This window comes from Ruditapes philippinarum, unplaced genomic scaffold, assembly GCF_026571515.1.
Source record: "Ruditapes philippinarum isolate M1 unplaced genomic scaffold, ASM2657151v2 ctg1530_1_1_1_1, whole genome shotgun sequence".
NCBI classification, from domain to species: Eukaryota; Metazoa; Mollusca; class Bivalvia; order Venerida; family Veneridae; genus Ruditapes; species Ruditapes philippinarum.
In genome coordinates this window covers 123,246-239,307 of record NW_026860708.1, presented here as the reverse complement: position 1 = coordinate 239,307, position 116,062 = coordinate 123,246, and the positions used below count along the sequence as shown (strand labels likewise).

Sequence of the window (116,062 nt, the reverse complement as noted above, 5' to 3'; positions counted from 1 at the left end):
GTTTTCTCGATTAGGGCACATACATACTACATCTTAAATATAGTTCTGTCCATTGTTTACTAGTTTAGGGCACATACACATCTTGGTCTGCCCATGATTTTCCCGTTTAGGGCACATACATATTATATAGGTCCGAACATTGCTTTTTCAATTCGGTAACATGCATAGGGTCATAATGCTTTTTTCTTCACATTGAAGGTTCCAATCAAACCTAGCCTGCAACAGTTTAAATTTTGTCTTGTTGGGGGCTCTTTTAGATTTCATTTTTATAGAAGACTGGTGTTCGTAAGACTTGTCAGATATTAATTATATAACAACAAAGAAAAGTGAACCGTTCTGTTTGAAATATATATTTTTTTGCTATATAATACATCCATCTAGTTATAACAATTGTACAAAACAGAATGAGTAATGTAGCATTAACATTGGGGGTGAAATAAAAACAAAAATGTAAATATTTCTCAAATACAAAACATATAGTGCTAACCATTTGAAACAAAACAAATAACGTTCTGTATCTAATGAAAGAATAAGAACGAGACTGATTTTTTTCTAAACAAAGCAAAAAGTAATTAAAAACAAAAAAGTATTAAAAAACCTTTAAAAAGTGCATGCCGGTAACCAGTAAAACTTTGTTTGCATGCTACGTATCACATATTTCAAAATTTTACAACAAAGGCAAAATATTTGAACTTAAAATTGACATATTCTATATTTCTTATTTTTTTAACTGCTCAGAAAACAATCATCTAATGAGTCTGTAAAAGTATATAACTTGATGTTTACTTTCTTTAAACTGGAAAATCACAGAAGAAATTTACTTTTTGCATGTAGTTTTTGGACATTGTTGTTTGGAACAGCTTAACTGCTGACATCACATCATATCCATTAAATTTCTGTATATGAACTTATCTTCTAATTTCTTGTTTTGAGTTAGTTTTTAGGAGTTCAATATGAAAATACTTAACATATAGAAGACAAAAATGAGCCGCGTCACGACAAAACCAACATAATGGGTTTGCGACCAGCATGGATCAAGACCAGCCTGCGCATCCGCGAAGTCTGATCAGGATCCATGCTGTTCGCTATCAGTTTCTCTACTTGTAATAGGGTTTGTAAGCGAACAGCATGGATCCTGATCAGACTTCGCGGATGTGCAGGCTGGTCTGGATCAATGCTGGTCGCAAACGCATTATGTTGGTTATGTCGTGACGCGGCTCAAATATTATTAAAGAGACTTGTAAGATTTTACCAACAGTGCTATTTGGTGTGAGGAAGTTTGAAATAATTGCCCCTAGTTACAAAACAGAAATAATTACAGATCCAAAACATAGTAACAATTGCAATCCCATATTAACATATGCAACAAAATAAACAAAAATTAAGATGAAACATAAAATGTATGTAAACAGTTAGCACTTATTTTTCTATTAACAACTGTGGCTTAGAAACTAACGACTTTCAATATTATATATGTCAAAATGTGATCTAACCCTTTAACCATGACCCTTTTGTTAAGTAAAAAAAAAATCTGGATAAAGTTTGATCTCTCAGAAGCATTATTAACAACAAAATTACAACAAAATTGCAGATTAAAATTGAAGATTTTAAAGGCTTTTTCAATTTTTTAGTATTTGGATTGAGGTTGGAAAAATCATTTTCTAATAACTACATTATTTCATTCATAAAAGACGTTTATAAAAGTAAAGGTTTTATCACAGACTTCAATTTAAGTTGATGGTTTTATATATTCTATATACATATTAAGCAACCACCTGCTATAGTAACTTCTTGCTATTCTTATAAATGTCCAAGGCAAATAGTACATTATAATTATAAAATTACACTTCTGGCAGAAAAAGGATTAAAATTGCCCACTAAATTTTTCATCAGAATATTTAATATTTGTTCTTAAAAAACATATTTAAACTTTATTGTTTTGTTTGTTTGTTTCATTTTACGCCTTTTCCCAACAGTATTTTAGCCATATTGGCAGGTAGTTTCCTAACCATCTTTCCCGGAGAGTTACACAAGTACCAGACTACCTTCCTCTGTGCTAAACTATCAAAGCATCTCCCGGGGATCGAACCTACGCCAGAGAGGTAACTGGATTAGAAGTCATCGACTCTAACCCCTCGACCACGGAGGCGGTTTACTTCCTTAAACTTTAAACTTTCATAAAGGTCTATGAATATATGAAACAAATATATACCAGGTCGTTAATTTCTAAACCACACAACAACATTATAAGAAAGTGGACATAAATGCCATCATCAAAACTATAATTATATATACAGCGAGAATTACCGGTACACTAAACTTTCTCAACATTAAAATAAGGCACAAAAAATCTCAATATTTATGAAAAACATGTCATGTAAAAATGTAGTCTAATATAGCGAGAAAAAAGAAACAATTGCATAGATTTTATCTTCACATAATATAAATGCACATTTACCTATATAGCACACTTTTCAAATAAAATCGTAATTGTTTATTTTGTTGTTAAATTCTGACATGATGCATTTCAATGAAAAAAAAAACCATATTGTCCAAGTGTTTTTAACTGTTTACAGAAAACACATTTCATTTGTTTGATGTGTCACACTTCAAGCATTTATAAAGTAGCAAATTATTTTATATCATTAATTTCATGTGAACAAATTATACTTTAATCTGCGCTCTTAATGTTCATTTTAATATCTACTGTCTTTGGTTTCCAAAACTAGCTCTTCTTTTTATGAAGGAAACATTTCAAACTCTTATATTAAAGGGACTCCACTGAGGTTCTTTGACATGACAGGACTGATTTTTTTTTTAATATTTGAGCCACGTCATGACAAAACCAACGCAATGCGTTTGCAATCAGCATGGATCCAGACCAGCCTGCTCATCCGCGCAGTCTGATCAGGATCCATGCTGTTTGCTATCAGTTTCTATATTTGCAATAGAGTTTGTAAGCGAACAGCATGGATCCTGATCAGACTGCACGGATGGGCAGGCTAGTCTGGATCCATGCTGGTCGCAAACCCATTACGTTGGTTTTGTCATGACGCGGCTCATTTATCTATTATTTGATGTAGCTATGTACTAAAAACTTGTCTGCAAACTCACTCTGTTTTTGCCAAAATAATCATTTTTTGTTGTGCAAAAATCACCTGAAAATAAATTTAACTTAAATTTAATAATAACCTAAAATAGGCTTAGAATCGCAGAAATATTGATAATCAATTAAATTCTGACTATATTCTTCTTTAAATTGCTGGTATGTTTCCATTTTAATTGCTTCACTTCATCTTTATACCATTTTTAAAATTTTATGCTTTTAGGCATGTTGTAAGACAAAATTAAGGACCTCAATGGAGTTCTTTTTAAAACCATGCATATAATTATATGACTGTGAAATTATTATTTCCCTAACATTTTTAATTATCTTACAATATAATCTAATTTGAAGATGGATCAGACAATAAAATTTAAACATTCATTCAATCAATTAACTACCACTTAGATTGATCAATGATAAGTCCATTGTAAGGTTGAAACAGAGGTGAAAGAATTTCAATTTCAAAAAATAAATGAATAAATGCAGCTTGGTAAAATATTAAACAAACAATGACATATAATAAAAATATGCACCAAATGAACATGGAAGACTACCTACTGCCACACTTGAAAAAAATTAAATGCCATATGTCACACTTTTACTTTGATATAAATAAAACTTTCTTCTTAGCACAAATGTAAAATCACAGCAGAGACAATTATGCTTCTCTTTAAAATGATCCAAATTGAAAGAATCCAAATTGCAAGACATCCAAATTGCAAGAATCCAAGTTGAAAAAAATCCATATTGAAAAAGTAGCTTACAAAGGGTTCAACAATTGTAAACATCTAGATTTTAGTTTTGTTTAAAACAAATCTTAACAAAAGAAATACATCTAAAGCCTTAAAGGCTATAATTTTTCAATAAGAAACGTCACTTGACGTGTAGCACATTTTATACAAGGGAGACTACTCTGTGAAAAAAAGAAATCTGGAAAAAAAGGAAAAAGGGAGGCAAACAAGTGTAGACTAATAGTCCAATAACTATAGTATTTACCTCCCTTTGAGTGATAAAAAGAGTATTTTTCTCATGCTACAAATTAAAACTTGAACACAACAAGAGCATTTCTTACATACAACGAGATTCATAGTTTTTATAATCTCTTAAACAAAATAAAATACCACATAGATATAGTTTTCCACTTCATCAAATATGTATATAGATCATTAAAATGGAATTTTATTCCGTAAAAATATATGTTTCTAAAACAAACATCTATTATAATAGAAAAAATATTGTTCAAATATACAAATAAACAATGCTTTTATATATTGTTTTTTTTTTTTAAATCAAATAATCAAAATTTCGGATAAAGATATCTATTTTTGATATACTTCAATTTTGTGAATAAAAACGACAATTCAAACAATAAAAATTGGACACCACCTATGTATGGTTAGGTTAAAATTTTGTTTTTTTTATTGAATTTCTTTAAAAAAAATGCATAAAATTTGAATTTTGATAAAATCAGTAGCACTTGTTTGCTGTAAATAGCACACTTTCTTGTAAATGAATTAAACATACTTATCTAAATGCAATTAACAAATACATTAAAATGACATAAGAAAAATATATGTAATTAAAAATCACAAACATACACTGGCATCTCATTAATTTACATATAAAAATGATGATAACAATAAACAATTTATTTTTTACATATGCAATATTGAAATCTTCTCTTTAGTAGCCATATATCTCAAAGATGATGTCACACATCATAATGATGTCACTAATGATGTCACACATCATAATAATGTTTTTAATGATGTCATTGATGATGTGTGACATCATAATGGTGTCATTGATGATGTGTGACATCATAATGGTGTCAATGATGATGTCACACATCATAATTGTGTCAATGGTGATGTCACACATCATAATGATGTTATTAATGATGTCACACATCATAATGATGTCACTGATTATGTCACACACTATAACAAGGTTACAGATGACATCATTTTTGTAGAATTAAAATGCAAAATAAAGAAGTCAATTCAATGTCCAAATACATATATATTTTGAAATAATTTTATAAATTCAATTAAACAAAAAAATTAAATTTATCCTGTTAAACATTTTGATAAACGTTGCCCTTTTATAGAGTAGCATCTTTCAATGACACACTTGTTTCACAACCACAATGATCATAACAAATGACAAGATTCAAATAAAAAAGTTCATCTATGGCTACTTAAGACAGATTCAATAAAAAAAAAAAACATTTCTTAGGGATCAACACAACATTGCAGAAACACCAGAGTTGGCAGCTAATGTGGTCTTGAACCCTAAGATAAATGAAATCATTGTATAAACAACATAATAAAATGTCTTTACCCTTAAAAATATCTCTGGATTTCAGTTGTCCTCAGAGATTAAATGCAGTAACTTTATGTAAAAAGAAAAACAAAATCTTAATGTATAGCGAGTCTTGCTTTCTTTACAACTGCAATATGTTTTAACATGCCTAGGACAGCTTTAAGTGATACATGCAAAAAAAGATAGCTTTAAATTGTAAAACAATATGATATACAAATTAGTGATATAGATTAAATAACCAAAAGGTTGGTATTATGTCGAACAAGTCAAACAAAGTATGATAGAGACTATGGCAGTGAAAAAAAGAATTGAATTTTTTTCTCTCTAAAAATCATGCCTGAAAGTATTGTATAAATAATATTCATTTTACACTGGGATACCATGGTTGCATTCAAACAACCTACTTATCCAGCCAAGCATAATATTTGAACACAACTTAAATTTTATACCCTTAACAAAAAAACCCAAAAAACTGTAAATAAATATCCCTCAATTACCATTTACCATTTATTGACCATGTTATTATATACCATCATTACTGAAATAAATGAATCTTTCATTTGGATATTTTCTGACACTATCGTAGATTTTTTTTTATAACTTTTTTACACATAATCCATTATTGTCTGAACCTGTTGAATGGTACACAATATGAATACATACAATAGTTTTTGAACACATATCTGTTTTAATATGACACTATATTTAGAATACTATCATTGCCTGCGACTGAAAAATTTATTTTCTTCCGCTAATTGTAGCATCGTTGAGCTCATGTCATTAACAACCATATTTGACGTGTTCATGAGAGCGGCACTATATCGCGAAGCTTGCGAGTTTGATCGATTACTCATTGCTGTCGGACTGTACAAGTTATTCATATTTTCTTGCGATATTGAATTAATATTATCCATAAAATTTTCTGCCGATATAGAATTTAAGTTGTCCATGAAATTTTCTATAGGTGGTGCCTCTGTTTCTTGGGGTCGCTCGGCAACAACGTCTGTTGAACTTGTAACTTGGTTACAACCTGGAGACATTTCTAATTTACTAAATGGGGACCTATGATCTTGAGTACTTTGTTGACAATTTGGATTAAACTCCTGATTGTTCATGGGACCAAACTGCATGTTCATATTATTGAATTGCGGGTTAAGATATTGTTGTTGCTGCCCCTGGGGTGGGGGCATATTTAAAGGTCCCGGATACCCGCCATACATTTTTTGCGAAAAATTATTCCCTTGCATATTCATAGCAGCATTTTGATTAGGTGGAACAATTTGTTGTTGTTGTTGTTGATGTTGTTCAGACGATTGCTGCTGTTGTTGCTGCTGCTGAATCAACTGATTTCTATTGGCTGCCTTTGCTCTTGGAGGGATTTGTGACTGGCTGATATGCGGTACTTGAACTTGGGGACTACCTCGTTCCAGTTTTGTTGATGGGGGATGGGGAATATGACCTGACATCATTTGATTCTGCATCATTTGTGTTTGATTGGGATGCATTTGATTCATTTTTACAGGATAATGAGGATGATTCATGCTGTGACCAGATTTTGGTGTGAGGGGTGGGTGGGGTGCGGGCATATTGGGAGGTAATGGAGAATGCATCATTGGATGCAGATTCTGATTGCTATTGTTCATATGCTGCATGTTAGCATTCATCATATTCCAGTTTACATTAGGATTCATACCCCTGTCCTTTGGTTTTGGAGGAGGCATGTTCCCGTGAGACATGACGTTTGGTTCCTGGGTTGGAGTGACAGGTGGAAACATGCCCTGTGATTGAGGTAGATTCTGGGTGTTTTGACGCTGAACCCATGCCGCTGTGTTTTCACGTGACATCTGATGTTGCATTAACATCTGATCAGATGACATATTGTTTGCCATGTGACCAGGTGAATTCATTTGCATATTATCCATATTTGGGTTCATGTTATAATTTAAATTATCCTTATTTGGCATTCCATTGCCTGAATTGTAAAAGTTTTGCATTTGCATTCCCTGAACAGAATTGTTTGCAGAAAACTGGTTCGCACCATTTGATCCATCATGTGAATGTTGTGCATAGTTCCCACTTGCTTGGTTATTATTATTACCACTATTAGCACCACAAGCACCTTGTTGCAGATAGAAAATTTCTGATTCTGTCAATGCGTTTGGATCATAAGAATAAAGAGAATGTCCGTCCCCGTATCTTTCATTCAAAAACCTCCGCATATCATCAGGAATTATCATATCCTCATTGTCTTCTAACATTTTCTCTTCTAAAGCGGCTTCTGTATCAGTATCCATTATCTGACTGTCATATTCACCGTTACTATGATCAGGATCTGTCGCTATACTGCTCCGTGAAGAATTAAACGTATTATGAGAGCCTGATTTATGACGTAAACTACGTCCCTGCGGCACAGGGAGAGGTTTTCCCATATTTAAACTATGAAATCGCTGTAACTGTTTTAAGGCACCATTAAAATTTGGGTCCATTGCCCTTACAGGGTCGCTGGCCCTTCTAGCGTCTCTATTCGGCATTTCATTAGGTAACGGAGTTCTACATGGCGTGCTATGCGCGCTATTTCTTGCACTATTCACATCCTGTCTAGCAGCCAGAAATCTAGCTATTCGTTCCTGTTGATATTTACTAGATGGACTGTGCATACTAGAATTCACCGAGTTTGACTGAGATTGCAAATTTGGCTGGCTGCCAAGATTTGTCTTTTGAAATTGAGCCTCCATGTGACTCATATTTGCACTTGAGTCACTATTACACGATCTACGCGAATGATATGGTCTATTTCCAGTGATATCATACTCGTAGGGAGAGTTTGTGATACTAAGCCTATTTGTAGACAGCTCACTGGACCGCCTGCTTGAGGCAAGACTGCCAAACGGGTTAGGACTATTGTCTGACCGTAAGCTACTGTAGTAAGAGCTGAGCGTACTGGTATTGCTGTCTCTTCGAGAACGGAACATGTTTGTACCGTGAGAATCATTGCCACCTGTGAACAAAATAATCAGAATTAATACATAATGCTTCATACAATATCTAATGTGCTCTTTTTTATTGTTTACAAACAAAATCTCTTAAAATATCGTATTTAGAATTTATTTTTAATTTTTGTAAGGAATTTTTCAGTAATTAAGAAACTGTTTATATCAATTGACAGCTTTGAGCTTTTAATGATAAGATGCAAGTTGCCCATTGTTTCAGGCATGAACAGACACCAAGAGAGAGCCATCATTTTTCTTTACATCAGCTGGTTAGCTTTTATACATATTAAAAATGTTCAATATTGCCTGTATGCTATGAACAGTCAGCTGAAAATGTATGTGTTTTTTAAGTAAGCTTTGAAAAAAATCTTCGGGCTAGAACTGTCCGGGGCCCACTTTTTAGGCAGTAAATTTTATAGTAATAAATGAAAAATATATTTACCTGGGATCTTGATTCGTTACATGGTTGGGGAACCGCAGGTTTTTTGAGATAGTGATGATGTCTGCAGGGCCCACTACCATCTTTCCTTATTCCTGATAACAAACAAGTATATTAAACTTTCATTATCAGAAAAAAGAACACATGTGAATTTTTTTCATTTGAGCATATTTTTTCATATTAAATTTCAAAAGCTGTCAATAAAAAATAACTTAACAAGAACTCTTTATAATGAAACACATGTAACAGATGTAACAATGAAACTTTTAAGCATAATTTTTGTAAACAAATAAAAGTACATATAATTATCTTAAATTTTGTCAAAATGCTAAATCAGTTTGCTATCAATTGTGAGAAAAAACTAAAATCAATATGTACTTACATAAATTTGTATAAACAATGCATGAATTTTTCACAAGATAACTTTTTAAAACAGTAACATAAATTGACGCTAAATTTTTTCTTACTGTTATGTCCCACTGGTGGTAAAAGAGCCATGTTTTTCTGAAGGTTACGTTTCTGTAGAGTTCTACTTGTATTCACTCTATTTTGTCTCATGACAACCAAGTTGTTTGAACCTGGAACCTCAGCTTCATCTGGTTCCGGCACGTCTGCATCTTCCTCCATACCACCACTCTGTCCCATACTGATGACCTGTGACCCTGAGGTCATGTGATCATCTATTTCTGATTGGAGGTTATTGGTCACATTGACCTCGGGACTACTTTGTGGTGATGGGTGCTGTTGTATTACTGAGCCAACATTGTCCTGCAGCAGACGGGAATTTGACATTTAAGTAAAGAATAAATTCATCAAATGATTAGAAACTAATTACTTATAAAGTTTTTTTTTAAATATGTCTCTATAATCTACATTTGGAATAAACCAGTACAGCTCTAAAGGTTATAAAACTTTTATTCGAGTTCTGTCTCAAATCTCAGGATTCATTCAATATAGTTTCTATGTTGGTTTCTGACCAATCAAATACCTGAGATCTGAGTTTGTGCTCATTAAAATATTTCATAAACTCGGACCCTGGTGTCAGATTGAATTAGAGATATATGCAGTGCCATATCATGACTTTTCACACATTTTAAGTTCAGGTGAAGCTTGATTAACTTTAGGTCTAGGGTACTTAAGTAATACATCAATAAATAAAACAAATTTCTAAAAAGGATGGATTTAATTTATACAGTACCTGTGAACTTCTTCTATCACCAGATGACGTCTGCAGCGGGCCGACCGACATGCACTCTTCAACCTTTGCTGTACCTTCTTCCCTACTGTCATCCTGCTGCTGAAAACCAACAAAGACAAAATCTATTATTATATGCCAGGCATAAACATAGCAAATATCATTACAACAAGCATAATCATTCCTCAATGACAGAGACATGTTTTTAATCTTACAGAATACATGTATCATCCCACAAAGTTCCTCTTACCTTAAACAGTTTGTATAGTATGTACTTGACTTTTTTATTTCTTTTAATATGAATTAAAAAATATTCTGTATACTTCATCAATATGCAATATGACAAAGAGAAAATTAAAGGCATACACATAATTTCCAGTGTCATCATTTACTGTCCGGCATAGCAATTTTGATCTGCTCAATTGTTTTCTTTTTTACAGCTCTACTTGATTGATATAATTACAGTATGATTCAATGATTTTTTTACAGCTCCTATTGATTGATATATAAACAAATTTTTACCTGTTCATTTTCATCTTTTTTCTCCAGTTTACAAGACTGCGGTAAATCCCCTTTATGTTTCTTGTTGGCATAAAATTCCGGCCCATGTACAGTTTTCACATGTTTACGTAGAGAACTGGGATCTGTGTAACGTTTGATACAACCAGGTGCCTTACATATGTATGGTTTCTGAAATCATAATAATATTTATATTTTAAGAAACTGTAAATGGTTTATTGCCATATAAGTAAAGAATAACAGATTTATCAATTCTCTTTTTTTTCCCTTCAAAAAATTGATTTTTTCTTGTTTATTACCAGAATATTCAAACATAGAATTATTTCCTGTGCATAAAACTGAAATCAATAACATTTATTTTTTTATTGTGGTCTTACTTCAAAACAAAAGTTAAGAACTCCTAATAAAGTAAAGAACTTCTAATATAAAGCAAATGGTATGATTCTAGTTGTAATTACTACATGTATTCAAATCTAAACATTTAATCATTATATAACCCTGGAGTGAAAATATAAAGTAGTTCTTGCTGACAGATAAAATTCCAATAAACTGTAGAAATTCAGAAACAGAAAAGGGCGAGAATTCCCTGTTCACAGAATGGTCTTCAGTGGAAAGTTGTCTTTATTCTATTACTGACAGATTATATATTGCACACCTGTGTCAGAGAACTGCTTCTTTGTACTTGTACCCAGGTGGGCATGAGTTTGTACAGCAAATTAGGTCTTTAACGTTGCATTGTTTAGGCATCAATGTGTTAGGAATTTTTATTTTCGTAAGAATACCAATTTAATGATTGTAAGCTGATACTCTTCAAGTCACCATGTTAGTTATATAGCAAATGATGACAGAACTTACAAATATGCAGTAATATATGAGCAGCGTCACGACAAAACCAACATAGTGCGTTTGCGACCAGCATGGATCCAGACCAGCCTGCGCATCCAGGCAGTCTGATCAGGATCCACGCTGTTTGCTATTAGTTTCTCTACTTGTAATAGGGTTTGTAAGCGAACAGCATGGATCCTGATCAGACTGCGCAGACTGGTCTGGATCCATGCTGGTCGCAAACCCATTATATTGGTTTTGTTGTGACGCGGCTCATATGTAATATACTTACAGCATTAGAATGTGTTCTATTCTGATGTTTAGCTCTATCACTAGCATTACTGAAGGCCTTCGTACATCCTGGGAACTCACACATGTACGGCTTCTCCCCAGTATGAGATCGTAGATGAGTTTTAAGATTCTCCAATCTCGAGTATGCTTTCATACAGCCCTCAAACTGAAAAAGAAAATTTGTGTGAAAATATCACAATATTCAGGAAAAATAACAAATAATATAGTTATGAAATAAAACCCCTAAAATTTATGATTGGCATAGCCTTATATACTTCAGTGATTGGCTGACATCTGCTTTTTTTCTTAAATATCTTTTAAACAATGGTTTAGATTAAACAGAATTTATTCTTGTTCAGGAAACTAAAAGCTTATTGACACGCTTTCAAATCTGTTCCTGAAAACTGCCCACTACTGAGCAATAATCATAAAATTTCATGCTAAAGGATATATAGGTGGGTGACTATGGTTACATAATTACATTTAATGCATTATTTAATATACACTTTACTTACAGTACATCTATGTGGTTTTTCCCCAGTGTGTCTCCTCATATGGACAACCAACATATACTGTGCTTTAAATGGTTTTTCTTCTCGACTACACTCTGACCAACGACAAACAAACGCCTTCTTATTGGCCTGAATATGGTCCTGATTAATATGCTAAAATAACAGAAAAATACATTATTTAGTTGACTCCATACACACTAGAGGTGATGTTGGTGTAATCATAATTATTTATTAAAGCTCGATTGTGAAACAAGTTCTTGCAGCTTATATCAATTACTTTCGAGTCCACTTTTATTGTCCAAATATAATTTGTGCGATTTAAGTAACAGAGAAACATTTACAGTAGCTGAATTTCTATCAGCATGATTTTATGGTGTTTGAAATTTTTAAAAAATTTTAATATATCTAGAACATCTTCAGTAATAGATAGCCTGGAATTCAGGCAATGAGAATTTTTAATTATTCATAACATACATGCTATTTTGCACTTGTTCCCAAACAGATTTAGCACATAAAAAAAGTCGAAAGATAAGAACCCAAGTTAGGTCACAGATTATAATATTATTATGCTAAATCATGTTATTTTATGATGGAAATCAACGTTACTTTTACTACACAGTACTACACAGTACTTGCAATCTATGTCTTACAAGAACTTAAAGAATTATTCTAGCTTTAATTTTCATACCTTGACAAGTTCTTCTTGAGTATCAAATTCTTTAGAACAATCTTCCCAGTGACAATTTGTCTCCATAAAATCTGGTTCCCCTTCTTGGGGAACATGGCCAGGAGCCAAATGAGTGTCTCCACTGAGAGGTTTTTCATCTCCCTCTTCACCTTCCTCACCCTCGTACAAACCTGCAATTAGAAAGTAAAAAATATTTGTGAAATCTCTATAAACTATAAAATAAAATAGTTTCTATAAATATAATGAACAAAGGGATACAACTCTTCCTTAACCTGAACTCAAAATGTCCTAGTATTACTTCCCTTTCATAAAAATGAAGAGATTTAAGATGGAATGCTCATGAATTCATTTTCATGGTTCAGCAATTTCTTTTGCTTCTGGACCTTTACTATTTATGTGTGAACATTTGGGTTTGCAGTTTAATGAAAAACCGACTTTACATAAATTGATGGGGGAGAAAAAAAACCCAACATCAGCCACAGTGTGTAAACGTTAATCTTCTCCTCTATGTCTTGATTACATCTGACATAAATGAAGGTTTGCCCTACTCAAAGTTTCACGCATAACTGACTATCTGTTCAGTAGCAAAAATATAAATCAAGGTCTTGCCTTTGTGTTGTGTATTACATACAGAAACTAAATGAATGTAGTTAGAAACTATCTGAAGTATTACCCTCTAACCACCACTACAATAAACTATTCAGTACTTTGATAGATTTATAAGAGCACGGTTTCTATTTTAATTCTGACCCTATAATTTCCTATTTACAAGTGCACGAAACTAGAAAGTACTCATGTTATTTTAAAATTAATGTATTTGCATTGCTAATGTCACATAGTTTTAAATAACTTTAAGTGTCTTTATGTGTATTCGCTTGTAGAATCATTTAAAGTATTGAAGAAAAAAAATACAGTTAGAATATTGATCTGTTTGTATTTATAAATATGAACCTAAAGACATGATATGATTGTAAGCAGGTAATATGGTCTTGGTATAAAACATAATATGACAAAAAGAGGTAATCTGCTGCAAGTGAAATGTGTAAATGAGGTAAATGAACACTAAAATTGCAACATGTACTTAGCCTAAACGATAATATAAACATTAAATGGGACATGTACTTAATATCACTGGTAATATAATCACTTAGTGGGACATGAACTTAATATCACTGGTAATATAAACATTTAGTGGGACATGAACTTAATATCACTGGTAATATAATCACTTAGTGGGACATGAAATTAATATCACTGCTAAAATAAACATTAAATGGTACATGTACTTAATATAACTTGGGTAATATAATCACTTAGTGGGACATAAATATTAATATCACTGGTAATATAAACATTAAATGGGACATGTACTTAATATCACTGGTAAAATAATCACTTAGTGGGACATGAACTTAAAATCACTGGTAATATAAACATTAAATGGGACATGTACTTAATATCACTGGATATATAATCACTTAGTGGGACATGAACTTAATATCACTGGTAATATAAACATTTAGTGGGACATGAACTTAATATCACTGGTAATATAAACACTTAGTGGGACATGAACTTAATATCACTAGTAATATAAACATTTAGTGGGACATGAACTTAATATCACTAGTAATATAAACATTTAGTGGGATATGAACTTAATATCACCAGTAATGGGATTCACCAGTAATGGGAACCGGTAATGGGACATGAACTTAATATCACTGGTAATATAAACATTTAGTTGGACATGAATTTAATACCACTGGAAATATAAACACTCAGCTGGAACATGACCTTAATACAAGTAAATTATATAGTCAAACATGTCATTTAAACCTTCTCCAGATTCATGACATCAGATATGGCCTAAATAACATGTTCCACTGTATTTGATATGAAATGAAGGGCCATCATATGTATAATATAAACAGAAAGAAACTATCATGTAAAACAATAAATAACAGTTATGAATCATGCCTCTGGTAATGTGTGCAAATTTATTTATTTACATCCAGATACCAGCTTCAATAGAAAAATTGTTTGAGTCTGGAATCTGTTACCTTGCCCCCCTCAAGTGACCACCATCATCTCAACAAAAACCACTTGAGTCAATGAAGGAAAGCAACATGGGTTTAGAGATATTGTTTTAAACTGTCAGTCACTTGTAGAGCATGCTTCCTGGTTCAACTTCATTTATCAATCAAAAGGTTCAATTTATGTTAAAAAAATAGTTAAAACCAGTCTACTAATGTTGAATTTTCATTGGACAATTTTAAATTTCAATTCCAAAGCAACCAATCAAAATGTCTGAGTTCCAGACTGGTTTAACAACTGAAATTTTAAGAACAAATTCACCGCTTTTGACTCTACTTTGAGATTTTTGCTTCAATTTGAAGCATTCCTGATTGGAGCTCAGAAACAAAATTACGCTTACATCACTTTTTTGAAGACTGACTATATCTCTGTTTTTTAAATGCTAAAAATAAAATTTTAATTGTTTCTTCTAAATTTGACTGTGAAACTATCATGCTAATTTGTAACCTTAAGACTTTGTTTTCAAAACATTTTTTTACACAGACATTAAGTTATGTCATGATCTTTATAATAACTGCCAATCATTTTGCCTCATAAAAAATATTAACCACTTGGAAATAAAGTAACTTAGTGACACGAACCGCAGCCGGGGACCGCTAAATGACCCAAAAAACTTGGAGGAGAAAAAAAGCCCATCCTTAATGACAAAAATTCAGTGTAGTGTATCAGCACAAAGTCAGCCATTAACACCATCATTTGACAGGTGATATCAATTTTATGTAGATTTTCATACCTTGCCATCATAAACCATGACTATCCATTTACATCTAAAAAACTTCTCCCATAACTTTTGTCTTTTCTCTTCCCCTAACTTCTTTACAGTATACTTTATCACATACTGGTAGTTAATATTAAACATTTTTTCTGAGACCTGAATTTGAAGAAAGTTATCTTAACTTCAAATCACAGTTCCACATCTGTATGATACATAATAAAAATTACTCATATAGAAAAAAAACTTTTTATACAAGTATATTTGAGCAGGAATTAAAGTTACAGCATAAACATAAATTCATTATTTAACATAACATAATATAATATAGTAATAGAAATCTGACTTAAGAAGAACACATCGATGGGAAATCATCTTTTGAATTGAGAAAACAGAAACACTGAGTCAGTCAATTTCTGAATCTTAATGGAGTCATTTTTAAACAGTCACTCCCAAATTAAGAATATCCCTCAGTGCCAATAATAAGCTTAGCTCTAATCAGACCAGCATTCTGACATAATGGTGGCAATCCACTGACAACAAACTGATAAAACACTTGATTTTTACACTGACAATAAGCTGGAAACAATATGGATTAGCATTAAACCAGATTATGGTAATACACTGGTAATAATTACTATAGTTTAATTATTTTTGTATACTGTTACTATAAGTAAGTATCATTCTCTAAAATACATAGAAATTTCAAGTGAAAGAGACATAAAATGACAAATTCCAAACAGCACTCAAAATTAATTTTGGCTCTTCAGAGTTGTTAGAATGTGGATAATGAAACACTGTGTGGACATTTTCTTTTAAATACTACTTCATTATGGCCAATATATTATCAGGTTTTTTATTTGACACTGAAAACTGTTCATAGAATGTAACTCTTCCATTGGTTGATTACAGAATATGACGATCCAATCGGAAACTATAATTATGACATTAAATATTATAACTTTAGGCTCTTTAAGGCAATCAACAGCTGACCAGGTTTGAGTCTAACATACATGTATATAAAAGCAATCACTCAAAACCTTGGCAACTAATGACAGCTTCATACCATACTGCCAGCGATAGGAAAAACATGGTGTCAAAGTTAGACTAATTTTTGAAACATTAGTTGACCAAATCACACTTAAATCATTCATTTTTCATCGAAATCACCAAAAAAAGCTGTCAAGATCACTATTTAAGATACCTACATAAAACACACTGGATCCTGGCTTCAGGCAACATATTTTTTTTGTTTCCCAACTGTTACAATACTGTTTCCTGGCACAGATGTTGTGCTTTTTGGAGGTAAAGGAGATTTGCTGTGCAGATAATTTGGGGAGGTTAATTAGGGTACATTAAAAACCCATCCTGTTCCCATTATGTATGTTAAGTCGTGTGGTTTTTACAAGTCCTACACTGCTGTTAATAACATTTGTTCTAATGTATTATAGATAGTTCAACCGCAGGAGACAGTGTTTCACATTTGTAGTACATTGTTGTTTTTTTTTACAGGGTAGATATTTAAAGAACAGTGGAATAATCTTTATTTATTGGGTCTGATTTTGGTTTTAGGTTGCAGACAACTAAATTGTAATTTTAAAATGTATTTTGAATACATAGGCAAAATGACAGCATTTATATTACATGGCAATCTCTGTAAATCGTAAAATTATTACCACTGGTGACTTGCATACAATTCTGTTGCTCATACTGCGTATATACTTTTCTTCATTTCTTTTTCTGTTACTGGTATAAGACACATTGCATAACAATTTGAGGAAAAAAGCAAAATTCAGGTTTAGATTTCAATGCTTAATTAATACTGCATATACACAGGGATGACTGGATTCAGGGTATGGTGCTAATAGAGATCAAACCAAATCATTCCAAAACATATCATTTTACTGATACTATATATTTAACTGATATGCAGGTTACCTAATTTTGCTTAGTCTTGCATTTCTTCATCACTATTTTATCAAAAATTTATGATTGAACATCGGCACAGATACCATGTGTACTGCAACTATTGTAAGCTTTAACTATTTAGAGCATTTGCACAAAGGTAAATATTTAGTTCTCTGACACCTGTATAATCAGTAGCTCAATATCATTCATGTACTAGAAAGAGGTAATTTTCTCTGTTCAATGTAACCAGATTTTTGTATGATTCACTTTTATAAAAATGCATGGTATACAGGAAAAAGGGGTAAAGGGTGCAATATAACTTGTGAAACACAACCCCACCCTTCACGATTTCTGTTCCAACATAAGTTTGTATTGTTTCTATTAAATGCACCTTGGCAAATCGAAACAGAAAGTTCTTTATACAGCAAGATAAATACACTCCTCTCATAAACCTGGGTGTAAAGTCTTCAGTTCATAATTATTTCAATCAAGTTGACATTATTAAGAAACTAATATTTGAGCCAAATTATAAATAAGTGGGTAGGGTTAACACTTTAGAGCAAATTACAGTTTGTTTGTTAAGGTTTTAGGTCACACCGACACAGTATAGGTCATGTGGTGATGCTCCAGCTTTACTGGTGGAGGAAGACCTCAGGTGCCCTTCGGTGCATTATCCCAGGCGAATTACAGATGGGGTGATTATAAGAATCAATATGGTATGCCAAGAAAGTCTATAAATCATGGAGCATGTATATTCTAGGTTAAGTTTCCACAAGTGTTCTGTTTTTTAACAGCTAACAGATGTAAAAGTCATTCATATCATTGAGTGAGCAGGCCTGTTTAAAACATAAAATCTCCTAACAGTATAAGAGCTCTGTTGTTAACTAGTTTGGCTTCCCTAAAACTCAACATAACACTTCTTCCAAATTAAAAACTTTCTCTGTGAATGTTCCAGAACATTATGTGTTTTGAAAGATGCTCTTTAAAGTGTCTGTCCTATTTTTTTCAATTGGCAAACCAGTTGATATAGTCTCCAAAAAGTTTTTGTTATAATTTTAAGACCCTGTTCACACTGTTACAAGGGTATAAGGACATGAATCAAGGTTAAAAACTTCAAGAATGTAAGTAAAGAGCAGGTAATTTACAACAACAACTTACAACAATAACAAAAAAAAACTTTTTTTTCTAAAATCAGTTCAAAGGAGATAAAGCAACATTAAATTCGAAAGGGTAAACAATTCAACATTTTCTTGTATTATAGTCTTTTAAGGAGTTTAGAAACAATTAGTACTTTACAGGGCCTTCAAGAAAACAAAATATACTTAACAATGTCAAATTAACAAATTTAAGAGAACAATGCCGAAGTCCGAGTTTCAGGTTTAAAAATATTTTCAAAATTTCCTTACAGGTTGCCTCTCAAACTATTAACATTCAGCTTACTTGAAAAAAAAGAAGACAAATTGCGCTTTCTGAGTCAAAGTTTTTTTTTTTTTAAAATCTCACGTTTACAAAGAAAAAAGAAATTTTCAACTGAAAACTTCAGATTGTAAAAGAAAGACATAGCAAATTAAAAGCCAATGTTTACAAAGATACTCCGTATGAACAGGGTCTCATCTTATCGATATTCTTAACCTTTAACAGAACTTGTTAAAAGTTTGTTTTTAAAGTGTTTTTGAATCATCTGAAAAATATTTGGCAAGAATCACAAGCCTAGTGCCCAACAAGTTTCTTCCATTCCTTTCCAGTACATCTAGGTCACTAAATCTTTGATGAGGTTCACAATAAACAAAAGAAAAATTATCTTGAACTTTTCAGTTTTTTAGTCTATTATCAAAAAGGTCTATTATCACAAAGGAACAAAATCACAACCAGAATAAAAGCTGGCTAAGGATAAAGTGCTGTCAATTCTAGATGCCTTTTATCTAGGCATAGTTTTTACCAGGTTCAGATATATCTGAAAATAATCTGAACCCTACATTTATATCCCCTTTTGAAATCTTTGTAAAAACTTCAGTAGAGCAATTAAGCCAATTTTAATTTTTCTAGAAGAAAAACAACACAAAGAGTATTCTAAAATACAACTATGGCAATTTCCTAATCTGTTTATGAGGTGATTTTTTTTTAGTTTTAGAAAAATAACCTTCAAGGACTATTTAAAAATGAAGCATTTTTCAAAAGGTTTGTAGTGACCAAAAACAAAGTATGCAGATCATTAGGGTCACATGCCTTTTCCTGGTGTCACCAAAGGTCAGATTACCAGACCAGTTCCCAATGGCAAATATGCTTATTTTTTCCCCCAATCTTTAAAAAATAATCCCAATGGTACATAAATTTCCGCTATCGAAACTGATGAAGCTGGAGTTCATTTCAGTTTGGTATCAGACAGATGTTCCACACATTTTGATGTACTTTTTATACTTTGAATGATATTTGCATTTGTTGGATTAAACGATTTTGCCCAATTCAAAATGCTATGTCCAAAAGAGCATGAGGAGGTATCAAGAGGTACTAAATATATTTCCCAATTAAGCAATTTTATGATGCAAAATTTCCCAAACCTTTTCCAAAAATGCCTAGGAAACGGCCTGCTGGTTCGAAGTAACACATTTCCAATAATTTTAAACCTTTAAAATAATGAGGGCAACTGAATTTACCCATGTGCCCACAGTCACAAATGCAGAGCAAGATCAGTTGGCATATCTGTGAGCTCTAATCATGGTCTGCACTGTTGACTGCTCAGTCACTTTCTATTTTGATGAATGATTTTGTCCAAACAAATTGTATGGGCAAGTTCATTAAAGGCACATTATGCCTTAGAAATATATTTTAATTCTTTAGAAAGGTGTGATATGTGTTAAATAATATTTTGAAAATTAATTCAGAGCATGTTAGATTTGAAACAACTGCAGAAAGTAGTGTTGAATGTGCAGTAATGTGTTGAAGTAATACTTTGACTTCCACTCACTATAATTATACCAATTGCCAAAGAGCAAAAGAAGCGAAATAGTTCATCTATCTGGATTTTTTAAAAATTATTTGTGAACTGTAGTATACCAAAATTAAAGGTTTATGAGAAATAGAAATGATAGCATTTCTAGAGCTTAATGGGCCTTTTATGATATTTAGCGTGGTGAAGGCTACAGGTATCATAAACTTACTATGAGTTGTATGATGATGATGGTGATGATGTTGATATGGGTCTTTCTCTGCCTTGATCTTTGTTCTTTTCATATCCTGGTACCCTGCCTCTACCGTACTACTAACTACACTACTGCCTGCTTCCTTGGTTGTTGTGCTGATCTGGGACTGAAAAATATAAATGGTATATGACTGGAAACTATCTTTAAAATTTGAGAATAAACTTAATTTTGGAAAAAATAACTTCCCTTTACTTACCACAATTTAGCAAATGATTACTTAAAGCAATACCAATCTATCTCAACAAAATCTAAGAGCAATAGCACAATTAAATTTTCTTTGTAAATCATTTTATATTCACCAGTATGTGCCATGATCATGTCCAATGATCATGGGTTTGAGCTTTTCAGCGCCATAGTTACTTATAATATGAAACTTCAAGGATCAGATTTAAGTGTGACTGATGACAAAAAATTATGTTTCACAAAAAAAAAACCAATCAAAATGCGACTAAATCTTGAACAAAAATTGTGGTAACAGACCAAATCCTCACATGAAGGTCAATCATTCCTTTTTATTAGATTGCAATTTAACCTCAATAGAGAGACCACATGCAATTTGTTCAATAGGTGGCCTTTGAAAACAGTGTTTAAATAACACAAGTGTTGATGTGGACTGTATATTGAACATAATGATTATATTGTAACAGCTTTCATACAAGATGTCTACTTAAGCTGTTTGTTTAACATTATCTACATCAGTAATAACAAAAACTTATTAGCTCTAGTAACAAATTTGCTGCTTTCTTGTTTATAATGTGTATACAAATTTTCTTTAAATTGGCTACAGTTGTACCAGATGTGGAAAACACTGTTACAGAATTTGTTATACTTATTTTATACAGAATTTGTTATACTTTTTTTATAATGATACTGATATCTCTACATCTTATATAACAAGCAATAAACATATTCTTGTTAATAAACATTTTATATATGTAATAATGTAAAAACATAATTTTTTAATATCTGATTTTATTTGGATATGCATAATAACTATTTTATCGGGGAAAAATTTATTGATGCATTTCTGATATCCCAACCACGTGCCTTTTAGACCTTAAGGCAGCTGAAATGTATGATTTAATGAAGGCGGGACGTGTTTATCTATGAAACCATCTTTTTTCATGTGACCAACACGGCACCTTTCATGTAACCCTCCTGGGCGTTATAAGTCATACACAGCTGCTATAGGAAACACTTCATCAAGCATCTAGTCAGTATAAATAACATACAAAAACATTTCATGAGTCAAGACTCCATGAATCTTTATAAAAAAAAAGAAAAAAAAAAAAGAAGAAGAAAGCCCTCCATTTATGATCTTGCTAATATAAAAAACTAAGAGAGACTAGCAAATAAATGTGGGTTGAAAGTAAAGGGGAAAACTTGATTACTTCTATGCAACAGCCTGATTTATATTTTGTATCTATTTCTGGACAGAATAATAAAAAGATATGTGATATTGTAAATGTTGAATTTATTTATAAAGATAGCTTGTCACTACAAGTAAATCAGTTTCATTCAAGCATGGACAGATATTATAGACAATTAAGACCATACCATGAGGAATGTTTAGTTTATACTTTGACTGTGTTGGAAGCTATAAGCTTATTGAAACACTCTAAAATCTGTTCCTGGAACCAACCAGTACTAAGCAATGAATGTAAAGTTTCTTGCTCAAGGGAACAACAGCTTGCCCCTGAAAGGGTTTGCACCCATGTGGCCAGCAATCCTTGGATTACTAGTCCGGCAGGTTAATCACTTGGTCACACTGTCACTCTGAAAAATGACTTTTACGATATCAAGATGAAAATTCATAAATGTCTTACTCAGGTGGCAAAGGCTTAAATTAGTTCTATATGTATTTGTTTAGATCTGCAAGATAACCCATTTTAGGACATAATTCTAGCAAGTTTTTCACTTTAGTCATTATTACAAGCTGAAGCACACCCTCCTATCTGCTGTGATTTAAGTTTCAAGACAAATCTGACCTCTTATGTCATAACATGCAATGAAATATACCTATTTAAAACTTGTGTTATAATTACCTAATCTAAGAACATGAGTGTGAATTTCATGGTTTGGTTATACCCTGTATTACAAAAGAAACAAACTGCACCTTGAATTTAGTTACATACCTGTGTTTCTGGTTTCTGGGTCTGGGGTTGAGGCTGCAGTATGGTGTGGGGCTGTGAGGTAGATGGCATCATCAAAGGTGCCCCCGGGGGCAGGCGTCCCATCATCTGGGGCATTCCTGGGTGAAAGAAGTGTGGTGCTGGGAAATTCGCCCCTGGACGGAGGTAGGGGTTGGAAGGCATCTGGGGATGGTTTGCTGGACTTAGGGCTCCAAGTGATGCTGAAAACAACAAAAAATATTGAACAACTTAAATAATATGAGAGAAAATTTGATATTTACTTTGAAAAAAGAAATTGTAGGTTTTCAACAAGATATTCAAATAATATGAACATATATCTTTGAAGTGTCACACTGTGTGTGTTTTAAGAACTAAGACCTAAGCAAGCAAAACAAGAGCCAAAATTCAGAGAGCGAAATAAAAATGACTTGACTGGATATGTTGCCAAGAACTTGCTACATTTTAACTGCAAAAGCATTTTTATCAATGCTGTCAAACAGATACTTCCAAGTTTGCCAAAACAACACACCCAATGGGGAGCTAGCCTTAGGCCTAATGATAATAATAAGGGTATGCCTTTCAAGCAAGGCAACATGGAATCAGGGGCCTCTCTTGGTCATAATCATGTTCTATCCTGTTAAACCAGTGCAGGTTGGGAGACTTTATGATAGTAGTGCAAATAAGTCACAAGCTTTCTTTAAAATCAAGCTAAAATCAAGCTAAAATAATGTTTAAACTACCATACCCAAAACACTTTTTATATATTTTTCTTCTATATATTCTTTAAGATAAATGTTCTTATTCTCAGACCACCATGACATAAAGAAACAGAAAAGATGAGACTATATTCAAACATGGTCTACTTTCTAGAACACCCCAGTTATGAATACATTGAATAAATAGATTTAGTGGTATTCAACCTCAATAGGCTCTGCAGCATTGAATTATAAAGGTGGTCTTCGACACAAGACTTTATTTATTTATTGCACATTATAATTATTGTTGGGATTTCTAAACCACACATTGAAATTTATGAAATTTTATTTCACTTGTAATCTGGTCTACAAAAAAACTCCTGTCTCAGCTAAAAATCTTTACGTGTGCAAATAACGCTTCTTCAATTATTTCAATTCTTGAAGGAATTTTTTTTCTGAACACACATGAAAAATCATATTTTTGCGTCTCGATTCGTTTAAACAGCAAAAAAAGTGTTATTTATTTTGTTTCGTTCACACCTTGAGACTTGAATTCCTGCATGTTCTTGTCAATAATTCTATTCAATTGTATTGTAAATGTCATATCTTATTCTATAGAATATGTCCCCGACAGGGAGGTTCTATACCGCCATCCGCAAGAAAAGTAAATAATCTTATATGAATAGTGTCAAACAATGACAAATATTGGGTTTATCCTATTCAATAGTTTAATCTAACCCAGACAATTGAAACATTAGCTTATTCAGATATGCGGTAGAATAGTATAATTCTTTCAAACATGTCGGTAGGTTCTATTTGTATTGAATACCATATAGTTCATTTGATATAGTAACAATGATCTGTCTGGGTCTTGAAAAATAATAACTTCAAGGGGCATTTAATATTCATTAAATTAAAAGCATTTTTAAAGGCAGCATAAATGCAATAGGAAACTAACATTATTTAATTTATAGGGGCTGTCCTTGGCCTAGTGGTTAAAGTCATTGATTTCAAACCACTTGACCCTCACCACTTTGGGTTTGAATCCCCTCAAAGCCTTTCGATTCTTTCCTATGAGGAAGTATCCAGCAAGCTAACGGAATGTTGGTTCTACTCAGGTGGCTGTTCATGCTTGAAATAAAGCATGGAATGGTTACAGAAATATTCCTCCACCAGCACTGTATGACAGATACTGTGTTAATGTAAAGTAAAACCCCACCAAATTTAATTTATACAATGGCCTTATACAGCCATGCTTTGAATTCTGCCTAAGATTACTTTAAGGTTTCAATACCAATAAGTTCAAAAATCAGCAGTACATTATGCATACATGGTTATGCAAACCTTGCCTAACTTTATGCTCAAGGCATATTTGAGAGCAGCCGGGGTTGCCAGTAGTTAAATACCATGTTGTCCTTTAGTCATATAAATGTATATACTATACAAGCCTTGGAATAATTCTTATCCATGTTTCATATTTCTACTGAAAAAAGAAATCTCACTTTGAATTTGTTTTATGGTCACAGCTGGTTTGGAGAAAGTTCAGCCTAATAATTAATGCAAAAGCAGAAAGCAAAACTCATATATCATCAGTCAGCAATATTTTTGAAAGATTTGCTTTTTTTTTTAATTTCTATTTCAGTTTGGGTTTTAAGTTACACTGACAAAGAAAAGGTCATGTGACAATTTTCCTGAATTAACGATTGGCTTAATATATCTAACGCCCACAAGAAGCCCAATGACCTTGGTGGGATTCAAGCCAATGATAATGAGTGGCAAGTGATTTGAAATCTGTGACCATAACCACTCAGCCACAAAGCAACCTGTTGATTACCCCTACAGTAAAAGTAAAGTTTACTTTTACTTAAGTTGCAACAAAAAAACTTCATAATAATAATTTGTACAAAGCAAATTGATAGACCAGTCAAAAACGCAAGCAACTAAGATTGGCTTCTTCTTGCAACAAATTCAAATTTGAAAACATTGAAATAAAAATACAATGCAATGCAATAGTGAATTAATATGCAATGCAAATACTATGGTATTTTACATAGAATTAAATGTATTACTATGAAAGAAATTACTGCACTAAGTGAGGTATAAAATATTCAAGGAATTCATAACATAAACCCAGTAAGTATGGGTCATACAGGGCAACATAGACATAAATCTTCACTTTCTAATAAATTCCTTCAAGTAAGTGTATAAATCAAACTTCATGTCACTCCCTATATATATATATTATCTTTTTTTGAGACTGATTTCATAGCACAAACTGTAAATCAACAATACAATGATTGCCTGTAATTATGCCTGGGGTTAAACCATTCTAATAGTAAATAATAAAACTAGCCTAAAAAACATGCAATTCATAAACAATTTTTCTTATTAAACTCAATGAACAAAAGATATAAGAAGGATGTCGCCAAAGTAGAATTTATTCCTCTGAGGATTTAACAAATGCATTTCAATTATACATAAAAACTGTCAAATTTATGCAAATAGTGTAATTAGACAGCTCTATGCCCCGACACAAATGTCGTCTTGTAAAATCATAAAGGTATTTTAACGTGAGCAAGTTTATCAATGAAGTCAAAGGAACATTATGTACTGAAAAAACTTGCCAAAATTTCAAATACATAAGCTATTTGATTATGTTTTAAAGAATGTGGTTTAAAAAATCGGACTGAAAGTTTATGTGTCTCGAGCTTAAACACTGAGAAGTCTCTGAAGTTGTGGTTAAGTTCATTAACTTTCCCCACAAAAACCCTTGCCCTTTAACAATTGAGTTTGAATCCCACCAGGAACTTTGGGTCTATTTTTATGAGAAAGCTTATTTCCAACTGGCTTACAGAAGGTCTGTGGTTCTTTACCATGAATCTGCTGGGGGTGACCAAATCTACCCATGCAACCAGTGCAGACCATGATCAGCCAGTACATCTGTGGCATCCAATCCTAGTCTGTACTGTTCACTATTCAGTCAGTTCTTATTTAGAAATTTTCCCTAAATATTATTCAATGGTTTCGTTCAGATTGAAAGATGGACAAGTCCATTAAAGATATCTAGTGTGGTAAGGAGTGAAAATATACATAGAAGCTGATGTCTTCCTCTGTCAGTAAAGATGGAAACATCAAAATATGACATTAACTGTTTTGGTGTGACTTAAAACACATCACAAAAAGAAAACTTTAAAACCGAGTCCCTGAGTTGTGGTCATAAAGCCTGACAATTGTTCCTGAGAATATTTCTGCCAGCATACACAAGAAAGGCTTATCAATAGGCTTTAACACCCCAACCAAAAACAAGGTGATGGGTCTCTGTAAAGGGTTAAAAGTCTCTAGATTATTGTTACTTTTTTTTTTTTACTTGTTCTTCAGATATATCAAACTCTCATTAATTGCTTTATTACTGTGAAGTTATTTTGACCTACCATAAATGCAAAACCAGAGATCATGGGTTCGAGCCCTACTCGGGTCACGACCATGTTTCTGCATATGACACCAGTACTGGTTGGTTCCAGGAAGCGGGCTCTAAAGTGATTTATATAAGTTGCAAGAACTTGTTTCGCAATCGAGCTCAAATAAATATGTTTAAACCAAAACATACTAATAATTTATAGCAAAATAGAGTCAAAACGCATAATTCTACAGTCTATACCCATAAGGTTAACAAGATACCCAATATGTAAGAAAGAATAATTAAAGACTTTCTTTTCTTCAACATTTTACAGTAAAAGAAATCACATAATTTCAATTCAGCTCGACATGTAAACATTGATGTCTGGAATCATGTAATTTTCATTAGAATTTCCATTTTTTGTTATTTACTTGATTTACTTAGACAAGCCGCAGGCATAAACTTCAAAACACTGGTTTCTAAGAAATATTTTTTTCTCTTAGTCGGGTTTCAAGTCACACTTGCACTGTAAGGATTATAGAATGGCTTTGAATCACTTTAAAGGCCCTAATTTATGCCTAAGAAATGCTATCATTTTTATTTCTGAAAAACTTTTTTTTCGCAGTTTCAAAAATATAAGTCATTTGCCACATAGAATTATGTTTTTGCTTCTTTTTATTATTAGAATAATAGTATGAAAAACAAAATGCTACTTTGTTTACATTTTGCTACTGTTATGACACTTAACTGCATGTTCAGCGCTACTTCCTTCAGTTGTAAAACAGCTTTCATGCTTTCAATACATTGATATTTCTTAAGAATTATAATTTTTTTTTAGATTTTTGAGGAATAATGTGCTTTTAAAGGAAGATGGCCTATGCTGCTACATATACAATTTCAGACAGGAACTGACACCGGAATAGAATCAGTGAGCGACCATATGGCACTAACCTGGACAACTTCTTTACATGAGATAAAACAGCCTTCTTAGCAGAATTCAAACACTCAGCAATTAAGTGTAAGAGATGCCATGCAGGCAACTGTAACAAAACAGCAAGAAAGAAACCGCCTCGTGACCACATACCTGCGGAGAGATGTCCGTAAGAACCACTTGCTGCACTAGAGCTGCGGGAGGCCGAATGTGGTGCTCCAAGAAGCGGTGTAAGCTGGAGAGATCCCTCGGAACTACGTGTAAGGCTTTGAATATCGAGGTAGTCGGAGATAGGTGAGTGTGATAATGCTCGTTTACGACTCTTTCCAATAATACTATGTCTAGGACTAGTTTGACGGGAACCTGTAAAAATAATAAACAATTTTGTAGACACCACCAATGTAGCACATTAAATGTTACATAAACATAGACATTTAAAAAAATGCATATGTTGTCTAATGGGAACATGCAGTAACAAACAAATACATTTTCCACCACCATAATTAATTGACTTCAATAATTCAGCTACTAAGAAGTCTGTTTTTCCATGGCTGCAACTTTATACCATATACAAAATTACTGAAACATTGACTTTGTTTTGCAGAAGTCTGCTGCAAAACTTTAAATAAGATTTTTTGTTTTAATTTCAACAAAACTATAATTAGATTAGGAAGAAATTGCAATGAACTCAGGGGCGGAAAAATAATTGTCTAAAAAGTAGAAATTTTAAATCATTTTCTATATAAATATCATACAGACAAGTTAAGCAATTTGATAAAAATCGAACATGTAAATCAATTTCAGATTCTGGCAGCCCAAGAACTACTGTACCTGCATATGATTAAATGGATCAATTATACTATTTTTTTTTTTTTAATCAAAATATCAAATGACATTAAGTCTCACTATTTTCTATGGATCCAGGGAGAGTTACGCTGCCACTACCAGGGGTAGGTGGTACATCTGTGAACATACTGCGGCCTCCATATGGGCTGAACCCTGTAGGGTAATCACTCGGGTACCCAGGACCACCACTACTGCCAAAAGGTGGAATACCTGTAATTTAATTAACCATAGTTAAATTCATTCTTTATAATCCTGCCCAAAACAGATTAGACAGGACATATAAACAACTAGAAATGTGTCATCATGCCACGGATGCCCCCGCATGCAGCCAAAATTTCATTTTAAGTTGAAAGCCCTTAACACAAACCATTTTCATACAATGTTCAAGGCACTGAAATTATTCAGTCTTAACCTTTTAAAAATAGCATATTGCATATTTGTAGCCAAAATAATGGCTAAAAGTATGAGTGCTGAAACTGAAAGTTCAAAATTTCAGGACAGATAAGTTTGTCTAAAATCATTGAACCACGACCAAATTCAAACTTAAACTGCTTATTCCTAAGATGTATCTATATTATTTTCAAAGTGAAAGGGACATAACTCTGCCAAAAAATCATCAAACCATGACCAAATTCCAACTTGACCTGCCCATTCCTTTGACATATCAATATGTCAAATTTAAGTTGAATATGTAACACTGTTGGGGGAGATAATGAACGGAAACTGAAAATTTCATATTATTTTTAAAGTAAAAGGGGCATAACTCTGCCAAAAATCATCCAACCATGACCAAATTCGAACTTGGCCTGTATTTTCTCATGACATATCCTTATGTCAAATTTGAGTTGAATGTGTGAAACCGTTCTTAAGATAATGAACGGAAACTGATGATGACGGAATGACAGAATGACGGAACAGGGTAACACTATATGCCCCGGCCATTACATGGCGGGGGCATAAAAATAATCAAGTCATTATGCCATTGGCCGCAGATAACATGAATCGTTTGACAATCATACATGTAACAGGAATGTTAATAATTTTCATTCCTAATCTGAATCATATATCTCAAAATCCAAACATTAACTAATTCTCAGTCAATTATGTTTCAGACAATCCATGGTATAATTATGGTCAATGTAATTTGTAGAAAAAAAATACAGTATTGTTGATAGATTCTAAAATTTCAATTATTAACCAAAAAGAGAAATGGTTTAACTACTAAAATTTAAGATATGTGTTGTAACTTATATTGTTTCTACTAGTTTTAGTATATATTTAAAACAAAATAATGGTATAAGAGGTAGGATAAGTGTTTAACTCCCAGCATAGCTTACCAGAGGGCCATGGATAGGCCATGCCATGCGTTGAGGAAGCTAGAGCAACGTAATCCTGTATTCCCCTACCTGGGAGAGACCCTGGGCTATATCGCCTGCCCGATACTGGACTCAGATAGTTCTGACGTAGTTGTTCCCAGTGTATACGTGAAGCAAGGGCGGTCACAGACTCGCTGGGTGCCATCGGGCTCCGTAGTCCGTACAATGATGATACATCAGTATGAGATGGACTAGCTGGTAAACTGTAAAATAAAGGGGCATAATTTTGATAAAAAATTACATTTTAAACAATCTCATATACATGTACGAATCAATGAAAACAACGATAAATTTAGCAGTTTTTGAAAACCTAGAGTTAAGTGACTCCATAACCAAAAGCAAATTATGTACTCTAGGAGCATAAAAAAATTATTATTAAATAAGATAGTTGAAAGACAATACTTCTAAGTTTTAAGGTAGTCCACCAATAAGTAGTAGAACCTCAAGGCAACCTTCTTTTCTCTTTGCATTTTAAACTTTTTTTAAAACTTGACCAGTGGTTATATCTAAATACTGAAAATGCCCATTGTTCTACCACTACATTATCATTTGAACAAAATTTATAAAATTCACTTCCTATTGTGAAGTTTGACTGTTATATGTATACAAAACAATTCAAGGATATTGTGTTCCAAGTAATAAATTACAGTTGATCTACATTGTAAAAATTGTAATGTAATTAATCTGCCAAATATAAGACACAGATAAAAACAAATCATGATTTGTAGATGAAAAAAAGCAGGCAACAAATTTCAAATTAAAATATCAAATTTAAGAGAAAGCAAACAAAAACCAACCTAGTAGTATCTTCATTCAAACCTAAATACATTTCTCTTCATTGATAAATGTAATGAAATGTGTGTTTTTGTTTTTTGCTTTTAAAACTTCTTTTTTTAAAAACAACTGAAAAGAGTTCAGTTACATTTTGGGAAGAATTTTTTGTTCGGTTGGTAAATACAACCACCAATTCTCCTATTCTTGCCGTATTTAATTTTTTTTTGCCCCAAACATTGACAGTACGAATACGACTGGCTGCATGAGGACCTACAAATGTCAAGCTCGAAAAAGGTTTTGCAGTTAAACAAGCTGTAGATGCTCTGTAAATGCCGGAGTTACGATGCTTTATTTGAACCCTGATTGCTTTCATTGCCATTGAAAGTCTGCAAGTCACATGAGCATTTCAATCAAAGATGGAAGTCCTGCTGAATACCTCGTACGCCTCACAAAAAAAAAATAAAGGAGAAAAAAAAGCCGGGCGGATGCATTGCACATTTTGATTAGCAAAAATCCACATCATTCAAACTGCACATGCAATGTTGCAACAAATCAAGGAGAAAAATTTAATTCCACTGAGTACATGTTGGCATGGAAATGTAACACAGACGTGAACCTGATGCTTAACAATGCAAAATGCATGATTTTTACCTGAGCTTGCACAATAGAACTTTTACAATAGAAACAGCCTATAACTTGTCATTAAATATTTTCTTTAATTAACCATAACTTCCTGTAACGTTATTAAATAAAACAGTCCAATTTTGAAATTGAAACAGCCCACAGTTAAGGGATTTTAAGAGCAGAAGTATCCTCTAAAAGTATAGTCATGCTACACAAAAAACCAGGTTGGTCTTCTTCTGTCGGAAGTATGAAAGATCACTGAATTTTGGGCATTATGTTTGGGCATTACATTTGGGCAATATGTACGCATAGACAAATCACTGATTCTTTGTTTTTGTACATAGATCATATTTGTATTTTTCAATTAACTTTAGCATCCACATTCTTTAAACTGCCACATTGTTTCACACTCCCTGTTATGAATGTTTCTTTTACTCAAAACAGTCTGTTTCCCAGAACAAAATCTGATTTATTATGTTGATATATTACGTCACTGAGTTAATCCCAAATCTGGATATGTAATCGTCTAAATTTTCCACAAATATCCGATGCTCATAAAAGATATAATCACAATTCAATTCCATTATTTCAAGAATAACTCACAATATCAAAATATATAATTCCAAAATAACTCAGAAATCCCATGCTTGAACTACCAAACAATTTGAGTTCATGGATATAGTAGATCACAAAAATCCATAGCAAATGTTTGAAATCATAATTTCACTTGTTTAGGTGTTAATCCAAAACTCAAAATCACATAAATCCAAACACAAATTCATATAGCAGTCCAGATGAATGAAACTGTCACAGACACTTTTTTTAAAAATGGTGAAACTTAAAACAGGTTCACTTGCAATAATTGTAAACATAAAATGACACAAAAAAGCAATTATGGCTTATCAAAACTTGTGACTAATTTTGTTCTGGAAAAGATTTTTTTTTTCATTTTCTGCATAATTATAGAGCTCATTATAATGTATACTAAATTACCAAACAAAATTTTCTTTTTTCTATTAATATTTGGCTTTACTTGTTTGTTTTTTTTTGTGTTTTTTTTTATTGAAATCTACAATAGTTACTGTTTCATACATGACATTTTCCTTTTAATTTCTAACAAGTTAGTGTAAATCAAAGTACTAATCTTGTCACAAGTCAGGGTCCAAAATTTTACGTCCAATTAACAACTTGCATCACAAAAGGACACCTTGACTTTTGCCTACATTAATTTGAGCAACCAATTATACACTTTTCAAAATACGTACCCTGGCATGGGATGGTGAAAGCCTGGTGCGGGTGGCGGCCAATTGTAACGTCCCTCTAAAGTGTTTGCGTTCAGTGGTAGAGGGGGGTTGATTGGGTATGGAACTGGGTAGTACGGAAAACCTGGAATACCTGACAACAAAAAAACACAATACAAAATGAATAACACCTATCTTTATCATTTACATTAACATTGATTAAAAATATGTTGAAATGAAAATAAATCTTACAATGTAAACAATTAAAAAATTGTCTATAAATATTTTTTACTACATTATAATTATGAACTGATATTTTAGCTATGCTGCAAATTCTTTACAATATAAACTAGAAATGTCATTATTATATGAGATATTTTTTACTTGTCACCTAAATTTCCTTTATTTAATTTCCTAAATTTAATATTATTATTAGTATTATTTCTTTTTTTTTAAGGTCACATAAGCACTGTTTTGGTTATGGTACATTATGACAGTACAGCAGCTTTATCAATAAAAAAGATAAGAATCTGTATGATAAAAAGACAAACAAAAAGTAAATAACTAAATATATACCATAGGGGTTAGTGCTGTATGGGCTGGCTTGTTCTAACCCATTCCTAGGGTCTATGAAACTTGAGGGCAGGTAATATGGATGAGGAAGGGAGCGAGGGTCCACATGTGACGGGGGTGGAGCAGGAGTTGGTCCTACACCACGATCAACAGTCTCCACAGAAGCGTCACGAGTCTTGCTCGAACTTGGTTCTTCTTCACCTCTTGAACCACTTGAAGGTTCCCGGCTTCGGTGGTGACCGGAGCTGTGTGACTGCTTGCTTCCCTCCTCTAAAAATACAACAATAATACATTTTTAATAAGTTATCACTAATACATCAGTGTTATAATATAAATTACAATGACACTTAAATAAAACCTGAAAAATAGAAGAACTTTTATCATTCCATAATTATAAAAGTTCTTATTAACCTTTACCCTGCAAAATATCTTGAATGTGCTTGTCAATTTTTCAATCTGAAAATTTTGAAGGGATTTTTTTTAAAAATAATTTCCTACTACTAACAGCAAGCAGTGCATTATACCATGATTAGATGGCACACCAATGACATCAGAAATGGTTACATAAATAGTATCAGTTGCTGCTAGTTAAGGTATTTGACATATGTATACATGTATATTGCCCATGTATTAAACACATACATGTAATGATCTTCTTTAATGAACTTATAGCATGTTTTACATGATAAACAGCATGCAAAATGCAAAAGTTTTTCGCTCAACACAAAAGATCAGCCCAAGTGTTTTATCAGACACTTATTATTCACAATGAAGGTTTCCCCCCACATATATTTACATGGTTTTTAGGTCAGCCACTATTATTAGGGCTTCAGACAATGATAATATTAGATTTTTTTAAACTGGAAAATTACTCAAACAAATTCAAAATTTGATCTTATAAATTGAAACAAATTGCTTTCAAATACAAACATCTTAATATGTACAAAGTTCCTAAACAAAGTAAAAAATACTTTTTAAAATCTATGTCACAAAATTTCAATGTAATTTAATTTAACAGGATCCAGCATTGGTTTTTTTTTTTATATATTTCATGCATTTTTATGTATTTTATATAATTGTATTTTATATGATAAATTACTTATAATTGCAATGATATACTTTTGTGGAAATCGACATGCAGGCTGGCCAACTGGGCTCTGTACTGGTGTGAATCAATTATTATAAGAAGGTATGGGGGAATATATCTGTGATAATCTAGTCTGTTGTACCTTACAACATTATATTATTTTATCACAAAAGAAAAAATATCAAAGAAATCAGGATGTAATTTTCAAAAAAAAAAATAAAAAAAAGTCTGATTTACAATGATTTATCTGTATCTTTTTTTCTACATATTGTGTCCCTAATCCTATAGAAACCAGTAAAATATCCAGCCAATAGGATTTAAGGGAATTCAAGAACCCTATAAACCAAAAAACATTTTGAAATAATATTAGTACATGAGCCTTTACAAAACCAATGTCAAAAGCAGAAGAAAAACATCCCACAAATTTTTTAGAAGTTGTGAGGGGTCAAAATATGACAACAAAAGATGCTAAAAGTTGAAGTTAAAAGGATTCCATCATTAACTATCTTTACACATTTACAAGTATATATTATAAGTGTCCATTTTAAATTATTTTCTTTTCCCCTCTAACATAAAACTGCCAACATAATATATTCCGAGCATACTCATCATTATGTATCTGTGCATTTAAAATTCAACAGTAGTCTACTTAAAAAACATGTACATTCCCACTACTGTATAAATGATTACAACCTTCTTTAAAAATCATGTGGGACACAATGTGCATCAAATTATCATCATTATCCTTTCTACAGGCATACAAAAAAGAAACTGAACAATTAAATGTCAAATTCCACTTGAGTTCTCAAGAAGAAAAAACAACAACACTTCTCGCAGCAACAGAAACCAAAATTTTTCAAATCATTTTTAAAATATCGTAGCGTGGGTTGAAACATAGCATACGAAGGTAAATTAAGCAAATCATTACAAAATAGTTCTCACCCGTCATTTTTTTCTCCGGTTATTCAATCTTTTCACCTTCATTCTATGCATACTTTCCGCTACCTTGACACGAGGCTAATCATATTTCGGTATTAAATGGCCAGCCCGCATATATCTAATAAGATCTCTCGAGTAAAGTGACTATAAAAGGTGGATGTCAGTAAAGTTTATGTCCATATATCAACGCGTACGTTCTCCCATTTCTGGTTCGCTTACCACGACAACGATACAACACTAAAATTGATGCTTTGCTATTCATACAAAGCAAAATTTGATCGTTGAATGTAACATGGGCGCTAAAGTATTTTCCATCACAAAACGTCTAAAATCTTATGCATTCAAATAGCTTACACTGTCACTGACTCATTCATCATTGAAAATCGTATACAAGACTTTCCACATTTTGTATTTTAAACTACCGTGGTTTAAATTAATATCCCGACTTTTAAGAGCTGCGGTTAGTAATGTATAACTAAGATGGTCTTTTAAAACATTTTAGGAGAAGTTATTTTAATTCTAAATTATGTATCTATAACAAAACAGCTGTTTTATTAATAGTGTTTTTAACTTAATAAGACAGATTAGTCAGTATTTAACAAACATTTAATGCAATTTAGACAGAAATGCTATTCTTTAAACAAGCAATGTGTGAAATTACAGAAGACACAAATGTTTATGCTTCGAGAAACAAATTTTTCCATTTAATATTAACATGGCAAGGAAATGCCCAAAATGCATTAAGTCTCAACATGGAATGCATGCATTTATTCGAATAATTTATTCGAATTATTTTTTTATACAGGGAATTACGTTTTTTACATATTTTTGCCAGACAAAATGTGCACCTTCCCCCCCCTCACCCCCAGATGTACCGGCATTTATACAGATGTACATCATTTTAATTTTCTCTTAAACAAAGATATACCATAAAACATCTGCTTATGCAAAAAAATATAATATTGTAAAATATAATATTTACGCGTATGAATCCATAAATCAATGTATGACATAATGCATTGTCTTTATATATTTTATATCCACATACGAAACATTTTAAAAATGTAATTTAATGCTTAATAAACCACACAAAAAAATCTGCTTTTAAAAAAAATATAATTTAAACACACATCAGCATTTTTGATATACACACCAAATGACCTCACAGAGGTAAGCACAGTTTCGACCAATAAAGCCCAATTACCCACAAGACAAAAACTTTAACACAATCTGATTATAATCACGCTAAAAAGGTAACCCATTTTAACATTACGTAGGGTGGCACTTGGTAAACTGAAGTATTCTATTGTACAAAAAGGATCTTTTTTCCTTTTTTTCTGAAATTTCCCATTAATTATAATGCATTAGAATGTCAAACTGCAAAAGGTTGCCTGTAACACTATATGCACCTCTTCTCATTAAAAAACCATAAACAATATTTTCGTGCGCAAAAGCATTTAGAAAAGGGCGGTCGAGGCTCAACAGTTCAATACGTAGCGGTTTTTACGGTCGTGAATAACCTTGTTCTTACATAAATGTTTTACATCAGTAAGTGTAATCTAAGATTATGCTCTTCACAATGTTTAACTTCTCTCAGCTAATAAAAGGTGATCATGTCTTTTAATTATTTAGTTTGTGGAGATAAAAATTAATCTTGTCTCCAGATTTGAGCAATTATAACATCTGATATAGTAAAAAAATTGAAAAGAAAATCATACAATCTTCTAATTTCTTCCTATTTTTTTAAACTGTGTTAATTTTGCAAAAGATACTATTATGGATGTTTTTATCTCGGTTTGAAAAGCAAACCACAGTCCATACATAGTCTTTTGTTTCTGAAAGTTATCCCAAATGTTTTTCAATGCAATTGACATCAGAGTCCGCAATGCATGCATGTAATCATGATTATGCTTCAATGCTCCAATAAATTTCTTTGGCTTATAATGCAACTGTTTTTGTATTGGGCTTTTTTTGGCACACAGCTTTCCTGCATAAATTATAGGTTTGCTTTAATTCTGTGATTTTTTTCTTTAATGCATAGCTTCTCAGGACTTTAATATAGTATGTTTTTAAAAACGTTTGCAGGTCCTCAATATAAAGCTTTCTCTTTAATGCATTAGTTTGGCTTTATATAGTAGATGTTATCCGGAACTCGGCAAATGTGGGTAATTCCAAGCTTAATCCTCTTGACTACAAACAAACTTTTACCGATTAAGCATCACAATGCACTACCAGTAAAAATTTTATAATTAGTCAACCTGTTGCATTTATTTTTGAAGCTGTTAAACTGTAAAAGTGTGTTTCCGATGTAAGTCTATTAATGCAGTGTTGTTCTAGGTCAATGCAAATGCTTTGGCTTAGATGCTTAAAGGCTTTTTCTGTTGTAATGGTTTTGGCTTTGAAATAGTGTTATTTTAAATAAATTTTAATACATTGTTTTAGCTTTTTATTATATTCTTTTTTTCTCCTTTTTTTTAAAAATATTTATTTGACTTTAATGGTTGTTTTTTTTTGTCTTCAATGTTTAATAATAGGTTAGGCTTTGATGCGATATTTTCTTTTGCAATGTGATAAACAGTAGTAGAGCAATTACCTTAAATGTATTATTTCAGTTAAAGCATGCACTACCGTTGTTTCTTTGCTTTCAATTTGCTTCAATGCTGTTCTGATTGGTTCGATCTGCAATATTACTGTTTGATGCTAAATATAATTCAGAATAGAAAGCAACTTTGAGAGTCTTACATGCAATACAATATATTTTGTTTTTAAATCAAAAAAGAGATTTTTGTTATTTGATCCATTAGAAGACATTGACAGCAGCGTAATTTTCTGCTTGGATACATTATAATGAATCAGGTACAAATCTTATATAGACGTGGGTACAAAAATCATATGTTCTCGTCTTTATGTGTATGGAAAAACAATTTATATGACATAGATTTTCAACAAACTTCACCTGATGCTGATGATGATAGAAGAATTCCTTTGTTATATAGCAAACCCTACACAACAGCTTTTCAAAACAAGTCTGCTAAAATCATCTACTGTAATTTGGTATTTTTCTAATTCATTTTCTCTCCCTTCCCCCCAAAATATAAACCTTAATGATTACTCCGTTCATATTGTATTTTGTATTTTACCCAGCATGTATTGAATATAATTACCGTACTACGTTGGTGAAATTTTCTACACCCCTTCTTTCACTTGCTGATCCGATAATTGCTTATACATATGCACTGGCGGCCCAAAATGAACTATTATACTTTCTTAACGACTACCATCATGCAAAGTTACGTTTTATATTTCATCTAAACTCAGGTATCGTATTCGTATGTAGCGATGGGGATCACTGAATGTTTGACGGAGGGCCTGCGTCTTGATTTACTATAAATGTCAATTTAATGTCGTTTAGTATTATCAATGCCTTTAATTATTTCCTCTTTTCAATTAGTCATTTTTCTAAAATGATTCCGCTAGCTGCTTGAATCCTTCTGTAGTTTTAGTATAAAATAAAATGATCTTTAAAGTACATTTTAATTTTCCCAAAAAGTTATTTAAGCAACTTGCGTTTTAAAATTTAATGACACGGTTATGCGTCAACTGTTATCAAACTGACATGACATGGCGACGGTAAGAAATAAATTCTTTGGTGTTCCTGTCCTTTATATCTTTTATTCTGTGTCAATGACATCGCATATGCATTTCGACACGCATACAATTACACAAGTTTATACCATATTAATACAACATTAACATTTCAAATTTATAGATTCTAAAAGTTTATTAAAAGCATAGGAATGTTCTTTCTATATTTTGATAAAAGTTGTTAACTGAGTTCATCTAGTTTGTCCAGGGTCTTTATTCACTGATCTACACAAACTAAAGAGTCGACTGAGTCTTAAAATAAGGACTTCAGCAAGTTTTTGCTAAAACATGAAAAGTTGTTATAAACTGAGTTCATCTGTTTGTACAAGGTCTACACAAACTTAAAAAGAGTCAGAATACAGACTTCAGCAGGTTTTCTTGAAACTGTGTCTTATAATCATACTAACATTATGTTTTCTTCGAAATTGTCCAATAAGAAAAGTCCAAGGTGTCAGGAATGATATCATATCCTTGCTTAAGAAATTCAGGCAACTAACAATAATCATGGGGTATAACAAAGCCTGGTTTATTTAATTGATTCAGCCAAACTCAGGCGGATCCTGTTCTATCTTAACATCTAAAACTATCCTTGAGTATTAACTTGCCTTTATGACAGATCAGCCTAAACACATTGCGGCTGTCGCTGCTAGATATTACATTTTTCATTTAATATCAAAACTCCCTTTAAATAAAAAGGAACAGCTCTAAATTTAAAGCAAGAAAAGTTCATTCCCCAAATTTAGGTGTGTAAGAATTAAATCAAGTGTTAGGTATCAATCAAGGCCGTAAAACTGTAAGATTTAGGGTTTAACCTTTAAATCTTATTAACATTACACACCATCTTCTTTCAAATTTTGTTAAATTTATGAGAGAGCAATAAAACCCTATTAAGGCAAATTCTAGAGTGGTAACCGTTGGAAACCATTTTGTAATGCAAGATGTTTGTATAGACAGACAGGAAACTGTCTCCATGGCAGACGATCTTTAGATCAGCAAGCATTTTTGGTCCCCTACCTTTATATCATTTATGGGATTTCAAACAAAAGCTCTGAAATTTACAGACAAATTTCAATTTAAAAAAGCAATTCCTTTCTTTTGTTAAACAAAATCTATGCAGAGGTGCAGCAGTGCCATTAAAAATTTACATGAATATGATAATGTTGTTAGGTAATATTTCATCAATTATCTGTCAGATTTTGTAGAATGGGGGGTTAACATATCAAAGGGGGGTAACTTTATGGATAAATAGTTTAGAGAAAAATTATCCTGAATTAAACTGTGTGACTGCTTTTACAGGAATTGATTCTTTTTCTTTCATTCACCATGAAGCTAATATTTAAAGGGTCATGATTTTAAGTTTATAATTCTTTTAAATATATTAAAATTTTAAAGACATATGATGCAACTCTCAGAAAAGAAACATTTTATGGTAGAACCAGTCAAGCTGAAAATTATACATGTATGTATACCATAATCATTTACCACTGCAAGTGTTGTGCAGAATTGTTTTCCGATTAATAGGAAGTTGTCCTATTTATTTTTTTTAATGGTTTTAGCTTTTTTTTCCAAATGTGAAAAATGCAATAAGATGCTGATCTCTATCTACCTAAAATATGTCATGGAGTAAGATAATATTAAATTTATCATTCCAACAGTTAGTGCAAAACAGTTGTAACAAATACAATGTATGTCATAGGAGATACAACCTTTTTGTATCATCACTGACATGCTATTTTTTTTTAATCAGGTTAATGAACATAATTATCTTGTGCAAAATTTCTACATTTCATATGTTAAAAAAATCACAAACTATCTTTGGCCTATTAGACAATTAACAAAAAGAAAATGACAAGTTTAGTGGAGTTAATTAAGGAGACATTTAGCCTAGAACCTCAAGCAGGCAGATGAATTATGGGACATTTTGTAAAAGGTAAATGAATAATTGACCTAGTAAAATAGTTTACCTGACTGTAAAACAATGATGTACTTTCTAAATTCTACACCAGGTATTGTTATTATAGCATTTGGCGTTATATTTAAAATATTGTGAGAGACAAATGTTAATGCATATTTTTTATTAGTAGTATAATTATTGGTTGAATAAAATCCTTAACAACACTGACTTTTCAGGTATTTATGAAAATATATCAAGGACTTGGTTACAAAATTATCAGTATAAAAGATTTACTATATGCTAAATTATATCAAGCTCTTGCTGGATCAAGTCATGTATTCCAAGGACTTGATGCCAAAGTGAAATGCCTTTGTACCTATAAAAGTATATACAAGGCAGGTCGGGTGTAGAACATATCAAAAGAAACGGGGATACCGACATTAAGCCCCTCCCTTTGCCCCCGACAAAATCCCCCCATCAAAAATACAGGTAGGACAAAAGCCCCCTCCCACCCCAGTCCATCACTTCTTTGTCCGGAGGGGGGGGGGGGAGGCTTTTGTCCTATACACTCATCCAAGACTAATTGGTATTAATTATATTGATGATAAAAATAATGCGAAGTTATAAACAATTTACGACTTCAAATGGTTATTTATAACTATATCCAGGATTTTATGCTTATAAGTTTATCATAGACTTGGTTACATGAGTATATCAAGGACTTTATGCTTTAGTTTATCATTATAGACTTGGTTTATATAAATAATAATTAACAAGGACTTCGTTTGAACAGATTTGGTACTAATTGTGTAATATATATTTTAAGTGAGTAACAACTGATTTGAATAAAGCCTTGGACATGCAGTAAAAACAAACCCCTTAGAATAAAATGATTTTCATTTATGAGAGGCTATAATGCACTGTTAAAAAGACCGCCAACCATATAACAGGTTGCACTTTAATTAATCAATATTATTAATCAATACAGTGAAAAATCAATACAAGCAAAAAAGATTCCAATCTGTTGAAACTCGGGGAGCATTTTACAATTATTGTATTGTATTGAAGTGAATTGAAATTGAATTCTTTAAATTATTTCTTGAATTGACACTCTCTTCTTATTTCCATATTTTCTTGTTTAATAAGTTGAAAAAAAAATAAGAAAGGAAACAAACAGATTGATACTGATTTCCGTTTACAGACTTCTTTTCTGAATTCCAACACTTCTTTAATTATAGTAATAGGCATGTACCTAGGAATTAACATGTATTTTTAACTTAGCAATAGCTTTTATTTGACAGATCACATTTTATTTTATCACATACCCGTGCCGCTTTTGTGACTCGGTAAAAATAGTATTGCAAGGCCAATTCATATTACATATATTTTGATGTGACATCATTAATTTTTGCATTATACAAACATAGTGTTAAGACGTGCTAAATGTTAGCGTTATATACTATAGGCACATCAATGAAAAATGCTACTTTTTTCATTTTTTTTTACTTTGGGTATGTACTGATAAATAGAATATCATATACGTGTAAGTTCATTACTGAATTAATTAAACTTGTTGAATAAAATAATATTATGCTTGCCAGATAACAATTTTTATTATAAAAACTAGTATTATAATTAAAAATCAATATCTTATTTCATTATTCTTTTAAATTTTTGACATCTTTGTGAAACAAATTTAAGAAATTGTTTCAAAGAAGTCACATATCATAATGTTCAAGTACTTAATTATAAACAATTCTTCAAACTTACAAATAAGCAACACATGATTTTGTTAAGGAAATATAGATAATTAATAAATATTATTCAGGCTAAATGATATTTCTTTTAAGTTTTATAAGATTCTAGGAAATGACAATTCTACAATGGTTTACAAAGAAAATTGGCATATCAATTGTTTCAAGCACTTCAGTAATTAATATTTTATTCAACTTTACATTAGCAAAAAAAATGCATGATAAAGCATGCTTACTAAGGCAAACCTTTAAAGAAATTTTGATTTCAGGATATACAGAAATTAAGAAATTTTCCAGGAAAAAAGAATATATACTTTGTCTCATATGACCAGTTTAAGTATAAACATTATAAAATCTACAATTCTTACAAAGAACAATCACCAATGGTTTACAAAGAAAACATTAGAGGACACCTTATCAATTGTTTAAGTACTTCAGTAATTAAACAATTTATTCAACCTGTTACATAGCTGGAAAAAATTTTTTTGTTCATATGCAATTCTGATACAAACATGCTTTACTACGGCAATACACTTAAGAATATTAATGAGCTGCGCCATGACAAAACCAACATAATGGGTTTGCGACCAGTATGGATCCAGACCAGCCTGCGCATCCGTGCAGTCTGATCAGGATCCATGCTGTTCGCTATCAGTTTCTCTTCTTGTAATATGGTTTGTAAGCGAACAGCATGGATCCTGATCAGACTGCGCAGATGCGCAGTCTGGTCTGGATCCATGCTGGTTGCAAACCCATTATTTTGGTTTTGTCGTGACGAGGCTCAATTTTGTTTGTCAGGCTGTACAAAGATTATATGAAAGTCTACCAGACAAAAAGGTATACTATATAGCATCACAGTCTGCAACCTTTGTCCTCCATATGACCTATGATTTAAGGTAATAAAAACATATGATACAAATAAACACTGGCACAATGGGAGCAATTTACACAATTTCCAGAGATGTGAAACTATTTTCAAAGCAGAACTATTCTCAGACAGCTAGGTAGGTGTTGTCAAATCATGCTAGGATGATAAAACAATATTGTGTTATATTTACAAATATATAACTCACACTCACACCTGATATGTGGCAAGACTGTTACATTATTGTTCATGAAATATGAAATAAAGCTATGTCTCACAGCATCACCTTTTCATGACCTTAATAATCATGCAGGACTATATTTAAAAAGATATGTTACATATAAAGGTTTATCACACACCCGTGCCGATTTTGCGACTCCGTAAATATGGTATTGCACGGCCGTGCATATATTTTGACATGACGTCATTAGCGTTATACAAACATAGTGTAAAGACGCGCTAAATGTTAGCGTTAAACTATAGGCGCGTTAAAGAGAAAATGACTCTTATTTCACTTAAAACGATCTTTATGGGAATGTGATAAATAGAATATTAAATTTGTGTAAGTTGATTACTGAATTTATTGCACTCGTTGAATAAAATAATATAATGCTCGCCAGAGGCTCGCATAATATAATTTTATTCAACTCGTGCAATAAATTCAGTATTGAACTTACACTCATTCAATATCCTCTATATGTACTTATTTTATTGCCACATACAAAATCATACCTGTTCTTAATTAGTACAATACACCAATTAAAGTTGCAGGAAATTAAACTAATGGGCAAATTGCAGTTAAAGAAAGTCTAATATATATAATCTTTTCCCATCTTAATATCAAAATCAGTATTTAGTAAGTGGTTTATTTAAATAAGAATAATTGACAACTGAAGGAATAATTCTGTAAAAGTTAATGGATCAATTAAATGCTTTAATTTATACTTAAAACAGAATGTCAAATCTCAGATAAATTAATTTTCATTTTAAATTTTCAAAATTTTTAAGCACAAAAAAATTCTGAGGAGATAATCCATTTCCTACTTGTAGAAATCAACTGTTTAGTTGTATATAAGCCTTTAAGATATTATTATAAGCTTTGAACACATGTGGTATAGCTTAGATTCCATTAAATACTTCCTAAGTACACATTTACTGAATTGTGCAAAGGAAAAGGCATATGGAAAACTTCAAGCACACCTTCTAGAAATTTTCTTAGTAAACAGGAATTCAACAAAATTAAGGAAAACATGTGCAAAATTTCAAGATATCTGAGAAGTCAGTGCAAGGTATTTTACATCCAAAGTAATTTTTTCATCTCTGGTGAAGACATGTGTCTATTTTTAGGTGCAAAATTGAGATAAAATAAGGAACTTAGAAATACTTAATAAAACTGCCAAGTTGCTATGGATCAATGTTTAAGTTTTAAAAATAAAAGGCACAATGCAGAACTTTCATGCTTATTTGTTTTCACATTGTAAACAAAAAATCTATTTAAATACATCAGTTCTAAAATGAAAAAAATTGTCTGGCACTACAGGAATATTTTATTTCATGAAAATACCATTATCAGCAGTTATTGACATTTTATTTGAATTAATCAACATTTTTAATACACTTAAATCACTCCACAATCTAAATCAGCAACACAATGCATTTTAAAAGACTATTACTTACTGAGGAATTGACATTAACAAATACAATCAAATCAATGATTCAAAAATAAACTAAATTGCAAGAAATATTTAAACACACTTCAAAATCATGCACAAATATTAAAGTACTCTAAAATCCATTCCAAGTCGTTTTTTTTATGAAAATAGTAACCCTAAATAACTAGCAAGAATTTGGCCTTACAGTACGAGAGACCTCTCTGAAGCCAGACATACATTTAGTAGTAATTTGTAGCAACATGATAAGCTGGCATTCTTAGTATTTGAGATGATAATTTTCTTGTCAGAAACGTTTATCAATGGTTTATCAATATGTCAGCAACATTATCATAGTTAATCATCAAACATATTGTAGGGTATGTATACATGTTCTGGACAGATCTACAGGATCACTGTACAAACTGAGGTCAAGCTCTATCCTGAAAATAGTTCAACCTCTTTTCCACTCTACTTAGAAATATGAAAATAACTTGACATTTGTAAGAAAAATAAATGAAAAGTTCCAGGATGGTTAAAGAAGTATAAAGAATGAAAAGTTCTGTCATAAGCATCTAAAATTATACAAATAGTGGACTCATTTGATAATACTAATAACAGACAGACAGATCAGTAGAGCTTGAAGGGTCTTTATATAGTTACTAATTAAAAGGTGATATTATTGATAGAAGCTAGAGTTATCTTTCTTGTCAGTTACTAAGCCTACAATAATGACCCTGACAACCCTGACAACATGTGTAGATACTTAAATGAATTCTTTCAGTAGGTGGTTATATAGAACATGCATGCAAAAAAGTTAAGCAGTTTTTGTTATGTCACATATGAAAACAATTCAATAAAAGTCAATGCTAGAGTAATGGGTCTTTAGCACTGACATTAAACTAGGAGTCTGTAAGACATGTCTGAAGAAAACTTTAAATCATTATATTCAAGTTGGAGCAGCAAGTTAAAAGCAAGTTAATGGCAAGGTTCAAGTTAAAGGCAAGGTTCAAGGTAAGGCCAGGTTCAAGTTAGAGGCTAGGTTCAAATCAAAGGGAAGCCAGGTTCAAATTAGAGGCTCGATTCAAGGTAAGGCCAGGTTCAAGTTAAAGGCTAGGTTCAAATTAAAGGAAGCCAGGTTCAAGTTAAAGGCCAGGTTCAAAGTAAAGCCAGGTCCAAGGTATGAAATTAGGACCGGTCTTTATTAAAAGTAAACTCTGATCTTCATAATCTACTGGACAACTGTAAATATGAGTCTACCATCAACCAATTATATTTCAGACTGTTATCCAAAAAATTAGATTTAAATTATCAACATTTTTGCTTACATTTATTTATGTGATAAAACATAATACATAAAAGTTGATATGAATGTTTTATGTTGATGAATGTTATCATAATTATAAATACAAATGTCACCGGATCCTTACACACCTGTTTATATAACCTCACCAGATGTTGAGACAGGCAGATTTTCTCTCTACATGTTCATCTTATATTGTTAATCAAAATAATAAAGATGAGAAAATATATCAGAACGTCAAATACCATATGTTTTCTTCATTAATAAAGGAAACTTGGTTTAATTTGCAACTGCTTTTAAAGAGATGCTTTCACAATTTTGGAATCAAATGTAAATGCATCAACATCTATGTGAAAATGAAAAACATTTTGTAAAAATCATTGCAAGATATTGGATGCATGTTCTGTAAAATAATAAGATTGTCTGTCTACAAGACAGCATTAATTAATTGTTTTGGTCAAAAAGGGGCATAATTTTGTCAAAATTCATGACAAGAGAGTTATGTTCTCTTGTCTAGAAAAGAGGTCATGGATGAACAGTTTAGATCTCCATTAATTATTGGTAAATGACAAGAATCTATGGTTATTTATGACATTGAATCATGGCATCAAACTTAATTGCTTTAAGACATACATCTTACTTGAATTCCAATTAGTGATTGAGTTTAAATAAAAATAATTTGTCCCAATGAACAATACAATTCCACTTTGAATAATGTTGAACATCATTTAAACAGGAGTGCATCTTTTATGAAATTACTCTTTAATTTTGTAGATTTCTGAGTATTGAATATGTAACAAAGTCATTGGTAAATAAATGGCTTTATAATTTAAAGCCTTGATTTAATTCTCCTAAGGAACAAGAGTACCAAATTTTATACTTTGAAATCTGACTGGAAAGTTTGCCAACAATTAAGCTGATGGATAATCTTAACAGTGAACAGATTTAACTATAAAAATGCCGGCAACAATATTATATAAGTCCTGGCACTGGACACCCAAGTCACTCCTGCATTCAGGCAATTTGTTATTTCAACCTAATGGCTGCTTCAATTAAATTTAAATTCTATTTTGATCCAAACAGTAAATCATTTCCTGATATATTTTACAAGAATTATTTAAATAGCATTGCTAAAGTATAAACATAACAGGTATATTTAGCTGGATAAACAGGTAGATCACGAGAGCCCATTACTGACATTATTCAACCTTATTCTAATTCATCTTATTAATATTCATGGGCACAACAAAGATCATTTAAGGTCATAAAACCGTGGCAAAATGATTTATGTTCATTGCCTGTATAAAATTTTACTGACTTCTCTAAGGATTACAAAATCATGTGACCATGTAAAAAAAAACAAACAGTGATGTAATAATGATTCTGCAATGTATTATTGGCAAATGTGAGGCCTAATATTACCTGAAGCCAGGGGTGTCCATATTGCCCAGGTTAAACGTCCCCATGCACAGCCTGTACAGACAAGTGGAATTTTTCAAGAATATTATAGATAAAAATGGACAATTAAGTCAAAATCAGATTTCAAATTGAAATCTTTCTCCTGGAGACCATTGATGCAAAAATAAGAACAGCTTCCAATATCCATTGTTCAACCGAAGATACATGTCCGAAACCTACAGCATGTATTGTTTAATAAATACAGATTGATTCCATAACTAATTTAGTATCATTTCATTATTAAATAATTAATTGTATTGAAGTATTTATCTCTTATTTGCATCTGGAACATAATAATGTGGACAAGCAACTTACTGACAAGGGATGAGGTCTTATGTTGGCACCATTTGACAGCTGAATGATCAATAAACATGGTGTTTGAATCATAATCTTGTACTGTCCTTACTTAAAAGTTACCTTGATAAATTTTCATAACATCATTTTTAGACTGTTTTAGAATGACACACTTGATGGTTGCTAATATTTCTCTCACTTACACTGTTTACATAAAGGACAGTGCATGTGCATTTTTGTATGAAAAAGGTAATTTAGCATGGTGTTGTTATACTTAATTTAAATTAATTTCGGTTAAAAAAGTACAAAAAAAATGTAATTAAAGATCACTGTCCACATATATCTCAAACCAACTTATTGACATTTTTTAATAAAATTATGTTATAAAGCAACTAAATTTTGAATTATTAAACATAACCGTTTTGTGTGTGTGTGATTTTTTTATTAATTAATATTTGTGACTTTACTTTCAAATAAATCATAGCACATTTATTTTGGTAAATCCACTAAATTTAATTATAGCAAGTATTTATTTAATTAAATTTGTCAAATGACTTTACCATTTTGACCAATTTTATTTTGTAAATACTTACTAATAAACACTAACCAGTATACTTAATATTTCATTGATGAATTAACAATACATAATAATATACCGGTTTTAAACATATATTTAAAGCCGCCTGTCAGACGAGATGCAATACCACCTTTAAATTTATGTAATTTTAATTAGATACTGATACTGCATCTATTAAAATAGTTTAATACAGCATATGATTAAATTACTGTATTATAATAAGCTGTCATCTAGTCAATACAAAATCTTCTTGTATGGTAATTTCTATATCTTTCAGTCTGTATGTAAACTGTAGTCTTTCCGTCTTACAAGTTATTATTTATAACAGTGATTTTTTTCTTCTTTTGAATGTCACACCCTTTAAAAAAATGTTTAACAATCAACTGCAGAATATTTGAAAATTATTTTATTTTCCCCCCTTCCTTTTAAATACATTTTCATATTCAGCTTCCTGGCGTTTAATAAACACATTTGTTTGTCTTTATGTCTGGGTTGTCAATAATATGTCCGTAGAAGTGTATCTATCATTATGTCCAGTGTCAGCCAACTGGACACTCAAAACAGGGGTCACACTGGTTCAAAATTTATGGTCTTATGAGAGAGACCAAACCATGGTTCCATGTACCGATGCATTTCATCAGGCAATTGTAAAAGAACCAGGGTCAACACTGAAACAGGACAACTGCTGCATTCATGCACTTAGTTACCATCAGAAAAATAAACCATCAAACTCTTCTGGGAACATGGCAGATATGGGCATCTACAGAGGGCATCGTAGATGTGGGAAACCAATAAATAAATGAAATATTATTGTTTTATAACTACCATTTATATGTGCCATGGTCAATCAATTATTAAGCTCTCTACCACTTAATGTAAATATTTTTTCCTCAAGTAACAGTCAACTTCACTACATGTATCACTTGATTATACATGTATTGTAGGGAATGCATTACAACTTTTAACGTTTTAGAAATTAGTTAAAGTATTAAATATATATGAATAAATAGCAGTCTAAGATTTGATCAGACTTTACTAATGTCTCTGTTCAATCTGGGCTTGCTCTCCCTCTGGTGTGTGTGGGGGTTGGGGGGGAATTACAATCTAGTTCACCTGAGTAAAGATTTTTTTTTACAAAATGGAAGAGAAGATATATTTTCATTGCCGGCACTATAAATCCTTTTTTCAGTAAGTGACTGTAACTTTCATTAATCATATAATAATGAATGGAAACAAAGCCAATATGTTCACATCGATGGTAATCAATCAGTCTAAAAATAGTAACAATGTAAATCAAGATAAAACATAACTTTATAAGCTTTTTAAAACAACTATTATAGTGTACTAACCATTTTTACAAAAATAACTTGATCATTTGCGACAGTTCTCATACAGGAAAATAGGAAGTTGTTTTTGAGTTATCTGCCCCTTAAATATTTTTATTATTATTTTTCAAGGTTAAAGACCCCCATTGTTTCCCCCTGCTTAAAATGTTTCTTGTTTACTATCATTTATTTGGCATTTTCTTCATCAATTGTATTATATTAAAAGTATACCTTTTCATAAGTGTGGTTTAAAGGGCTGTAACTCTCACAAATGAAAACAAGAATATAATCCTAAAAATGTTATTTATTCCCCTAACATTTTTATATCCTAAAAGTGACAGTTTTAAAGAAAGATATTTCTTAATTTTATCAATAATGTTAAATTTTTATAGTTTATATTTATATAATAATATATAATTATTATGAAAGACAGATTGAAGTGGGATATTTTAACAGAACAGTGCACAGGTACCTTATTTTAATTATGTTTGAATGTTTTACACAACATAGAAATTAAGTTGAGGCAAAAATCATCAATAAAAAAAGCATGTATAATTGTAAAATATTTTCGTTCCATATATTTTTTTTTCTATGCAACCTTTTATTTGTCTGTTGAACTGATAAGCAATGCAGTTCTAGGAATTCGTAATTTTGTCTTAGAAACCGTGGCTAGCAGCAAAATGGCGGCTAAATGTAAAGTGACAGCTGCTGTCTTACATAGATGACAAGATGTTAACATTTTGTTTTGTATTAATATTATTCTAGTCACATGAAAATCAATAAAACTAATTTAAATCAAGAAATGTGTCCTCAATTAATGCTTTAACATACACCAGGAAATGCAATTTTCATGTCACTTTCAATTCCACAATAGTGACAGCAAAATGCCATGAAAATTAACATTTTGTAAGAATGTCGTAACATTTGCAAGCTTGTCTGTACAAACTGACCACCTATGAGATTGCTATTGGCAACAGATTGTCCCTTATATGAAGGTCTCATACATTGCAGTGTGTGGGTGTGTGTGGGTGGTTTACAAAAGAAAATAATAATTGTATTTCATTTATAAATAAAATATCTTTTTTTCCCATAATTTGGACACCAAAATGAACAAACTGTTTCTGTACATTATATTTATAGAATATATATCTAAATACGAACATTAGAATTGTACATGCTGCTTGCAATTTAGATAAATGAGAATTAGCAATGAGCCAGAAATTACTATAAATAGATTAATTTTCATACTATTTTAAGACAAAAATGACAATTTGTGTACAATTCTTAACTTGATGAAGGTGTTACATGGGGTGTTGAAGCTTAAAATAGAAAAGTAATAAAATCTGTGTTTCCTTCGACATGTTCACGGTTCTCCACAGTATACTTTCTACTTATCTAGTTTTTGACAATTTAGAGTATGAGCAAATTAATCAATTAATTTTTATTTCAGATACAGGTAATTTTATAAAGATGTTTGACAGCACTTATTTATGTAATGTCATTTATTTTGCAGAGATTTTCCTTAAAGTGACCCTTCTGTGAATAATTTCTATACAAAACAATATGATTCATGTATTACTTTTAATTATCATGACGTTATAGAATTTTAATACACTTGTTACTATATATAGTAACAAAATCGCCTATGATTTCAACTGATTATGAGTGTCACGTGACCTATTATGAGTTTGCGGCCCGGGGCCGAGAACTAGTTATCAGCCCGCCGAACATGTGCATGTGCACAAACTAAAACAATGACATCATATTTTACGTCATCAAACAGTTAACTTTAAAAGTGAAAGCAGATTTTAAGCACAAATCGCTTGATTTTATTAAGAGAGCTTAAGCACTATTTCGTTCAAACAATTTAGTTCTATTACTTTTGAAATTTAAAGAAATAATACAACAAATTCATTCTGAAAAAAATGAAAATAAAACTTGCTTTTAGATCTTACAGTAGTGTAAAGTAAACAACTCTGTAGAAGTTACTGAAGCTACGGTAGAAATGCAGAGGAAGAAATTTCAGGCTGAAGCCCTCGGGCCATTATTCATTTTGCGGAGGGATTATAACCTTCCGGCCCTACTCTGCCGTATATTAATCTCTTAATAATTTGTATCTATTTTTTTTATATAACACAGTAGAATAATAGTAAGATATAGATGAAATAGCATAATTATGATAAAATGTTATTTTGAAATAATGTTAAGGCATTAAAGGGACATAATTACAGTGAATGAGAAGAAAGGGGCTACTGTGATCCTCCTAATAATTTATCACTCAAAAGTAAAACATTAAAATGAAGGTGGTTTTCTTCTGACTTTTTTTTTAAAGTTATACAGTCATGTAATATAATAATCATTAAAGAGTTTAAAGCTTTATCTTATGAAATGTTTTTTATAAAAATTATCAAAAGTAAAATCATATAGTTTTCATAATATTATGGTTGATTCTCAAAGAGTTGTAACATAGAATGTATCTGTTTACAGATATTTAAGATAATGAATATTGTACGTAAAACAGAATAAAATTTTCCAGAACATAATATCATTTTGCTTTTTTAAGTACAGTTTTATCTGTTTCAGCAATGATTTTTTGTACCCGTCTTTGCTTTTAATGCATTTTACTACCATATTTATTTCATACAAGTATTGTGAAGAATTAATTTTTCAAATGCACCAAATACAAAGCTTTATTCATTTAATATTTTTCCCCATACATTATAGTTTTAATCTTTAATGTTCACAAATTATTTTGCCTTTTCATTTGCTTTGACCAAAATATTAAATTTTTTATCACAGTAATTTTATCACAAAATATTACAAAGACTAACTTGTGAAATGTGATTTTTCATATAATATAGATTAAGGGTAAATTAACAAAATTAATATCAATTAAATTTTCAAAAACTTTGAGGAACATTAAAAAAAAGTGCTATACAGGCATATATATTAGGTAATGCCTTAAAGTTTTTGATTGTTTACTATAACAGTAAACTTGTGTACTTGAAAATGATTTTTTTAAATTTGTTAGTGTACTAAATGCATATGAATGATTTATAACATATTTTAGTGTATAATTGATTTTAAATAATAAGTGTGCTTGTATAATGATTTTCTTTTTTACATTTCAATGTACTTGCATATGAATGATATATTTTAGTGTACTAGCATATGCATATGAATGATTTTATATATTTTAGTGTACTGTCATGCATATGAATGATTTTATATATTTTAGTGTACTGTCATGCATATGAATGATTTTATATATTTTAGTGTACTGTCATGCATATGAATGATTTATATATTTTAGTGTACTGGCATGCATATGAATGATTTTGTAAATTTACCAGTAAGTGTACTGTCATGCATATGAATGATTTTATATATTTTAGTGTACTGTCATGCATATGAATGATTTTATATATTTTAGTGTACTGTCATGCATATGAATGATTTTAAATATTTTAGTGTACTGTCATGCATATGAATGATTTTATATATTTTAGTGTACTGGCATGAATATGAATGATTTCATATATTTTAGTGTACTGGCATGCATATGAATGGTTTTATATATTTTAGTGCACTGGCATGAATATGAATTATATTTTATAAATTTTAGTGTACTGGCATGCATATGAATGATTTATATATTTTAGTGTACTGGCATGCACATGAATGATTTTATAGATTTTAGTGTACTGGCATGCATATGAATGATTTATATATTTTAGTGTACTGGCATGCATATGAATGATTTATATATTTTAGTGTACTGGCATGCATATGAATGATTTATATTTTTAGTGTACTGTCATGTATATGAATGATTTTATATATTTTAGTGTACTGGCATGCATATGAATGATTTATATATTTTAGTGTACTGGCATGCATATGAATGATTTTATAGATTTTAGTGTATATGAATGATTTATATATTTTAGTGTACTGGCATGCATATGAATGACTTTATAGATTTTAGTGTACTGGCATGCATATGAATGATTTATTTATTTTAATATACTGGCATGCACATGAATGATTTTGTAAATTTACCAGTAAGTGTACTGGCATGCATATGAATGATTTTATATTTTTTAGTATACTGGCATGCATTTGAATGATTTATATATTTAGGTGTACTGGCATGCATATGAATGATTTTATAGATTTTAATGTGCTGGCATATAAACGATTTAATATATTTGGCAAACAAAGTATTTTATTGTTTATTTGTGTAGTGTCATACAATTTTTTTAATGATTTTTAGAGTACTAGCTGGCAATTACAAGTAATTAAAAAATTTAATGATTTTAGTGTACTGACATCCAAGTTATTTCATCCATTTGAGCAAACTGGCATGCAAAATGATTCCTTGATTTTTGGTGTGTACAGTGGCATATAAATGATTTTATTATTTTTGTTAATCATAGTAATCATCTCCACAATGAATGCTCTACTTAGCTAAGAATTAAACACTAAAAACAATTATTTTTTAATCTATCTCTAGAATCATTCAAAATCTGTGATTATATTTCATTTTATATCCTTCCTTAATTTTTATTCATTCCATTTGTATCTTTTGTTGTATTAGAAAAATATATAACATAATTTTAATAAATATTTTATTTAGAAATATTTCAGCATGCAGCAGAAATTCATAAAAGTCTGTTGAAATTTGCAGACATACAGCATGCTGCCCAACATGTCTTTGCATACATTAGACAATTGTCCCTATGATTTATATTACCTTTCTAAATTATTGTACAGCACATGAAATTTTGTAAATTAAGAACAACTTTCATTCTTCAGTGATATGATTGGTTCAGATTGCACAGACAAAATTAACAAAGTATTGTATATAATTTTGTGTCTGGTCTAATTTATAATATATCATCATTTTACTTTACATGCTGATAGGTAAAGTATGGTTCTGAAAATAGTTTGAAATACATAAAAAAAAACAACTAAAAAACAAAACAGCTAGTTCAAATATAAAAATTTACCTTCATAAATTAACAAATTTTTTGAAAAAGATAGAATTTTCAATTTTCTACATTTGACATGTTGCTGCATTTTCTTACCTTTGGTATTTTAAAAATGATCAAAAATAGTTATTTATAAAACTATTCTGGGTATAAATTTATCCTTTTATCAATTGCAAGATGCTATAAATTAAGTTAATAAAGAAGCATGTTAAAAATATAGTTATAATCATCATTAAAGATTACATTAAAAAGATGGGTAACCCATGATAGTGTTGTTTTTTTTCCCAAGCGTAGATTTTCCAGACTCATAAATACTTATCATGTACAAATTTCAAAATTCAGAACTGAGTTCAAACATACCCATCAGTAGCCAATCTTGAAGATTATTTTCTCAGTCAAAAAAAAAAAAAAAAAAAAAAAAAAAAAAAAAAAAATTCAAAAGAATAGAACCAAACAAGCTTAACATATGTAATAGGTCCAAATATTTTTTTTTCCAGAATGGACTACAAGTTAAAAGGTACTATAAATGTAAGAAACAAGTTACTTTACCTTCTTCTGGAATGATAAAAAGGTGATCAAGACCTAGGTTGTCCCCGAAAAGCATACAAAGGGGGCGATAATATTTTAGTTTCCAAGAAAATTATGTAATATCCAATCTAACAAATTTTCCTGGTTTAATTCCACTTTATATAGTAATATGTACACTCTTTTATAAGAATTATATGTATCTCCTCTTAGAAAATTTCCCAAAATCAACAATGATATATCTTTCCGAGGCGATGTTTAAAATGACGACGGAATTTTCAAATGCGCTGAATGCGATATATTGACACTTTTTTCGAGTCGTATATTGATATGTACACTGTGAAAATTTCACAATTTAGTACAATCAGCACACATATATATGGGCATCACTTTATGCAAGGTTACATATATTCCAATCTTGCCCTTCTCTAACCTTTTTTCGAATTTTCAGAAATGTTATTACTTAATACTTTTCACACGTTATTAAAACAACAACAATATTTCATTTTCAAGATGGCCGCCATGAATCATCAACCCGAAGTTAGATGGATGCATATACTTTTTTTAACGAGTAATAAACAATACGAAAACGAATCACAGACTTAAAAACACGTATTTAAAATATTAATAATAAATTCACTTATGCTAATTTGATATAATTTCTCTTAGTATTTGAATGGAAGTCTAAAAATAATCTTATCATATTAAGACATCAACGACTTTGAATTCAACTATCATAAAAACTACATCACAGGTTTACCTGGAATTTTTTATCAAGATTTTTGTCTTAATGTTATTTTTCATTTACTTAGCAAACATTTAGTTTGATCAAAATCATAAATCCACAGCTTTTATTTGAATTATGGCAAAGAAACTTGAACAAAACTAACACAAACACCAATGACATGAACAGAAATGTTGATAAAAAATTTTCACATTTTTTAACACTTTTTCTACACATTCTATAGATCCATTTTCAATCAATTCACACATGAACATATATACACAACAATATCCAATGATATTAATACAAAAAAATCCCTTTAAATGCCCTGAAAACATGCAAAATGTCTCACATTATTTCAGTGAATGTTTTCACTATGAGTGTGGGCCATTCACGTATCTACTACTCCAACAGTAAAGATATACCTCTAATATAATATAGGTGGTCCCGCAATTTCTACGTCGGAGGTCCTATAACTAAGCAGGAGTCACTGGAGTGTGCCTAACTAGTTTACAGCGAAAAATGACGAGATTTTGTGTTTTGTGAAAAGAGATACTTAGAATATAATATTGTACCACTTACACTATCATAAAACACGATATATTTATTATATTTATTAAACCAAAACAGCCCTCATTATAGGTGTCACTCATCCTTTATATTATATCATATTTTAAAATTTCCAAAAACATTCTGAAACACAAAATGAAAAGCAAACATCATTGTAATGCTTTTGACAAAATTGTTTTTTGTGCATTCAGGCCACGCAGACCACAGAAGAGATAAAAAAACAAGGCTATTTGGTGACAATTAATTAAGACAGTGACCAAAAAGAATACAAGTTCATAAGATAATTATTTATAGAGCAATGATAAAACAATTAAAGCAGTATTTTATTGTAAACAAAAATGTACTGGTTATCATAATTATACTGTATACTTGATAGGATGCATTCATTTTTCTCAGTCAAAGAAGTGATTTTCTATAGTATTTTGACATAAAAAAGTATATCACTAACTATATTATTCACAACTGATATGTATGCAATATTTAAAAGATATCTAGATTGAATTGTACAAAATAAGACTTTGCAGATTTTCAAATGATAATTTATTTTCTGGTTTAGTTTATTTAACTATATACACATGTATATAGAAGTCTGATAAAAATGTAACTGGCCAGAATGCAGGCACAAAATGTAAGAATATATTTCTCAGCATGGCATCCTTTTTAGATTTTTATGCTCACTGTTTTACCTCTTGTTCATAAAACATAGATATGGGCATAATAAAAGAGCACCATGCCAAACTTTTATGTCTGTTAATGTTTTTTATTTAAGCCTGATTGTGAAGAAAGGTTATATTATTTGAACTACTCTGAATGTGCACTGTAAACTCAATAGTACCCTGCCTGATTGTGATTCTAGTAAATATCCCTGGGATGAGAGGTAGACACTTTACCATTAGGACTCCACTTTTAATGCCAGACCTCTAGTGCTGCTTGCCTATAAATAATAATGCTACCCAATGCAATGATCCATCATTACTAAACTAAACCTAAGCCAAGTACCTAACAAGGAAGCTGCAAGATCCCTTTTTACTACGGCTAAATACCCCTTAGAGCCAAACCAGTCTTAATTGTGATTGCTCCAGTCATTGGTATAAGTTTTCCACATCACTAGACCATCATCATGTTTTCAATGAAAAATATATTATCTTTTGATTTTTATTATTTTAAGTCAAGGGTATGTTGTGCCAGTACTGATTGTACTTCATTGAAGTAGCAAAATTGTTGCATGGCAAGAAAACAAATAAGGCTCAATTAAGCCTGATGTCAACAAGTATTATTTCAAGATCAATTCTCAGCTTAATATATAGGCCATATCTTAGCTTCCTCAGCAACCAATATACTCTGCAATATTTGAAGCTTAAATAAATAAAAAAAATGGAAAAGTTGAAACAGAAAATGCTCAATACAGATCAATCACACTGTCAATTGGGAAAAAATCTTTTAGCAAAAATTATGCTATTGTTTTTAAAGTTTATCATTTTGTTCTAGCAGGTTTAAGTACATATGAAAGTTACTATGGTCTAATCAGTGAAACTTCAATGGCTATAAAATCGCCAAGTAGAAGCTAAGTCAAGCTTCTCTCAAAGACAATCACAATACAGCTTATTGTGTCAATATCTTTCGTTTTGTTGTTGTTTTTTTGTGGGATTTTAAATCACACTGTAAAGGTCAAAGGGACTTTCCAGCTTTACTGGCAGATCAGACCTCAGATGGTGCATTAACTGTTTCAGACATGAGGGGGCACCTATTAGTAGAACATCCAAACTTTTTGTAAGCTAGCTGGATAGCTTCCTCGTGTGAGAAAATTAAACAATTCCAACCAACAATGGTAAGGGCAAGTGATAAACCACTTAGCTTTGGCCCCTTTTAATTTTTTTCAAATTAGAGCAAAACACCAAATGAAACTTTTTATGTAACAGTTGTTGATTATGCATTATTTATGCATGTAATGAAACTAAGCAGAATTGAATTTTATTTTTGGACTTGAAGTAACAGAATTATTTAGTCTAGCATGATGTTCTATAGAGATGAAATAAGATATGGTTCAATGAAAACTTTGTATACTAAGGGTTCAGGTCTGAATTTTAGACTTCTTTTGGTGATGGGCATGGACTTGTGTTTTGATATACATACAGTGAGAGTCAGGATGGAGTTATACTTTAAAGAAAGACATTATGACTTTACTGATATTTACCACATTATTCTTAGGTAATACTTATGACTAATTTTTAATTAAACTGCAAGCAAATCACTTGCAGCTGGAAAAAAGCACCCTTGGTAAAAAAATTTCAGAACATTATTCCTCCTGTTTTTGCTTTGAGTTTGATACTAATTAAGCAGTTCCCCTTGTTTTTTACTCATGGGTGTATCAAGTATATTGCTATGATATTAAACCAAATCTGTACTGTATCATAAGATCACATTATACGGACCGGTTACGAGCAGCGCTGCCATAAAATCGCAATAACTCCAGCTTCACACAGGCTCCACGGCAACAAACTAAGCACTTCTCAGATGAATGTTACGTTCTACGATAACCGATAATGCATTTTACACCAATAACACATTCCTTTTTTCTCATACACACTTTCAAATTTCTGCCTATCTAAAATAATATCTATGATTCTCTACGCTATGTTATGCAATTAACACTTAATAAAATGAATTAGCAAAATTCATTTCATACCTCGATGCAATGTTATGGAAACATTTAGGAATGATTTTTATCTCATGAATTACAGAAAGCAATGTAAAAATATGCATAATTAAATATTTTCTAAATATTTATCAGTGCTAATGTTATTATGAAAAATGTGCCTGTGGATATTTGTTCACATTTTTGTAAATAATTATCAATTACTAAATATTCTTTCATAGAAAATGACTGCAGATACAGTTTTCATCATCACAACTTCAGAAGTAGTCTCTTGATGGTTATCAAACCATTATGACTTTTATATCATATTTCTTAGCCTGCTGGCAGCAACTGTAACCCATGCAGCCAGTGCAGACCAAGATCAGCCAGCACTTCCTGCTATCTGATCAAGGTCTCCAGTGTTTGCTATTCAGTCATTACATATCTAACTGTATGGTTAAAAGATGGAAAAGTCCATTTTGTATATTTAGAAATGTGAGCATTAAAATAATCATCTTTTATATATTCCTTACATCCGAACACACATAAATGAAAATTTACAATTGAACTGGACCAAACATTTCTACTTCATTAACAAATGAACTGCAACATCAGCAAAGCACTCTTCATAATGTATAAATAATAATATAATGTATAAAATGGACCATATGCTAGCTCTTGCATTAGTTACCCTAAAGTCATTGTATTCTACCATACATAGTAATTTACAAAGAGTCTCTGCCTACAACATCCAGCATAATATTTCTGCATCAGTTCCCTCTATACCCCTGCAAGCAAGCAAGGCTTAGTAAGCATTCTTCATTGTTCTTGGAACAATTTCTGCATTTCTACAAGCATAGCATGAACGATGTCTGGAAATTTTACCTCACAAACATACCAACATTAATCATAATCTACCCCACAGACGTTTTATGTTACCTACATGTTACTCTCAAGTGTTTTAAGCTACAGCAATTTCAATGAAAAATAGCTGCTGTCATATCATTAAGGAAATGTAATAAAAAATAAGAGATTTTGTTTTTTCTTTAACAAAATTCTTTATTAAAAATATTGCCTTCTCTTTGTTTGTCCTTTAACAAACAGTTTGTAGGTTTGTCTTAACATGTTAAGAATGTATAAATTATCAATGCCGTAGCTTTAAGTTTGAAGACCTCTTTAAAGAAGTTTTCTTTTTCTTTTCACTCTTTGCCTTGCCGCTACTCACTCTACCATGCAACTTTAGTACAGACCAAGGTGAGCAGTGAAATTCCAGGCCGTCTGATCATGGTCTGCACTGTTTGCTATTCAATCAGGACATATTTTGAAAAGTTCCTAAAACAGACAAATGCCATGATGTCATCATCATCATCATCACCATCATTATCATCATCCTTGAATAAATTCCAACTTTTTATAACTTGAGGAATGCAACCTATTCAACTTTTATTCATTCTGATGTTTCCTATCAAAAGTTACATCAAGATTCTGCCCTGGATCAGACTGCAACATGTTACCTAAATCATTGTCATCTTTTTCTGCAATTATTGTCATCATATTTACTAGAGCTTAAGCATTCAGTTGCAAACTGATAAGAAATATTCTATCACCAATAATTCAATGGTGTTTTATTGTCACATTACCATGATCATTATCAATATAAGATACAATATATATATCTGGTACTATATAATACAAATACAATTCTGCCTCCCAACTATATAACAGAAATTGGTTGCAATCTTATCATTCATTTGATTATATAATGTTGTTTAAATGAGATTATGTCAACAGCTTTGGTTATTTCTATTTTTTTTTCATCCCTTTTAATTTGTCCTAGAATTTTAATTTCTTTAAATGTAAGAAAGCATGTTATCTATGGAAAGTTGCTGTTTAAGCCAAGGGGGACATTAATTTTTATAATTGCAATCAATGTTGATAACTATAGAAATATGTCCATGAAGTAACTGATGCCCCAACATTTTCTTTTGTCAGTCACATACTAACAAGGAGTCAGACTGACAAGGACAATTCTTTACAATAAAATAAAACTGGTCATAAATTTAACATAATGGCATGTCTAGTTAACCTAAAAATGGTGAAAAGATCATGGTCTGCAACTAAAATTTCAAAGTTAATCAACTTTGTGGGTTGCGATAATTGCTACAGTAAAAATTATTGATCATTATTTTACAAAACCAGTACATTCTTATTTAGCATGTTTTTATCTTAAGCAATGATTTTACAGTATCTAGAGTATTCTTTGGTTTTTCTGTTTTTCTACCATCTTACTTATTGACCGTTAACTAAGTATAATAACATATTGCTCTCACCAATAAAAGCCAAGTCACCTATCTACCTTATGACTATGGTAAAAGAGCATGACCTTTGTCTTTCATAGCCTTTAATTCATCTTTTGTTGAGTACACTTTATTGCTTTTCATCTATTTCATCTTCTATTAACATGAATGACAATATAAGAATCTTACACCGGCTGCCGGTACAGACCGGAATATCTAGCTCGAGGGTAACTGTTTACAGCGGTAACGAGGCTCTGCCGAGTTTCCGCTAAACAGTTACCCGAGAGCTAGATATTCCCGTCTGTACCAACAGCCGGTGTTTGATTCTTTTTCTTGCATATTACATGTCAATTTTTTTCGGAACAGAAATTATGAAAACTCATATTCTCATTACTCACTTTTTTCTTATAGTAGCGTATGAACATACAACTTCATTCATAACGGAAAAATGACGTCATCCTAAGAACGCGATTCATTCATAAAAGTCGCGCGTCAATGACGTCATTTAAAGCACGCGACTTGTCTTACATGGGGGGTGTTAGACAGAGTTTTCTAGCACCGGTGTAAACGGTAGATAATCCGGTCTGAGATGCAAGAATTAACAATTACATGATGTCAAAATAGGCTCTTTAATGTTTAAGAAAAAAGGTTAATGTTGGTCCCTTTACACAGTTTGGACTTTCTTGATGTTTTGAATCTGAAATAAACAGCAGAATTCTTAGTGCTATTTTTTGCTTGTTTTTGTTGCTTTGCTCTAGATTTTTTTATTCAGTTTAATGAGGCAAATAAAATTTTCATTTTTATAATATAAATGTATTGCAGAAATGCCTAGAACTCTGGTTTCACCAAGTTCTGTTTATTTGGGGTGTGAGAGCTGTTCACCAAACCAAACTGAGTCTGAGATCATCTCAGACTCAGTCCACCCTTTAATTTATTTCAGTCATTGCTCACAAGGGATCTCCCCTTATTCAGAATTTTTACCTTAAAGGTAGCCTAGATTATTTTTAGTTTTAAAGTGCACCTACACAATTAAGGTCAGATGGCACCAAAACAGGGAAGATGATTTTGGCTAACCTTTGGTGTTACAACTAAAGCAACACCAAGGGTCAAAACCACCTCACCTGCTGGAGCTATAAGAGATCCATAGATTCCAGTAATTTGGACCCATTTAGTCCCCTCTTATGATCGCACAGGGTTAAAAGGTGGCTGCAATTTTAATGCCTCAACCAGTAAAGGCAACTCCTCAGGCACAAGGGGCAATATCGTAAGAGCCAAATTAACACTTTCATTCATGAGTTAAAACATAAGGTTTGACATACAGTTATAAAGACGCAATATGTTATGTTTCGCCTTTAAATATAGCTGTATAATCATGAACATTAAATTTTAAGATTGTTTAATGATAACTATTTTACTTTAAGGTAAACCACAGGTGTTATATTGTATAGGAAAATAAGCTAAAAGAAACTGACTTTAATGCGTATTTTGTTATTATACCTAACAAATTGCAAGCTATAACTTTTATTGGATGATATTTAACTAAGCTGTATTTATTTTTATACCTATTTAGTAAGTTTATTACAGATATTATCAAATAATGGGGTAATAATGTTTGATACACAACAATAAAAATATTGATGTTTTGTTTTAGTCATTTCGGCCTAGTTTTTCACAATTCTTAGTAAAATAAAGAACAAGTAAGAACTGAACAGAACTGGTTATAACATTTTATGGAACAGAACAAAACACCGAGAAGAAAATAAAAGGGGAAAAGAATAGAACTGATTTCAACATTGCATGGAACAAAACAAAACAAGAGTGGAAAATAATCTAGGACAGCTGAGAGAGAAAACAACAGAACAGGTCAAAGCAACCAAGCAATTGAGGGATAATGGCTCAAAGCAAAATGGATTGATTATAAGTTAAAATGTAACAAAATGTCAAACAATGACAAAAGGAATAAAAGAAACAGAGAAATGTATGACAAGACAATAATAAATTGGCAGGACTGGTCTGAACATTTTTTTTCAAACAGAACAAAACAGAATGGAACATACCTTTGATACCTAGATGAACTAACTTAATAAGCAATGATGTTACCACTATTATTAGTTTCTAGAAATCAAGTTATAAATTCATAATTGAAAATTATAATTAAATATATTAGAAAGACCAACCATCATTTGACATAAGACATTTTTTGTAGATACAAAAACAAAACTTGTATTTCAGAGAAGTTTCAGAAGTATTATGACTTATATAATTATATATAAGAAAGTATCTGATGGTAAAAATGATGGAAACTGCAGTAATTATTGTATAAGTTCCACAAAATTTGCAAAGAGTCAATGTTTAATGTCAGTTCTTATGTCATGGCTATCATTTAGTTTACAATATGTAGAGAAAACAAACATCTCTTTATGGTAATTAAGACATATCTGCAGTTTGATAGTTATGTTCACCATGACCTGTTTTATGTTTTCTTGGCAATGAAAAAACACAGTTAACAATGGTATCTTGGAAAATCAAGACATAAAGTACAGCAGGTATTCTATGGCTTACATGATACTTTATACCAGGAACAATTTATCAAAACAGACCACACACACAACAAAACCCTGCTCCCATCATATATCATATTATACCCTCATACTCTTCTATTTTTGCTGTGCTAAAAATATACTTCAAGCAACACATCTATCAAATTTGATGATAATTTCAAGGCCAAGAAAAAATTCTTGTTTAATATGATAATCAACATCCTGTGAATGACTTAAAAACTGCATTTATATCCTCAATGGTTGGTGATTTATTAAGAATACATGCAGACAAACTTTTGTCTTCAACTATGTAAAACATATAATAAACTTTCAATTCAACATGAAACAACTGTTTAATAACATATCATAATCATTTGGTAAAACCTTTTAACTTTGAAGGAAGTCCAATTGCAGGAGCAGTAGTTTAGTGCTAACAAAGACTACTAGCAAGAGCTGTAGTCAGGTGGTTAGAAAGACCAATAACAAGAGCTGTAGTCAAGTGGTACCAAAGACTAACTGCAAGAGCTGTAGTCAGGTGGTAACAAAGACTAACAGCAAGAGCTGTAGTCAGGTGTTAACAAAGACTTACTGCAACAGCTGAAGTCAAGTAGTAACAAAGAGCAAGAGCTGTAGTCAGGTGGTAACAAAGAGCAAGAGCTGTAGTCAAGTGGTAACAAAGACCAACAGCAAGAGCTGAAGTCAAGTAGTAACAAAGAGTAAGAGCTGTAGAAGACCAACAACAAGAGATTTGTAAGTCAAGTTGAGTAACAAAGAGCAAGAGCTGTAGTCAAGTGGTTACAAAGACCAACAGCAAAAGCTGTAGTCAAAAGGTAACAAAGATCAATAGCAAGAACTGTAGGGACTGTAGTTGAGTGGTAATAAAGACCAACAGCAGGAGCTGTGGTTCAGTGTGGTAACAAAGAGCGATAGTGGCTACATGTATTGAAGTTGTAACATTGATGACCAACAGCAGGTCTTGAGGCGACTGTATTATTTAGTATCAAACAGTGCATTCCCACCAATGTGTCACTGGTTAGAGCCCTACTGAAGCCCTTTTTAAGGTTGACATATAGTCAATAGTCCTGGTTATTCTCAGAAGCAGACAAAAAAGTGATTAATAAAAACTTACATTATAGATTTGCAAATTACCCTAAATAAATTTAAACAAAAAACCATAAGGCTCACATATCAGTATGCAGAAAAACTTGTGCCCTCAAAACTGCACCTCAAACCAAACTACTGATAAGCTTTCCCTAATAGCATCCTCAGATCTTGAATAAAGAGATAATTTAAAATTCAACATCTGCAGAAAAAACAGAAATCTTGCAACGTCTTTGATGTTTCAGTCCAAATCTATATTTCATATATTAATTGATCGTTTGCAGTCTAAAACGCTTCAACTTAAAGGTCTGATTCTAATTCACCCTAGACCTGATGTAAAGTAATGTTGGCAATCTTATAATAAAGACACACACAAGATTATTATGTTATTTTGTTTTTATGAGACTTTAATAATCTTCACAGTTTTATCTATTTTATCAAAAAGACAAGAATTAATGAATCGATAATTCCTCAAATTGTAAATGCACTAAAATTTAATAATTTTTAAAAGGCCGTTTAGTTAAATTATGGATTCATGAGATGTATTTTGTAAATTAAAGCTTTAAACTTAATCCAAATTGAACATAATTATAATATAGCAGAGAAACTCCCTTTGGGAGACAAAGATTTTGGTGGTAAGTGTTGCTTTATAATGGTTAAACCTGTGAAGTCTTGGTGAAGTGGTGTTGAGGTCACTCAGCAAAGGTTGTATTGTATCTTTATTATACAACTGTAGGTTTCTAATATATATATACCTTTTTATTTATCATGAATATCAAACATTAAACATTCAATGGATGATTATCTTTTTTTTTCTTTTTTTTTTTTTTCATTTCTTAAATTAAATTTCTGAAACACTGATTGTCACAACAAGTCTTTGAGGGATCAGGTTGACATACTCTTAGTACAAAGATACTAGCCTTATATGAATCTTTTCTCTGTTTTGCTAATGCTATGCATGAAATAACAAAGGCTACAGAAGGCTCAGTAGGTCAAAGGGGTATATTTTAGCTTCTTCAAGCTATTTTCAAAATGATAATAATGGAAAATTTTAATCAAGTAATATATCTTAAACAAATTATAGAACATGTACAATGAATGCCTGCAAACTTGTCTCTTTCACTCTTTCTTGAAGACAAGAATCTTGATTGGATGTCCGTTGAATGAATTGATGATGCAGATAGTGTGGTCAGGACACCTTCAAAAGGTCGTATTTCAAACAAAACTGTTTTTCATTCATAAACGGTCATTGAAAAACGGTCTCTTTAAAGATGGTATATTAACATGTAGGTGACCACCTCTACCAGTGGCCATTATTGTTTACTAATGATATCGGTGTCCGAATCTCTCATACAAAGGTGACGAAGCAGGCAATAACCACATGTTGGTGACATTGTCCGAATTCCATTTGACCATGCTCAAACCCCCCTAGCAAATTATGCACATTTATACACTCAGGGGAATAACAAATGATTAAGACCAAGGTGAAGTTTTCTTCAACATCACTATATTTCCTTAAACAGTTTGACCTGGTTAAATGCAACTACAATACTTATATTATCATGCAGTACTGAAGTTTTCAGATTTTTGAAAATTAAACAGAAACTTTTAATAAAGAACACATCATCTTATTATAACTAAGTCATCAAACATAAATAATGAATACAGATTTTCAAAAAGTAATATATAACAGAATTAATTATTATAGAGACACCACTTAAGTTTTTTGGCATTAAAAGGGACTGGAAATAGTTTTCAGGGTTTTGTGCACCATTTGATGTAGGTCTGAACCAATAACTTGTGTGCAAATTTCAGATAATTCCCTTAATCTTTTTTTTTATTGCACAAAATAACTATAAAATGAAAAGTGTTGCAACTCATTACACTTATTATCAACTTTCAATTTAATTCTGAGTATATTTCTTTATTATCCTTTGCCGATATTTCCATTTATAAATGCTTCACTTGCATGATATAATATGCAAAAATATCAAATTTCATGTTTTCTATGCTTTGTAACCTATGTTACCCTGAGCTCCTTTAACATTAAATTTCTCTAAAAATGACAGGATTTCTTACACAATTATTGTAATAAAGTTTCGTTTCTATCAAAGAGTCTTGGCACTCTCATTTTTATCAAAGAAATATTGACCTGTATGAATTTTTTCTCTATCATAATGAGTTGTCTCCCTTGATATCGTTTTTTTTTTCACAAATGCACTTTTTAAGTACAAAAGAGACAGGACACAAGTTTTGATACAAAATTAGACATCATACACGTATTTGAATAAAAACGAAGAAACTTGCGAACAAATACTCCAATGACAAGGAGCGTCTTGTTATATTGGTACAATGGTAATTTGTGGGGGTCTGTTTGCATAGATAATTAAAGACTTGGAATTGGAGAAAATTAAACAGTTAAAAGTGGCAATTTTACTGATAATCATCTGTTCAAATCATCAATATGCCTAACAATCTTACTGTCAATTTGTGTTTATTTTAAATTTTTCGTATTTGTTAACCATTACAAAGGTTGACAGAGATTGATAGTTTGAATTTTTTATTAAAATTTTGATAATTGCAGTTGATAGGGTTTATACACACATGTAATATATAAGCTGGGACAGTGTTGGATAATAAAATTAAAAAAAACTTCTGCTTCTTAAAATCAAACTTCAATCCCATGACTGTTATCTATCAGAAATTTACTCAATTAAATATATTAAAATTAACAAAGCATACAAAATTTTTATTATTTTTTTGGTGCTAATTTATCCATGTGCTGGTTATGAATGAACTTCAACAGTAACTCTTTTTCTAAAATTTTCTTGTGTAAGTGGGGTACAAATCATGTTAGAAAAAAACAACCTTAACAACATCATGTACATTTTTTCACAAAAAAATAATACAGAAATAAAAATAGTTCTGTCAATGCTAAAGTGTTTTTTTTTGTACATATTTTTTATACTCCTTTTATTTGAATAAAACCTTCCTCTTTTAGTAAACATGAACACGTACGTTTTTGAAGAAAACAGAAAAGGTGGCCCCGCTCAAGTACTTTAACCATGACAGCGTGAACTCTGCTGAGCACTTAAATCCACTTAGTTCCCAAGGTCAAGATGGGTTAATTTTGACAATTTTGTCAAAAATCAAGATTTCCGCTTCACCTAATTTTGACAGAACTAATTAAAAAGAAATCCTTCAGTACACCAACAAGCCAAACATGGGTACAATGCTGACTTACAAAGGAAAATACTCCACACTGACAATCTTGTCAAAGATTTTGCCAATTATGGTATGTAAAATACTCGTTTAATTGAAAAATTATCATAAATTTTCAGATAATTTCAATCAAATATTCCTATACAGAGCATTGAATTCTTTAAAAATAAATTCCGTACTTTAATTTTTTTACCACTTAATCGGCAATTATGGAATAAATAGTAAAAGGACCACATATCAAATGTCTTACAATTTTTTACTATGAATAATAATTGCACAAAAATAACGCTCAATTTCAAGACAGGACGATCATAATATTTTAGCAAACGTACAGACAAATGTTTTCTTGTCGTTTTTACATAAATCTTAACCTTTTAACCAGTGTAATTTGGCATCATACAGTTTTTGCAACATGCCATTATGACTGGTGAAATTAAATTAAATACCATGCAAAAAAACATGTACATCTTTTCACTAATTATTTAAATGTTTCGTTTCATTATTAATGTACCTGAAACACCATTGTAGGTGTTATTTTTACAATTTGGAAGGCGGTCTGTATGTAGAGTTTGCGACACTACCTGCACGGACGGCAAAAATTCAAACAAATGTGTTTCCGTTGAAGCAAACAAAGAAATTAAAGGGAAAGAAAATTTGTCAATGTAAAAGGACCACCTTATTTAATTCTTATTCAATTGAATTCAGCCAATTCAATATAATTACGTACTTATTCTTTTAATAACGTAACAACGGAAGTTTAGTTGTTAAAATATTTGTTGACATCTTTAGTTCATCTGAAGGCAAGTGTTATGCCCTTTTGTATAAAAATTGAAATGCCCACACAATATATAATCACACACATACTTCTTTACTAAAATTTGAATAGAAGTTCAACAAAGATATATACGCAACATATAATTTTCAAAATAGAATGTGTTAAAGTTGCCTTTGACTCACAAGGTAAATTTGCGTATACAAAAAAAAACAGAATCCCTAATGAACGCCCAAAACGACATCATGGAATCAAAGTTAGTTTACTACAAATCTGTTGTAGAAGTAGAAATTTTGTAACAATACATCAGTAAACAAACCCACCAGCAATATATTATCATCTTATCTATTTAAAACACACACTGAAAAATTAAACACTTTCACTATTGCAGGAAGAAGGAGCCAGAGGAAAGGGTGGGAATTTAAAAAGTGGCTCCCTGAAAAAGTTTTCACTTCTACATTAGTCTACTGTGTCTTCTTACAGGAGAAAGATGTCAAACTTTATGGTGCCGCTGAACTGAAATGATAACCTTAAGCCAACCATTTTTAGATACTCTGACATGGTCAAGTTTAACCCATCTGGTCTTATTTATATTCACCTGTCCTAGAAATATATCATAAAACCCAGTGTAACCAAACGAGGAAACCACTGGTTACAGTTTTGATAATATGTATTGGTAAAAACAATATGAGGGAACAAATCAAAACCTTGTAAATATTTAGCAGAATACAATGAATGCAATGAAGGAATTTCGAATGAGTTTTAACTTGTTTTTCTTGTTTTCTAATGTTTTTATGTTTAAATTATCACCTTACAGGCTTTCCCCGGATCAACTAACCAGTAATTAACAACTTCTCAAGTGACCAACTACCAATCCTTGTAACAAGATTTCTGAATCAGTGGTGAGTGACAAAATTAATGACCATTTGACTTAATATCAGAGATCACTTGTCACAGAGATAAGTACGCCTTGCCACCATGATCGAATCAGCAACTCTTGGATTACAAATCTATTGCTTACCCTATTGCCGGCAGTTTTATGAATGTTTTGTTTGTTTGTTTCATTTTACGCCTTTTCCCCCAAAAGTATTTCAGACATATAGGCGGATAGTTTCCTAACCATCGTTCCTGGAGAGTTACACCAGTACTAGACTACCTTCCTCCGTGCTAAACTACCAAAGCATCTCCCGAGGATCGAACCCACGCCAGAGAGGTAACTGGATTAGAAGTCATTGACTCTAACCCCTCGACCACGGAGGCGTTTTTTTTATGAATATAGGTAAGATGTGAAATCGTGTTCAAACTGCTTTTAACTGCTTTTGACTAAATAATTATAAAACAGTAGTTAGAACAAATAGTAGCTGATGCATATTCAATGTCAAAACATTTTTCTTTTATCTGACAGAATGAAGTAACTGGGTGATTTAAATCTTTGACATACAATAAATCATCCTAAAATACCTTCCAGCAACAATGAGGGAAAAACAATCTGAAATTTTAATTTAAGCAATTGCTTTTCATCAAATTGAAAAATGACTGAAAACTGGGGAAAGGAAAAAAAAAATTGATCTATTTAATTGGTTCAATAATGCAGTGTGTCCCGACATTAGCAAATGAGGTCTAATTACTTGCACTAAGATTTAATTAATACAAACATTTATGTAAACATTGTAACACTTAATTGCATTTAATATACTTTGTTCAAATTATTGGAAGATTTAGCCAAGTTAAAAGAGTTTATTATGCTTTTATGAGGGCTTTATTTATTAAAGATAATTGTTGAATCCATAAGTTTCATTATAAAGTCTGCCAGGATGTGTGCTTCAAGTTTGTTACAGATTATTGCTCTTGGATTGATTTTATGAATTCTACACAACCATAATATCAGTTCCCAACAAGTAAATAAGACAATCTTATAAGGATCTTACATCGGCTGCCGGTACAGACCGGAATACATCTAGGCTCTGCCGAGTTTCCGCTAAACAGTTCCCAGAGAGCTAGATGTATTCCGGTCTGTGACGACAGCCGGTGTCTGATTCTTTCTCTTGCATACTGCAAATTAATGATATTTCGAAAAGAAATTGTAGTAACTAATATTTTATTTAGCCCTTTTTTCTTGTAGTAGCGTAAAAATTTATGATGTTGTTCAAAGATTACGCAATTCATTCATAAAAGGCGCGCCACAATGACATCATTTAAAACACGTGACTTGTCTTACATGGTTTTTCTAGCACCGGTAAAAACGGTGGATAATCCTGTCTGATATGCAAAAACTTCTGTTATGTTAACTTATGTTAACTTGCAGAATTTCTTAAATTAATCTATCCAGATTTAATTTTTGGTTCTGTTCATGACTGATTTTGGGTATATCAATATAACTGTTATTATTTATTGAGGGTATCTATTTGGAAATAAATTGATTTAGAAAAAAGATTATATGTTTGGAAATGAGTTTATTTGTTGTGGAGGAAATGAACTGATTTCTTGTTTGAAATGAACTGTTTTCTCATTTGGAATTGAAGTCATTCCTTGTTTTCAAATTTTTGTTTTGAAGTGAAATAATTTTCATTTCATAACAGTTAATTATCCAATGATCAGTAAAATACCTATAATTAGATGAAATCAAATTATAAGGGCACCAATAATACAGTAGAAATCAAACACCATTTAGTTAAATTCTAGAAAAAATATTAAATTCTTTATAGACCTTCTCAAACAAAGCATTACAATAAAATATTATGACAGTGCATTTAAAACAGACTAAAATTAATCATTATTTATTTACATGTTTATATTAACAGGCAAACAGAACTGGCATCATGCATTTAGTTCCAGACTTTTGTTAGAATACAACATCATTGCATCTACTTCATGGACCATAAAGCCTTGCTGTTTGAACATGGGGACACAATTAAGGAGTCCATATTTCCCCCTCTTTTTCTCCATGCAGTCTGTTTCATGCCATGATTTTTTTTGTCTATAACATATTAATGGAATATCCTTCATTTACAATATTTTTAATATCATTATGACATTTTTATTCTAAATGCAGATGTATTAACTAAAAACCTTTATGAAACATAATGTTTTTTGTTCTGCTTTTCTGGGTTGTTTTTTTGTTTTTGTATTTTTATGACATGCCAAAAATGACATTTTTAAATAATTACATTGTATTTATTTTTGGACCTTAATGTTACTTAATTCTAAGCAGGCTGGCAGAAACTGATTCCATGTATTTTATGCATGCCATCTATCCTTGTTCTGCACTATTTGCTATTCAATCAGAACATATTTCAAAAATTTCACCTAAAAATGGTGAAGATTGATAGATTGAACAAGGTCCATTAAGATGTTAGCATGGTATTGGATTAAATATATGCATGATGTAATGTAATGCAGATATTGTTGAACTTATTGGGATAAAATAGATAACAGGAAAATTTTTTACCATACAGAAAATAAGATAAAAAAAGTCAGTAATTTATGTGTTATAGCTATTTTAAATTTTAGCATATCAGTTTTGCAACATTTTTAGTTTAAAACTTGTAACAATAGTATTGTATTAAAACTATCTTTTTTCAATGTAATTTTGACATTTAGTTTGAACTTTTAGCAGTATTTCAATAACAGACAAACTGGCCTGCCCACCTTTTTTAAATCTATTCCCAATATTCCTGAAACAGATCTAGCAAACATTGTTTTCAAAATAGTAGAAACTTTGCACATAAATCAGTTATAAATCTGTCAACCTCTAAACATATTAAAATGTTTAGCTAAGTATAAATTTGGTAAAATTACAGCCTTTCCTGCTAAGCCAAAACTGTTGCTTAAAATGCTTATAAACAGCCTTGCACAAATAAAATTTTTGTATTTTGATATTAATACCCCTCAAACTTTGAATGGGCTGTTTCAAATTAACAGATAGACAAGTCCATTTAACAAATATTGCAGGTTATGGGTTAAAATCTAACAGATGAGAAGAGTTTAAGGTGGGGCAAGATTATTTACATAAATTTATTACAAGGTTAAAAAATATTTCAGATATCTAAAGAGTCTTAGCCAATTTTTCAAGTATAATGAACATTTAAAAGTTTAATTGGTTTGAAATAAAAGCAATATTTCAGGGTTTCATTTCTAATCTTGATGCAACTCAAGCCCACAAAAAACCACTTTGTAAGTTAAAGAAAACTTTATCTGGTTGCAAAATCTGACATCTTTGCAACAAAAATCAGTCAAGAGTAAATAATAAATGAGTTTCTTAATCAATTAACTTTAGTACCATAATTAATGTCTTTATAATTATTTTGCTGAGCTTTGAAATAATGTAAAAAAATAATTCAGTCCAGTATCAAATTTTACTACACTGGCTCCATTTTTTTACACTGTATGCTGTCAAATAAATGAAGAATTATGTTTAAATTTATTGCATTTTTGAATTTTAAACCTGTATTTCAATTATATAACACATTGTAAAAACACATAAATATCCACAATCAACAGGGATTATGCCAGTATTTAATTACTGAATGTTGGGTTTTAAACGACCTTCCACCTTTAAAGCTGCATGACTCCAGATGAGCCAAAATAGTTTAATAAAATCAAACTTGAGAAAAATGTACTAAGATTCTAGAAAAAGTGAAAAGATTCAAGATTCAAGTAAGATTTTACATGATATATGCAATTATTGACTGATTTTGTAGTATTAATCACCATATTTCTACTGCGTTAATAACGCAGTAAAGGGTATTTATGCTTATTTTGACCACTTTTTGGTAATTAGGTGGTTTGTAAGTGCCATTGATAATGATTGCGTAAATTGCTTCCTTTTGGTTACTTCACAATATTACACATTCAAGTACATTTTTAAAATTTTCATGAAAATAAGCATGAATATGGAGGCATGCTGCTTTAAACTGAAAAGACTCAAATGCCCTTGATGCACAATTTCAGGAACAAGCGGGGCACCTAAGTAGAACTATATCATCATACCTTCCATTATTTAAAAAATTTCAGAATTTTTATTTTGGATGTATGAAAAAATAAAATAAGAAAATCCAACCATTACATCCTTCAAGTGATATTATAAATCATTTAACTAGTATCTCATCATCTTCTTTTTTACTATGATAACTGACAGCTCCTTTTCTCCAGAAGAATTGAATTCATACAAAGAAAACATCCAATCAACATACTTTATTTAAAAGATATAAAGACTAGTTTAGCATATTGATTTAAAAACAACATATCTTATGAATAAATCATAACAAGTTTTAAGATAAGTGTAGCCAGGCTGTGCCTCTCACAGTGGCAGGGTGGTTAATGTAGCTGGCTATTTTACTATTACTTTTTCGTGCATAACAAATTGTTGCTTCATCATTTAATAACATTACATGCATTAAATAACACTACATAGTGCATTAAATAACACTACATAGTGCATTAAATAACACTACATAGTGTATTAAATAACACTATATAGTGCACAAAGTGTATTAAATAATGCTACATAGTTAATTAAATAACACTACATAGTGCATTAAATAACACTATATAGTGCATTAAATAACACTACATAGTGTATAAAATAATGCTACATAGTGTATTAAATAACACTACATAGTTAATAAAATAACACTACATAGTGCACTAAATAACACTACATAGTACATAAAAAAACACTACATAGAGTATTAAATAATGCTACATAGTGTAGTAAATAACACTACATAGTTAATTAAATAACACTACATAGTGCATTAAATAACACTACATAGTGCATTAAATAACACTACATAGTGCATTAAATAACACTACATAGTGCATTAAATAACACTACATAGTGCATTAAATAACACTACATAGTGCATTAAATAACACTACATAGTGCATTAAATAACACTACATAGTGCATTAAATAACACTACATAGTTAATTAAATAACACTACATAGTGTATTAAATAACACTATATAGTGCATTAAATAACACTACATAGTGTATTAAATAATGCTACATAGTGTATTAAATAACACTACATAGTTAATTAAATAACACTACATAGTGCACTAAATAACACTACATAGTACATAAAATAAAACTAAATAGTTAATTAAATAACACTACAAAGTAAATTAAATAGCACTACAAAGTAAATTATATAACACTACATAGTGCATTAAATAACACTACATACTGCATTAAATAACACTTCATAGTGCATTAAATAACACTACATAGTGCATTAAATAACACTACAAAATGCATTAAATAACACTACATAGTGCAATATTTAAATTTGTTTTCAATAAACTTATGAACCCAGGAACCCAACTCGAAACATTATGACATGATATTATTATAATTGACATGGCATCTGCCTCGAAATGAAAGATCAAAATTCAAATGAAAATTCAAAATCAAAGATAGCCATCAAAAAATTGCTAATGTCACTTTACAATTTATGCCTTATAAATACATGATGTGTAGATCATAATTCTGATTTCCTTTAAACATGAACATAACATTAAAATTTAATAACATAAATTTCAATAACATTTGATACCCATGTGTTCAACAGATATAATATAATAATGTAAAAAAAAAAATTGCATTTTTAAATTGCAGTCTTCAATATTTTTTGGCACTATTTTTGGCCACCGAGCGTCAATTTTCTGAAGTTCAATACAACGTTATATTTCGCTAATCGATTTGTTAAATGAAGTGTACCAAGATGATAATACCTCAATCGTTCGACATGACAATGTGTGGTAGTCATACAAATAAAAACCGCCTTGATCTTCAAGACCCGATTTGAGAAGTCAGAGCAGTTCTTTATTCTCTTTTAAAAGACGGTTGACCCCCACCCAAATGAGATGATTGTGGTAATGACTAGTTTTCCGAAGGCCTCTATTCGATACAGGAATGTTGACAAAAAAATTAATTTCTAACGCCGTTATTAACATTATTTGTGATATTGCATCATAAATATGGTCTAATTTCATACTTAAAAATATCATCGCAGATGCAAATCAGAAATTTGATCGAGAGTCCGCGATTAAATCGGCACTTTGTTTACGGTCTAATAATAACTTTCTATCTTGAATGTTATCATGAAGGATTGTGTGACATAGAAAAATAACGTAGTTCCGCCTTGCAGCATACGTGATGACAATATTCACGGCTGCTTTTTTGTAACATATAATTATTGTATTTCCTTTCATGGAAAGTTGATAACGAAACAAATTGTACAAAAAGTTATGAAGTATTGGTCTAATATCAATAAGGTATCATAGCACTGATCTAATATGGAAAATTAAAAGATATCGTAACTTTGAAAGGTGGAAATATCTGCCACGTGTTAATATTCTAAGATTTGAACACAGGCAGAGGTACTCATTTTTCTGAAATGCCAGCCTGCAAACAAAAGAATCTGACAGAATTCAAAACTTTATGCTTTATTTGATTAATTTGTAATAAAAGACTCCTAAAACTTACAACTGGCCAGTCATATTCAATGCATGGCATGCCAATTATACCAATTCAGAAGGGTATAGTTACATAAGCATTAAACAGCATGCGCCATAACCATAAATAAAAACATTTTTTACTTAAATTCTAGATGTCTCTTTTACATCTGCGCCACCATCCAAACGCAACAGATTTTAACCCAAAAATTATCATTTAATCGTATTTCAGATTTTGCTTAACAGAAAAACAAAAAGCCAGGTCTCTGCAAGAACAAGCATTGATGATGAATATGACAAGACTGAAGTCTACCTCTTATTAAAAAATCAACTCCCAATTAATAATCAATTATGTTTTTTTACTTGAAATTTACAGTTCTTTAAGTACAATGATCAAGTAGATGAAGATTTGGCTAAAATTAATTGCTTTTCATTCTGATCTATTACTTATAAACAATGACATAGGAAATTTATTGCAAAGACAAAAAGAAAAGTTCAGCGATTGATCCATAAGCTATGAAGATTTATTTGCATATATGAAGGGATTCATTCATCATAATAGATAAAACAGTACAGATACAAATGAATAAGCATTTTGGAAAAAAAAGATCTACTGCAAAGACACATTCCCTACTGGGTGTTTGCCTTCATTGGTAAGCCCCTATAATTGATATTTATATGATATATCTAAATGGATATAAAGTAACTAAAAGGTAATGGTGGCTGATATTGCATCTCTGGCCCCTTGCTGCTTTGAGTTTAAATCTTGCTAAGGACTATACATGTACAATATTTCTCAATCCCTGAAGACTCAAGAGTCTATAATAATAGTTTACATAAAATTACATCAAGTTCAAATAAGGCTGCCTGTAACTGAAATAATGCAAGAAAAGGGAACTGATATATTTTTTTCTTGGTTAGGTTTTAAGATGATCCTGTAATTTTCATATTGGCATTTTCCTGCTTTAAAACTAGAAGGAAAACATCAGGTGCCCCTCCATGCATCAGTAAAGGCATGAGTGGGCACTTAAGTAGAACCATTCAAGCTCTAAAAGCTAGATGGAAAAATCTTTCTCACATGAAAGAATCTAAAGGCTAAAACAAAGCAGCGAAAGGCCAGCGGTTTGTAATCAAAGACGTAAACAACTTAGCCATGGATGTGCCTCACTGTTAGTGAACTAGGGTATTTTCCCACCAATAAATGTTACTATATTTATCAAAATCTTATTGATTTGAAACTGAAACCAACTGGCCAGCAAAAATATTAAATAAATCATAAGAGTAAAGCCTTGAAAATAATCTATAACCATATTTCTTCATTTCTTCTATTTGCTTTACAGACATTGGTCTCATAAATTTAAAGAAGAAAAAAAAGGGTATACCTATCCTATACTATACATTATATTCAAATCTATACTGTAGATCTAAAAAACCTAACAATGAAGATAGACTTTTGATGACCTATTGATGTAACCCAAGTCGCTCTGAAGTCAAAACCAGTGTTTATAGAGTATCATTAGACAATGGGTGGCATTACATACTTCTAACTTTGATATCCTCTGTTTGAAATACCTGGGTAGATCTTTTTTTTTTAAAAATGGTAAGAAATACTTTATGGCTTAAATATATGATATGTGAAGCTGGATATATTACCATAACAGAAACTTTAAGCTGACCTATTTTTTTTTAAACAATATAATTATTCTAAAAATAGGTATACAAAATGATAGTGTATAATCCATTGTTAAAAAAACAACATTTTTCTCCATCTTTAAACTGATATGAATCATGTATGTTTCAATGGCTATGAAATGAAAGAAAAAATTACATCCCTTTTACCAATCAACAGAGAGTACCATATATGAACAACACTGTTCATGAATTTATTTGTTCATAACAAAAATATAATATATTATGATTCCAATTTTCAAGAATTTTATTGATGTAAATTAAGGGGTTACAGTAAAACACTTCTACATCAGAAGTGTAGATAATATACAGGATAGAACAGACAAAGAGTGATCACATATATCACCCATAGCATATTATAAATGCTCAGGTGAGCTGAAAAATATCTAACATATTATCAACAATACAAAGACTACTCAATCATTTATATTTTTGTCTTTTCATCAATGTTTTCTTCTTTTTTTTCTCCATTTAAGAATATCAGAGTATGAATTATGGCAATATGGTGCCAGTGTGTTCATACTTTACTTTAATGCTTATTCTACACAAGACAATACCAATTTCTCTTTAATTTGCAGTTGTGGGAAAAAAAATGGCTTTACAGAAAAGATCCTCATCAGAATTCTTATGAAGAGGAATAAGTGGTATATGGATGGTACAAAACTTGATTATCAACATGTTCTCAGCAGAAAAGTTCACAGACTTAAGGTTATCAATAAGTACTACTAACTTTACTGGTGACGGTAGTGTCCATCCAAGTATTCAATGTATAAAACCATCTGACTGGCCGATTTTTGTTCAGTTTTGAAACTGATTCATAGTAACTCTTAATATCATTAGTGGTCTGTACTTATTGTTTCAATAAATCTAAAACCAAGTGACTAGAGAACTAGTTCCATTTGTTTTATTATGGTTATTAAATGACCTACCTTCAGACCTGCCCCCTGTATCTGTGCTGGAGTCTTTCGTTTGAGTCTTGGCCGGATGATGTGCTGTGGTGTGGTGTCTTTCACCACCTGATCCAGCATCCTTTGAGGTGACGCGGTGCTCACGACCTCCTCCGTGATGCCCACGATACCCCTCTTCTTGTGATGACATCGTCATCTAACACCATTGGAAAATTAGGCTTGCATCTGAAAACATAAATATCAAAATACAAAATTTAATTTACTCAAACATACACGTTTTACTGTAGCATAGATTCTGTAGCAGGACAAGCATCTTTCACTGAACACTGTTGGTTCAAATCCTGCAATAGTTAGGATGACAGAAAAATTTAAGCAGTGGTGGCAGTATATTGTATAGTATTTAAATGCAGCCAGTAGTAAAGAACTCATCAGTGAATTTTAAGCAATAACATTTATTAAAATCTGGTAATAAAACAGTAGCTGGCCAATAATCCAGAAATCACCAGCTAATATGACTAAATTACTGCATTTTATCAACTTATCTGCATTATAATACACCTACATGGAAATATGCATTTTTGATAATTAATACTTACTATAAATCTTTCACAAAGTATAATAGACATGTTGTTCTTTTATAATTGACATTTTGAGCAATATTTTGCAAATATATATAATTAAAACTTGTAACAGATTAAAAAGATTCTTACATTTCATTTTTTGTAATTATCTATTTTCACACCATGTGCACAGTAATGAACTGCTAAAATCTGATGTTGTTGTATAAATTTCAAGTTTTACTAGAGTTTAAAAATATGGAAAATTGTACACCATTAAATGGATGGTACAATGCCTTCAAAATGTAATAAATCAATTTATTTGGATGAAATGTCATCAATTTTTGTCTGTCACTGTACAAAATGAATGTTATTTTCTCTTCCTTTTTTTACCCTGCTCAATGTTCCTACCTTTTTTGGCAGGTGCTCCTTTGACATTGCGTCACCAAAATTATAATAAACTGTCAACAAAAACATGAAATTTATGAGCATAAAACCTACACCGAGAATGCAAAAATGTCTTATTTTGTCATTTTGTTAAGTGGTTAACTTTTATAATTTGCGGGCTTTCAACACCATACAGCGGGTCTAAATACCACCAGTACTTAGCAAGGCACAAGGCCGAAAGATCCCTGAAGCCTTATGTTTTAATATGACATTAATTATCAGAAAAATTTAAGTTTTTTATTTTGACATGTATGGAATTTACTCTGGACTGTTTGAAAGTTTAGGCATGACACTGTGACACTGTCTAATATTGAAAATGACACCAATCATCCAAAAAGCATGTTTTTGGATTAGTCAAACTAATTGTACTCAAAAGTCATAATATACCAAGTTATTTTGGTATATACATAATATGAGCAATAATCCCAGCCTCTAATGTCCCGCTTACAATATAGACAGTACCTTTCCAACCCAGAAATAACAACAAAAGTATCTCTGTCCAGACGTCACATAAATTGATTATTCAGTTCAGTAAGGTTATGATACAATTTGATTTAAAATTCAAAATTATTGGTCTAATATGGCTTAATTCACATTAATTTTGAGTATTTTGTGTAAATTCTTTATTTTCGTCAAAATGATCTCACTGCTACACCATCTTTAATAATAACTAATACTTATACATATGTTTGCATAATGCATATATCAAACCTGTCACATACATTGTTACAGCAAGAATTTATCATGATTTAATGATTATTTATTTGAATAAAATGCCCTTTCAAATCCACTATTCAAAAGAAATCAGACAAGAATTTTTTTTCCTTTACAAACGCTTCATTTAACTTATCCCTTTTCCTACAAAGAAAATTGCATAAAATGACTTTCTTTCAATACGGATTCTATTTCTTTACTTTTAAAAACCACTTGAGTACCGCAAAACTGAAACATGGCTTGTTCAAGTAAAACGCGTTTAAAAGTTGTATCATACCTTTCATTTAGAAATACATTTTAGACGGTATTCAATTTTAAGTTACAATGTCCCCCTCTTACGGCTTCAACAAGTTTTTATCGACTTTGGCAAACAGAGAAATGAGAAAATCAACGAATAAAAAAATTTCATTCACGCTCGTGAAAAGATTCTCACCTTGTTAGAGAAACGAAAGTGGGGTTAATTTGTACCCGCGGAAGTCCTTATTTCCTTGCTTCTATTCAAAAGTGTTACTATAGAAATGCTCATACCTAAGAAATCAGCTTGACTTCCCGACACATTATAAGTTATTAATCGCATGATGGCAAATATTTGAACTAGCCCAACGCCTTTCACACCCAAATTTTTTTATCCTCATCATGTTCAATTGAATTAGTAAAACAAATTTACATTGACCACATTTTTTTTTTTTACATTTCTGCCCAAATAATTACTTTTGTAGCCAATTTTGAAGATATTTGACATTTATATTTAAATAATACTGAACAGTGAGTGACTCTTTCATACGACTTGGTTTGAGCATGCTGGATTTTTGTACTTGACTTGTAATAAAAAAGTACCATCAATTAAACTAAAGAATTAACTGTTTTCAAGCTAACTTTTCTGATTTATTAATTAGTTGTTAAATTTATTCACATTAATATGTTGTTAAGTTTGACAATATTAAAAGAATATATACTTGAAAATATGTCTATTTAAAACTTGCATATCATATTTTTTGTAGTTTGTTTTGCTCCTTCTTTTGTATCAAAAGAGGCTCCACACTTAAGTTCGCTCCATAGTCTTCATTTTCTGTGCTACCTAACAATGAACTGTTAATTCCGATATAGTGCAGCTATTGGGATCCATGCTCAACTATGTTTGTTTTTGTATAGGCACTTAAACTAAATTCATAATTTTGCAAGTGGATCATCAATCAGTGTGGAAAGAAATTGTCAGTAATTCTTTGGCAATGTGACAGAAATTGGATATAACTATATCACCAACTGACTCTTGTGAAAACAATGATAATACATGCATATAATTATATATTATACATGTATATAGTATATTAACCCGATTTTACTGTAGAAAAAATGGGAGAAAATATTAAAAAATGCCACTTTTTTCTTCTTTTTTTATTTCAAGGTATATTCTTAATGTAAACATTATAGGACAACACTAAAACCCTTATTTCAACTTGATGACACATATTATAAATGAGCAGAATGTGCGAATCATTAAAAAAAAGCTGCCATTAAATTGATGCATTAGAAGGTCTGCGATTTCTCAATCTACAGCAAGAAACACCCCTCTGTATAGGTATGAGTTGCCTCTCCAATGTCCAAAACCATGTGATGCCCCTGGTATGCCACTGGCTTTTATTTTATTTTTTCTTTGCTGTTAAGCCACTCAAACCTTTTTTCGTTGCTATAAGCCATTGAAACCTATCATATGTTTTTCTTTGCTGTAAGCCACTTAATAAAAGGTATAATTATAATTAACCCTTGTAATAATGAGTCAAAGAATTTCAGTTAAAAACTTACAAATCATTTATTTGCTAGACTGAATCTAGGAAGGTTTTGTAACCAAGAAAGAAATACATAAGATAATGAAAAATACCATTTTATGACAATTTTAGTATATTATGACCTTGAATGTCGCTCCTTTATGACCCATAATTGGCAGTTTTGCGGCCTTATTTGTCACATGAAAGAGTTTGTTCGGCCTGATCATTTAATACAGCAAGATCAACACATTTACATAGTGAATATAACACCATTACTGACAAAATAGACCAATAATTTGCCATTAATAATACATTTAGTAGATCATTGATAATAATAATTTTATTTTTTATTTGAATGCACACAAACTAGAACAACTATTATTACACATTGGTAGCACTTTTTTCAACATTTTTCTGGCTGTATTTCAGAAAAAAACAACAGAAAACTTCTTTTTAAAATTCTCTCCCCCAACCCCTCATCCATCAAATGTATCATCAACATACAAGAAATATCATCAAAATTATCAGAATCACTTGGGGAATTTTTCATAATCATCTTTTTATTATTTCTTATACCATTATACTGCTGGCAACAATCATTCATCAGTTTTAAGACTGTTGTCATATCATCATTGTTATCATCATAATCACCATCATCATCAATGTTCTTTCATCATTAACAACTCTATCATCACCACCATCAACTATATCACCATTATCATCAACATCACATCTTTAATCATCATCATCCTCATCATCAACAACAACAACATTATTCTCTCCATTGAATCATCAAAGTTAAAATCTTCATCTCCATCTTTATCATATATGAACATTTTCTTAATTAATAAATCCACCCACAAACATTTAAACTCCCACAACCCTGCCTGACCCCCACACTCCTTGTCTGACCCCCATTACCAGGGTAAAATTCTTTTCCTCAAATTACTGGCCTTGATTGGCAGAATAGATTTAAGTATAATGGCCATAAATCCTATTAACACAGCATTATTTTTATGTTTAATGCTTCAACAAACAGCATGTTAAACATATACATACACACATTTTCATCCTGATCCTCCCCAATTTAAATTGTCCTCCCTGGAGAGATATGACCCCATAGAAAACACATAGCTTCTAATCCCCTTTTTATCAAAATTGTTTGAATTTTATTATCAAAACTATAGCAATATAAAAAAACCTCAAGATGTGGAAAAAAGGTTGAATTTTTGTTCTCACAAATACAGTTTAACCTGTGTTAGTCAGACCACCTCCAAAAAATGGCCATCCTGTAAATAAAGGCAATTCTTCAACAACCTTTCATTGATTAAATAGAACATTATAACCTCCAAATAAAGATCACTTATCTATAAAGGTCATGTTTAGTCTCTCTTTTGAATGGCCTTTATTCCCAGGTTTGACTGTAGAAAGAAAACCGTGTTATTTGCGCATTTTCAAAGGTCTATACAGCTTAGTAAGCCAATCAAAAATAAATTTTTTACATGCATATAATATTCATTTATAAGGATATATTGTGCATACAAAAATAAAATAAGTCATTGTGACATTATGGTGACATCTAGATGCATGTCATATCTATGAATAATGTGACATGACATCTCTAAATGTCATGTTGCAGCATCAAAATGTGGGGTTGTTATCTAAATCAATTTTTATAACTTATGTCATCAAAACATTTATTTCAATAAAAAAAAAGAACTTGTGTAATAATAATTATATATTTAAAGGGACTGACACCACTGATGTTTTTTGACATTTCAGGACTGAAAATATTTTCCGACATTTGTGTTCCATTAAAATTTTGATGTAGGTCTGGTGCAAATTTTCAAATCATTCTTGCACACCATTTTACCCGAATAATCATTTTTACTGAGCGAAATGACCCAAAAATGAAAAGCCTTGCAACAATTTTTGTTAAGAACCCATTGATATTAATTTTAATTCTGAGAATATTTCTTTATCATCCTTTGCAGATTTTTCCATTTTAACTGCTATACTTCATCTATGTAAGAATTTCAGATTTTCTGTCTTTAGGCTTTCTGACCTATTAGTGAAGCTCCTTTAAAATTTAAAACATCTATCTATAATTCAGTAGAAAATGATTGTGTAAAATTTATAACCTAGACTAAAATATTCCTAAATTACCTCAAGTATGAAAGAAATGCCAGATGATATGGAAAGAAGTTAGAATTTATTGATAAATGCCTTGGAAATGTTCTAGATCTATTCATACCAATCTGCCATGTCAGATTTAGTTCCTGATATAAACATAATCTTTATATAAAAGTTGAAACAAGAGCCTATTTTTAAGATAACCAATTTCAAAGAGAAGGGTTGCTGAAACTGTAAAGATCAGATTAATAGGAACTAGAAAAACAGAGCAACTAAAATAATTGTTAGCATCCATGTGTACAGTTTTTTCTGTTAAATATGCAAATGTATGCAAAAATTATGAAGCAAAATAATAAAGCAAAATTTTATCAAATTCATTCTGGCTTTTATACAATATGTCAATCATGGCAACAAAAAAATATGAAAAATTTCTATAATGGACAATTTTTTGCTTACAGATTGAAAACAAAATTTATGCAAATGTATGCCCGGCTTTACAACTTTATTTTGTAACAAAACTAAATGACAAACATCCTACCATGCATATGCAAATTATGCAAAATAGCTGTTGAATACATCTGTAATTGTGTATAGTCACAGACAACTTTGCATAAATCAGACAAATCTAACATGATCTTTAAGATGCATACATCAATATTTAGGAATTATCATTGAATAATTCATTTCAATATTTTATTTGCAATAATCAGCATACAAAATGATATAATAAATAAGTATAACCCCTGCAAACAATATTGCCAAAATGAATAATTAATTATATGAACAATTAATTAGCTTTCAAGCTTTGGACTCCTTCTTCATATTGTAGGAATGAAGACATTATAAACTTTGCATGCAAATTTGAAGGACTGCAAAAATCATAGTCTTACAGATTGCCTCTAAAACAATTCACATAATTTATATATAAACTGATACACCCATATAATCTTATTTCAATCAGACCATATATAATTTCATTCTGACTTTTATAGAAACTTTTTTTTTTCAAAAAAACCTAAAAAAATATCATTTTAAGAACAGTATAACATACACCCCTCCCTCCCTAACATTATCTACTGCCTGATAAGCCAGTGATGTATGCAGCTCCTCTAGAAAATCAGTTAGAAGACTCTCAATCCATCATTCCATTTTGTACTTCAAGAAAAATTCCTGGCACCATCTTGGTATGTGAACAGGCAATTACCGGAGATTTACTGGTGAAAGTCGGAAAATTTTATCTGTCACCTTAAATCATTATATATGACATTCCAAAAGACATGCATTTAACTTTTAAGATAATAGTGCATTTTTTTTGTATATATATTTATTTTCATTCTCTCTATACCTTCAGAAATGAGAATTTAACTGGGAGTGAAGGTAATTTAAAAATATATTGCAATAAAAATGTTGGAAGAAAGATCCAAGGTGCACCTTTGTTAGTCTATTCAGCACCTAGGTTTAAACACCATCCTTGTAGTGTAGAGCACTTACTCATTAGAGTTTAACACCACAAGTGGGTTTCAAACTCAGATTATGCTCAAGTTAAATGGTTACATCATATAAATTATAATACTTTTAAAGTCATATTTAAGCAGCAATTGCCTCCAGATTTATCCTACCGGTAATTTTGATAAAAATTTTGAAAATGTATTTAAATGTAAAGTATTATGAAGCTGACAAAGAATGTAACTTATGCTTAGTAAATGCAGTACAAATATGATAATTAATACTGCAAAATTAGTAATAATCACAAATAACAACTACATTATTACTTGAACCTTGAATCTTTTTACTTTTCTTAAAATCTTAAGTTTTTAATATTTTGGCTCATCTGGAGGCATGCAGCTTTAAGTCTGAAATACAAACAAATAATAAAGTACTTGCAATAATCAAAATAAAGGTGGTTCTCCCAAGAAATTCTAACCAGAATGGTAACTCTATATGCCAACAATTATCTAAAATTCAATCTTTAATCATTTAACTTTTTTTCAAATGAATTAAGACAGCTGTTTATGTAATTTTCAAAATTGATGTTTTTCAAGTTAAAACCCATGTCAGTCAACACTTTATTGGATGGAAGGAGGAGAATACATAAAATCTACTGCAGTCTGCTCCAGGCCTTTTTTTCTTCTTAGATAAACACTTGAAACAAGTTTTACCTATCTTATAAAGTCTGCTTCTCTCAAATTATTCAGCCTTAATCTAACACTGCAACAGTTCTAAAAGACAAAAAACATAGCAGAAAATACAGCAGATTTGCTTATTTACCATTTCAGGTTTTTTGTTTTCATTTTTGTTTTGTTATCACTGACACAATAAGATAACAAACAGACAAGGATGCATGAGAAAACTTGGAAATCCTTACTGATAAGCCTAGATAGGCTTGTCAGGTGAGGGACATATTATACAGGTTATAATCATACAGTCTCATGCCAATATATTCTGACATATACTACAAGTAACATGTCATACTGCATCACAAATAAAGCTAATTTGTACTTTTAAAGACCCTGTCTGACCTGAGAACGTTTTTCTATTTTGCTGTTGTTGTAGATATTTTATTATCTTAATACGATATATGTAAATGATGGTGCTTCATACAATATTGGTAAATGTTGGTCTGTATTCAAAGTGATTAACACTACATTTTTTTAGGTTTGCCACTTTGTATCTTGCTGTAGCCCTTACAGCTTACAGACTGCTTAATTAGTGCTATTTATTATTGCCCAAGTCAGTCTGAATCCCTTTTTGTAGACTAGGCTGTGCTAGGTCCTATTATTTGATATAAAAGTCAGTAAAACTCATATATTGACATCCATAAATAGACATTACAATATTTGTAGCAGGGCAATTTATTCCATTACACAGGGCAATTTATTACATTACACAGGAAAATTTAGTCCATTATGCAGGGCAATTTATTCCATTACACAGGGCAATTTAGTCCATTACACAGGGCAATTTAGTCCATTACACAGGGCAATTTAGTTCATAACACAGGGCAATTTATTCCATTACACAGAGCAATTTATTCCATTACAAAGGGCAATTTAGTCCATTACACAGATTAAGAAGGGCAAGGGTTATTTATACAAATATCTGAACATAAACACACACTATATTTACCATACAGGGACATCAATCAAAAAACTGTATACAAACTATGACAAAAGACCTTCCTTTAACAATGGACGATCGTAAATCATTTTTTACCTTTGATTAATGAAATGGCAACGATACATTTGGACCTTATACATCCCAAAAATGGAGTGTGGAAACGCAAAACCTCTAATTACTGATCTAAACACCTTTGATGAAGAAAAATAACCTTTTGTTTGAAGAATAAAACCCTTTAGAGCTACTGTCTGTTGAAATCTTGAAAAAAATCTTGTCAATGTAAAAATCTGTGTGTTTGAATTCAATGAAAAAAGGTGTCGTGTTCCTATGTCAAAGTAAATGACAGTTTGCTTTTATTTCATTCAAGACATGCTCAAGTGTTCACATCTGTAGTCTTCATATTTCTACACTATTTTTCATGTCATGATTATATTTGAATATATAATAGGTAATATTTTTAATATTATATACACTTCAAAATATTTGATATTAACATAATTATATGCTTGTATATATTATACTTTGTATATAATACAATACAATGCTAGTTATCAATTTAAAAAACAATCTTTTTTTGTTTGGTTTGGTTTTACAGAGCACCAACAGTTGCACAAACAGTCAGTTTAGGTCATATGGCACTGAAACAGGAAAGATGATTTTGGCTAACCTTGGTGAAGCAACACCAGGGCTGCCTTCGATTGCTAACGCGGGTTTAACACTTTCGACACGGGTAACAATCGAATAAGGTAGAGTTGAGTAATACGTCATCAGTTTTGCGTACCCGAGTTACGCGGGTTGGACACTGCCTATCAGCTGGGTCATAAGTGTTAAAATGGCGGCCAACAACATTGAAAAGGAGTAAGTGAGAGGATTTTTATAGATTTTCTGCTTTTGTTTGTTAATAGAATCTAAAATAGCATTTGAATTTATCTTTACTTTATTTATTTATATAAAATAGTTAAAGTAATTCAAGCATTATTTCCTCCGCCCAAAGGTGCAAATAATTCCCTGGGCGCAGCCATATTTGTTTACATCCCGATCAACTCGTGCTTGTTCGATTGCTGTTAAAGGTACGCATGCGCATATGAGCTTTTCCGGTATCGACACTACTTACACGGGTTAGGCAATCGAAGGCAGCCCAGGGGTCAATACCACCTCACCTGCTGGAGCTTAGAGATGCATAGACTCCATTTATTTGTATCTTACGATCTTGCAGGGTTAGACAGTGGCTGCAATTCTGATGCCTCAACCAGTAAAGGCAACCCATCCACAACAAGGGGCAAAAAAAAAAAACCCAACAATCTTCAACAGTTCATTATTGTATCATTTTTTTTTAAAATTTTCATTCATATTTTTAACTGCTTTAACTTAAATTGTATAATTTCAAACATAAGACTTTTTTGGCTTTTAAAATCTTCACGTTAAAGCATCAAATGTCATTTAAATCTGAAAGGCAATCATAATTACTTCCTTCATCAGCATTAATAACTGAATGAAAATAAAATCTTACAAGCCAAGGTCTGTGGTTTTATTAGTAGCCAAGCGTTATTATGCTATTTTTAAGGTTGACCATTAAAACTACAAACAAAATAAGACATTAAAACTTATGTACAAATGGCAAAAGGACAAGCTTTCAAATGATTTATCTTTATTTTAGCTAATTATTTTCCCCACACATGAACCATTTTTTCAGGGAAGGATAACTTTTGACTAATTGATCTTGTCATTATAATAGTTGTAAATCAAACTATGTAAGTAAAATATTTAGCATTTATATCAAAAGTCCAGACCACTGGCACCAAACCTTAAATATTACCACAATTTTGACCACTGTTTACTTAAAGTTACTTCTAAATTAACCAATCAAACATATATTTAAGTTATCTTTTTACAAAGTTATTAGCCCCTTCTCTTGTTGAATATAGTTTAGAGCGCAATGTTAACCACTACTCTTGTTAAAGTACAAAATATTATTCTTTTCGAAAAAAAGAACCACATAAAACTGCATATAGACAAAACAAACATTTGACTTTTGTTGTGTTGGATTGGTTAATGTAGAAGTAACATTTTGTGGACAGTGATAAAAAATTGTTGTAAATTTTACAGTACGGTGCATGCAAAGCAAACAGTGCAGACCACAATAAGACAGGAAAGATACACAAGCAGGCTGAACTTGGTCTGCACTGGCTACATGGATAGATTAAGTTACCACCAGCATGTTAAAGAGAAAAGTAAGGCCTAATGTAAAACTGGCAAACTTCCTTACCCTGTATCATATATTCACAAAGAGTCTTTGTAATTCTTCTCCTGGTCCTTAAATGAAAGTAAGATTTGGTCTTGATAAAATATGAAAGCTTGTAGTGTATTAAAATGTACAGAATATTTTTATGATCTCACGCTGAATGATTTACCTACTAATGTTAAGTATGAAGTAACAAACAGATTACAGGCCCATAAACAATGCATTTCACATAAAGATCGTTGAAGTACTAGCTTATTACCAGTGAAATATAAACATTGCCATTTGGCACAAATATCATATTTTCTTTAAGGGCTTTCAGAATCATCTCCACATTATGTAAAAGTGTTATGATGTTGTAAAAATTATGCAAGAATGCATAACAGAAAAGTTATTGGCAATTTTATTTGTGGCACTAAGAGTTATTCTCAATTTTTTTCCTTCAAAATTTGTGCTAAATGGCTGTCTTAAGAGGCTTTTTAAGAATCATTTGGCAGTGGATTTAAGAACCACTCAGTGGGAAGGAGTTTGTGAAGACTTCTTTATTGGTGTTCAAACATATTTTCTTTCACTCTGCTAGAAGTGGAGAGGCCTTGCATTAATTCATAGAAAATCAACACCACATGTTAGTACCAACATTTCAAAGGAAATGATCTAAGCTAGGGAGGTAAGGAAAGAAAATTAAAGATGGTGGTTTATTGAATAATGAATTTGATACTTGATTGATCCTAATTTTTACTAAAACAGTAGTGCTGTGTTGTTTTATTATTATTAAAGGCAAAACACTTTTGTGTTTAATGTCGAAGGTATAAATCAATATTTGTTTTATTAATATGCATTTTATTTTCCACAAAAAGACTTATTTATGAAAAGATAATTCAAGTGTACTCACAAAAAGACCTATTCATGAAAAGATAATTTTGTATTGGTAAGGGGAAAGTGAATAGTAAACCATAACAAAACTTGAAGATCAAATGGTCTGAATTTTCAAGAGATAGAAAGATTTTTATGGCTCTCAAATGCACAAAATTTAATGTCCATGGACAAGTGCTATTGGAAAATCCTCTTCATGATCAAGGTATGAAATTTTAAACTAAACCTGCTTCATGGCAAATTAGTTTATTAATTCATTTAGTAACATCAAATTCAAATTATTCAATTTCCTCAAATTAGCTTCCATGAAAAGCCAAGTGACTTAACACTGGTGTCTCAATGAGATTTAGAAGTATGTGTATAAATAAACACCCAGGAAATAAACTTGTGAAATATTTTTTCAATTAAAAACCTGTTTTTCTTCACAGTTTTGCCAGATCATGTTACTGGAACTGAGCATTTTTTCTCACCCTTCACCCCAAAAAAAATATGACTCACCCATAAATCTGAAAACCAGAGGATTGGAACCAAGATAAGTCTGAGAAAAAAAAAACATAAGTTTGACAGCTGTACCTTGGATAAGTAGGAAAAATATACAAGACATTCACACAACTTGTATAAGCTGTTTATTATATGCCAAGGCATGTAGAGTATTGTAATATGAATACTAGCCATTTATATAAAAAATAATACTCGACAGAAAAAAAATAAAACAGTCTTTTATCAGTCACAAATTAATCATCGAGAAAATTAATTAAAGTATTATGAATAACTCTTAGATTTTCTAATACAATTAAAGTCATTGAAGATGAAGAAACTTATGGTTGTCCTAAGCCAATGTAAATTGTGTCCTAAGCCAATGCTGAGCTGGTCATCTCATTCTAATGTATTTATATATCCATGTTAATTAATTTTTATTTGTTTGGGCTGTCAGACCAAACAAATAATGGTAGCGAAATTTCAGACTCTAATGCTGTTAATTGCAAATTCCCAAAGTAGTCCGCTTATTTGAAGCGGTTACTTCCCTTTATATGTAACACTAAGGCTGAAAATTCAGGGGAGATCACTGCGTAAATATGGTCACATGACAAGGGCATTAATTTTCAAGCAAAATAATTCCCGAATGGTCGAAGATTTCTAATATTGTTTTATTCTTTGTAGATATACATGCTTATAGTAAGCGCCATAATTATTTACACAAGTTTTAAACAACAGTTAGCGTCGTTACAAACCCTAATTTAGAATAATATGGTTTTCTTCAGGCCTTTAACATATCAATGCACCGTGGCCGAGGGGTTTGCGCGCTCGCTTAAGAAGCGAGAGGTCTGGGGTTCAAATCCCAGTTGAGGCAACTCATTTTTTTTTTCAAATTGTTTAAGTCAAATAAACATTGGATTGAATATCAGTGTTGCAATTAGTCTTATAGCCAATCTACTATAATTAAAACGCTGGAAAGCATTGGTGGCACTATACAAAAACAAATTGTTTTATAATCTCACAACCTTCACCTTTCTGACATTCTGAGACCCAAACAAATTCAGCGCCTTCTGTGCTTTGATTTTTAAGTTCTGAGATTCCTATTCTATACAACAGAAACTGGTAACTCTTTTCTGGGGTTGCTTTGCTGACATTATATCATCTGCCAATCACCACTGTGAGATTTAAAACCTTTGTCAACAAGTTGGATCTTTTCTGTGAGAAGAAGCTAACCATGCAACTAAAATGTCAGTAGATCTTTGACTCAGGTGCCAGCTTGAACCTGATAAAAACTGCTTGTAGTGAGACCTGAGGATTTCCTCAGTCAGTACATTTTGAGTACTGGACAGAAACAATTTTGATGTGACTTAAATATGAAAGCAGAAAGAAACACAGGGAAAAAAGAAATCCATTAATAAATTTTTTAACAAAGGTATGTTAGGTAAGAAATCAGTGTACATCTTAATGTTATTACATATGTGTGGTCACTCTACCTCATGTTACCTATCTCCTCCATTAAAAACTAACCACATCTTTCCCTTTGTCTCTTTGAACTTTGTGAAAATCTAATTGTGCACAAGCTTAATACATAGAAGAATCATGTTCTATTTGATATCCTTGTTTACCTTTTTAATCTTTGTTACAAAATAGTGCAAAAACCATAGAGAAAGAATCATATTTACTGAGCTTATCATTTCAATATAGTACCACAAAATAAATTAAAATACTGTATTAAACAGATAAAAAGCAAGACAGTACCACAAATTAAAGCACAGTACAACATAATAAAGCACAGTACTGCATGTTGAATACAGTACCACATAATAAAGCACAGTACTGCATGATGAATACAGTACCACATAATAAAGCACAGTACTGCATGATGAATACAGTACCGCATAATAAAGCACAGTACTGCATGTTGAATACAGTACCACATAATAAAGCACAGTACTGCATGATGAATACAGTACCACATAATAAAGCACAGTACTGCATGATGATACAGTATGACATAATAAAGCACAGTACTGCATGATGAATACAGTACCACATAATAAAGCACAGTACTGCATGATGAATACAATACCACATGATAAAGCACAGTACTACATAATGATACACAATACCACATGATAGAGCACAGTACTACATAATGATACACAATACCACATGATAGAGCACAGTACTACATAATGATACACAATACCACATGATAGAGCACAATACTACATAATTATGCACAAAAGTGCTACATAATGATGCACAAAAGTGCTACATAATGATGCCACATAGTAAAGCACTGCATTACATACCACATAATAAAGTACAGGCAATCTGCATGTTTAGTCAATATCCACCACAAGTTATAATAAATTTCTACAAATATCAATTGCCATTGGAATTAGCTGATATGCACCAAAGAGCAAATTTCCTCTAACATTGCTCCAGTCTCCTTTATAAGTAAGAACAAAAAATGAGCGTACCTAACATTTCCTAATCAAAGCAAAAAATGTCTCAAAATTAAAAAAAAAAGTAAATAAAAAACTAACATGGAAAACTGAGTACATCCCTAGAAATTATCACTGCTGTATTCATGCAATGTTTCACAATGTGGGAACCTGGTTGTTTAATGAGGGTTTATCTAACTAAATTACAGCATTACTAATGAAGTGTGACTGCACCATTCCTCTGTGAAACATCAAACCCCTCCCCCCCCCCCTCGCTTCCTTCACATGCTGATATGCCTTTTTTATTTTTGTATGCTTGTTAGGCCAAAAAAAGAGAATATTTAATTTCCAGTTCCTTCATTAAATTTTGTTTTTGTCAAGAACGTAATAGCACCTTACGGCAGAAATGGGTTAACTTCTATAAAGTATCAAGGAGTTAACACGTTACTACACTAAGGTGACTATAAGTAAACTTTAATTCCTTCAATACTTATGGTTATAATGGCCTGCTATTTAGTCATCATTTTTTACAGTAAGCTTAGTGGTTAACCAGATACCTCAGGCTCTATCAAGTAATCTGACCAGGCGCTATGATGACCAGTCTTATGAAATCTCTAAAAACCCACGTCGTACACAAACTCATTATACAAAGTCATTGCGGAAAGGTTTAAAACAATAGTATTAAGTCTATATACCAGTAAAGTAAAAAAATAAATTAGTTTAACCATTCCCATATCAAATATCTTTCAATGTGGTAAAGATCATTCAACATCTTTAGAAAAAGATTCAAAATATATACAGATTGAATAGGGAAAAATGTAGACCATGCAGATCAGATGGCACAAAATTTTAATGTGCCGGCTGATCTTGGTATACATTGCTTGCATGCATTGAATCTGTAATGCCACTAGCAGACTATGAGTTATGTTTTACTTTAGCAACCAAACATTTACATAAGGATAGCCTTATGAGTTACAGACTAGTCAGGTGATAAAATACATAGGATTTATTTAAAATATCTATGGAAAAAAATACATGAAACTGGCATATGGTTTCAATTTTCTTTGAAACTTGAGAGAGCCTATGTCAGCATGGTTACTGAATTTTATGGGCCTATCTCCCCTGTAATATTCAACAAATGGCCATATTTCGGGCTCCTTTTTATGAATTCTTCTTTTCTTTCATGTAGGTTTTTTTACTCCCCTGTTTTTATTTGTACAAATATTTTCAAAAGACTACATAATCAATGATATTCTGCCTATTCATAATTACTTTACAGGTTTTGTATCATTTCCCAAGTTTTAGTTTTCGCCATACACATATTTCAGCTATATTAAATAGTTAACACATCATAATGTTTTGAATAAAGCCACATGCGATGTGCTTCTTATTACTTTCCTTTCCACTTCCTAGACAAAGCAGTACCTGGGTCATATTGCATTTAATGGCACACAGACTGGCTAGGTCTTGATCTATATATGACCCTAAAGCTGAGAGTCTGACACCTAAATAATCACCTTGGCAACCATTTCCATAACCAGGCGGAAGCTCCCCTTCATTCACAAGACTGATACAGAATAACTTGGCCTCGGGTACCATGTTGTAAAAGACTTACAGTAAAGGTGAAACACAACAGTAATTTTACACAGCAAAAAAGCAACTTTGAAAATTAGTAAGAAGTTAAAAGCATGGAAAGCAAAACTTTCAACGAGAAATATTAGAGGCATGCAGACATTCTTCATTTTCAGATTCCATCCTCATGTGGCAGTGAAAGATGGAAAACATCTCGTTTTTATAAAAGACTCATCAAAAAATGTTTAAAATAAGGCTTAAACAAGCGTAAACAAATCCGTCTAACTTAGACACAAGTGGTTTTCTTCATTTACTTTCCATCAAGTAAATTCGAACAAGTTTGGCACAAAAACCTTTCCCCTGTTAGAAAATGTGACGAACGTTGTTCAATTTCTTCATTACATATATGTTTATAAAAGAAATAAACAACTTTGTTTTTTTTTCTAAATCATTTTGATCAGTTTCCAGCCTCTATACTCCAGATTTAACTGTTTCAAACATAATGTTTTGCAGCAAATGAAGTAATCACCGCTATTTGATACACGGTTTTTTTTGGCAGCGATTTCGTTGCATGTGCCCAGCTAAATTACCTTTTTTCATGTTAGTTGTAATCGACTACTGTTTGAAGACAAAGAGAGTCGTTTTCATTTGAAGGTGGTAAAGCAACGTGTTAGGTTACAACGAAACAAATGCAGTTTATAATTTAACATCATCAAGCGAAAAGAAGATGTATTGTACGGAATTCGGTAACCAATTTACCTACATGATATAATGAAATACTGTACAATATTCACGTTGCATTTGCATCGGTGTCGGAATAGTTTTAATACCGGCATAATTTATCGTAACACCGAGTTATGAAGCGTTACTACAGATATGTTAATCATAAGTGAATCATGCATTTCATTTCTCTGAAGTATAATTTTATATACAACTTTATAATCGTACATAAAATATTAATAATGCACTCAAATAAGCAGTACAGTAAGAATATGTATGGAGGGCATGATTAAAGAACAAGAGCGATCAGTAATCACATGTGTCGCCTCATGATGGCCAATTTCATGTTGGGACAAATTTTGTGACAGACAGACGGACAGTGCACAACTAGACTAACCACTTTGTACTGATCATTCCTGTAAAATTTGGATAAAATTGCACCAGTAGTTTATGAGGAGTAGTCCGGACAAGCTTTTGCGTATCTGGCAACACACAGAAAAAACACCTTTTTATCAAAGGGCCATAACTCGGCCAAAAATCATTCAACCGGAAAACCCGTGCAATATGCGCAAGGACTTGAGCTACAGATCAATCCTGTAAAGTTTCATTGAAATTGCATAAGTGGTATAAGAGAAGTAGTCTGGACAAACTTTAAAAATAAAAATTATTAAAGGGCCATAACTCAAACAAAAATCATTGAACCGGAAAATCCTGACAATATGCACAACTAGACTTGGTACTGATCATTCCTGTAAAGTTTGGATGAAATTGCACCAGTAGTTTATGAGGAGTAGTCCGGACAAGCTTTTGTGTATCTGGCAACACACAGAAAAAGAAACCTTTTTATCAAAGGGCCATAACTCGGCCAAAAACCATTCAACCGGAAAACCCGTGCAATATGCGCAAGGACTTGAGCTACAGATCAATCCTGTAAAGTTTCATTGAAATTGCATTAGTGGTATAAGAGAAGTAGTCCGGACAAACTTTAAAATTAAAAATTATTAAAGGGCCATAACTCTGACAAAAATCATTGAACCGGAAAATCCTGACAATATGCACAACTAGACTTGGTACTGATCATTCCTGTAAAGTTTGGATGAAATTGCACCAGTAGTTTATGAGGAGTAGTCCGGACAAGTTTTGTGACGGACGGACGGACAGACGGACAGACAGACAGACAGACGGACAGACGGACAGACAGACGACGGAGAAGTGATCCCTATATGTCGCCACTACTCCGTAGAGGCGACACAAAAATGCTGTAAAATTATTCAATTATTCAAAAAGAACAAAAGCATAATAATGACATTATTACTGTCTTTTATTAATGCTAATTTTAAGAGGTTTCTTTGTTTAATGCATTATTAATATTAGAAAGTATGAGTAACGTAATTCAGTTTATTAACTATAGATTTAACATCAGAGCATAAATCATTGAGATGGTGTTTATAAGTTGTTTTTTTTAAAGTCATGCCACCACAGAAAAGATCATAAAAGCTGACTTGTCCAGCTTAAAGAAAGGGTACTTCTGCTGAAAGTGGCCACCCGACCTCAGGTACTCCTGATGCAAGAGTAGCCACCTCAGTAGAACTATCAACTAAGCTAGCCAGATAGTGTCCTCACACGTAGGAAATTCATTACCTCTAGTGGGATTTGAACCCACAACAATCATAGTACTAAGCAGAATCAGCTTAAGTAAATCTTGATGATTTACAAAAGTCTGGACATGAACAAACTTACCACTTACCTCTACATATATTATGTTTGGATTTTATCAAAGTCCTTCACTCACATTCTTATTCTATATTTATCTTCATTCCAAAACCAGTCTGTAAAATATATAATAAACATATTTGATGAAACACAGTCTGGGAATGCATACAAGTATAAACTTTAGAAATCAAGAACTTATATATATATTTTTGTTGTTGTGTTTTACGTTGCAAAATCACAGTTTAGGTCATATGGCCACTTTCCAGTTAAACTGATGGAGGAAGACCTCAGGTGTCCCTCTGTGCATTATTTCAGACACAAACAGGCGCCTTAGTAGAACCACTGACAGTGAAATAATATGAGGATACCGGCCAGCCCAAACCTATAGCGGTGAGAGGCAAGTGGATTGAAGACAACGGCCTTTACCATTCAGCCATGGACACCCCTACTAAATATTGTTCAACATGTATATCAGCAACATGTACATATGGCTACTCTGTTCTTAAGAAGACTCAGAAAATGTCTTTCTTAACAAAGAATCTCTTAAATATTTTACAAGTAAGACATTCTATAATTAAGTGAAAAAGTCACATCTACAAAAATTTAAGTTTTAGCAAGACACACACAAACCAAATCATTTTGAAGTCAGAACCTTAATCACTTTCTCAAAAATTCTCAAGATCCTACTTGGTAATCAATGGTTAAAATATATATTTTGAGGTTTCAAGATGCCAAATGAAAGATATTTTTTATTTAACCTTCTAAATGAGAGCTATATTAACCACACATATACATTTATGCAGTCAGTCCATTGGCTCTATATTATGTTGGCTCTGATACAACATAAGACTGGTCCAATGTTCCTAAGCTACCCTTAACCTGCTAAATTCCTTAAATTGATTTTTCCAGGAACCATCATTCACCAATTTAAGAAATATTATTATGTAAGTTTATGGTATGTCAGCTAACAGTATAGAGTCTGCTCAAACTACACAGAATTAGGCTCTACACTGATGGCAAAGGCTAACCACTTTCTGTTCCAGCAGGTAAGGGTCAAAAGCAGTAAGTCATCAGGGTAAGAAATTAAGTTGATATATTCAACTGAAGTTTTTCCCTTTTTCAATCTATATTTGTATGGACTGCAAAAATTTAATTAACAAACCCTTTTATGACTTTGAACAGTTGCTCTGAACCCTAAATTTTAATAACCTCCCACTACACTTATATAAACTCTCATTAAAAAACTTATATTACCCACAAAATCAGTTAACAAAATAATCAACAAATTTATCAATAAATACTTATAAATCAATCTTATGTTCAAATTAAATTCACCATATAGCCTTTTTAATTACTGTGAAGTCTCCATGCAAAACTATTTCAATTCTCCATTTTAAAATTTTGAATGGCATAATCACCAATTTCGGTTGGAAGTTAACCACGATTTGGCAGTGAAGTATGAAGAAGTTATTTTCAACAAAATACGATAATTACAGCTTGTGAATAAACATTAAACCCTTTTAATGTGACTTCATTGAAATAACACCAGATATAAATAGCCATATAACTTGATTTAGAAGTCTAAAGAAATCAAATCATTTCTTTATAACCTAAGGTGAACACTGTTGAATTAAATATACATACATTATTATATTATTAATTTTGAAGTATGCATAAATGTATTTTATTTCTTGCTGTGACCTCGCATGTACATATGTCATAATTTCACGCATATATTGGAGAAATAATAGTGCTAATGCACCTCAGTTCAAGGAAATTGTCAGTGTACTTAACAAGAGCTGTCAGTAGAACAGTGCTTGACTATTCACAGTGCATGATAGTCAAATAAGAGCCTGGTTAATGTAGAATTTTTTAAGTTTGAAACAGGCCACAATTCTGTCAAAATCCATGTTAGAATTATGGGTCTGTGAAAGTGACCTCCTACTATGCTCTCAAAATTTAAGTTTCAATCCATTTCCTTTCATAGTTTTTGCAAAAAAATTAACCAAAGTGTGAAGGTAATGCTGACAATGACGCAAAAGCCTCGGCGAGTACAAAAGCTCTCCCTAGTCAACTTGAAAAAAATTGGCAAAGGTTAGCATCGTTAGGTTCGAATCTCAGATGAGGCATGGTCATTATCTATAGTACAATTTGGTACCACAGTGTGCGGAGATAACTGGTACATAATGAATAGTTTTCCATGAGACAAATTATATGACTTGTATTTTGCATGACAAGAACTTGGACTATGTAACTCCTTCCACTAACAAAACTTAAACTCTCAACAAAAAATATATATCAGCAGCTATACTTCCCCCTGAATAAATTAACAAAATAATCAACAAATCTTTTAACAAGTACTTATAAATCATTAATATGTTCAAATTGCATTCACCATACAGTGGTCAAACATAATGCTCTAGATTCAAACTTGCAACTCATCAATGTACGGACCAACTCTTAACTGCTGCACTTAACCATTAACCTGCTGAATTTCCAAAATGGACTTGTTCATCGTCCGTTTTTGAATTGTCCATTATCAATTTGGGGGTATCAAAATGAAAATTTAAAGTTAGTAAAACAACAAAATAGATTCTATAAAGGTCAAACTGTATGGTTTTACAGCTATTAATACTCAAGCAGGCAAAGTAAGTCAGACCTTGGTATAGAGCCTGCAGTGGTCAGACTGCATTACTGTGCAGGCTGACCTTGCTCTATGACTGGTAGCATAGTCTATTCCTTTCCACTACAATTACATCAAAGAGGAAGCATTTTCCCAAATTTAATGTAATCTATTTTTCAACTTTGAAAAACTGTATTTCATACCAGTGAATTATAATTTACTTTCAAAATTTATAAAAAAATTGTCAAAAATAACCTTAACTAACCTCATGGAAACTCAGCTTAAACTCTTATATCATTATGTACCGAAATTCCACCTTCTTATTTTTAAATCAAAATTCATTTTAAGTTCGTAAAATACTCACAAATCTCACAAAGGAGAAAAAAATAATAATTTGTCTTACAATAAATGAAAAAAAATACCAGTAATATACAACGTCTTCTTGGCCTTAATGGTTGTAATAGCTTAGGGACATGGATTGTTCATGTAAAGTTTGATACTAATTAATAAACAATTAATATAATGCATACCTATGTCTGGGCAACATAATACACTGTTCTTAAAAGATTTGCTGCATTTTTTTATTTCTTGAAATCTAAATATTGTAATACTTTGGGGTGAAGCTTTAAAATTCTCTTTAAAACACTCTCAGCACAGAAACAGCGTCCTATTTCAAAGCATTCTAGCTTACACTAAGCATTCCTCAGGTCTTGGGGCTGGCACTTGTATCATTTGGCCACCTTTCTCTCTAAATATTACATTATGTTTTGATCATAATTCACTTAAATAAGTATTACATTATATTTTTAAAATCCAAACATAAGAAATATTTATCTTGAGATATTCTTTATTTGCTCATGCATGCAGTCTGACCACTCTTTACTGGTGACTTCTAAGTTTTAGCATTTCAATACTCATTAAAAACGGCAAGTTGGTTTAAAAATATTACAAAGTATTACAGGTCCATTATAAATTTTTTTTTGAGTATGCTTAAAGCAGTTGCATATCTCAACACTAAAACTGCTGAATTTTCATAATGAATTTTCCCTGCCTTGACTTTGGAACTGTCCATTCAAAATTTACAGGATTTCAATATGAAAATACAGAAATTGAGCTACCAACAGTATATACCAGTTGACATGGCTCTATACTCCTGGCAAATACTTATCAGGAGTTTTAAATCAAGCTGCAGCTTTGGCCTCCTTTTTTTCGTCATTTAAAGGCCTTAGAAGCATCCATAAAAATTCTCTAATTCAATGCAGCTTGCTGCCATTATCCAGAGGGTAAACTACAAGCACCGGCCCATCCCAAGTCTTCATGATAACTGGCTGCTTCTATAGAGCATCCATCATCTAAAATTTTTTTTTGTAGGGCAGTATAGTACATGCGACCCAGACAGTGAACTTGGAAAAGTTTTAAAAAACAGTTTCATGCTTTAATAAACTAATTAGACATCATATGAATAAAAGCTTTGTTGTCTGGTAAATCAGTGTTAAAAATGTGCCTTGTTTTATCTGCAGGTCAGTTGTTTAACATAACAAAAGATCAGACTTTTGTTGTTTTTTTTTATTGTAACTGATGATCATTATTTTACAGCATATGAAAAAAAAAATATTTTTATTTTTCAACATTACCTGATATAAATTTTATATAAATAATTTCCTTTTATTCATTCATTTATTCATTCATTCATTCATTTTGCATGGGACAGAAGTTCTACAGTATCAACAATTTATTTTCATTTCATAGAATAAAACTAATTGGAAAAAAAACTAAAATTTGAAGTTTTTAGAAATTTAAACTAAAATCATGTAGCTTGATAGTATAAGAGCCTGGGATGTCTGAGTTCTGACTTGGGTATTGACTGAACATCTCTTTGGGTGATGGTGGTAGTTTTCACTCCAGATCATGGCAGTAAGCCACATTGAATTTTCAGCCACCGCATCAATCCTGGGCAGTTATCAAGCAGTTTACCAGTTCTAGTTGCCTTCACTTTCGCAAGGAACTGATAATTAATCTGTACATGCAAGAGCAGAGGTACAAAAAGGATTTCAGGATCAATCACAATGAAAGTGACCTGAACTGTCCGGGAATTGAACCCAGGTTGCTCGATTCACAGTCCAACACTATCTATTGTGCTAACCACCATTTACAACTATTTATATACCTTTACATGAGCAATATGAGACATGTAATTCCAGCCAACACAGTCTTGAAGTACTATGAAATATTCGTAACACAGGTCAGATAAACATGTGAAGGAATTTTACACTTACAAAATAGAATACTAAATTACAAAACAACATTCAATGAGCATGATGGTAATGTGATTTAAATGGATATGAATTACAATTTACGATGTCTTTCCATTTTTTTGTGATACATAAAATCTGTATATTATTAAGAGTAACCTAGTGCACTATATTTCAAGAGATTCATCAACACTTTTATGCCAAAATAATTTGTTACAAAACTAAATTATCATTATAAACTTAATTTCAAAATTTGTCCGACAGTTGAATTATAGAGCACTTATTTACAAATTATATCTTATTTTTACTTTTGTTTAATTGCGTTGCATTTTAACTCTTTGTCACAATTTTAATACAAAATTTTCATGTAATTCCATAAAACATTTTTGTTACCACTTTTCAGTTCAAGTAAAGAGACTGAAATTTCTTTGAAAATATGCCACTTTTTTTTTACTTTAAAGAAAATTGGCATAGATTTAACTTTTAAGCAAAGAAAGAAAATTAAGCAAATTGCTCTTTACCAATTCGTGAAAATTTGTACACTAACTAGAAGTCAGCTAAATAAGTAAATGAAAAGCAGTAAAAAATGTTGCCTTGCTTACTTACATCTTGAAATAAGCAGAAATTAAATAACTCAGACAAAAAGGAATAAGACTGAGAGATTAAAAAAAACTTTTGTCATATTCAATTTAAGGCCTTACACAGGCATTACAAATTATCTGCCCTTGAAATAAGCAGAAATTCAAGTAACTCAGAAAAAAGTCAGATTGGAAGGAAAGTAGACTTGAGATAAATTTTAAATAAACTTTTGTCATATTCAATTAAAGGCCTTATAAATTAATGATTTGGTTTCATAAACACCTTTGAAAAGATCTGGAGAGGTAGATAGGAAATCAGACAATAATTTTAGTCACCTCTAAAATGTAACTCGGTGAGTATATATATGATACTTACTATATAATAATATTGTTATGCAGCATTTTGAAAACTTTTTCTTTTGTTTCTATTATATTTTCTTGACCACATTTAAACATTTTATATTTTCTTTCTTTTCTGACTATATATGGTTTATTTCCATCTAGAAATTAAATAAAATAAAGTTGTGTAAAATTAATACTTTTTAAAAAATTAAAATCAATAAAATAATGTAATAAAAAAAAAGATTTTAAAAAACCCATTCTTTTACAGATTTTAAAAATATCTGACACTGATTAAAATTTTAAATGTATAGACTGACATGTGACTCATAATTTCAGCAAGAATAAAAAATAAATATAAAATTGCAGATTTGAACTTTCAATTTGAGCATAAAATTCACCAGCTAAAACAGTTGAGAGATTAAAATCTTTGAAATGTCAACATCTGCAGCAATACAACAAGAAAAGTATCAAATGGTCCAATAAAAGCTAGATACAATTAAAAGTAACAAAATATCATTTTGTATAGCCAAAAAAAAGGCTTGCAGGAGTACACACCTGCGATACATTTATTTACCTGTGTAATAGAAACAGGAAATGTTTCACCAGTTGTAAAACCTTCAATGACTGCTAATCCAAACAATAAATTTGAAAATTAATTTAAACAAATAAAAACCTACAGCCCTTAAGGGTCGTCAGAGTTTTGCCCCTCCTGTGAACAGTTGAACCTTGTTTCTTATTGTCCCCTCTTTTGTTTACAAAGCAATAAACCCACTCTATAAAATGAACTTTTGTCAGTTGTAAAAAAATCAAAATCTTGTTTTTTACTTTAAATTTTTCATAAGTCCAAACAGCAGGCTATCTTAAAGATTTAATGGTGATTCAAATTTCCAAAATATTTTGAACAGCCGCAGAAATAAATATTACTTTTACAACTTTTATTGCATTTTGCAGTCAATGCAAAAGCATAAAAAACTTTATTTGACTTTTAAACTATTTGATATTGTAAAAAAAATAACATTATATCTTCTTTTATGTTCAAAGAAGTAGTTTTCAACATAAAAAGTAGATAAATAAATGAATTAATGCATTTAGCTTGAATAATTTTTCCATTTAAAATTTTTACGGGGGTTTTAGTTATTTAAAATTTTAATGTTTAAAGATTGAAATAAAAAAAGAAACCTCATAATATGTCTTTACTGCACTTTTATCTGTTATATTAATATGCAAACTACAAAATCTTTTCACATATGAGGGACTTAATAGATATATAAGACACATTTACAAGTTTTAATGCAATAATATGCTAGTATCGTTTAATCTATATTAAAAGATAAACAGTATCACATAAGTATTATAAAAATATTAAAATCATAAAAACTTCATAAACTAAGCACCCAAACGTTTTTAACATGCTCTATCATCAACCAGCCACTTTCACTTAATATCAGATTCTGCACATAAAAAAAAGTAAAAACAATTCAAAATGGTATGCTGCATTTGATTATCAAAAGAGAAAAATGAAAGATCACTTTTGCTTTACACCCTCATATTTCCCATTCATATACATGTATATAGCTACTACATACACATAATAAAATAAATCAACTTGTCATCACTTTCACACAATTTTAATGAAATATTAATTAATTTTTTCTTATTAGGTAAAATGTGAAGCCTTATGAGCTTACTAATTCACAATTAAATTATTAGTATTTCACATTTTTACAATAATATAAATAATACCTTGGCAAGTAAAACATAAAATATATAAGTTAAAATATTTAAACCCACATGAGGCATAGCTTTTTCATTTATATTCTACAATTTTAATTGATAAATGAGCTTGTCCCCGATTATTTTGATAATACTAGCCTAGAATTATATCATTCTAATATAGTTATCATTTTAATTATACTCACATAATTACATATATTACATCAATCAATATTTGTCAGTAGTAAATATGCAAATCAGATGGGCCTCATTTCTAGGAAAATCATACACCTGTCTGGGTTTTCATATGTGCATCTTTTTAAAGCACTTTTCATTGTTGTTTTTATTTTTAAGTTAAATGATATATTCTACTTTAAATTTGATACAGAAAAAGTTTAATGATTAATAATTATATTCAGGCTAAAGTAATAAAAATCCTGAGTGAGTGGTAATTATGTTTCTATTCAGGCTCGAGAAGTGATTATTCGGGCTATGTAAGTGATAATTCCCTATTTCTATTCAGGCTAGAGAAGTGATTATTCCCTATTTCTATTCAGGCAAGAGGAGTGATGATTCTCTATTTCTATTCAGGCTAGAGAAGTGATTATTCTCTATTTCTATTCAGGCTAGACAAGTGCATATTCTCTAATTCTATTTAGGCTAGAGAAGTGATTATTCCCCATTTCTATTCAGGCTAGAGAAGTGATTATTCCCTATTTCTATTTAGGCTAGAGGAGTGATTATTCCATATTTCTATTTAGGCTAGAGGAGTGATTATTCCCTATTTCTATTCAGGCTAGAGGAGTGATTATTCTCTATTTCTATTCAGGCTAGAGTGATTATTCTCTATTTCTATTCAGGTTAGAGGAGAGATTATTCTCTATTTCTATTCAGGCTAGAGAAGTGATTATTTCCAATTTCTATTCAGGCTAGAGGAGTGACTATTCACTATTTCTATTCAGGCTAGAGAAGTGATTATTCCCTATTTCTATTTAGGCTACAGGAGTGATTATTCTCTATTTCTATTCAAGCTAGAGAGGTGGTTATTCTCTATTTCTATTCAGACTAGAGGAGTGAATATTCTCTATTTCTATTCAGGCTACAGGAGTGATTATTCTCTATTCAGGGTAGAGGAGTAATTATTCTCTATTCAGACTCAAAATAAAGTCCTGAGAGAATCATAATTCTATGTTTATATTCAGGCTATATATAACTTAGTGATTATTCTGTTTCTATTAAGCTTAGAGATTAAAGTCCTGAGTAACTGAATACTCTTATGTTTCTATTCAAACTTGAGGTATATTCCTGAGGCTAGAGTTAGTGATTATTCTATGTTTCTAGTCAGGTGAGAGGCTTTTTGTTAAGTAATTAAGATCAATTCCTGTTTCTTAAATATCCAAAATGCTTGATCAAGACTTGAAAAATCTAAAATGAAACATTTATTGAATTTCTGAACAATTACATATGATATGTTGCTTTAAGTTTTAGTTGTTTAATTTATAGGATGTTTCATTTTGTTTTAATGTAAAGCACATCTTCCTATAAATTATCTAGATTTATGGAGATATTCATAAATTTATGTAATGTTTATCAACATCCATTAAACAACAGCACTACATCAAGAAGGAACATTTATTTTATTGATGTAACATTCCCCATATAATGCAGTTTTTTTTTTAATGAAACTGAGTACATTTTATATGATTTATTAAAAAATAACACCAGCCTTTATGCAGTATTATAACATGTAAGGGCTGAGAGTGTGTAATATATTATAAGTTATAAAGATTCTTGACAGGTTATATTACTGCATATAAATGGTTATTTTCATAAATAACCAACTGCTTGGGTTATATTGCAACCATTAACATTTGGCCATATAACCTGTCAAGAATCTTTGTAACAAATTTAAACACAGCAAACTTACTTTTTTACAGAAAAAAAAAAAGAGATTTCTTCACAAAAAAAAGCGACCCTGTATATAAAACTACTTGAACCTCTCAATTCTCCAATGAAAAACGACATTACAAACATGCAGTATTAATAATTAAAGGGAATTTAATCATGAGGAGGACGGCAAGAGCGGTAATCCTTAGACCGCTTAATGCCTTTAGCACCGGTATAGAGCCTGGCCAGCCTACACCTCCATGCAGTCTGACCAGGTTCTATACTGTATAGGTAGCTCAATAAGTATACTTTGAAACTGAAATATAGTCCATTAAAACTTAAAGACTGTACTAACTTTAAAGCTGGACAAATTGATTACAAAAATTCAGCAGTTTAAGAGTTTAATAAATGAGTGCCAGAACAAGAATGGTGATACTGCATATATTGTATAAAAAGAAAGTACTGATTTATCTATTTAAATTTTTATATGCTTATAAAGTTTAATTTAAAACGCTTAATGAAGTTAAAATAATAAGTTAAAGCATCTTTCACTCAGCAGCGGTATTGTTGTAACTGACTTGTACCATGATATTTTTATGTAAAAGCTTAATCTTTCTTTTATTCATGTACAGATAAAATGGTTTTTCATATCAAGAATATTTAATTTTATTTAAATTTACCATGCTAAATATTTTAAATGGACTTGTCTGTCTTTCAATGTGGACCAGACCATTTATCGTTTTTAGGGAAAATTTCAAAATATACACTGACTGAATAGTAAACAGTGTAGACCATGATCCTTGCCAGCTGATATTGGCCAGCACTGGTCATATGGGTAGATTCTGAAGCTGCCCGCAGACTAAGAGTATAAAGAACAGATGCTACTAAATAATACAATACAACAAGTTAGCATTTATATACAAGAAACAAGTTTTGAGCGCTTGTACTTCTTTTTTTTTTGGTGTGATATGTCAGTTTCATTTATTTAAATTTTTTTATTTTCAGTAAGTTTTAAATAAGCAATTTCTAAACTAAAGATAATTTTTATTTTTAGATATAATTGTTGTTTTCAATGACGATAACAAATACATATTATGACGAAAAAAATTTAAAACTGCCATTATACTTGTACCATGTGAAAGACTCTTTTTTCGAAAAAGTTATGTTACAGAAAAAATTTGAAAATGAGTGAAGTTTTGCAGCTCTTTCAGGAAAACTCATTGAGAAGTAGATAAAGAAAATGCATTTTGAGAGATCTTAACTAAGTAAAGTTATTGTAAAAGGTATGTTTTGGTTCAGTTTTTTTTATAATAAAAACTTGAATTTTACTGAAAGTCAAAAATGTACTTGTCTGCTTAAATAATAATTTTAAAAGACCATAAATTAGGAATTTTACCATTAAATTTGGGAAAAAATAGTGCATTAAGACTTCATGAATCATCAATTTCTGTGAATCACATTTTCTTTATTATCATAACATAGATTAAATGATCAAAATGGATGACAAACTTATTTAAAGTATAAACTCTTCTTTTTTATAAAATTTGTTGTAAAAAGTTGTTCTTTGAGCTATAAAGTTTTGGAATATATGTTGATGTATTACACATATACTAGAATTCAAAGTATAGTACTGATATTAGTCACAATTTAGCCAAAAATTATGAAAAAAGGTGTGGATCAGGTGGTTTACTCTTTGTTCAAAAAAATTCATTGAATTTAATCAAATTGATTCCATAAAATAAGGGATTATATGTCAGGGTAACTTCTAAGAATAACAGAACCTTCTACAATTAACTGATAGATGCTTAGTTTTCATTCTTGTATTTACAAAATAAATAAATCCTTCATTTTTATGGAAGAAAATGAATCAAATGCAACACTTTATATTCCAACAATGGATATACCAGTCTAAATGTTGGCCAATAGATCTGGTATATCATTCAGTATAATATTCTTGGAAAACAGACCTGGAATACTGGTCTTGTTGGAATATAGACCTGGAATACTGGTCTTGTTGGAATATAGACCTGGAATACCGGTCTTGTTGGAATATAGACCTGGAATACTGGTCTTGTTGGAATATAGACCTGGAATACTGGTCTTGTTGGAATATAGACCTGGAATACCGGTCTTGTTGGTATATAGACCTGGAATACTGGTCTTGTTGAAATATAGACCTGGAATACCGGTCTTGTTGGTATATAGACCTGGAATACTTGTCTTGTTGGAATATAGACCTGGAATACTGGTTTTGTTGGAATATTGACCTGGAAACAGGTCTTGGAATATATACCTGGAATGCCAGTCTTGTTGAAATATTGACCTTGAATCCCGGTCTTTTTGGAAAACAGACCTGGAATGCGGGTCTTTTTGGAATACAGACCTGGAATACTGGCCCCATTAGCAAATATGTATGCCAATCTTCAGTACTATGAACGAGATGTGTTTACCTGTCTTGAAAGGGTTTTATTGTAAAATTATTAAATTATCTTTAAGTTTGAGAAAATTTACTTTTTCAATAACTAGCATACATAAACACCATTGCTTTCTGATTTACCGAATATTTATAATAACAGTTGTATAATTAACTCTAAAAAAGATCATACTAGAATATCACAGCACTAAGGGTTTTTTTTGTTCATTATGGAATGAAAATAAACCAGTAATATTTCAAAAAATTATTATTAATAAGTAATATATTTACCTTTTTTATAAAAAGATGTCAGAAGCAAATTCACACAAAATACACATTTAAGTATCCATATATTGAAGTAGGTGTTCTCATATTTATCAAATCTTGTCATAAATTGTGTATTTTACAAGCACTCATCTAGCCCAGAAAGCTCTAGTTACAAGGAATAAACTTTTAAGATGATATCAGAAATGTTCACAAACAGATCATTTTTCCTATACACCTTGCTAATAAACCTCAATCAAACGATTTACCTTTAAACCTTCTGAACAAAAAAAACAAAAATCTTTTACTGCCAGGTTCTTGCTTTTTTTAAATCATTTCACTCACAAATAATCAACTTCGTGAGCAAATACAGTGGCATTTTACATGTAGATATCTCCTTGTAATGTATTGTGATGCTTTAAATGTTTTTATTTACAGTGGTTTATAAAAGAGAAAGATAATAAACAATACTTACATGATACTTTCTTGAACTTTTTTTTTTTTGCTTAAACTTAACTCACATAATAGAAATCCCAAACTAGATATGATATTTTTTTTGTTATGTACACATAAATTTTGCTGAGAGTTAGCACATGTAGTTTTTTTGTGTACGGTATAAATAGTTTTGTGTTATGGCCCACTAGAATATAGCACACAGCTAAAGGTAATATAATACTCGAGTTTCTTCACGGCTGGCTAAACTCACCTCTCCACCATCACTGTAGCTATAATAATAATCTAGGGGAAATAAATTACTCTGAACTGCTAAACACCTAGAGTTTTGTATGTGTTGTCTCCCTTGCTCATTTGCTCACTCACTGAATTGTACAACATAGACGATATAATCATTTTCTGCAATTAAAATAAGGAACTTCTTTAATTTCCCTCAGCATGTATTGAGCAATATGAAATAAGCTTATTCTTCAGACTAATTAAAATGTTACTATTATGTTTTTCAAAACAAACCTAAATGATAAAATGTTCTCAAATTATTAAAATGATACATGTACTTACAAAGATGAATTTGCTTTCTTCTTCTTAGTAAACAAGTAGACATTTAGATAGTTGCAACATAAAGTCAAATGTTTTTTGTTTGTTCTTCATCAAGTTCATTCATATAATTTAATTTCCAACTCAAACTTTCAAACTTTAAAAACTTTGGTAAAGCATTTAGGACAGATTACAATGTAAATGATAATTATTTTCAAACCTGAATTCCTTCCATCACATAATAAAGATTTACCGTTTGGCGGCTCATAAATACTAGCTCTATCAGACAATGTGTCCCGAAGACTGATTTGTATCATTTCCTGAAAAAAAAACCCAACAAACTCAAACAATAACAAGAGGGCTACAGTGGCCCTGGATTGCTCACCTGAGAGGTCACAATTCTTCAATGCAGAATGTCATTTTTTACTCAAGTAGCTTAATATTTAAAACATTTGTAGATATCCACTAGGAAATAAGAATCATGATTTATTAACTTTTAAAGAAGGCCACAAGGTGATGATATGCTACATGCAAAATATCTAAGCTCTGGTCATTGAATTAAAGCACAACACTGAAAATAAAATTCTCTGGAATTCTACAAATGAGAATTTTTCCCAAATAATCCTAGGGTAGACAAACTTTTACATATACAACTTGGTATATATATCGATAACAAGCATTATGTGTTAAACCGGACTGCACAGTGAAGCAATAAGTTTGTTTGTGCTCCAAAATTAGACAGGAAAATTAACATTTGCTTAGTGTTGGATAAAATCCATTGTTGCTGGTCTTGTAGGTGTGGAAGAAGACTTTCTGTTATCCTCATATATGTTTGAAGTGGATTCTATAAATTAAATACATAGATCAGGGCCGGCAAAATGTGATTTTGACTTACCTGCCCAATGTAATTGAAATATTTCTTTACTTGTTCATATGATATTCATAAAGTAGATTCTGAAAAATATTCATTTGTCCGTACTGGCTGTGGGACAATAAGGCAATATAACAGCAATAAAGCCTAAAGTTTTTGCCAACCCTGTAGATGAATGGTGATTTACCTTAACACTTTGTGTTATTATAACAAGAAATGAATATGTAATTCTCTTCCAATTTTCCTTTGTTTTCCTTTATTTGGTTTTACGTCACACTGACACAGTATAGGTCATATGGCGACATTTCAGCTTTTACTGGTGAAGGAAGACCTCAGGTGCCCTTCCGTGCATTATTTCAGGCACGAACAGGTACCTGAGTAGAGCCACAGACATTGCATAGGCTAGCTCGATAGCTTCCTCACATGAAAGAATTCAAAGTCCCTGTCGGGATTCGAACCCACAGCGGTGAGGGGCAAGTGGTTAAAGGTCAACAACCTTAACGAATCGGCCACGGACGCCCTTTTCCTTTGTAACTGTAAAATTTGTTACCTCAGTTTCCACAGGTCTTGTACAGTTACTTGGCCTGCAAAAATAAAACAGCCACCACAGTTGTTGGTAATTGATATGTGGGGTTAGACATGTTAGAATACAAATGAAACATAATTTTGTTCTGTATTTTAACTTAAACTTGTAATACAGTTATACTTATTAATGTTTGAGTCATATGTTATTAGAGATATACAGTTATTTCTTTGTCATTTGTATATTATGAACTGATAAAATATGCATACTCACAGGGGCCTTTATAATGTCATAGTGCACCACATGTTCTTTTAAGTCACCATGGAGAGCACAATAGTTAAATTGAATTGTGGGATAAACATGTGTCAAATAGCACTGATTAGTATGGTGCTTATAATGTGGCATATGCAAACCCAGTCTGAGAGGTACCTGCCATTGATAAAAACCAACATCATTAATAGAATATCATCAATGAACCCTATGTATTTATTGATGACAATGTATATTATTTAGCATGCTTTGTGAAGCATTCAGGCTATTCTGCCTGGCCTTCTAACCTCCTGTATCAAATAAAAATGCAATCAGTGTTTTACAGCAAGCATTTATTGTCAACTATTCTATTTCTTTGTGAATATGTTTTCTAAAAGTGATAACACCATAAGCAAGGCAAAATTTTCTAATGTGAAAGGTTTCAAGACTTTGAATGTATGTTTATAACTGAAAGTGCAAAAACAAGGAAAGAACTGCCTTCTAAAAACCACCCTCCTTGACAAGTTTGAACTTTAGCGTAGTATTACAACTCAATTGAACTGCATATCTAGAAGTAGAATATCTTTTGACTGTGTGTGTTATTAACATATAGTCTTGGTGCATGGATGCAGCTAATTAGAAAGATGTATTAAGCTCCAGTAAAAATTTACCATACAAGTTGTTTTAAATATCAGTACCTTCGAATGCAAATAGTGATGGTCTCTAACTCTCTTTCTAGCTGCTAAACCTTCTGACAGCAGCGGTGACAGGAATTATTTGATTGAGGAATATCTCTGTCATACAAGGGCTCGATCAAATCAGACAGGTAACTTGCTGGTGCTTCACTCTGTGGCATCTGTAAACAAACAAGCAAAATTTTCTAATGGAATCCTACGCAGGCGGATGTTAGATCTAGACAAGAATCTTGTTTTGGGACAGGGAAAAACAAGGCGGACTGTGATTTTAATGTTAAAATCTTAGCAATCTTTTAAGATCAATGTCATCAAAAGTTAAATGTCATAGTTATAGTCATTATGAATTACTGAACAAAAACTGTTGAGAAAAATGATACAAGTGGAAAAAACAATCAACATAAGATAAGTTTTAAGGTTTATTTAATGATGATAACAGAAGTTTTCACTTTCACGAGTCTCATCAGGGTTAGAATATATAGAAATCAATTTCTAACGTATAAAAATTGGTATGTGATTTGTTATAAATAGATCTTTAGTCATTTCAGGTTTAACCAACAATCTATATAAAGTCATTTTCTTTTAAGAAAAATACTGTAAATTGAATAAATGTTTATACTGTATCATTTTGTGTTTCTTTTTCCTCCTGGGAGTTTGTAGATTTGTTGAAGTTGCTATTGCAAGGTGAAGGATGGTTACTTCTGAAATAAATTGTCTGTTTGAAGAACCTCGTGTAGCTGTTCGGCAACCTGTAAAAAGTCAAAGTTTTCTGTATTTAATTCTAATAAGTAAACACATTTCAGTTTCGAACCCCTTCTTAAACTTACCTGTCATGTTGAAATTCTCCAGTGTAAAATAATGATGAACGTGCCATATTGTTTTTTAATACTCATTCATAAATATGTCTCTGTAGACCTTGTGGAACTTGTCCAACTCATCATCTATTTCTTGAATCATACAGTATTACACTATGATTGCCCTTGGATCATAGGTGTTGTTTGTTTCTCTCATACACACAAGCCTTAAAACTTATTTACCGATTTCTGAAAAGTCTTGAGCCTTTTTGAAAACGACTTCTGGCGTTCCTTCTTGTCCGTAAATCCTCTCTAAACGGACACATGTGATGTTTATTTGATGTCTGAAAAACATTATTTTCTGTAGCTACAAGCAACAACACAGTCTAATTTTATGTTATATCATGCATCATCATTAGCTCATTATTACCTGTCGGATAAGACAATTTCCTTGTATAATTGCAAAGCACACAAGGTTAAACAAAATGCTGATTAGCATAAGAATGAGGCAAGGACAGAGGGACGAATGCTAATAGAACAAGCATAGGAAATAGTGGTTTCTGTAGGGGCGTTTTCTGCTTTTCCATTGCTACCCAATATTTTGAGTGGCATCCCCTCTTCATAGGCAGGGAGAGACCCGATCAACATCAGTTGATAATCAATAAATTCCACATCAATACTGTCTGCGATACCCATACCAAGGCAACATGGGAGCTGGACAACTGCAAGTATAGGATTTTATGTGTTATATCATTAATTAGGTTATTTTACACATAAATCACGGACCAGGATTGTTATAAAAACAATTAAGTTTTAGATCTTTGCTGATTTTATTTTATTGTTACTTCTTGCATGTGAGCCATTTTCATAATTATCAAAGTGTTTAATTATTTTTATGAATACGAATACATAAAGCATTATCTTGTGTCAACTTTATTTCCAATTATAATTTACTCACCAGATGAAGCAGGCATTGTCTCTCTGAATTTGGACGTAGGAGGGAAAGACACTGGAGGACTGGATCATTTAGTGCAAATTTCGCAATCATTTTTTCTGTCATCTCCACATAGAATGCACAAACTTTGCTGCAAAAGAAGAAATACACATATTAATATATATTTCAAATTGTTATGATATAAATGAGTGTTAGAGTAAAAAGTCTTTCTTTATAAATAAATTTTTTTGTCTATATTTTATCAACTGTTTGCATACTGTCCTGTATCTGTGCAATATAAAATTAAAGTAGATATTTAGTATGAATTAGTACATTAATAGCACAATATTTCTGTTACGGAGTTATATTTCCACAAGATTACTAAAAGACTATTGATTTTATCTGTGGAGGAATGTCTTTTTTTTTCTGGTTACCACAAGCTTTCATGCCAACAGCTACAAGCTCCTCGTCATGTTGGTTGGTGCGCATCTTAAAATCTACTATTGTGACGTCAGCAGCAGCAGTGATTTTTTC

The 116,062-nt window shown here is 31.3% G+C and overlaps 1 protein-coding gene across 1 annotated transcript; it reads right to left on the bottom strand.

Moving 5' to 3' along the window:
- Window positions 1-3,061: 3,061 nt before the first annotated feature.
- LOC132713128 (zinc finger protein GLI4-like) lies at window positions 3,062-111,197 on the bottom strand. The gene is made up of 18 exons (XM_060695599.1): window positions 110,951-111,197; window positions 98,438-98,519; window positions 79,647-79,850; window positions 33,400-33,666; window positions 32,848-32,977; window positions 30,215-30,387; window positions 28,869-29,018; window positions 28,116-28,325; window positions 22,943-23,160; window positions 20,766-20,913; window positions 12,891-13,060; window positions 12,206-12,355; window positions 11,692-11,856; window positions 10,578-10,745; window positions 10,059-10,157; window positions 9,328-9,628; window positions 8,884-8,955; window positions 3,062-8,429 (listed from the first exon to the last, which is right to left on the bottom strand). Exons 3-18 carry the CDS (start codon window positions 79,819-79,821, stop codon window positions 6,148-6,150), a joined length of 4,878 nt encoding a protein of 1,625 aa, XP_060551582.1. The 5' UTR covers window positions 79,822-79,850; window positions 98,438-98,519; window positions 110,951-111,197; the 3' UTR covers window positions 3,062-6,147.
- Between the last annotated feature and the right edge of the window lie 4,865 nt (window positions 111,198-116,062).

Excerpts from the sequence above, each read along its gene's own strand:
- LOC132713128 (XM_060695599.1), bottom strand. The coding sequence starts at position 79,821 with ATGACGATGTCATCACAAGAAGAGGGGTATCGTGGGCATCACGGAGGA. Across the intron at positions 30,388-32,847 it reads TTTCACCATCCCATGCCAGG|TTTACCAGCTAGTCCATCTC; the intron begins GTACGTATTTTG and ends TTTATTTTACAG. Across the intron at positions 28,326-28,868 it reads CCCTGGATCCATAGAAAATA|GTTCCCGTCAAACTAGTCCT; the intron begins GTGAGACTTAAT and ends TTATTTTTACAG.